The 133387-nt window shown below is 39.0% G+C and overlaps 3 protein-coding genes across 4 annotated transcripts; 2 read left to right on the top strand and 1 right to left on the bottom strand.

Moving 5' to 3' along the window:
- Nucleotides 1-49297: 49297 nt before the first annotated feature.
- Nucleotides 49298-57927, top strand: LOC145788275 (uncharacterized). The gene is made up of 5 exons (XM_082600057.1): nt 49298-49485; nt 49956-50040; nt 51361-51559; nt 56042-56238; nt 56497-57927. The coding sequence occupies exons 1-5, from the start codon at nt 49298-49300 to the stop codon at nt 57511-57513; spliced, it is 1686 nt and encodes a 561-aa protein (XP_082456183.1). The 3' UTR covers nt 57514-57927.
- Nucleotides 57928-72130: 14203 nt separating this feature from the next.
- Nucleotides 72131-82302, bottom strand: LOC145764937 (uncharacterized). 2 transcript variants are annotated; one of them, XM_082576642.1, is made up of 4 exons: nt 82160-82302; nt 79560-79698; nt 73857-74053; nt 72131-72675 (listed from the first exon to the last, which is right to left on the bottom strand). In XM_082576642.1, exons 1-4 carry the CDS (start codon nt 82206-82208, stop codon nt 72293-72295), a joined length of 768 nt encoding a protein of 255 aa, XP_082432768.1. In that variant the 5' UTR covers nt 82209-82302; the 3' UTR covers nt 72131-72292. The 2 variants fall into 2 exon arrangements, with proteins under 2 accessions (XP_082432768.1, XP_082432769.1); XM_082576643.1 differs by having other exon boundaries at nt 72131-72660.
- A 5496-nt stretch (nt 82303-87798) lies between these two features.
- Nucleotides 87799-123247, top strand: LOC145765481 (uncharacterized). Its single transcript, XM_082577307.1, has 5 exons — nt 87799-87927; nt 88050-88105; nt 93277-93415; nt 102085-102281; nt 119494-123247. The coding sequence occupies exons 2-5, from the start codon at nt 88057-88059 to the stop codon at nt 121041-121043; spliced, it is 1935 nt and encodes a 644-aa protein (XP_082433433.1). The 5' UTR covers nt 87799-87927; nt 88050-88056; the 3' UTR covers nt 121044-123247.
- Nucleotides 123248-133387: the final 10140 nt, after the last annotated feature.

Here is a 133387-nt window from a genome sequence, read left to right as displayed (position 1 = left end):
GAGATCCAGTTTAAGTATTGTTTCTTGTCCTGGTGGGTGATGGAATAGATGAACTGGTAGATAAGATGATGATGTCCTGATGGTGTTGATGAAGCTCTCATGGGTCATTTCATTATAATTCATCCAGGCCATGGAACCATAAAATTTATAATTGTCCCATTTTTTCCCAGTTTAAAATGCTTGAAATTCTGAGTTATTTGGCACAAATTTTGTCAAAATTGGTCGAGCGGTTTTTGTTTTATCGCTGTTTTAATCTTTGACCACCAGGTGGCGATTTTTTTAGTGAGCCGCATAAAAATGCTCATATCTTGGGACCTAGTTGCCCAATCTTCATAAAATTGGTATCTATCCCCCCATTTTCAGGGGTGGGCTTTTGAAAAATGAAGGTTAAAATGAGCTAGGAGTTACACTTTTTGTGATATAAACATTTGTAGTGCTTCGATATCATGGCCGATTTCGCCATGCGGCCACACATTTTTTTCAAAATTTTTTTGATCATTATTATTAGCATAGATGTTATATTCCAAAAATATCTTTTAAATCACTTACAATTCACAACCTCATAATAAAAAGTGTGCACAAAAATGCAGAATTTTTAAAATAGTCAAAAACATTGGATTTTTTTTTTTTTTGAATTTTGAGATAAGACTTTAGATTCCATTACCACTACTTGTATTACAACTATTTTATGAGCAAAACTGTAGTCAAGCCTTTTTCTCAATACTAATATTGACGTAGATAACTGACTCCTATTCCAATAATTCCACTTTAATCACTAACAATTCATCAGTCCATACTGGGTGGTCCCCCCCCCCCCCCCCTTACTACGCCACTGTATGTCAAGCAAAGAATAGTACAGTACTGTAGTATAATACACTATTACACAAAGTGAAGGAGTCAAGACATAAAGATGAAGGAGTTTAATACATCGAAAGGATGTAATGAGCTTGTCCTATGTGGGACATAATTAATTAATTATATCATTTTCTTAACATGTCTCGCTGCTACTAGTAGGACAGTGTGCACAGTACAATTGTGTTACTTTAATTTGTCAGAAGTTACATTAAAGAACAGCATATGCAACAATCTAAGAAATACATAACAATCTGAGAAAGAAAGTATACATTGCAAAATAAAGTCACACTGTTCTGAGGATATAACTACAAGTCTATGCATTTCTGCTATCATTTCTGAATTGGAATATATGGGCTTTGTCTGCACTGATCATTGTAAAATTACATATATACATACATCATTGTAAGATTATTAGTGCCAAGAAGTGTACGAAACATTAAAGATAGTTTTAAGTGACTTTCTGCAATAAAATACAATTAAAAAGTATTCAATAAAGTAAACCTATAGTTTTGCATGTATACCTAGTGCAATTAGTGCATCCCATTTTGCATTTAACATTATGTGACACTGGACAAAATATGCTCACTGCAGAGCCATTACAACATGTGAGGGGCAACAATCGGAATGAATAAAAGCGCAAGAACAAAGGCCGCCATGCATGTAAATAAACCGACAACCACGGTTTCTACCATGTAGCTGAACATGTGAGAGTTCAGTTTATTTTTTATTTTGTTGGCGAAAAAGAAAGACACAAAAAGCAAAAACACAAAATAATTCGCACAGCAGGGATGGCACCAAAAGACCGAAAGGTCACCAAAGTCAGCTGCCACCCAAACATTTAAACAAAAGGCACAAAATTAGGAACATTAACACATACATATAATATACTGTATAGCACAATACCAGCACTTTACATAATACATTGATGGAATAGCACAGGGCAACATAAAAAAACTGTGTAGAGAAATAAGCGGATGATACGTTTCAGGAGTGATCATTGTACAAATTCTTTAATAAACATTTATATTTAAATTTAAAAACATTAAAAGACTTTTCTTTCATTTCTTTTGGTACTTGATTCCATAGTTTCACTCCATTAAAACATAGCATCTTCTTACCAGAGTTTGACGTTGTAAAAGGCAAATATAAATCATTCTTTTGGTTCTGACGGGTTTTATGATGGTGAATTTCGTTTACAAAAATGAAGCAGCCAGCAAAGGCTCAGGGCAGCATTTTGTGCACATATTACTAGACAATTGAACACGGATTGTCATGCATGCGAATAAACTGCAAACCACAGTTTCTAGCATGTACAGTAACTAAGCATTGTGAGAGGAAGCAAAAATATAAATTAACATGAATGAACAAAGGTTGTTGCACACTTGGACACATAGAACAGCATGCCATTATTGTAACATTAGTCAAGACCTAGACAGCAATTTCAGGCAATCAAACCCAACATAATAGAAGCCAATCAATGCTCATCTTGAACGCAAATGAAGCGACGATTCACAGTTTCCATGTTTGGAGCCGAAAATGTGTATATTCTGCCAGTTGTAGTGGAAGGACTGTCCAAAATCATCATGATTGAAGAAATGTGCATGTAACACTTATCTTCATGGCCAGGCCAATTGAAAGATGGAGAGGGGCCACAAAGATGCATAAAATTGACCAGAACATCATTCTTTTCTTTGTCCACAATTTCAACAAGCCCAACCCACCACTGTCCGTCATAAACACATGCTACATAAGGCATGACACTTACATCTTGGATGTTTATCATTGGGGCTGCATCGAAGAAACAATATGTGCCAGCAAACTGTGAATCATCTGATACGCGCTTAAAACTGAAAGAACCAATACAACTTGAACTGAAGTAATGGTGTCCAACTGTCCATGAGTACCAGGCAGAGTGCTTCCACGCTGGAATCTTTGTTCAAGAGTGGTCATTTTTTGCCACAAGTCATGGTTAATCTCCATGTGACGGGATTGATGGAGTAGTAAAAAGCTGGGTAACGAAAGTCTAGGCAGACCAACTGCTAACCAAATTTTGACTGCTGCAGCTGCCTATCAATACTGCTCTGAAGCTGTAACAAGTGTAAGTAAGAAATACTCAACAAAGATTCCAGCGTGGAAGCACTGTGCCTGGTCCTGAATTTCTTCAATCATGATGATTTTGGACAGTCCTTCCACTACAACTGGCAGAATATACACATTTTCGGCTCCAAACATGGAAACTGTGAATCGTCGCTTCATTTGCATTCAAGATGAGCATTGATTGGCTTCTATTATGTTGGGTTTGATTGCCTGAAATTGCTGTCTAGGTCTTGACTAATGTTACAATAATGGCATGCTGTTCTATGTGTCCAAGTGTGCAACAACCTTTGTTCATTTATGTTATATTGTATTTATATTTTTGCTTCCTCTCACAGAGCTTAGTTACTGTACGTGCTAGAAACTGTGGTTTGCAGTTTATTCGCAATTCGCATGCATGACAACCCGTGTTCAATTATATAGTAATTTATGCTGCCTCTCACATGTTTAGCTACATGGTAGAAACCGTGGTTGTCGGTTTATTTACATGCATGGCGGCCCTTGTTCAATTGCGTTTTTATTCATTCCGATTGTTGCCCTCAAATGTTGTAATGGCTCTGCAGTGAGCATATTTTGTCCAGTGTCACATGATGTTGGATGCAAAATGGGATGCACTAGTTATGCATACAAAACTATAGGTTTATTTTATTGAATCCTTTTTAATTGTATTTTATTGCAGAAAGTTACTTAAAACTATCTTTAATGTTTCGTACACTTCTTGGCACTAATAATCTTACAATGATGTATGTATATATGTAATTTTACATTGATCAGTGCAGACAAAGCCCATATATTCCAATTCAGAAATTGCAATGTATATGCTTTCTTTCTCAGATTGTTATGTATTTCTTAGATTGCTGCATATGCTGTTCTTTAATGTAACTTCTGACAAATTAAAGTAACACAATTGTACTGTGCACACTGTCCTACTAGTAGCAGCGAGACATGTTTGGAAAATGATATAATTATGTCCCACATCGGACAAGCTCATTACATCCTTTTGATGTATTAAACTCCTTCATCTTTATGTCTTGACTCCTTCACCTTGTGTAATAGTGTATTATACTACTGTACTATTCTTTGCTTGACATACAGTGGCGTAGTAAGGGGGGGGGGGGGACCACCCAGTATGGACTGATGAATTGTTAGTGATTAAAGTGGAATTATTGGAATAGGAGTTAGTTATCTACGTCAATATTAGTATTGAGAAAAAGGCTTGGCTACAGTTTTGCTCATAAAATAGTTGTAATACAAGTAGTGGTAATGGAATCTAAAGTCTTATCTCAAAATTCAAAAAAAAAAAAATCCAATGTTTTTGACTATTTTAAAAATTCTGCATTTTTGTGCACAATTTTTATTATGAGGTTGTGAATTGTAAGTGATTTAAAAGATATTTTTGGAATATAGCATCTATGCTAATAATAATGATCAAAAAAATTTTGAAAAAAATGTGTGGCCGCATGGCGAAATTGGCCATGATATCGAAGCACTACAAATGTTTATATCACAAAAAGTGTAACTCCTAGCTTATTTTAACCTTCATTTTTGGAAAGCTCACCCCTGAAAATGGGGGGATAGATACCAATTTTATGAAGATTGGGCAACTAGGTCCCAAGATATGAGCATTTTTATGCGGCTCACTAAAAAAATCGCCACCTGGTGGTCAAAGATTAAAATAGCGATAAAACAAAAACCGCTCGACCAATTTTGACAAAATTTGTGCCAAATAACTCAGAATTTCAAGCATTTTAAACTGTGAAAAAATGGGACAATTATAAATTCTATGGTTCCAAAATTTCAATTTTCTGGATGAATTATAATGAAATGACCCTCATCCCCTTTGGTGTCGTGTTGGTTATGGAGTGTTGCGTTTGCTGTTAATATCTACAAACATAAAAGTACAGCACAAGCAGTAGACATTATTGTTAGGTAGGCCTAATCTTTTGTAAATTATTTCGGATTTCAACTGAAATCTTCACAAGAATGCAAAATAGCCTTTCTACGTTGTCTTTCTATTGCGTAACTGTTTTGCCTAAATGTTGTTTTAGTTTGTAAACAAAAAGTGACTTTGTATCAGTCTTTCTAATTGAAGAAGGAAATTCGTTCCATGTTTTCGCACCTTTGAATTAGTATTGAATGCTGAGTAGCCTAAGCGTTTTGAGAAGTATGGAATGTTTAGAGAATCATTATCATGGTTTCTTGTACACAGGCTGTAAACCTCTTTGACATATTTAAAACGGTTGGAGAAGCAATCTGGTAGTAAATTGTTGTGAAATTTAAACACGAAAAAAACAATTTCTAGTTTCAACAATTGCTCAATTGATATCGGAATCTTGCTACAACTATCATTGTTGGGACAGAAAATACAATGAATTTAAAGCAGATTTTTTCTCCTAATTTACAAGTACGGTAACAAAGAAGTGTCCAACAGGAGAGTGACAATATAGCCTATACATTGGATGAAATTATTTGCTGTAACATATATATACAGTACATATAAGCACTGTTTTGTAAATATTTACCAGTTTTAACAAATTAGATAGGCTATTATAGGCCTAACACAAAACATTAAAAGATTAATTAATCAGTACTTAACTTTAGGATGTCTTCTGAAGATTTGATTATGTGTGTCTGTGAATTAATAAATACAAAAATATTGCCATTGATTGTCCAGACATTTCTTTTCCCAAATTGGTGTTTTGCATCATTGACGAGTCGAATTCTCCAGTGAGTGAGTGCCTCAGTCAAGGCCATAGATGATCCAGCAAAGTTTTTCTTTCGCTGAAATACAAGATTTCTTGTGGTTTTCTGACAAATTTTATTACGATGGGTTATTTTATTATTATGAATGACAAATAAACAAAAGACACAAACTTCCTACAGTGCATGGTGCACATGCACTATGCAGGCTATAACTCGGGTGGATACAAAGATAAACAGTGGGATCAACTACAAAACATAAGTTACTTACAAATAAACTGCTCCATGCCAACTGGAACGTCAAGCTTATTTATAAACAAAATCCATTCTTCTTGTTTTCTTTTGAGCAAAAAGGTTAATGACTTTGTCATTAATATCTGGGTGACGGTTGAAGAATTTTTTCTCCGTTGAAATGACAGCAAGAGCATTTAGCCTTTCTTGATTCATGGTACTCCTCAGCAAAGTTTTGATTCTTTTCAACGTTGAAAAGCAGCGTTCAGGCTCTGCTGTGGTCATAGGAATGGTTCAAAGGAGGATTTTTAACAGTTTGGAAATTTCACTGAGAGCATCATTTAAATTACTTTTCTGAATAAATGTCAACAATTCAAATAACGTGGAATATTCATGCATGTCTGATCTGCTGTAGAATACTGCAAGTTCAGTTTCAAACTTTTCTTTTTCTAAGATGGGATATGCTTCAACAGTTACTGCCACTTCATCTATGGGCAATTTATTCTTAAAGCTATTGAAGCTTCTTTTGTTGAACCATTTTGCAGCAACTAATTGTTTGGTGAAGGAATATCTAGCCATTATGTCAACACATATGCAGTCACACACCTCCTTCGCTTCAGCCATAAGTGTTTTTGAAGAATTCTCACAGTACTTTGAGTTTCTTACAACAGAAATTGCACTTTTGAAATTGCTTATATATATATATATATATATAATATTTATGTAGCCTACCGTATATACTTTGAACACATCAATATCTCGAGATTGCATTTGGTTGAAAATCACTTCAACATGAGGCATTATTTGATGAAAAAGCTGCGACCAAAAGAAGAATTTTTCGTTGTTAAGGTAATGCAAAATACCTGTTGCTTCTGAAATGGTATCATGATCAGTACCGGTAGTTGATGTAGACTGTATTTCATCAAGGCAGAATTTTAAGGGTTTCAAATGTTCATGAACTTTATTAACTGTACGTATGGAAGTTCACATTGACAGCATCATGTTGCAGCCTCCCATGTCATAACCCAGTGGTTCTCAACCGGGGTGCCGCGGCACCTTTTACGTTTTGCAAGGGTGCCACAAGTTATTAGAGTAGTGGTATGAAATATGCGCCCAGACATTGAAAGGATTTGCCTTAAAACTCAGCGCAAGTTTCACACTGACTTTGTTTGAAATGAACTTCATTAAATTGTACATGATATGATACGGACGGAGCTGTAGTTAGTTTTGTTTTTGCAAAAACTCTTTTCAGAATTATTTTTATTTAATGCAGAAACTTCTTAGTTTGACTGTGGGTGCTGCCAAATTATTTGGTTGTTTGCAGGGTGCCGTAAGCCAAAAAAAGATTGAGAGCCACTGTCATAACCTATCCTTCTACCAGTCTACAGCTTGCTGCACAAGTAGACTAGCACTTATTAATCATCAACACACAGCCTGAAAATAACAGTGCGATGTGGAATTAATGTAAATATGGCAGGCCCTGCTCAGCAAAATGCTGATAAAAAAAGCTAGCCAATGAAGAAGTTACCGTACGTTGTTCTTACACACCCCTAGATATCTGGCTTTTACTTATTATCGCAAGTAAACAATGAACCTAGCTTAAATTTAATTAAGTAAGAACAATAAAGATAACCTAGTCTAAGCTTTAGCTTTTTGTGCAGAAAGCAAAGCACATTAGTCTAACCATGTATCGCAGCCACCTAATATTGTGCTTGAAAACGATGAGGCATACTTCTAAACTAAACAGTAGCTAGCGACTGCCAACGGCTAGCCTGACCACGTGACCAGGCCAGCAACTGCAAAATTTGCAGTTCGGAATCGTGAAATTTAAAGCAACCTCGGCTAAAATATGACGTCACAATTCCTGTTTGTTCTTCTTTTATAAGATCGCAACTGCAGAGCTTGCAGTTTAGAGCTTCCAAATATAAAACTTGAAAAATCATAAACTTTTTAAAATCCAGAAATTATGAAGCTTCTAGTCGGTAGGATCTATAGAAAAAATGAGAAAAAAACGTGAAATTAATAAAAAAAAAAATAAAATGCTGAAAAGTGTAGGGGGTGCTGCAGTTCTGCAGTTTCTATAGACGAGCCGCCACTGAGCTAAAGTACTATACTAAAACAATATAACAAGCCGAATTTTGCTTGGTGGGCTACACATCGTAACGCAAGTTGCCCTCGCCTCCGCCCAGTTGTCTGTAGCTATACTTGAAAGGTGTTTCTTGGATGATGATCGTGTTATTGAACTTGTATTACTTTGTATTTTTAGAACTAGTAGAATCAGTGTAAGATGTCAGAGCAAGTTCACAATAAATTTAATTTCTAATTGGACCTTTTTTTTTAGGTTAAAAGCTGTTTTGTAGCTAACGCCTATCTGCGGTCTGCCCATGATACAGTTTGGTATTAACTTTATCAACCAAAAATGACAAAAAGCATTTCTAGAAAAGCAGTTCCGTATATTTCGTTTTATGATTTGTTTCTATGAATTCCTGGATAAAATATGACGTACCGGTAGCTGTCACAATCAATTTGCGAGGTCTCGCGACGGACTGCTTTGTATCTTCATCGGTTATTGTCCTCTAGTAACCTTTGATTGCGAGATCTCGATTATGTAATGTATTTCCAGAACATTCATTCAGAACAAACTTAGAATGTTCTTTTGTTTTCCACGATTGGCAAATGTCGTTTGTCATGACGTCATAAGGATGTTTACCAGTAGATCTGTGATTGCGAAATCTTTATTATGTAACGTGTTTTCTAGATCATTCTACTGCTACGTGCAGATCTAGAAGCTTCTTTAAACTTGCTTGTTTACGTTTAGTGCAACGTGACAAGACAATGAGTCGTTATGATGATGTAACATTACGTAACCTTCTCAAAGTTACGAGACCAAACAATCTTCTATCAATAGTGATGTAAATTGATGAATTATGATTATGAGTTGATTACGAGAGTTGATTATGAGTTGATTATGAGAGTTGTGTTATGAGTTGTGGATTGGTAAAAGGTGCAGAAATTATTGTTGATTGAGATTTGAAGTTATTGAATACAAGTAGATGAGAATTGGTGCTGATATAAATTGTGTTCGAAATTAGAGTTATTTGAGAAGCCGTTCGTTAAAGTCCTTCAAGAATTTTCATTATCATTTCACCAGTAGAAATATTCGACATTTAATTGACTGCCTTTCGGTAATATCCCATTAAACTACGTCATTGAACCTTTCCAAGTCTCTTTCTTGGTAAGAGATAGAAAGAAACCGTGACAGCAGCATAGACTTATACTCCCGCAACCAAGCTGAACCGAAAGTTGCGAACCGAAAAAAAACATCACTAAATAACGAACAGTTTGCAGTGCATAGATGATCAAAGATCGTATATCCTAAGTGTTTAGATTATCAAGTATCAAATCCTGTAATAGGCAAACCCTGTAATAGTATCAAACCCTCGTGTGTATCCAAAATAAGGTTGAAACAGTCTGTGAATGGTTTTAGAAACTATAGATTTGCATTTAAAGTAATTTCAATAATAATTTAATTCTAAATGTTTTTGTGTGAAATATAGAATTAAAACATCATACAATTAGAGTGAAATGATGAATATTGTATGACGTATGATGTTGAATGCCGTGTGGTTGCTTTTTTTTTCTGTCCAAAATTGAAATACGTCATAAAAAAAAGAACAAGCAACACCTGACCTGCAAAATTTGCAGACCCAGAGTTGCTAATTAATTTTTGCAATACAAATTTTTTTTTTATTACAAAAAAAATAATATTAAGAGTTTTTTAATTCTTCAAGCGAAATAAATTAAAAAAAAAAACCATGGCAAAACTATATGTAATATAATTCACATATGCACAAAAATGTTGGGGGAGCTGCAGTCCCTTATGACGAGCCGCCACTGATGCGAAGTGTTTGATTTTATTTTTAATTGAATTTAAATTTTGTTGCTTTATGTCAGTGGAAAAGTGACAAAAATTGTCATAAATTGTTATTTTGGGCTCAAACGTTGTAATGATACGTCGCCTGGATTTGATATGTTAAATTTCGTCTGAAGAAAACATTATTGACCTATTGTGTTTTTCGGTTACACTCGATTATTTCTCATTTACATTCTATTCAATTTGTTTGTCAAATTATACGGTCACATTGCGCTAGCTTCATGCAGCCTAACAGGTCACACTGAGAGTCACTCAGCCATTTCTTTTATGACAGAACAATAGGCCTATACCTTTTTTTAAATTGTGATTATTTTTGTATTGTAATACTGTTACTGAAAATGTTTTTACTCGTAGCCTTGTACTATTTATTGGCTTGAACTTTTCTTGGTTGCACTGAAGTTTAAACGCCCTTGCTACAAAGAGTTTATTAATTTCAAAAATTTTTCCTATTTTTAATCACCCGGAATAAAGTTTATATTTGAATAAAACCACAGGACTTCACTTAAGGATCGCAGCAGCATATGATTTCTTTTCTTTCATTAATATTACTGAACATCAGCCTATCTTGTTTCAACGTAATTTGCCGATTCTTGACATTTGTCACATTAAGAACTGGGAAGCAGCTGACTCGATGACTGATATAGTCTTTTGCTGCTTCCTGTCTGTTGTGGTATTTAGATAGCTATGGTACTATTTTATTCGTATTGTGTATTGTACCGTACTATTGTCGCAACAGACAAAATAAAAGGTTTCTCTCTCTCTCTCAGTAGGCCTATATATATAGGCCTATTATGCTCAGTGAAACTTAGAGCAAAGTGTACAAGCTTATATTTATAAAGTAGAAACTTAAACTTTTGGGTTGGAAAAAATTGGCAATAAAGCTAACAATAAAATTAATAATAAAACTTCGGTAGATAGTTTGGTTTGTTCTACCACAAACATACAAAACAAAGCAACTTCAATCAGGCCCGGATTTAAGGGGGAGCAGAAGGTACAGTTGCCCCGGCCCCCTTTTGAAGGGCCCCCGACGTGGAAAAATGTGATTTTGTGTTATTGTTATTTTCTCTCAGCCTTTGAAGTTTCTGCAAAATGCCTCTATTTTCTTTCAAGGTTAACTTTTAGTCACAAGGTGGCGACTGATCTTGGCATAAAGGCATTAGCAACATTGTGGGTAACTTCCAAGTGAGATCGCGAAAAACTTTTTTGCATGGAGGCCCCCCCGATCTAAAAGTGCCACGGGTCCCCATCAGTTAAACCATCTCCTGACTTCAATAGGTTTGATATATTATGGTACACAAAGAAATACAACAAATTAGTAGTAAAACTGCTATTACAGCTATCAACAAAGCTTCGGCGGAAATCAGGATCATCTGTGAAGACCATTCTGATTTCCCTGAAGGAAAGAAGGTTTCTTGTGCTGGCAACGAAGTCATCAGTGTGATTGATGCATATTATGGAAGAACGAGTTGGCACAAGTATAAGTTCACAAATTATTGCTTTTATAGTCACTTTAAAAAGCGTTCATGAATCTTTTTGGGCTTTGCTTCCACTTTGTATACTCGCCGATGCAGACTGCAGTCGTCCATTCTGTCAGCAACATCCTCTTTCATTCCCACTGTTTTAAGGTCTGTGGTCACACAGTCTCTCCCCCTTTTTTTGAGATTCATCGCTTTCGATTTCTAATTTCAAAACGTCTTATTCCTCACCAGACACATTCTTCATCCCTCCATGCGTTTCAACCACCGAAGACGTGTCTCAGATAATCCTTCAGCTCTCCGACTTGCAGTGGGTTTCTGATAATTTCATTTCTTTCTCAGTCCTGCTAGCATTTCCATTTCAGCTACTTGCTTTTTCCTTTGCCGAGTCTTTGTCAAGGTAACAGTCTGCATCCCATGCAACATCACTGGTTTTCTATTACTTAATAAAGTTTTCCATTCAGCTTTTCTGGTATCTTTCTATCACACATTACTCTTGTTATTATTTTTCTTGATCCCTATCTAACCTGGCATCTCGTTATCACCTCTCTGCAAAATATCTCTTTGGATGAATAAACAAATCATTAAGGCATTGAAACTGAGCGTCGGAAATAGACAAAGATGCTGGTGGTTATAATTAAAACAGTAGAATCTTTGATTTTTGCATTGTTCCCTAAATTTTAATAGGATGCTTTCAAACAGTTTGTAGCCTCAGTCTTCGAAATTAGCCTCGGCAATCGGCAATTGCCGAGGTCGTCGTCGTCTGAGCTTCTGGGGCCGAGGGTCTATCCTTTTACCACCCCAGATTCACGATGTTCCCCATACTACACTGGAAGGCTGCTAGAGAGCAGCCAGTCTTTAGTTTCATCATCCATGACGCGCAGACCTTCCACTCCGTTAGGTGGCTTGAAGATGGTACAGTCATTGATGATGTGGTCTGCGGTCTGTTCCTCGGCACCACATTCACAGGAGGAGGAAGAAGCCATTCCCCATTGGTGCATGGTTGAGCGGAAAAGCCCGACGCCCGTACGGAGACGGTTGAGGCGCTCCCATGCCTGTCTCTGTAGTGTCAGGCCGATGGGGCGCGTGTCGGCGTCGGGGATGAATGGATGGAGTCTGGTGGTGCTTGACCTCCATTCAGAATTCCATTTATGGTCCGCCCAAGTAGCCCCAGAGATGTCTTGTTCATCAGCTTCGTTGATCAGAAGCCGAGCGGCTGGCACGAATGGGTGTCTTGATTTCAGTCGGCGGGGGTGCCCGTTTGGGAAGGCAGAGATCTTGTGGTGGAGAAGATGGTTAGGCTCCAGTGCCCGTCGACCGAGAGACAGAGTGGCTTCTTTGCGACGAAGCTCAGCAGGTTGGATGCCAGCGAGAATGGGGAGATTGTCCAATGGTGTGGGACGCAAGTATCCGGTCACTGTGCGCAGGGCGCTGTTTATGGCAGTGTCGATGTTGTGGCAGTGAGCAGTGAGCACTGCGGCACCAGACAGGTGCACAGTACTCTGCAGAAGAGTAGACAAGGGCTAAGGCTTCTATTCGCAAAGTGTCAGCCCTCGCCCCCCAGCTAGAGCCTGACAGGCGCTTGAGTAGCCCAGTGCGAGATGTCAGTTTCTTGCGCAGTGACACCAAATGGTGGCGGTATGTGAGCGATCTGTCTAGTGTCACCCCAAGATACCTTGGCTCGGGGCAGAAGGACAGAGGTTTTCCGTTGTTGTGGACATGTAGCTCACGATCAGCTTCCCGATTGTGTAGGTGGAAAGCTGCTGCCACAGTTTTGGTTTCGCTGAGTTTCAGTCGCCAGTTCTGGAGATAAGCTGAGATTGTTTGCATGTCCTGGCTTAAGGTGTCTTCTAGATTTTCCCGCGACTTTGTGGAGTGGAGAACTGCCAGATCGTCCGCAATGCGTATTTTGCGGAGACCGTGGTCGGCAGGTCGTGGGTGTAGATGTTGAAAAGAAGTGGAGCCAGGACCGATCCCTGTGGGACGCCGTTTTTCAGGCGTCTCAGTCTGCTTCGCCGTGGGTTGCCGGTGGTGAGGGTGAAGCTTCGATTCCTGACAAGTTCCATAATCATATGGACCATATGTCGGTCAGGAAGCAGGCGAAGCAGCTTGTAAGTAAGGCCGCGATGCCACACAGCACCGCAGGCAGCTGCGAGATCCAGAAAGACAGCGCCGGCCTTCTCCCTTGCCTCAAAGCAATCCTCGATGTCTTGGGTTAAGAGTGTGACCCGATCCACAGCGGATCCTCCGCGCCGAAACCCAGCCCGCTCTCTTGGAAGGAGCGGGTCGACGACTGGGTTGACGCGGGCACAGATCAGTCTTTCAAAAATCTTGAAAGGAACACAGAGGAGGGATATCGGACGATAACTCCTTGGGTCCTCTGGTGGCTTGTGAGGCTTAGGGATCGCAACTATTAAAGCTCTTCTCCAGATTTTTGGGATTGTGAGGTGGTGCAGGCAGGAAGAGAGGAATCTACGTAACCAGGACTTTAGGGCATGGCCAGCATGGAGCACAAGCTCAGGGCAGATCTTATCGGGCCCTGGAGACTTGTGTGGTTTCAGTAGGCAGAGGGCGGTGGCGAATTCCTCTGGAGTGAAGTCTCCAGAGATTGCTTCTTCTGGTGGTGTTTCCACTCGCCATAGGGCAGATACTTCCTTGGCAACAATGCGGGATGCCTTGCGGTCCTTTGTCTTGTACACCCCGTTCTGCACTAGCTGGGAAGCGATGGCATTAGCAGAAACGGGGCACTGACGAGGAGAGTTTGCTGAGCGCCCAGTGAGGTTGTTGATGATGCTCCATGCTTTGCGGCTTGAGTGTGAGAAGTCGATGGTTTGGACAGCTTCGTTCCACCGCTCAAGCTTCTTTGGGTCCAGCCGCTCAAGTAGTCTGGTGGCGGCGGTGTAAGAAGCAGCACCACTTGTGGCGGCTAGGTATGAGCGGTAGAGAGCTTCACACTCAGAGTCCCAGCATGGTTTATAGCTGGTTCGATGGCCACGTGGTATTGTGGCCTTTGCCGCAGTTATTATGGCATTGCAGAAGTCCTGGTATGCCTCGTCTGCGTTGCATGTTTCAGTCGGTGGTAACTTTGCAGCAGACTCATTGGTCAGGAGGCTGTATTGATTCCAATCGGCTTTTTTGAAGTTCCGTCGCTTCACCGGTGAGCTCGGGACAGGAGCCACAAGTTTTGGGGCGATGATGAGGGACGGCCGGTGTTGGGACTGCGGGAACTTCTCAAGCACACGTCTGTCTGGAAGAGAGCTGTCGACACTCGCGAAGGCCAAGTCAGGGTTTGTCCCTGTTTCCCAGCGGCCGGAGTGAAAACTGGCTGGTTCCTTTGGATTGAATAGGAGGGCAAGATGGTTTGTAGAGGCCCAGTCAGCCAGCAATTCTCCGTCGCTGCTTGTGTTGTTGTAGCCCCAATCGATGTGCTGGCAGTTGAAGTCGCCAGCGTAAAGACTGGGGGAGGGGAACGTTGGAAGGGATGATGGCAACATTCGCGAGGGTGGGGGTTTGTAGATGTTGACGATGTTGTAGTCTGAGATACATATGCACACCCACTCAATCTCGGCATCAGTTGGAGATTGGTCGACAAACGTCCACTTCAGGCTTTCATGCACAAACGTGGCAATGCCGTGCTTCCTGCTTAAGGTAGACCCGGCTAGCGTGTAGTTGGGAATGGCTAGCCTATCTGCAGAAGTGCAGTGGGTCTCCTGGAGGAGGATGACGAGTGCCCGGTTGGTATGGGCAAGCTGCTCCACAACTTTGGTCTTGCTTGTTGTGTAGCCTTCCATGTTGAGCTGCAGAATGGTGGGGCGTCTGAACTTATCAATTGCCCCTTGCAGCTGTGCCGTCCGGGTGGAGGCTCTTTGTTGACAAATTTCGTTTCTCATCTGGTTGAGAGCAGATGGTACTCACAGGATGGGGCACGAGGAGCCATTTGTCGTCCATCCAATTGCCGAGGTGATTGCCGAGGCACATGCATAAATGGCACATTAGCCTCGGCAATAAAAATGCCGAGGCCACACGAGCGCATATAAGGACCACAAGATTACAAAAATAACCCTAATTTTCTTAGACCACACCAGACTAGGAGGTTGATACAATCTTACTACTGCTTGATGTATTTATTTGGGTTACTTTCTACTTCGACGCCGCTTAGACACGTGCCCAGCTGGGAGAATTGAATCTTTTATAGAAATATCACCCTATTTGCATTGATTCAACGCCAGTAGACGTCAAATTATTGTAAGCATTTACTCCTTATCGCGCTCGCCTTCCGTCATCTCGTCCAGCTGTATCAGAAACGATCGCGCCGCTTTCACAACGAACCACACAACATCAACAGACGTCGAATACATGTAAGTAATAGGTTAACGCATTAACCTTTAGAGTGAGCTTTGTTAATTGCGGTTTGTGATAGATGTCTGGTTGCGTAACAACAACAGGTGCAATTTTATGCGCTGACAATGCTCATGTGAACTATAAAAAAAAGTTCGCAACCTTATAAATACTGGCTTATTTGTGAAGAAAGGCGTTCTTCCCGGCTATCAGCACAAGGCTGATTACTCACTAGCACAGCGAGCTGCAGTGACGCTTCGCTAACCAGAACGGTGTAGCTTCCACGCCAGCCATTGAGTACAGCCACGCCATTGAGTACAGCCACGCCACGCCATACTGGCGTGGAAGCTACACCGTTCTGGTTAGCGAAGCGTCACTGCAGCTCGCTGTGCTAGTGAGTAATCAGCCTTGTGCTGATAGCCGGGAAGAACGCCTTTCTTCACATTGACCTACCCCTGGCACCTGCTGGTTTTGTTGGCTCTTTCTTTCCACAAAGATAAGAGTTAAACTGACTGGTAAAGCGGCGGTCGATTACTCAAGTGGCAAGAATACGGTGCGATACTGATGAGCCCAGCCTCATGGGCGAAACACGTGTCTATCGCTGTCTATTCGATGCTACAATCGGCTGCCAAAATAACTTAAACTGGCTTATTTGTTACGCAAAAGTTATTCTTTCATGGAATGCTTGTTCTTTACCAGTGTCATTGCCAATATAAATCTTGGTAAAGGAAGATACAGTTAAAAAGTGGAATTTACCTGCTATAGGTTATGAAACAGAGGGGACAGAAAGAAAAGTTAGTGTAGTATTTTGCAAAATTTGTAAAGAATTTTATGACGGAAACATATCGGAATTAGAAAAGCTACGGGGCCCAGTTAAAAAAGTAGTACAAAATTGGATAAATGGTACTTCGGCAGTAAACAAAAGTAATGCTTCCGATCATGTGACATCGCGCGTTCATGAACGGGCAGTTTTGCGTCTTCAAGTTTAAGCTTCAAGCGTCTTAAGACATGACGTCGTCGTCATTTCTTATTGGGCATTGTTGTTACGCAATACAACCGGTCGGGAAAATTAAATCGATTTGTGCTGACTCGAACGTTGAATCAACCCAAAAATAACATACTTTCCCCCCCGTGAGTTATTTAACATGAATTATCGTAACAGCGTGCGTATCGCGTTGCTCGCTTTATCGTTACTTTTGCTATTATTACATCACAACAAATCAAACAATGCGGTCTTGATAGACTACTCGATTATATTTTTCGCTTCTCGTTTTACATGTTGTGGTAGCCTACAATTTTTTCGTAATAAACGTTCACAGCAATTGCCGAGGCAATTTCAACTTTTGCCGTTTGGCCTCGGTAACGTTTTTGCCGAAGTAAAAATATGCTAATTTCGAAGACTGAGCCTAGAACTTTTTGTATGCAACTGTAGGCCTACCATTAGGGTAATTATAGGAAGAGGTGAAAAGGGGGACATCTATCCCGGGAACAGTATCAGTGCCCTTATATGCAAGACACCTGGTACACTGTTGAGTGAGAAAGAATCAAGGATGATTGCAATATTAATGGAATAAGCAAAAGCAAACATGGTTATTGGTCAAGTTGTTCTGTTGCGTCACAAACTTTTCGAGAAGCACGACAATACAAAACGCTACCTTTCATCATCTTTTTATGGCGATGTGTTTGTGCATGCACTTTTCCTGTTGTGGTTCTAGGATCTCGTTCTCCAAAACATTCACACAGCCACACCTTCTGCACGAATACAAGAAAAAGTTAATTCAAATCATGTTGAGAACTGAGAACAAGATATTTTTAAAGGTGGTTGCTTTTACATCGCCTAAGATTCAACTTTTGAACAATTTTATGAATTTATAATTTGGTTGAGAGGCTACATTTTTAGTTTTTAAGCCACAACGAAACGAAAGCAAGCAACAACGCCGCATTAAGAGTGATATAAAAAAGGGGTAGTCTCACACTTATTATCAAGCTTCGGAGAATGAGAAAATAAGATTCTTATCACACGGCTTTTGGAACCAGCTCAAGTTTGATGGTCAATTTCTTTCACTCAGCCGCCTTTCTTTCAGCAATTATGTCAACCTAATTTATTACACCCTGGATAGAAGTTTGGTTGGTTTTGAATCTTTGTCCTCGGACTGACAAAGCCTTGATTGGTTATTCCTCGTAGTTTCGCATGCTTGTAGAGGCTCTTGACGCAGGGCCGGTTATCGAGATTGGCAGAGTGAAGTTTTCCAATTGTTGAAGTCTTGTTGCCGGGAGATTATTCCATTCACTAGGTGCCGCTGAAAGGAGAGCAATCCTGAAATGCGTTGCTCAAGCGTACAGCCGTACACCCCGAGAGTCGAACTTGCGCCGCGTGATCTTGAGTCGGGAGCGCAACCACTGGGCTAATGGGGCAGGCTGATGACGGAGGTGAACGGTGATTTGAGCCGGGTGTCGAATCAGGTTCGCATTGTCAGAAAGATTATCCCCTGCACCCTGGGTTTTTTTTTCGCTGAGACTTTTCGGTCATTTGTCCGAAATGACTTGAAAAAATTCGGTCATTTTTCATTTATTTCGGTAATTTTTTCTGATGAAAATATTTCATTTCAAATAGCTGACACCAAGCCTCGAAATTCGTTTTTGTTGACGGCGGACAAACGGGTCCGGTCTGAGCAGCTACCTTGGCGGACAGATGAAGTTTCACGGCGGACACACCAGTTTTAGCGTCGATCGCCATGTTTAATCACTTTATCTTGATAATTCTTCGCCACTCGAAAACTAAAGCTACGGTTTAGAAGGCTTTTTTAAATTTCAGTGAAGTCACTCTGAAAGGCTTTCATCAGACCAACGACATGCGCTTGAAGAGTCAAAGCGCCGTGTAGCTGGTCAATACGCTGCATAACTGATTAACTTCCACCGAACGAGGTCGTGTGGCTTCTTGCGTCACAATGCTCTGGGCACGAGTCGAAAAACTTGTACACTAACGCCACTATTTTCTGCTGTGCAAAGTTTCATTAGGCTTTTTTCTTTAGGTTTATTTTTTGCGTGTCTTGTGAGCGAAAGTGAATTTTCCATGGGCCTTTTCTTTCTTATTGTAATACTAAAACTTAACAAATTTCGTTGCATCTTGCTGTAATATAGCCTACTCGTATAATCTAATTTTGTAATCAACCTTGTCTTATCAATATTACTGGGAGATCGAAGCCAGACATTTTGACGTAAAACTTGAACTAAGTTGTGCGTGATTAGTGCAGAAGTACCGGTATTCTCATCAATTCTTAGCGAATAATTCGCCTTTGTTACGCTAATTCAATGTCATCAATCGTTGAAGCAACGTAAAAATCGAAAGTTTTCCTTCTTGAATGGAAGCTAAGAGCCTAAGAGATACAGTATTCACATTTTCTAGATGCGCTGGAAATTATCTTCTCGCAACAATTGTTTGTGCTATGCAATGACGATTTGTATCGGTAGTTCCTGTGTTATTTCTCGGCGGACAAATATGACCGATCTAGACTAGAGGGTACTTCCCGCAGACATCACATGCTGTGACGGCAGACATGTCCGCCGTGAATTTCGAGGCCTGTGATACAAACCAAAATTTGCACTTCCTGACTAGCTACAACATTAAGTTTTGCTGAGAAACGTTGTCGTACTTTATCTGAGAAAAGTTAGAACAGACAAACGTTTCTTCAACGTTCATCAGCGAAACTCAAACCTTTGACATTTTGACCGAATTGACTATATAGTTTTTCGGACATTTTAACCGAATTGACTATATTTTTTTCGGACATTTTGCTAAAAAATCGGTCAATGACCGATAAATGACCGAAAAAAAAACCCAGCCCTGCACCATCCTAGTGCAACAAGAACGATAGGAGTGGCAAAAACAACAAAACGCAACATTAGGTTTATGTTTGATTGGCGAATCCTTAAAATGAGGGCAATATGCTGTGAATGCGAATTAAATCGGCCAAGTGTTTTACAATACAAACTGACACAGACGTTGGCCACTAAAACTAGCCTAGGTTATTTCATCTATAGGCTAAAAGAAACCCACTGTGTTGAATAACACGAAAATGGCGTCGTGGACGCTTCAGAAATTTCTCTCGTGAAGCGTCGCGTTTAGGCCAGTCCTTGAAGTACCTGGTGCAAGAAAATCTCAGAAGAAAATTTACGTAAGTGGGCACTTCTATGATTGCATCACGTGATGCTCCCTCTCCCCCCGATTGTTCCTCGACTTGACTTGACGTCCTCTCATGATCCGCTGCCTGAGGTGGATGCGGGCACCAAATTAAGATGTCTTGCATAACAAAAAAGCGTCAAACTGAAACGTCAATGACAAAAGAGAATTCACCACAATATTACTTGACGTATTATTTAGTTTGGTCCCCTCCGTCACTTCAGGCAGCGGCTCATTGCAAACACTTCTTTCTATTTTTGAGTTGCTTCAGTTTTACAAAGCATGGTTGAGAGAAGGTGGCTGATGTTTGAGTTTATGGCTTTTGTGTTTTGAGCAGTAGCCTACGTTTAGAGCTGTATTAACTATTGATTTGGATGTTATAGTTTTGTTCAAGTAATTAGTTTGTTAATCCTTACCATAAGGTTTGTTATGTGGTTACACGATATCCAAAATACGAGGTGATTTCTTCGAGTTCCAGGCTCTCTGAAAGATTATGGGCCGCGAACCAAAAGTACACCCAGCACTCTCTTGTCAACACTACTGTAGCCTGTGTGGTTAATAACATAGATATTTAATGGTTAACAACCTAACTCCTAATGATTCACATTATCAAATTATTTAGTTGCATTGACTATGTGCGTTGGGACAGCATTCAAAACATTCAATGTCGTTGCAACAACTCATGCGTAAAGAAGATTACTGATGCATGCCATTGCCAATCTTCCTGTCAACTCTACCCTTCTAACAATGTATTTGGTGACCCTTGCTTTGGAATTTACAAATACATCAACATCACATATACCTGTAAATCCCGCGAAGGTGAGGTTATGATTTAATGCTTTTATTTTATTTTTTGTAGTATCCCTAGAAAAGTAGAAAAACAGTCCTCCCCTTGCTGCTTTTACTTGTGTTTTCTTCGATATGTCTTTCAGACGAATTCCCCCTTCATCATTGGATTATTTGTTTTGTTTGTTTATCTTTATCCTGCATTGGGGGAAAGCGGACTTGAGCGCTATGCATCGGTGTACGCCTTCCGACATACACCTGACCCACGCTGCAGCCGACAGCAATGTCTGTTTCCGGTTGTCTACTTAACTTATGACTTAAATTTGGTACTACCCATTACTCGAAATCGATCACTAGGTAGAGGCAATTATTGTAAAGTTTCTTGCCCAGAGAAACAACAGCAAGTGCGGGTGGCTGGAGTCGAACATGCAGGCTCTCGACTGCGAGCCCAACGCGCTAACCACTCGGCCACGGCTGCCGGCGTTCTATTGTGCTAGCATCTTCAAGTGAAACTCAATCTTGCCACGTTTTTGTGATTATATGATAGGGTATAGTTGCTATTGGACGATATCCTAAATATTTCTCGTGGATGCACTGGCAGTTAAATTAGACTGCATAGTGGAAGTTGTGAGGGCAGGCTACTATGGTCTTTGCAGTAAATTGCAATTGAGATTGTAAATGTTGATATCCTCACTTTAACTAAGCCAGCTTTAGATTAATCTCAACAAAAACCACTAGAACATACACGAGAAGAAGGCAATTTAAGCGTCCACATGACTTCGGCACAGTCGATTGGACTTGAGTCTTGAATGGCGTTGCTGGAATCCGCAACACTGCCAAGGAGGCGGTTTTGAAAGCGACTAATTATGATGCCATAGAAAACGCGTAAGCAAAATACGAAACACAAGTATAAGTTTAAAGGGCAAGTTCCCACAAAAATTAAAAGCCTAAAGGTACGGTTCTAATACATTACACGAATACGAGAAATGAGCGATCGAAGCGTTCGTTGAAAAGTGAAGTAGGCTGTTTGATAGCCCTATCTGCCTCTTGGTTAGCGTACATATTGAGTTAAAAGAATGCAATTGTATCAAAATGTTGGCCAATAGGCTTACTTCAGTTACGGTATGTGCATTGTGCATGTCCCCAGCTTAAAACTCTGGTTAGGTCGTCTTTGCATTACCTCATTATTTGCGGTTCTTCTTTTTTTTACTGTCGCACTTGATTCCAAGCTTTGACTGCATCTTGCATGAAAAGTTACCGAGATTCTCTGTTGTTTGCTGTGTGTATATTAGGTGTGTGTTGGTATTGGATTTGTCGGCTTGTTGGTTTAAGTAGGTTAATCTTTATCTGCTTTGGGCACGCTTCCCTTCAGTTTTGCCTGTGAGAGACAGATGTGTTAATTTTCCTTTTCGCAGCACATGTCCTAAAAATTGAAGTTGATTTTGACATTTTTTTTAGTAGATTCTTTATTTGCAGTTAGGCCTACTAAAGTTTTAACATTCTTCCTTTCGAGTTACTTGTAGCTTGTAGAACATTCCCAACCTTTTTACGATCTCGTACCACTTGGATGCCCTGTACTGCCAAGCGTACCATTTCTTGCAGAACAACTAATTTGATCGAATCATATTTTATTCAGAACAATAATATTGGCCTAGAATAATACTAAAATAACACTAAAGCACCACAACTAAATTTAATGAGATTTTTGTTTACTATCCACCAATTGGTCGATGCGCGTGTAAATTTGCCAACAGCTCATCGAAAGACATTTCTGGGCGCACCTATAGCCTAAGTCGGTTTCGATTTTTGGCTTGATGTTCATCATAACCAAAAATCCCTGCTCGCATTCTCACAAGGAAGGGAAAATCAGTAGGCCTACCTGTGGAACAGCATGAAAGCTAGCGTTGAATATGAAGAGGCCATACTGAGCCAGAAGTTTATTGGAGAACATTCCGTGTAACCGTTATTAAACATTTTATTCTGATCTATTGTTAGCTTACAACTAGCATTATTCGACGCTATTTGTAGCTTAAGCTATAAAACAGTAGATGATATCTATCAAGAGCAATCATTTGAGATAATTAACGCCCACTGTCCCGCAGCGTTGTACGGCTTTTCAAAGCAACTGTGCCCCTTGTTGACAATTGCCATGACCTGCATTTTGAAGATCGTAATGATGCGAAACAATAGGAATAGTTACGTAACAATACGAATAGGTTTTAAAAAATTTTTTTTGTAGACAAAACCATATAAACAAAATATAAAGTTGTGAAAAAAACAGAAGTTGCCCGCTTACCACCTGAAAAACCTTCGCGTAGGCTACCACAAGTGGTACGCGTACCACAGGTTGGGAACCCCTGTTGTAGAAACTATGCTAGTTATGGCTGTGGAAAACGGGCGATATAAAATAATTTCACAAATTTCACAATTGATATAAAATAAGGTGCAATTACTTGGAAGACGAATAACTAACGATATGTTGCATTTTAGAATGTGACTTGCTGACAACGACTTCATCGTTGGAACAATCAACTTCATCGTTAGAACAATCAACTTCGTCGTTGGAACAATCAACTTTCCCGTTGGAACAATCAACTTCATCGTTAGAAGAATCAACTTCGTCGTTGGAACAATCAACATCTTCGCTGGAACAATCAACTTCGTCGTTGGAACAATCAACTTCATCGGTGGAACAATCAACTTTGTCGTTGGAACAATCAACTTCATCGTTAGAAGAATCAACTTCGTCGTTGGAGCAATCAACTTCATCGTTGAAACAATCAACTTCGTCGTTTGAACAATCAACTTTCCCGTTGGAACAATCAACTTCATCGTTAGAAGAATCAACTTCATCGTTGAAACGATCAACATCTTCGCTGGAACAATCAACTTCATCGGTAGAACAATCAACTTCATCGTTGGAACAATCAACTTCATCGTTAGAAGAATCAACATCGTTGTTGGAGCAATCAACTTTATCGTTGGGACAATCAACTTCTTCGCTGGAACAATCAACTTCGTCGTTGGAACAATCAACTTCATCGCTGAAACAATCAACTTCTTCGTTGGAACAATCAACTTCATCGTTGGAACAATCAACTTCATCGCTGAAACAATCAACTTCGCCGTTGCAACAATCAACTTCATCGTTGGGACAATCAACTTCGTCGTTGGAACAATCAACTTCAACGTTGGAACATTCAACGTCATCCTCAGAAGAATCAACTTCGCCGTTGCAACAATCAACTTCATCGTTGGAACAAACAAATTCTTCAGTGCAACAATCAGCTACATCGCTGGAGCCATCAGTTTTACCATTGCAACAATCAACCTCCACAAATTTGGTTGGAAATACTGCTTTTTGGTTTGCAATTTCTTGTGGGATTTTTTTATGTTTAATTCTACTCATTGCTATTGCTTGCGTATGTCGAAACAAGAGAAAGAAAGCTAGAAAATATAAAGTCAATTCAGGTGAATCCAATATGGGTGTTGCCTTCTGTCACGACAGGAAAGGAAGTGGTTTCATTGAAAGCGATATTTTGCAAGCTGGCAACACTCCAAACAAAGAACAAAAGAACAGCAAATATCTTAATTCCCTCAATCACATTGGTCAATCTGTCGAAAATGACAATGCCGGTCAACAAGTAATGAAAGACAACAACACAACGAATCGGAGACATAAGTGGTTTGGGACGAACTGAATGAAACGAAACGTGGTAAAATAGGACTTCTTGACACTGTTCTTTTAAACAGTTTTGAGCAGGGCGTATCCTGGTTGATTTTTCTAGGCATATTTTTGCAAATTTGCTTTAGGTTTTATAGCTTTTCATGCAATTTGAGCTTTACTGAGCTGATAATTGTTAGAGCTGTTTTGCAAAACATGAGGTTTTGAACGCATCATGAATCCAATGTCTAAATTTTATATTTTATCCTGCATTGCAGGAAAGCGGACTTGAAGCGCTATGCAGCGGTGAATGGCCTTCAGCATACACCCGACCCGCTTTCTTGAAGGTCTTTTTAGCTACTGTGCTTAGGTTTCAAAGTGCAATGGCACAACTTGCAGTAGGCTTTATCCTGACCAGCTGAAATAGGATTAGATTACCGACCACCCATGGCCACCTAGAGATGCGGCCTGATTTGTCACATTTTGCAGATTTTGATTACAGCTACTGCTAGTGCTTGACCATGGACTTCTAAATAGTAGCATCTGGACTGGAAACTCAGTGGGCAACATGAGGCCAAACAGTTGGTACAACAGTTGGCCAACAGTGGGCCAACAGGGTTAGTAACTTGGCTGTTGGTCCACTGTTGGTCAACTGTTGTACCAACTGTTTGGCCTCATGTTGCCCACTGAGTTTCCAGTCCAGATGCTACTATTTAGAAGTCCATGGCTTGACTGACATTTTTTGAGATGTTTTTACTTTTTGCGGTTTCCTAATGACATAAAACATTTTTGTTGCCTTGGGAAAGCAGTAGCAAATGAGAAAAAGTAAGTTGAAAAACGCTAAATCGGACTGTTATTGAAAAATTAACAGTCTGACCAAAATCTTCGAAATCAAATTTTCTTTGTTTTTCAGCATGTGGGGATGTTAAAACCTATTGTGTCATCTGGGGAAAAGAGTAAAGAAAGCGTAAAAATCTACTTTTTAGAAAAATTTATTTAAACGTTTGCCCAAAGTTAGAAAAACCTGGAAATTTCTGCAAAATGTGACAAATCAGGCCGTATCTTTAGGTGGCCATGGACCACCCAACGGAAAGATCCCTGGTGCTCTGTGACATCGCCAATGCCGAAATTTGACTGAAAACTTTGATACAGTAGCCTATAGCAGGGGTGTGCAACGTGCGGCCCGCGAAAAAAAATTGTGCGGCCCGCAAAGATGTGCTAATTTTGATTTTTGAATTGTGTGTGGCCCGCGAAACGTGTTTATAATATAGTTTATTCTGTAGGCTACGTGTGAACACTTCATTGTGGAGTGGATTATTATAGATTTCGCATCATCTGTTAACCATTTTAGAAATCGCCCAACAGCCACCGCTAATCCATTGTGTTTAATTATTTGGAACATAAAAATGTATGGTCACATAAAAGGCTTTATGAACAAATTACGACTTTGGAAAGCTCACATACAGATAGGAAATCTTTTCCACTTTCCAACTTTGAGAGACTATGGAATGCATCCTGAGAATAAAACTAAATTTGAAAAATTGTTGTATGAATTTTTGGCTCGTTTCAAGGACCTCAAATCTCATGAATATTTGTTTGATATATTTTCTTCGCCATTCGACACAGACATTGACAAAGCACCAGCTGATATCCAACTTGCTGATTGAACTTCAAGAGAAAACGGATTTGAAAGCAAAGTATTTAAAAATAAATCTTGGCGATTTTTACCGAAAACATCTCAACCAAGATGACTTTCCACATTTGAAAAAATCCATTCCTTCAAAAATCGCTTTTTTTGGCTCAACGTATTTGTGCGAACAACTTTTTTCTAAAATGGGCGTCATGAAATCTGTCTATCGATCGATTCTGACAGACGAACACTTGGAAAATAGACTTCGAATTGCGAGCACTTCGTAAATTTTGAAAAAGCCGTCGGGAAAAGAAGCCAGCTGTAAACTTCTCACTGAACTCGTTTAAAGTTAGTGTGACAACAAATTTGAATAGCAGTTTGTTCAGAAATTTGTGTGTCTTAACTTATTATTTCTGCAAGGAAATAGCCCCTAATAATGCCATAAGAATAGCATGAATAACAAACAAACTACTTTTTTGTGCCTGCAACTAAGCTTACTAAAAATAATATGTTAAATAAACGTGCGGCCCGCGGTTTCACACAGTTTTTTATATCTGGCCCTCCTATAATAAAGGTTGCACACCCCTGGCCTATAGTGTTAGCAGAAGAGTTATAGCATCTATAGTAGAAAGCCGCAAGGATTTAAACTATGAAGACCAAAAGAAAAAAAGGCCAAAAAAATGCTAATCGGGAAACTAAAATAGGCCCAGCGGCCAAACAAAAATTATCCGGCCAAACACTTTTTATAAAGGCCAAAAGTCGAAAAAAGCCAATCTGGCATCCCCGTCCTCAGATTGATTTTTGTTTTGTATGCAATTTTAAATCAGCATGCATTGGTCGCATTTGCCCCACAGTGTGGTAAAAGAGCGGTGAGTAGGCAAATTGCAGGGTTGCCAGGGTCTGCAAAGTTGCCAGAGCTTGAAATCGAAGAGTTGTTTCGAATATTGAAATTAAGAGAGAGAAGAGGTTCTGCTATTAACATTTTCCGTTCTACGCCTAAATTCGTTGTTCTGAAAGATGTCTGATTTCATCAGAATTGTAAGGCATGCAGTCCATGTCTTGCATGGATGGAGAATGCGCCACTGGTTTGGTGGCAAGTGCTGTATGCATAATAACCCAATCTGGCAGTAAGTTTTTAGCACTAGCAGTTCTTCTGTCAATGTGTTAAAAAAGAATTGCTTGACTGAAGCTAATTCAAGTTATAAGATACTGACAACTTGAGAAGTTGCTCTATTGATAAAATATTTTCCAAAAACATAAAAAACGGAAATCTATTTAGAAAATAAAAATTGTTCAGTCTGTGTCCATTGGAAATAAAATATTCTTTTGATGTATTTTGATTTGATCGCAATTTCGTTAGAACCAAAAGCGCAGCATGTTCATATATTAAATCTTTGTAGCCTTCCAACTGTGAGTGGCTCAAAAAAGCAAACACTTAACATGATGTGTGACATGTGATCAAGTAACCTACCAGACTGTTGTGTTATAGCCTGTATCTCCAAAAAGTTGATGTAATTTGTCAAGTTTCTTCTCTTTTAGTCGTTAAACTACAGCAGGAGCCACAGGTACGAAACATAACAACGTAGCACGTTAGATTGGAACTGCGTCGTTGAACCATAAGAATAAGCAACATAAGAAATTAATATTGGGCTAAGCTAAAAAAGTTAAATGGTTGGTTGATTTTGAACCATTATCCACAGACTGAAAAATCCTTGATAGGTTATTTCTGAGAAAGAGACAAGAACTCAGGGTGTTACTGCTCGTTTGCATTCATCAAATGCTGGTATTTGCACAACAATCTAACCTCGTAATTTATTTATTAACAGAGGTGGGCAAAGTTACTTTCAAAAGTAACTGAGTTACAGTTACTTGGCCAAAATAGTAACTGAGTTACCGTTACAGTTACCAATTTTAAAAAGTAACTAGTTACCGTTACTAGTTACAGTTACTAGGTACTTTCAGTTACTCACAAATCTGAACATATAATTCTGCACCTGGCCAGCTCTGCATGCAAGCCCAGTTTAACCGCAATGTTTGATATATAGTGTTAGAGCCATCCATGCTAACATAACAGCACAAGTACAAAACCAACAAGGTTTTATTTAAAAAAAATACTCGGTGGCTTATATGTTTATTTCCTTTGAGAAATACGAGCATTTCAAAGTGCTCGTCACTCAGGCCTGCCCTTTTGGGCTTTAAAATGTCCATCCTTGCCCAATCGTCGTCGTTGTGTGAGTCCCTGGGGCCGAAAGTCTATCCTTTTACCGCCCCAGATTCACGATGTTCCCGGACTACACTGGAAGGCTACTAGAGAGCAGCCAGTCTTTGGTTTCATCATCCATGACGCAGACCTTCCACTCCGTTAGGTGGCTTGAAGATGTTACAGTCATCGATGATGTCCGCCCCGATAGTTCAATTGGTTAGCGCGTCACTTCTGGAACGAAAAAGCTTCAAGATCAAGCGGCACTGGTTCGACTCTCAGGGCATGCGCTTGAGCAAAGCACGTTAAGGACTCCTCTCTATTTAGCGGCATCTAATAGATGGAATAATTTCCCGGCAACAAGACTTCAACAATCGGAAACTTCACTCTGTCAATCTCGGTGACCGGGCCTGCGTCAGTGATTTAAAGCCTCTACAAGTATTCGAAACTGCCAGGATTAAGTTCTGCAAGAAGCTTTCCCAGTCCGAGGATAAAGATTTAATCAATCAATCAATGATGTGGTCTGTTCCTCGGCACCACATTCACAGGAGGAGGAAGAGGCCATTTCCCATTGGTGCATGGTTGAGCGGAAAAGCCCGACGCCCGTACGGAGACGATTGAGGCGCACCCATGCCTGTCTTGGTAGTGTCAGGTCGATGGAGCGTGTGTCGACGTCGGGGATGAACGAATAGTCTGGTGATGAACAAGTGCTGCAATGAAAACAATATTTCTACTGCAGCACTTGACGGAATGGGAGTGTTATGTTTTTAAAACAGTTTTTTCATCGGTCCAATTGTGAATCTGGATCCGCTTAACTTGTCCTCAGGGTCCGCTTCCAAATACTCCTGTAACAGATTCAACGCGCATTGCTTTCTTTTCTAGGTATTTGCGTAAAGTGGTGCAAAAGTCCTCCGTGGCTCTACCTACCACCATCCACTTCAGCGTCGCTGCTGCTCCCCTCTTCAGCAGACCAGTCTGCTTCTTCAATTGCTTGAAGCATGTTCTGTTTTATTTTTGTCTTCAATTCAGCAGTGTCGCTTAATGATCAGGCATTAAACACAGATAAGTCTAAATTGTAGGTGGAATGCAGTCGCTGTCCTCGAACCAATGACCAAATCTGGTTTGTATTGCTTCCACAAGAACGTCCACCAACGGCAAGCAAACAGCAATGCTGTTGCTGGTTTTAATGTCAGACAATCTTTTTAGAGGCATTGCAAGCGTTACACTAAATGCAATAAGTTTCAACTTCTTGAAGGTAACTATAACTAACTGACTATAAGCATCAACAAATTTCTTTTAATCGCTGCGTGTTTCTTGATGCTTAAAGTCAGTTAGTTAGTTACCTTCAAGAAGTTGAAATTTACTGCATTTTTATAAATATTTTCAGGTTCCTGATGAGGCTTAAGTTAAACCGAAAACGTTTGACTGTTAAATTCATTTGTAAATATGTAAAATTTATTATTATAATGCTCAACCCTGTTGCATTGTTGTGTCTTGCCTGTCTTTGGTACATATTGATTAATCGCCAAAAACAACTAATTTAGCCAAATCAGTTATAAAAAATCGCCAAAAAAGAGCTAAATCATAAATATGAAGCTAAACGTCTTAAAAAATCGCCAGATTTCTGGACTTTGGCGATCAATTCGCCAATATGGCAACCCTTCTCCACCAGACCACAAAACAAAAGTAGAACCGCGCATGCGCAGTGCTGCGCCGATACATCTGCGAAAAAAATGCATTATTGCGCAAAACGCAGCAAACACGCACTAAGCAAGACACAAACACGTGCAGAGAAATAAACGGCAATTAAAAACTAAAATTTCAATACAAAAGTAACTTGTAACTGTTGAAAAAGTGTTAAAATAGGAACTAGTTAACGCGTTTCGTTACTTTTGGAAAATAGTAACGAAGTTACCGTTACAGTTACTCAAAAAGTAACTAGTTACAGTAACTAGTTACTTTTGTAACTAGTTACTGCCCACCTCTGTTTATTAACCCTTAGAAGGTTGGCCTCCTGGAGTCTTGCAGTCTTGCTCAGTTTTTTTTGGGTGGGGGGTCTGTCTTTATGAGTGTCTTTATGAGATATTATGTTTTAGGAGTGATTTCTCTGTTATTTTTTAAGGCACGGTTTCCAAATTTGAGATTCTCTTTGTAAAATTATTCACGCTGAGCATATCCGAAAATTAAAACTATGTGAATTTTAGAACTGCTCGTATACGTTGAGATGACTTACGACTTTTGGATTATTTTGCGATTGCGTGAGTTCACGCATTATTTTTTGGTAGTGTATTGAAGAACATGCATTTGCAATGTGATTAAATTTTTTTTTACATACCGTAATCTCAATTTGAATCTATATTTTTCATGCAAAATAATATAATAATGCAAAATAACATATAAAGAGAATATGAAATATTTCAGAGGATGTGCTGAGAAAGGCCTTAGCCTATATCTCTCAATTTAAGAAAATTTAAAGAACACGTAAAACGAACAAATAAAGCAAACTCCGATATTATCAACACGCATAAAAATTCTATTTTGCATAGATGGTTAGCCTACATAAAATTAAAATCAAAAGCTACTGGTACAAAATTCAAGAAAGGTGAAGTAGGCTATTTGTAAAAGACAGCAGTTTGATTACTGACAAATCTTAAATAAAACGACTAAATGTCAAGTCTTTAATTGCGGTAACGCTAGTTGAGTGCGCTCTTGATTGTTATGGTTTGTTGTATGTCGCTTTACAACATCTAAACCAGTGGTTCTCAACCGGGGGTCCGCGGACCCCAAGGGGTCCGTGAAGCGATTTCAGGGGGTCCGTGAAAGTTTCCGAGTTTTCAGCATGATTGATAAATTACAAAATTTAAAAATTGTTTGTGAATTGTTTATGTATTAGCCTACAGTGATTCTCAAATTGTAAGTCGCAACGCACATGTCGTTTGAAATTGCAAAAGACATGGCACAAAGGTTTGGTTTCTTAACTAAAAATATCATATAAATGACTTCAACCTTTTAATAAGGCAATGTTGGCTATGTTTAACTTAATTCTTTTGAGACAGCGAATTGTTGATCAATGCTTAACTTAGAAATACAAACGTTAGTCAGCAGTCTATCACCACTCACAGTTTTTCAATGACTGTGATTATCACGAATTAATATTGATTACAAATGAAAAAAGGGAGAAATTCTTTGTAACAGTAGCAAATATCCTATTGAATTTTGATAAAATTTATAGAAGTTTATCAAATGAGCATATAAATTACAGATTTTTGATTCTGTGTGCCAACATATAAGTCATAACATAATTTCGTCAATCTCATCAATCGTCAAGTGCGTTGCGAATTCAGCAAACTCTTCTAAGTGTGTTGCTTCGGAACTTATGTAACATGATTCCATAAAGAGACGCGGTATACCAAAATTTAAAATAAGTTAGAAATTTTTAGGGGTCCGCGACTGCTTCGAAGGCACCAAAAAGGGTCCACCAAGACAAAAAGGTTGAGAACCACTGATCTAAACTTTAGCATCATCTTTTAGCTTCAATCATCATTATAATCAGGGTTGCCATCGACATGGACCCAAAAATAAGAACAACCGAAAAATTAGATTAGCATTTAAAAAACGTTTTTGGACATACTTAGTATTTATACGAGCCGTGTCATATCACATTCCATACTTTTTGCAAGAAAGAATCTGCTCCAGCAACTCCTTGTCATTAGAAATTGCTTCATGGATGTCACCGCAGCTCAGATATAGGTTTATCTTTGCTTGTAGCTGAAATTTGACTGTCATTTCAGTAAGTCTGTTCCTTTCCTTGGTCCACTGCGCCGAAACAAGAGAGAACACTCTTTCCACAAACGCATTGCTGACCGGTAAGGAAAAAATGATGCTAACCAGCATGTAGAGCAGCGGAAAAGAATTGTTTTCAGTAAAGATCTTCATCCACTTGGCAGGTTCATCCTTGCTGAACACATCATCTGGAATCTTCTTGAGCAGAGCGTTAACAGCCGAGACCTCATCGAACAGCTCATCTTTCATTGCCATTAGTAGATCAACTTGCTTCGCCAACTCCTTGACTTCCTCGTACTCGATTGCTTGATGTATCAGCAGGGTTCAGTTGATGTGCGTTGGGTGCTTCTGAAATCGATACCATTTGTTGATATATTCTAAAGTAATGGTGTTGAACTCCTGGAAGCTCGCTTTGAGAAATATTATGCAACACCGGATACCAGAGGAAAACGATCGAAGTTCTGTAATTGTTGAAAATAAGACAAAATAAGGACGCAGGTCGAAAATAAGGACATTTCTTAGAAATAAGGACATTTAAGTTTTCTAAGACCTGGCCCTTCAAAACAAAAACAAATCTTAGAAATAAGTACGGTATGGCAACCCTGATTATAATAGCCAATTCAGCGGCACCTAGTGCATGAAATAATTTACAGACTCCCCAACTCAAACAAGCGAAAATTTCGCTTTGTCAATCTTAGTGGCTGGGCCTACGTCAGTGGTCGTATTACCACCAACAGAGACAGGAGTGGTGAGCAGGGCAGTAGAGAAAATGATTTGAGCCACGTATCAATGAAATACCCGAGTTCCACATGAGGACACTTCAAAGAAAAATCTACTATTCCAAAAAATAAGTGGTTGTTGTTTAGATCCTCGGGAAGGATCGGGCCCATAAATTCATCCCGAAACCAGGCCAAAAGTATCTCCTGGACTCCAGATCAAAGCTCCTGATACTGTAGGCAGTAGAGTTTGCCCCGTTAGTTCAGCGGTTACGCCCCGGTTCAAAATCACGCGGAGGAAATAATTTGAGCCTTGTCATCAATGACCAAGACACTTCAATGAAAAATGCATTATTCCAAAAAATATGTGGCTGTTGTTTATTTCTGGGGCTCTTTGAAAAGGATACGGGCCAATAAATTCATCCCGGAACCGGGTCCAGCAGTAGGCTATCTCCTGGCCCCCCTTGTCAAAGCTACTGATAGGCAGTAGCGTTCACAAGGGATGCTTTAGGCTCGAGATGATTTTAGAGGCTCAAACCTTTGTAAGGGCTAGGAAATCTGAAAAATGTCATCGTGTATTCATAGGCTGCAGTGGAGTAGCCAAAAAAAAAATGTGGGGAGGAGTCCACAAGTTTGATGAATGGGGTCCGGGGGCATGCTTCCCCAAATTTTTTTTTTGCAAATTACACTCAAATAATGGATTATAAAGCTTTCTGCAAACACTTTTAGGGTAACATTTGTATGAGAACTACAAAGTGTTTGATTTAAAAAATCGCCACCTGATGTGCTGTGGCGTAGGCTATCCTGGTGGGTTGAGCAAGGAGAGCAATAAAACTGGTGGGAGGTTAGAGCTTGCCGACGACACGCGTATTCTAGCAGATAAACAGCTATTAATTTATTAAAGGCAGCTCTTACACAGGAACGGGCAAAAACTGCGCCTAAAGTTAGAGAACACCAAAAACTCAGCTATACAAAAGCTCAAAAACTACACAAATATCCCTCACAAAAACTCAGCAGAGTAAGCGATTCTGAAATATTATCGCATGACTCTGGAAAAGTGTAGAAACTCGTCGAAACGTTCCAAACTTAAAGTCACTAAGGCTACGCCAAAAGCAGCGAAGAAAACGTTTAAGATATGACCTTGAATTAATTGAAAAGACATAAACCACCAGTCTAACCTTAAATATAATTGATTCTCGTTATATACAATTACAATTACAATACAATTACATTTTAAGTCAGAATCGCAGGTTCCAGGAGTTAGGACCGATAGTGAAAGGACACAATCGGCAAAAAGTCTGAATGTAACTTAACATTTGTTTTTACAAAATTTACTGGTGTCTTTCTGTGTGTCTAAAATAAGTTCTGGGGATCATAACTGCCAGATGTCTTGGAAAGCGTTATAGGCTAAATTTCTACAAACTTTATTATAGCATATTTTCAACAAAGGGCTCAACTTCGGAATCCAAACTTTGAAAATTGGAGAGGTGGGGGCATGGCCCCTTTTGCCTCCCCCCCTCCGGCTACGCCAATGATAAGATCTAGTGCGTTTTTCCTAAAAGTACCTTAAATTGGAGGCCAAGAATCTCATTGGTACCGGGCCAAAAACATCCTCTCAGTGGTGTGGGTGTGAGTTGTTCACTGCCTGGACCAGTGATTATCAGTCCCAGGTGATGTGAGTGACCGACTTGTTAAGACTATAGCAAGGGTGGGCAAAGTGCAGGCCGGATCCCACCCGCGTACAGCTTTTGTGCAGCCTGCGACAATATTCATGACTGCTCCATGTATCTGGCCCGTGAGGCCGTGACCGTATCAAAAGTTAGTGCTTTATCTGATCGGCCAGATGCATTTTATGTATATGGTTGGTTGGTTTTGAATCTTTATTCTCGGACTGACAAAGCCTTGATAGGGGATTCCTGGTAGTTTCGCATACTTGTTGAGGCTTTTGACGAAGGGCCGGTAGCAGACATTAACAGTGTGAAGTTTCCGATTGTAGAAATGTTGTTACTACGGAATTATTCCATTCACTAGTTGCCGCTGAATGGAGAACAATCCTTAACGTGCTTGGTAAAGTGCACAGCCTAAGAATCGAATTAGAGCCGCGTAAACTTGAGCCAGACGCGTTACCATTAAGCTAACGGTGCGGACAGGCGGAAGGATGTGGACTACCAACGTGTTTTTAGGCTAGGAAAAGACTTTTCAAGCCAACCACTGTGCCTGATGGGCCTACAGAGTAGCCTACAGACGTAGTGATTTGTTCCATGAACGGTTATGCAGATTCTTCAAATTCATATTGTAAAATTATTGTGCGTCTGTGTGTGCATTGACAGTGACGTACGCAATTGCTGAGATGTTGCCTGAATTGATGCCTCATAAGCAAGAAGAAGAAGAAGGCGTATGCAATAGTGTCATTACGACAGAGAGCCTCATATCCATATTCTTTTAATTTATTGTGAAGCTGGCAATCTTGGAGTGATCTTGAGTTGATCCGCGCCAGTAGCCTAAACATAGTCTTTGGTATTAAAACCAGATAGACCGGGAGCCCGCGACGTCCACCCTAGGTGAAAAAGTTACCAATTTCTATTCATACAGCGATGTCCGGTGGTATGTGGGTACTCATAATCTGGAAGTCTGCCGGGCCGCTGGTGGTAGGTATGAGAATGGGGGGCATTTTTCATGGCCCAAAAAATGCGCTAGGTCAGCTGAAATAGTTACTGCTTGAAACTTAGTTGGTTGTAAAGTAAATTGTTTCTAGATGATTGTCTGGTATGTGACAGACATTTTCGGTGGTGGGGGGGCTCTGACAGACAAGTTTTATACCCCCCAAAATTTGCGCTAGGTCAGCTGTAAAAGTTACCGGATAAAACCAACTGATTATTAATCTGTGAGTGTTAAGCTTCACAAAAATATATGTGACAGACAAATTTTCTGGTGGGTGTCCCCTGACAGACGACCTAAAGTAGGTGACCCCCCTAACTGAGCTAGGTCAGCTGAAATAGTTACCGGATAAAACCTATTGAAAATTAATGTGTGATTGTTAAGCTTCACAAAAATATATGTGACAGACAAATTTGGTGGTGGGTGTCCCCTGACAGACGACCTGAAGTAGGTGACCCCCCTAACTTGAGCTAGGTCAGCTGAAATAGTTACCGGATAAAACCAATTCAAAATTAATGTGTGACTGTAAGCTTCACAAAAATGTATGTGACAGACAAATTTGGTGGTGGGTGTCCCCTGACAGACGACCTGAAGTAGGCCTAGGTAACCCCCAGGTTTGCACTAAATCAATGACAGGAGTTACCGCTCAAAAAAACTTGAAGAAGTGTTTTGTTTTATGTGTGCACAACAGAAAATAAGTATTACGTATAACAGGCAATTTAACTACTAATGGAATACCAAAATAAAAATGATGCAAATTGAGCAATTACCCAATTTGGGTTAGGGTTAGTTAGATCTATAATAACAATCACAATTAAGGGTAGCCTATTAATACTTGAAAAGTTTTTGTCCGAATTTTTCGTCAACACTGAACAGTCTAGCCTATATAAGAAAAAATGTTTGGCAATGGTGGTGAGTCATTGACTGAAAAAATAATTCCAAGTCAGATTCATCTTCCGAGTCGGAATCTCCGCTCCACTGTTCATCACAATTCTCAATTCATCCTCATCACTTCTTTCCTCCGATTTACTAAATAGCTCAGATGGTATAGCTGCGCCTTCAAACCAGCCTGGAATGATAACTTCGTTTGTTTTCGACCAGCCATAATAGTGACATTTGCTCGTTTTCTTCAACAATTCTGTGATTGCGTAATTGTTTCGCGGCATGCCGGCATCTTCGGCTTGTTCTAAACCTGCAAGATATCTTAACTCTGTTGCAGAAGCACGTCTCTGTGTAACTGTGACACAACATCTTTTTATGGTACTTATTGAGTTCCGAAAGCCAATTATTCCTTTTACCTGCGACGCAGCGTCCCTATTCGCAGTTTGCTCTAAAGACAGGTCGACTGCCGTCCTAGAGTAATCCTTTTTGGTAACTTACGCCTAACTGAAAAAGCACCATTATCCAGTAGGCTATAGCCCTCAGTTTCGGATCCGCGTTTTTTAGTTTGTTGTAGAACAACGATCCTCATCTTGCATAATTTAGACAATTTAGAGCGAAATATATTTCTAGAAGTATTGGTACAATAGCCATGTAACCACTTACGTCGTTCATCCTGACGCATCTCTGCACTTCTCGGTAGAGTCGGTTTATTAAGAAAACGTATAGTGTCCAGAACTGACAGGTTTCACCAAACACTCCATTCATGGACCTGTTAAAGCATTATTCATACTTTTCCTGATGTTCGGTGACGACTGGATTGGCCAAGCATACTTCTACTTTATCAGGGTCAGTTGGAATAGTGGACATGACTTGCTAGAAGTTGTCAATTTCCTCTGCATCTAAAGTTGTCAAGAATCGATCGTATAGCTTTCTTTCCATGACCTTGGCTGTAATTTCGTGCACATGAGCACAGTACACCTGTTGTAAAATTTCCTATAATGAACCCTTGTAATGATCCCCCGGCAAGGATCTTTGACTCGGACAATATGGACTCTATCCCGCAATCATTTATGAAGGTTCCTTCTGCTCCGAAAAATGCAAGATCCATGTGGAAATTCCCAAGCATAATGAGGAGATTGTCAGAAAGAGGGGCTTCAATGGCTTGGATGGAGTAGGCTTTTTGTGCAACCAGGGGTGTGCAACAGCTACATCATACGTCACCACGGCATATTGTTGGTGAGTTTCAGTTGCAACCTTCATCGTTCTAATCAGTGTTCCTTTAACAACGTCATTGTTGGTTGGTAATCTTGTTATTGGGTCCATGTAACATATTCACTGTAGCGGTAGACAATCCACTCTGTCTCTGTTATTGCTCATGAAACCAGCATAGAGTGGAGTTGCAAAATCCCTACTTTTGCTGAACCAATACATATCTAGCGGCTTCATTTTGCATGTCAAGATGGACTCTTTATCCATTCTTTCCTGAATATGATCAGATGCTTCTCCCACAGAACGTGATTCTTACTTTCTTCCTGTGCTAAAGCGGAGTATGCAAATTCCGGCTTTAAACTTTTCACATCATTGTAGTTAATTGTGTGGCCTTCCCTGTTAGGTATCTGTAAAGTTAACTTGGAGCCTGTCATTGCTCCTAAACCAAGTATTGTGTGCTTCCATGCCTTTACATGACCTCGACTGACGGTATACACAGCATCTGACGACATTGATTCTACTTTTCTTTCCATTGTGTCTGTGTGAGAATCACTGAATGTGGATTTCAACCCGCATAATAGTGTGGTATAGAAGAGTTGCAATCATTCGGGAAGTTTTGGGGCCATTTCCTTCAAGTTCTCTGTGATTGTTGGATTTGGGGTTTTGGTTTTGAGTAGCTCGTAAGCAAGTCAATATTTCACCTCGTAAGAGAAGTGCCACTGCTCGAATCTGATCATCTTGATTGGCACTATAATCACCTATCAGAGCATATTTTTCTTCTTGGGCGGAGAGAAGTGAGGTGTAAATAAAATTGCCTACTTATTGTTAGTGCTTTACCAAACTTATGAGAAATTTTCCTCACAAGGTTCTGTGTGGTGTTAGACCATAGCTCAACATCATTTCTTCCATTTACCAAATACTCATCTTTGTAAAGATTAAATAATATTGAAAATAGCATTGGCCTTTGCATCTCTTCCTCAACAAATTCGCATATTGTTAGGAAAGGAAGGTTGTGAGTTTGGCGAGATGAATATTCCAGTTTGTGGTGGTTTGGGGATTGCTTTTAGTCTCTCTATCAAAATGAACCAGGCAAGACTTGTGATACTCTGCTTCTTTGGCAATTAAGTCCACACCACTACGAATTAGTGATTTATTCCTTTTGCTTTTAGAAAACACTGCTCTTGACTTAAGTGATTCGCATCCATCCATCGTTGCGACCTTAACGGTATTTTCTTCTTTGTTTTTGTACTTCTTTCGCTTACGACAGCAAAATATGCAGGATCATTTCAATAAACCTATTTTGTCCGACTTAGGGAGCGAGCTTCTGCATCTTGTTTCAACTTTAGCGACTTTAGCAAAAGATAAAGCAACTGCCTTAGGTTGAAATGTTCTTTTAACTGCTGTACAGGTAAACTTTTGTGACATGACTGATGATAGACACCTATGGGTAACGCAGAGGAACTTGTCTGAATGATTTTACGTGTGGTGACAGAAAAGCAATCGGATGATAATAATTGTAGTCGAATGCTTGCAATGTTTTTCCATGAAGTCCAGATTGTTACATTCACAACTTTACATTTTGCATCGTCTGAAGTCGTGCTACAGCAAATAAAACATAGTTGATGTTCTCCAGGTCTTTCATAGTTGACCTGAAAAAAATATGTGTGAGCCTAAAGAGTTTGACGTATGTCAACGTAAAGTTAAATTAGCAACATGTTGGTTACTAATCTATAGTTTTGCGTTGCCAATCGCGATATAATTGTGTACGAGTTAATCTCAAATCAAGCGCTTCCATAGTACCATCCTTTCTTTATCATGATAGTTACTATACGGTACCTTAGCCGCATCCTCATCGGTTGGCGGAGTTACGATGATTGTGGGCAACTGATCAATGACACACTCCTCCATTTGGTAGTTGTTTGTCTGTAAAATATCACTTCGAAATTCGGACACTCTTTTGAAGTCTGTCCAGTTAAGTTACTGCTGCTTTACTAACATGCTTGTTACAAAAAATCTTGCCAATCTTTTGAGTAACTCCTAGAATTATGGGTAAATAAAACCTTGGTGTGATAGGCGAAACATTGCTGGCTTGAAAATAATAAAGTAGCCAAGCCACCTGATAACTCTTGTAAAGTTAGGAGTACAACCGTTTTTTTCATTGATTCAACGTGTGCAGACGTTGAATTGATGTAAAAAACGGTTGATTTGCTGTCAATGTTTTCTTCGAAAGGATGCTTTTTACACTGTTTTTGTATCATATTCTTCAACTTAGCCTACTAATATTTATCCATACTCGTTAGATCGCTGATTTGTTGCGTAGCTTAAACTGAATTGTCACTGACTGCCTCTTTGAAAAGTCTTGTTCATGGAATAACGGTTTGGAGCTGGAGGAATAAAAAACGTAGAGTAGGCTACATGATTATTTATCATTGTAATGTCATATAGTAGCTTATTGTAGGGAGTTTCGAAAAAAGTGTTATCACATAGCTAAATGGTTAGGGTAATAGTCAGATGATCAAGCGCTAGGAGTAAATTGTTAGTAATGTGTCGTTGCCCACTGTGACACAAAAGCAAATGATCCCTTTCAAACTAATTTAACAGCTTGCACTAGGGCTGTAAAATTCCAATCACCAAACTCGCTAAAAGTAAGACAACCGCATTTCTCTATCTCAGACAGCAAATCTACCCTTTTTTAAATTGATTCAACGTCTGGTGACGTTAAACCAATGTAGAATACGGTTGATTTACTGGCTGAGATTGTAGTGAGCCAAGCAGATGCAAAAACGCTTGATATAGTTCCTTGCACTGAAACTATTTTTATTTGTGTAGACAAATGAAGTAGATAAATCACGTTCTGTTACTTAGTATACCGTACTTCAAAAGCACAGCTAACAAATCCCTCCTATCAATTGACTTAGTGCAAACCTGGGGGTCACCTAGGCCTACTTCAGGTCGTCTGTCAGGGGACACCCACCACCAAATTTGTCTGTCACATACATTTTTGTGAAGCTTAACAGTCACACATTAATTTTGAATTGGTTTTATCCGGTAACTATTTCAGCTGACCTAGCTCAAGTTAGGGGGGTCACCTACTTCAGGTCGTCTGTCAGGGGACACCCACCACCAAATTTGTTTGTCACATATATTTTTGTGAAGCTTAACACTCACACATTAATTTTCAATTGGATTTATCCGGTAACTATTTGAGCTGACCTAGCTCAGTTAGGGGGGTCACCTACTTTAGGTCGTCTGTCAGGGGACACCCACCAGAAAATTTGTCTGTCACATATATTTTTGTGAAGCTGAACACTCACCGATTAATAATCAGTTGGTTTTATCCGGTAACTTTTTCAGCTGACCTAGCGCAAATTTTGGGGGGTATAAAACTTGTCTGTCAGAGCCCCCTCACCACCGAAAATGTCTGTCACATACCAGACAATCGTCTAGAAACAATTTACTTTACAGCCAACTAAGTTTCAAGCGGTAACTATTTTAGCTGACCTAGCGCATTTTTTGGGCCATGAAAAATGCCCCCCATTCCCATACCCACCACCGGCGGCCCGGCAGACTTCCAGATTATGAGTACCCACATACCACCGGACATCGCTGTATGAATAGAAATTGGTAACTTTTTCACCTAGGGTGGACGTCGCGGGCTCCCGGTCTAAGAGCCTATTGCCACAAAGAGATAAACCAACCAGATGAAGTGGTTTTTTACAACATTTTAGCATTGCTAAACATTAAAACAATGCAAAAAGTTAATTTTTAATGGCTAGAAAGTTTGCATGTAGGTTCAAAACAGACAACTCGTATTGTTCCGTTTGTATGCTGTCAGTTATATTTTGGCGGCTTGAATGTAGAGCAAATGTGAAATGAATTCGTTTGAGAGTTGTGTTTACTTTTCCTTGAGTGTCAGTTTCTAATAATGATAATGATGAATTTTGTAGAACACCAGAAAAAAATTTCAATCAATATAAATTAAGGAAAGTTTTGCGTTGTTTGTTGAAAAGCAGCAATAAAATCCAATTGTTATCTGTCTTGTAGGGTTTTAAGAACTTCTCAACCGGCAAATCCATTTCTCTGCACAATGATTCAAACGTTTGCAAACGTTTATGTAGATGGAAAAAAGAGTTAATTTGCTGGGTAGGTTGCTCTGACTGCCAACAACTTGTTGCTTTTTGCGCTACAATGTTTACTGCATTGTGGTGCTTAACGGTTTCAAGGTGGAATGAATTTTCAAGCATAAGTTCGCAGCTCAGTGACGAAAATAAGTCGAATTAGTTCGCTTTATTTAGTTCATTTTTTTTTACTTTTCTGTTTACGGTCAACATCGGCGTATGAACACATCTTTCCAGGCTAGATTGGAAGGCAGGAAATCATCAGCCACTCAACACTCAGTTTATAGAGTTCCATCATATGAAGAAAAACTTACAAGAGACCACCAAATAAAACGTTTTCGTTTAACCATTTAAACGCCTCAAAACCATGTTGTGGCCTACTGAGAAAACCAAGAGTAAAATGGCAAAGAAAAAATTCTGGTTTTCAGATTGCAACAAGAGAAAATTGTAAAGTTTGTGACATTATTAAAGATGTTAATGCAAATAGACACCGAGTTTTCATGATTACATGCTGTATTATGGCATGACTATTTTTAACTCAGAATAAGAAGTTGGTCTGCGGCAATACAACAGTAGGCTAGTTCCCTTTTTTTTAGGTACCTGAGGTGTACCTGCCTGAGTAGATGATATGCAAGCACGTTTATTTATTTTGAAAAACATATCATAGTTTTTGTTTTACTGCACGGCAGAGAGGGGACAATTATTGCAAAATAACCAATAACGAGATGCAGAAAAAGGGTTAGCAAGAGGCAGTTGTAACCCTGTTGCAATGGTAAAATGTCGCTTACTGTTACGAAAATATTTGTTTGGTGTTGATTCAAAGTATTGCTACAACACAAAAATAACAAACATAACTAATTTTGCCTTGATATGTCTCTGGTGTTGAAATATACAATCGTCATCGTCGTGTGAGCCTCTGGGGCAGAGGGTCTATCCTTTTACCACTCCAGATTCACGATGTTCCCCGACAACACTGGAAGGCTACTAGAGAGCAGCCAGTCTTTGGTTTCATCATCCATGACACGCAGACCTTCCACTCCGTTAGGTGGCTTGAAGATGTGGCTTGAATACAGGGTTGCCAGATGTTTTCAAAATTTCCAGCCCAAAAGCAATTTCAAACTAGCCCAAAATAGCCCAATATTGTTGCTTGTATAAACTATCCCAAAATTAGAAGAATTCGTTCACAAAATCAGTCCAAATTGACGAAACACAATCAATCATCAAAGATCTTATTTCTCACACTTAAAAAAACACCTAAACAGCAAGGCACAGTCCTAAATGTGCAATAATGCAAGATATATACAATAAGGATTTAAAATTAATTGTATCAAGAAACAACAAAAACGTTGCCCAAAAAAAACAATGATGAAGGGAACATTGAAACTATTTTTTCATTCTGTTTACTTCTGCCTAATTGCTTGTACCACTAAATGATTGTTCAACAGATTAGTTGCTGGAATATTATGTTGTTTGATGCTACCTTCGAGTCTTCGACCTTTGTATTAAATACTGTAAAAGTACACATAAACAGCCCTCGAAATTAGCTTCCATCTACGACGGCAAAAACATTGCCGTCGCCAAATCAACAAACCTTGGGTTGCGGCGGCAATTGCCGTATGCTTTAATCAAAAGAAATTTTATGCGCTTCTTCTTCATCGTGTGTCACACGGCGGTAGCCCAGAGCATCAAGCACGCTATTTTATACGCTGACAATGCTCTTGTGAACTGTAAAAAGTTTGCAACCGTATAAATACTGGCTTAATTGTTACGCAAAAGTTATTCTTTCATCGAATGCTTATTTTTGACCGGTGTCGTTGCGAATATAAAAAGTGGTACAAAATTGGATAAATGCTTCTTTGGCAGTAAAGAAAAGTAATGCTTCCGATTATATGGCATCGCGCGTTCATGAACGGGCAGTTTTGCATCTTCAAGTATTCCAGTGACGACGCGACAACCTCATCCTTCGATGATTCCGATTCTAACTAGTTCTTTATCTAACAGACTTTGTGTTGCTCGCAGTATCCTAATTGTGCCGAAATTATGTTAGTGTAGGCTATTGTATATGTAAATCGAGGCAATCTTCTCGCAGGGAGCTATTGATTTGTTATCGGTACCTGATTGAGCAATTAACGTTATTTCATGATAGTTTAACGTCGCTAGATGTCGAATTAATGTAAAACAAACGTAAATATCTTATTGGGCATTGTTGTTACGCGATATAACTCGCCGGGAAAATTAAATCGATTTGTGCTGACTCGAACGTTGAATCAACCCAAAATTAACTTACTTTCCTCCCAATGAGTTACAACGTGAATCACCGTAACAGCGTGCGTATCGCGTTGCTCGCTTTATCGCTACTTTTGGTATTATTACATCACAACAAATCAAACAATGCGGCCGTGATAGACTATTCGATTATTTTTTTTCTCTTCTCGTTTTGCATGTTTTGGTACAATTTTTTCGTAATAAACGTTCACAGCAATTGCCGAGGCAATTTCAACTTTTGCCGTTTGGCCTCGTCAACGTTTTTGCGAAGTAAAAATATGCTAATTTTGAAGACTGTGTGAGTGTTCACAGCAAGTAAAATAGTCCGAGGTGAGGTCTTGGGGCGATGTTTCTGCTGATTAAACTCACGCTGCGAGTAAATCAAACAGGAAGAAATTTTGAACAATTTTTGTCCGAATTAAATGCTCATTTTGCGACGGCATTTTTATTGCCGTAGCAGAATGGCCATTATGACGTTTGCGGCGGCATTTACCACGGCAATTGCCGTGTGCCGCCGCTAATTTTGAGGACTGCATAAATGCAACGATTTACACTCAAACTAACACGTTAAATTGTTACACTTTGGAAATCACATCAGCAGTTCAAAAACAGTGTCTGCATTAGTTTCTAAATCACTAGTGTTAGCTTGGGAGTCGCTTTCAATGGTGTACATATCCAAGGTAAACAAACAATACATGGCTCGTGTCGGTTGAAATTTGTTGCAACAAACACCACAACGAGCCATGTAACCCCAAATACCCCAATGCGTTCCACTGCTACATTGCTGAAGGGCAATGGAAGCAGGGAGAGAACAAATTGTGCCACTCTGGTAGTAGACAGTAAGACAGAGCACTGGGAGCAGGTAATAATTAATAGATCAAACAAGCAGCCATACCATTCCTCCTTCACAGTGCCGGATTAACTATAGTAGCAGATGTAGCAGGTGCTACGGGCCCCGCGCTTGGTGAGCAAAACATTTGTTTTTGCAAAAAAGCTGTCGAACATAGTTGGTAAGTAATTTTTGGCTTGCAAACTGGAATGGCATGGGAGAATATTATAGTTGTAGGATTAAATTACTTAGTCCCAACGTCTTATCCCTTCCTAATTATTGTAAACTTTAAAAACTGGTAATTTCCGCTGGAGGCAACTGCCTGTTCTGATCAACCTTCTATACAACATCTAACTACAGTATTTCACTTCGATTAAAGAAAACAACATTGACACCACGTTTCCTAACTGACAATTTGTTATGCATTTATCTATGTATGATGGTATACTAATTGTAGGCTACAGGAAAGAGATCACTTTCAAAATTGAAGTTGATTAAAAACTAGCCTATCTGCGAAACACGATGGGGCAAGAGCGGCTACACTATAATCAAAAAGTATCAAATCTATAAAATATTCAATTACTTCCCAGTCATTATCTGTACATCAAATCAATCTGCTACAGGCCCGGCACTTGTTTAATCCGGCACTGCTCCTTTACGTGACGTTTTCGTCACTTTTCCGCTAAGGCGCTACGTAATCCAGTTTAACAGAAAAAAGTTCACCTAAAATTCACTCTGATTCATTCACTGTAAAGCGAAATTTATAGAATTTCATTGAAAACTGTTGTGATTTTTTGCTATTTTATGCTTAATATTGCTCCAAAAACAAGCCCAAAAACCCGCACTAAAAAACAAAAACAAGCCCAAAAACCCGCAACCCGCGACTACTCAATTTTTCCCGCAACTCTTCAACCAAACTAGCCCAATTCCGCGGGAAAACCGCGGACCTGGCAACCTTGCTTGAATAGTACGGTATGGCTTGAAATATACAATAATAGGCCCACGAAACATAAAGAGAAGGGGCAGAAGAAGGATCTCCCCTCCCTTCCAGTTCTCAAATTTAAGAGAAAAGTTAAAATTATTTGGGCAATGGTTGAAAGCCGCAACATAAAATCAGTTACAAAACATGTCCTGCAGAATATTCATTTGGCCCACTCATTTGAATTTTTTAACAGTTTTATATAAGGACAAAAATAATAAAATCTTTTAAGTTAATTTCGTCTACAATTTTATTGTATCATGTCAATTTACGTAGCATAAAATGTAAAATTAATTTCGAGCTTTGGTATTATGCATTTTTCTTCTAAGAAATGTGTGAAAAAGAATCTAGATTGGAAAGTTTCAATTTCCTGGACTTTTAAAGAGCAAATGTTGGTTACAAGGCATAGGCTACTGTGTTTTGTTTATTTTTCTATTGCAAAGACATGACATGCTGTTATAAGTCCTGATCTCAATCAGTACAAAAAGTAAGTTACACGTAATCATTATACCTTTCGTTTTAGAAATACAGGATACTAAAAACGGTGAAAATACGTAAAAATATATAATTTTTAAATAACATTAAACATAAACTGTTGCCGACGATTGTTCATCTGTTTCTAATGACTACAATGCTGCGTTTGCTGGTACTATTGTTTGGTCTTTCAGCAGGTAAGCTTTTGATTTCATGCAGAAAGTCAATGCACATGATCGGGTAAAGGTAGCCTAATCTCTAATTATTTTGAAAGGCGCTAAGCACATTGTCGCTGTGCTTATGATGGGAATACGCCTAGTATCCCAGACAGTAAAATCCATCAGTTTTACATTGCAGACTTTGACATCTGCAAAAGTTAAATCAATGTTAAAATGACGAATTTTGCTGTCTGGGATGTTGTAATGCACGTAATCGCAATTGTTATGGCACTAATGAAATTATAGTGTACTGCAATAGCTAGCTATACTAAAACACTATAACTAAAACAATATAACAAGCCGAATTTTTCTTAGTAGGCTATAGTATATATCGTAAGGCCACGATCGTAACACAAGTTGCCCTCGCCTCCGCCCAGTTGCCAGTAGCTTCTTGGAAGGTGTTTCTTGGATGTTGACCGTGTTATTGAAATTATATTACTTTGTATTTTTAGAACTAGTAGAATCAGTGTAAAATGTCAGAGCAAGTTCACAATAAATTTAGTTTCCAATTGGAACTTTTTTTTAGGTTAAAAGCTGTTTTGTAGCCAACGCGGTCTGCGGCTGCCGATGATACAGTCTAGTAGGCTATTAATTTTATCAACCAAAAACGGCAAAAAGCATTTCTAGAAAAGCAAAGGAATTTATTACACTGGCCAACAAAAAAGAACTTTTTTCCAAGTGCCAAAGATATTTTAACGGTTTCTGGGAGATTTTTGGCCATTGAATCCGAAATTGACATCGGTTTCTTTGAATTGGCTCTAATTTTTGAGATATTTCATGGTTTTGCTCTAAAAAGTGGGTCATTTCATATCAAAACAGCCAATATGAAGATATCTTGTATATGGTACCTCTTAGATTTTTCTGAAAAGTTGTCATGCTATGCCTGAGGCCACCAAACGAAAGAATCCTAAGTTTCAGAACAATATCTTAAACGGCTTTTCCATGGCGGCGATTTGAATTTCGGGCGCTACCCTCGTTTTTGACTTGGGGTATGTGTAGCGAATAGCAATTTCAGCCATTTTCAGAGTCATAACTTTTATTGTAATTTTGGTAGAAGACTAAAAATTGCTGTGCTAGTTCATTATAAACTATACTACACAATTCAATAGCAAAAAACAACATTTCATGATGCATAAGTGTTAGGTGGGTCATCAAAATCTTGTTTTTTTGGCCCGTATAAGTGGTTTTTTCAATTTTCATGTGCTTCTACCACACGAACCAATCAAAATATTTCTCTAAAACCTACGGATTGAGTGCTCGAAAATACAAACTTAACCAAAAAGATTATGAAAATGTTCTGACACTACTTCCACAGTTTCTTAGTCAATAAATGATAGATAAGCTGATTTGAGCTATGCATTTTACATAATGCAGAATTATAGAGCAGAAAACAATTTAATTTTTGAACACGACTTGATCATTTTCCTACAATTTTATCTCCACACCATAGCTCATTGGTTGCAGGTGGGTACTTTTTCATGGGTGAGTTCAGTTTAATGTTTTGCTGGCGATAAACAAACAAAAAGTACATACAAATTGAGTGTCAATCAGCACAACAGGATGACAACGAAAGACCTGTAAGGTCATCTGAGGTGAAGAGGTGAAAGCATCCTTTTGAACATAAATTAATGGGGAACAGTGTCAACATTTCAATGTTTATGATCGCTAAGCATAGTACCTACTTATCATCACTGTTTTCATGATAAATCATTGTTGAATTTTCTCTGACCTACATTTCGGACTTGCGATTATTTGCTAAAAATTACCAAAATGTTACATTTTAAAGACATAAAATTTATAGTGAAGGAGTTTGATCAACAAAGATTTTATTTCATAAAATGAAAGAATAAATGTATGTGTTTGTCTGGTATAAATTTCAGCATGACCATAAAATGCCTGCGCGGTCATTTGGGGCTGTAAATATAGGAGTAAAAATGAGCCATTTCTGCCTGATACGGTTTTCAGACCCCCATAACATCTCTGTTAATGGCACCACAACTCCCAAATTCAAGTTGGCAGAAGAAAAGTTTCCAAATATTACAAATAATTAGGTTTCAGAGAAATAGTTTGATTGGTTTGGGTAGCAGAAGCATTTGAAAATTGAAAATACCACTTATACGGGCCAAAAAAACAAGATTTTGATGACCTACCTAACACCTATGCATTACGAGATGTTGTTTTTTACTATTAAATTGTATAGTATATAATGAACTAGCACAGCAATTTTTAGTTTTCTACCGCAATTACAATAATGTTATGAGGCTCTGAAAATGGCTGAAATTGCTATTCGCTACCCCTAACCCCAAGTCAAAAACGAGGGTAGCGCCCCAAATTCAAATGGCCGCCATAGGAAAACCGTTTAAGATATTGTTCTAAAACTTAGGATTCTTTCGTTTGGTAGCCTAAGGCATAGTATGACAACTTTTCAGCAACATCTGAGAGGTACCATCTTATATTTTCTGTTTAGATATGGAATGACCCACTTTTTTGAAGCAAAACCATGAAATATCTTAAAAATTAGAGCCAATTCGTAACAACCAAGGTCATTTTCGGATTCAGCGGCATTAAAATACCCCAAAACCGTTAAAACTTTTTTGGCACCAAAATGTGTGTTGACCAGTGTTATCAGTTCAATCATATATAGCTAAAATCGATATCGATCAGCTAGAAGCTACATCAACCTCAATATTCTAGAAAAGCATTTTCGTTTGTTTCATTTTTATTGTTTGTTTTTATTAATTCCTGGATAAAATATAGCGTAGCATTGACTTATACTCTCACAACTGAAAAAAAAACAAAAAAAACATCACTAAATAGCCTAACAAACAGTGCGTATCCCAAATAAGGCTGAAAAAGTCTGTAAAAGGTTTTAGAAACTAGTAACTGCATTTGAAGTAATTTTAATAATAAATTAATCCTAAATGTATATAAACCCTTTATGCTTAGTGAATCTTAAACCAAAGTTTACAAACTTATAAAGTAGCAACTTAAACTTTTGAATTGGAAAAAAATTAGTAATAAAACTTTGATAGATAGAGACTTACGAAACAAAGTATAGCTTCAATGGCTTTGATATATTATGGTGCACAAAGAAATACAACAAATCAATAATAAAACTGCTATTACAGCTATCAACAAAGCTTCGGCGGAAATCAAGATCATCTGTGAATACGATTATGAAGACTCTAAAGGAGTGAATTTGTCTTGTCCTGGCAATGAAGTCGTCAGTGTGATTGATGGAAATTATGGAAGAACGAGTTTGGATCAGTAAGTTCACAAATTATTGCTTTTGCAGTCACTAAAGCGTTCATGAATCTGTTTGGGCTTTATTTCCACTTTATAGGCTATACTCGTCGATGCAAACTGCAGTCGTCCATTTTGTCAGCAACATCCTCTTTAATTCCCAATGTTTTCTTTTGTCACACAGTCTCTCCTCCTTTTTTGAGATTCATCGCTTTCAATTTCCAATTTCAAAAAATCTAATTTTTCCTCCGACACCTTCTTCATCCATCCATGCGTTTTAACCACCGAAGAAGTGTCTCAGATTATCTTTCAACTCCCCAAACTTGCAGTAGTTTTCTGATAGGCCTAATTTTATTTATTTCTCAGTCCTGCTAAAGACCACCGCAGCTTTTCCATTTGAGCCACTTGTATTTTCCCTTCCCTTGCCTTGTCTTCCTCAAGGTTACCGTCTGCATCCCATGCAACATTAGTGTTAACATAATGATTATTTTTAGAGCACGACGGCAAGGGATTGACACGCCTTCATATGTTCTTTCTACTAACTCGATTGCGGAAGCAGATGCTCCTAAGCTATTAGAAGTAAAACTTTTAACAACAAGACTAACACAGCTCGATTGTTCAAAAATCTTCAGTTTCAACTGCTTTGCAATGTTTTCACTTGCATGACTGTTAGTAGATCCAGTATTCAAGACAGCGTTGACAGGTGTACCGTTTAGTTTGATACGAAGTATAGTTTTATTGTCGAGTTTGAAACCGGAAAAAACTTTCATAATATTAAAACCTAGCAATTAAGCTGAGGTACTGCACTTTCGGCATCCGGAATTTTAGAGCGGCACACACGTTTTTAAAAAATACCCTTTCTTTGTGCACTTGAAGCACCTGACATCTTTGGCTCACAGTTTCGGCGCGCATGCACCTTGTTTCCGCAAAAAGAACCACATTTTAACTGCCACTGCTATTGCAATGTCACTATCAGGACTCATTCCACCGTCATTACCCTGTAGACTTTCTAATTGCTGTAGAATGAGCATGAGGATTGTTTACTATTTATGCTGCTGATTGAAGACCATTGTCGAGTTGCTCCGCATTCTTGCGAGCATTTTCTAAGGCTCGCGCCTTGCCAAACAAATGTTATTGCTCCAGATTTTCGCTCTGACGATTCGAAGTCGAGTATATTCCGCGAATAAAAGCGCCTCGATTTGCTGCTTGCTTGCACAGAGCTGCCGTGACTGCCTGAAAGTTACATTGATGCTCCCCCCGCCCCCCGATTGTTCCTCGACCTGACTTAACGTCCTCTCAGTTCTTTTTTTCCCTTTTTTTAAATACAAAGAAGTGTTTACAATAAACTGCCGACTGAGGTGGATGCGGGCACGAAATTAAGACGTCTTGCAAAAAGCAAAAACAGCCAAACTGAAACGTCAATGACAAAAGAGAATTCACTACAATATTACTTGACGTTTTATTTAGTTTGGTTTCCTCCGTCACTTCAGGCAGCGGCTCATTGCAAACACTTCTTTCTATTTTTGAGTTGCTTCAGTTTTACAAAGCATGGTTGAGAGAAGGTGGCTGATGTTTGAGTTTATGGCTTTTGTGTTTTGAGCAGTACGTTTAGAGCTGTATTAACTATTGATTTGTATGTTATAGTTTTGTTTAAATAATGAGTTTGTTAAACCTTTCCAAAGTTTTTTATGTGGTTACACGATATCCAAAATACGCGGTGATTTCTTCGAGTTCCATAGGCTCTCTGAGAGGTTATATGGGCCCCGAAATTTATCTCGGGCTCGGAACCAAAAGTTAACCCTGCCCTCCATTGTCAACACTACTGTATGTGGTTAATAACATAGATTTTTAATGGTTAACAACCTAACTCCTAATGACTCACTTTATCAAATTATTTAGTTGCACGGGGCGTTGGTATTGTGGGAGCAAACAAGTCTTAAACTGCCGTTGCAACAACGCATGCGTATAGAGAAGATTACTGATGGATGCCATTGCCAATCTTCCTGTCAACTCTACCCTTCTAACAGTGTGTTTGGTGATCCCTGCCAAGGAACTTGCAAATACATCAACATCACATATGTGTGTAAATCCCGCGAAGGTGAGGTTGTGATTCAATGCTTTTAAATTTTTTTTAGTATCCCTAGAAAAGTAGAAAAACAGTCTTCTCCTTGATGCTTTTACTTGTGTTTTCTTCCTTCGATCTTCGATATGTCTTTCAGATGCATTCATCGTTTACAATTTTACAAATATATACTTTTGGAGTCCCAAAGTATGACTAGTTTAATGAGACCTGCTTTGATGTGTTTTTATTAGCAAAACTCTTCATCGACCTTGTCCACGTTCTTGAAATTACATGTCGGTAAATTCTTTAGAGATTTGTCGATATGAAAGTTGCAGTGTTCTCAGTTCAGTTCATAGGTTGGCCCTGGAATCAATAAAACTTAATACGTATTTTATACATTTTGCTGGAAGCTAGCAATATTACCAGCACATGCTGAAGTTATCATTGATTCATTGGATCAGTTCACGATCAGTTCCATTGTTCTAACATCCTCAAGCAAAGCTCAACCTTACCACGTCTTCGTGGTTGTTGTAAGATAAGGTGTAGTTGCTGTAATACGATGGCCTAAATATTCCTTGTAGACGTACTGGAAGTTAAACTAGACCGCATAGACAATAAATTAAGTTGTGAAGGCAGGCTGCTCAATGGTCTTTGCAGTAAATTGCAATTGAGATTGGAAATGTTGAAATATTTTCACTTTAACTATGTCAGCCTCAGATTAATCTCCGCAAAACCCATGTTCCTACTACCCGAGGATGACAAACAAGCACAAACGACTCCAGCACAAAAACAAACGCCATCATGATAAGTGTTAGACCGCTCAAGTGTTGTCAAAAGTTGTTTTGACTATTTAAGACAAAAAAAAACATTATTGTAATGTTCAAGAAAATGAAGTATCTTCTGACAGATGTCAAACCCACAACAATGCTTGATATGAACGACTGGGTTACATGTCTTGTAATACAAAGAAATTTATTTTTACACCAATCAGTTCAATCATATATAGCTAAAAATCGATTTCGATCATCTAGAAGCTTGATCATCTTCAGTTAAGCTTGAATTCAGAAAGATTTTTTTTTTTTTAATTGAAGATGATCTAGCTGCTAGCTGATCGAAATCGATTTTTAGCTATATGATTGAACTGACTCGTGTTATAATAAATTTCTTTGCATTATTGTAATGTTGCGCGGTTCCTTTGCGGCTGTTCACCTTGACCTTGTCAATATGCTTGGAATTAAAACATCATACACGAACAAATAAGAACACAAACCTGCAACTCAGACTTCAACATCAACTAGAACAGCGGTTCTCAACCGGGGGTGCTCAAAGCGTTTTCAGGGAGTCCATGAAATTTTGAAATTTGTAGCATGAATGATAAGTCACATTTAAATATTGGTCATGTTTTATTTGTGTATTACAGTGATTCGGTTTCACAAATTAATATAGACTACAAATGAAAAAGAAGAGAAATCTTTGTACATGTCTGAAAAATTCTATTTATTTGGTAAAATTTATAGAAAAACGTCAAAGCAGTAAGTTAAATAGATTTCTGATTTTTGATCCTGTGTGCCAACCTTAATTAACTTCGTCAATGCCATCAATCGTCCTAAGTGCGTCGCGAGTTCAGCAAATTCTTCTAAGTGTGTCGCTTCGAAACTTATGAAGGATTTCATGATCGGATCACCGCTTCAATGCGTGATGGAAATCTACAGGTAAATCTGCATTTCTGCAACACTGTTTTTGCACTCTGCAATACCTGATGCAGATTTACCTATGAAGGATTTGTTTCTGTTAGGAGACGCGATAAGTCTCATCAAAGGTTCGTGACCTCTTCGAGAACACCAAAACTGGTCTGTCAACACAAAAAGGTTGAGAACCATTGGACTAGAACAGTGGTTCCCAAACTTTTTCTATTCGCGTACCATTTAGCAGTTTCATACAGTGCTCGCGTACCACCAACCGCTACAACCAAAAAATCTCAAAAATATACAATAAAAGGCAAGAAAATTTTAACAAATATTAGCACAGCGCTTCAAGACTAAAAGATTTCAATATTAGTCTAAATATAATTACAGTAAGCTGTTGAGCTGTCGAATTAGTAGAAGACCAATAAATAGGGTGCACTACTGCTGCTACTATCAGTAGCAACATTGAACACTGAAAAGTTTTGGCTTTTCTGTTAAACAACCCTGGTCAGAGGTTCTCAAACTGTACGTTGCCACGCTGTTGGTGCGTAGTTTCAATTTTTAAGAGCGTCGCACAATGATTCCGCTTCGTATCTAAGCTCCATTGCATGATAAAGCGCTCACAGATATTGTTATTGCCTGACATGCGCATGAGAACTCATCATTACGAAACTGTTGCAAATGCTTATGGTTTAACAATCACATAGCGCAATTCTAAATTCATTTCGTCGCGCGACAAATAAAGGCTACAGAGACACAAATAAATAAAAATGACTGAAATTTCTATCGCTGACGCTGAGTGCGTTGCAAGTCCAACAATTTTTTTAAAAACTTCGAAACGAAAAGTTTAAAAGCCACTGACCTACATGTTGCGTAATAAATACTTGAATCTCCTACGAATAAAATTAATTATGACACAATAATGCACATTGAGTAATCAGAAAGTTTGCGCAAAATCGCAAATTGTATTATTTTATTTTAACTGCTGTCAACCATGGACATCCACGTGTCAACTTCAGTGAGTTTCTCGCGTACCATCTGAAAGACCTTCGCGTACCACAGTTTGGGAACCACTGGACTAGAACATACACGAGAAAAAGGCAATTTAAGCGTCCACATGACTTCGGCACAGTCGATTGGACTTGAGTCTTGAATGGCGTTGCTGGAATCCGCAACACTGCCAAGGAGGCGGATTTGAAAGCGACTAATTATGATGCCATAGAAAACGCGTAAGCAAAATACGAAACACAAGTATAAGTTTAAAGGGCAAGTTCCCACAAAAATTAAAAGCCTAAAGGTACGGTTCTAATACATTACACGAATACGAGAAATGAGCGATCGAAGCGTTCGTTGAAAAGCGAAGTAGGCTGTTTGATAGCCCTATCTGCCTCTTGGTTAGCGTACATATTGAGTTAAAAGAATGCAATTGTATCAAAATGTTGGCCAATAGGCTTACTTCAGTTACGGTATGTGCATTGTGCATGTCCCCAGCTTAAAACTCTGGTTAGGTCGTCTTTGCATTACCTCATTATTTGCGGTTCTTCTTTTTTTTACTGTCGCACTTGATTCCAAGCTTTGACTGCATCTTGCATGAAAAGTTACCAAGATTCTCTGTTGTTTGCTGTGTGTATATTAGGTGTATGTTGGTATTGGATTTGTCGGCTTGTTGGTTTAAGTAGGTTAATCTTTATCTGCTTTGGGCACGCTTCCCTTCAGTTTTGCCTGTGAGAGACAGATGTGTTAATTTTCCTTTTCGCAGCACATGTCCTAAAAATTGAAGTTGATTTTCTTTGACATTTTTTTAGTAGATTCTTTATTTGCACTTAGCCCTACTAAAGTTTTAACATTCTTCCTTTCGATTTACTTGTAGCTTGTAGAACATTCCCAACCTTTTTACGATCTCGTACCACTTGAATGCCCTGTACTGCCAAGCGTACCATTTCTTGTAGAACAACTAATTTGATCGAATCATATTTTATTCAGAACAATAATATTGGCCTAGAATAATACTAAAATAACACTAAAGCACCACAACTAAATTTAATGAGATTTTTGTTTACTATCCACCAATTGGTCAATGCGCGTGTAAATTTGCCAACAGCTCATCGAAAGACATTTCTGGGCGCACCTATAGCCTAAGTCGGTTTCGATTTTTTGACTTGATGTTCATCATAACCAAAAATCCCTGCTCGCATTCTCACAAGGAAGGGAAAATCAGTAGGCCTACCTGTGGAACAGCATGAAAGCTAGCGTTGAATATGAAGAGGCCATACTGAGCCAGAAGTTTATTGGAGAACATTCCGTGTAACCGAACATTTTATTCTGATCTATTGTTAGCTTACAACTAGCATTATTCGACGCTATTTGTAGCTTAAGCTATAAAACAGTAGATGATATCTATCAAGAGCAATCATTTGAGATAATTAACGCCCACTGTCCCGCAGCGTTGTACGGCTTTTCAAAGCAACTGTGCCCCTTGTTGACAATTGCCATGACCTGCATTTTGAAGATCGTAATGATGCGAAACAATAGGAATAGTTACGTAACAATACGAATAGGCTTTAAAAATTTTTTTTTGTAGACAAAACCATATAAACAAAATATAAAGTTGTGAAGAAAACGGAAGTTACCCGCTTACCACCTGAAAAACCTTCGCGTAGGCTACCACAAGTGGTACGCGTACCACAGGTTGGGAACCCCCTGTTGTAGAAACTATGCTAGTTATGGCTGTGGAAAACGGGCGATATAAAATAATTTCACAAATTTCACAATTGATATAAAATAAGGTGCAATTACTTGGAAGACGAATAACTAACGATATGTTGCATTTTAGAATGTGACTTGCTGACAACGACTTCATCGTTGGAACAATCAACTTCATCGTTAGAACAATCAACTTCGTCGTTGGAACAATCAACTTTTCCGTTGGAACAATCAACTTCATCGTTAGAAGAATCAACTTCGTCGTTGGAACAATCAACATCTTCGCTGGAACAATCAACTTCGTCGTTGGGACAATCAACTTCATCGGTGGAACAATCAACTTCGTCGTTGGAACAATCAACTTCATCGTTGAAACAATCAACTTCGTCGTTGGAACAATCAACTTTCCCGTTGGAACAATCAACTTCATCGTTAGAAGAATCAACTTCATCGTTGAAACAATCAACATCTTCGCTGGAACAATCAACTTCATCGTTGGAACAATCAACTTCATCGGTGGAACAATCAACTTCGTCGTTGGAACAATCAACTTCATCGTTAGAAGAATCAACTTCGTCGTTGGAGCAATCAACTTTATCGTTGGGACAAGCAACTTCTTTGCTGGAACAATCAACTTCGTCGTTGGAACAATCAACTTCATCGCTGAAACAATCAACTTCTTCGTTGGAACAATCAACTTCGTCGTTGGAACAATCAACTTCATCGGTGGAACAATCAACTTCGTCGTTGGAACAATCAACTTCATCGTTAGAAGAATCAACTTCGTCGTTGGAGCAATCAACTTCATCGTTGAAACAATCAACTTCGTCGTTGGAACAATCAACTTTCCCGTTGGAACAATCAACTTCATCGTTAGAAGAATCAACTTCTTCGTTGGAACAATCAACTTCATCGGTGGAACAATCAACTTCGCTATTGCACCAATCAACTTCTTCGTTGGAACAATCAACTTCATCGGTGAAACAATCAACTTCGTCGTTGGAACAATCAACTTCATCGTTAGAGGAATCAACTTTGCCGTTGGAACAATCAACTTCATCGTTGGGACAATCAACTTCGTCGTTGGAACAATCAACTTCAACGTTGGAACATTCAACGTCATTCTCAGAAGAATCAACTTCGCCGTTGCAACAATCAACTTCATCGTTGGAACAAACAAATTCTTCAGTGCAACAATCAGCTACATCGCTGGAGCCATCAGTTTTACCATTGCAACAATCAACCTCCACAAATTTGGTTGGAAATACTGCTTTTTGGTTTGCAATTTCTTGTGGGATTTTTTTATGTTTAATTCTACTCATTGCTATTGCTTGCGTATGTCGAAACAAGAGAAAGAAAGCTAGAAAATATAAAGTCAATTCAGGTGAATCCAATATAGGTGTTGCCTTCTGTCACGACAGGAAAGGAAGTGGTTTCATTGAAAGCGATATTTTGCAAGCTGGCAGCACTACAAACAAAGAACAAAAGAACAGCAAATATCTTGATTCCCTCAATCACAATGGTCAATCTATCGAAAATGACAATGCCGGTCAACAAGTAATGAAAGACAACGACACAAACACAACGAATCAGGAGACATAAGTGGTTTGGGACGAACTGAATGAAACGAAACGTAGGACTTCTTGACACTGTTCTTTTAAACAGTTTTGAGCAGTGGCGTATCCTGGGTGATTTTTCTAGGCATATTTTTGCAAATTTGCTTTAGGTTTTATAGCTTTTCTTGCAATTTGAGCTTTACTTAGCTGATAATTGTTAGAGCTGTTTTGCAAAACATGAGGTTTAGAACGCATCATGAATCCAATGTCTAAATTTTATATCTTATCCTGCATTGCAGGAAAGCGGACTTGAAGCGCTATGCAGCGGTGAATGGCCTTTAGCATAGACACCCGACCCGCTTTCTTGATGGTCTTTTAAACTACTGTGCTTAGGTTTCGAAGTGCAATGGCACAGCTTGCAGTAGGCTTCATCCTGACCAGCTGAAATAGGATTAGATTACCGACCATCCAACGGCAAGATCCCTGGTGCTCTGTGACTTCGCCAATGCCAAAATCTGACTGAAAACTTTGATACAGTTTTGTGTTAACAGAAGAGTTACAGCATCTATAGTAGAAGGCCGCAAGGACTTAAACTATGAAAACCAAAAGAAAAAAAGCCAAAAATGCTAATCGGGAAACTAAAATAGGCCCAGCGGCCAAACAAAAATTGTCCGGCCAAACACTTTTTATAAAGGCCAAAGTCGAAAAAAGACAATCTGGCATCCCCGTCCTCAGATAGTGATTTTTGTTTTGTGTGCAATTCTAAGTCAGCATGCCTTGGTCGCATTTGCGCCAATGTGTGGTAAAAGAGCGGCGAGTGGGCAAATTGCATTATCAACGGCATGCTAAGCTTACCTCAGTATGCAGGGTTGCCAGGGTCAGAAAAGTTGCCAGAGTTTGAAAACGAAGAGTTGTTTCGAATATTGAAATTAAGAGAGAAACGAGGTTCTGCTATTAACATTTTCCGTTCTACGCCTAAATTCGTTGTTCTAAAAGATGTCTGATTTCATCAGAATTGTAAGGCATGCAGTCTATGTCATGTCAGTCCTTGCATGCATGGAGAATACGCCACTGGTTTGGTGTCAAGTAGCCTACTATATGCATAAAACCCAATCTGGCATTAAGTTTTTAGCACTAGCAGTTCTTCTGTCAATGTGTTAAAATCTAATTGCTTGACTGAAGCTTATTCGAATTATAAGCTACTGACAACTTGAGAAGTTGCTCTATTGATAAAATATTTTCCAAAAACATAAAAAATCTATTTAGAAAATAAAAATTGTTCAGTCTATGTCCATTTGAAATAAAATATTCTTTTGATGTATTTCGATTTGATCGCAATTTCGTTTCAACCAAAAGCGCAGCATGTTCATCCATTAAATCTTTATAGCCTTCAAAATGTGAGTGGCTCAAAAAAGCAAACACTTAACATGATGTGTGGCATGTGGTCAAGTAACTTACCAGACTGTTGTGTTATAGCCTGTATCTCACAAAAGTGAATGTAATTTGTCAGGTTTCTTCTCTTTTAGTGGACTACAGCAGGAGCTACAGACACGAAACATAACAACGTAGCACGTTAGATTGGAACTGCGTCGTTGAATCATAAGAATAAGCAACATAAGAAATTAATATTGGGCTAAGCTAAAAAAGTTAAATGGTTGGTTGATTTTGAACCATTATCCACAGACTGAAAAATCCTTGATAGGTTATTCCTGAAAAAGAGACAAGAACTCAGGGTGTTACTGCTCGTTTGCATTCATCAAATGCTGACATTTGCACAACAATCTAACCTCGTAATTTATTTATTAACCCTTAGAAGGTTGGCCTCCTGGAGTCTTGCTCAGTTTCTTTTGGGGTGGGGGGTCTGTCTATATGAGTGTCTTTATGAGATATTATGCTTTAGGAGTGATTTCTCTGTTATTTTTAAGGCACGGTTTCCAAATTTGAGATTCTCTTTGTAAAATTATTCACGCTGAGCATATCCGAAAATTAAAACTATGTGAATATTAGAACTGCTCGTATACGTTGAGATGTTGAGGTGACTTACGACTTTTGGATTATTTTGCGATTGCGTGAGTTTACGCATTATTTTTTGGTAGTGTAATGAAGAACATGCATTTGCAATGTTGTGATTAAATTTTTTTTGACATAATCTCAATTTGAATCTATATTTTTCATGCAAAATAATATAATAATGCAAAATAACATATAAAGAGAATATGAAATATTTCAGAGGATGTGCTGAGAAATGCCTTATATCTCTCAATTTATAACCTTTATTCGCTCAAAATTTCAGCCTAATAGAGGTAAATAAAAGTTAAGAAAAGTCAAGAAATCTTGTAGTCGCAGCCTCAGTGGTTTTAGAGATACAACTGTTGATACAAAAAAGTTAAATTGACAGCCCCCCCCAACATTCAAAGGGGTTAAGAATCGTTTTCGCTTTCGTAATAGCACCTTCAGCTAGCACATGTAAAAAAGAAAATTTAAAGAATACGTAACACGAACAAATAAAGCAAACTCTATTGCACACCACTACCAACCAGCAAGATACAAAGACTCAGTTAGTGTCGCATGACCTTATAATTAACAAAAGCAAAAAGAAATAATTTGTCCCATCTTGCCCCACACCTGGGGCAGGACGGGACGCGTATTGTTCATATGAGGAATCACCTGTAAAACCACAAATCTACTGATAATATCTTGTAATTTCAAAAAATGACTTGCATTTACAGTACACGTAATTACATCAGGGCAAAATGACAGACTACTTTTTTCCATAAAAATCACATAGGCCTACAAAATTGCCACGCCCATTATAAGCAGAACAGATGTCCCATCCTGCCCCAAGAAGCTTTGTCCCGTTTTGCCCCAGTGACTGACATTTTGAAATTTTCTGTTTGTTTATTATATATGCAACTCACATCTAAAAAGTCAGATACCCCAAAAAGCACTTTTATTACTGTATCTTCAGACCACATATCATCTTCCAGATTTTTCTGAAATCATGCTAAAATGTGAAAAGTTTTGATAAGATTTCTTATAGCAACTAGCCTCTAATCAGTATTATCTTGTTGCCACGACCACGTGTTTTCTCTGAACATCTTTTTTTTTTGCAACTCATCGAGAATCATGGTGTCCTGTAGCCTAACATCTAAATGGGTAGAGGACGCTAAAGCTAATACTTTTAAAAATATTCACGGTGTCCCGTCCTGCCCCACGTCCAATCTTGCCCCACCTTCCCCCTACATGTTGTTAATATTTATCTTCAAATACTGCAGCAACAAAGTTAGTCGAACAACGATACTGCCAAGCCAAGCTCCTTTAACAACACTTTTGACTTCTTTAACAATGCTTAATACACGAAGCCACTTGTTTTGCGCACTTATAGCGAGGCGCAGTGGCTCCGAGAGGGGGAGGGGAAGTCGGGTCAGTTTCCCCCCTAACAAAACATTGTAAAGGAAAAACGAGTAGTTTTTTGTTTTTGCACTATTGAGGGAGCCCCATTTTTAGTACTAAAGTAAAAATGTACCAACTAAATAATCAATAAATTCTTAAATGAAGTGCGTAGTTCCAAGTATTTCTCAATCATTGTAAATGTCACTCTCGATGCTTCTCATCAAGAACAAATCATTTTTGTGTTAAGGTAGGCGATGTTGAACCACTTCAAGACGTCAAATCTGAAGCTGAAATGATTTCTGTATCACTAAACGATTTCGATTGTATTGATAGTTTCAACTTGAAAACTGGTGCTGTTTTAGCTAAGCAGGAACTATTTTTGCTTGACAACTGAACCTTAACTTCAAAATCTGCGTTGGCCAGGCATAGGATGTTGTATCCAACATAAGTTATCTGGGAAAGTTAAAGGTGTCAGTCCAAGCACGATTAAAGAAAGTAAATCCTGTATATTTTTTTGTTTATGGATCATTATCAGTCATCATCTCAGCCTTCAGCAGATTGCGCATCAACATGAGTTATTTGCTTCCAAGAGTGGCGATTTTGAGCCAGCTCGCCCAGTGTCGCCAAGTTGAGTCCGGTCCATGATTGGATGTTGTTTTGCCATCGTTTTGGTTGTCTGCCAAGTTTTCTTTTTCCATCTACTTTTCCTTCTGTGCAAGGTTTGCTGATTCCGAATTGTGATCTTTTGGTGTGGCTGAACAGTTTTAAAACTTTCGATTTTATTATTGCTGCAATTGGATGTAATTTTGTCATAGTTAAAAGATCTTCTGTTTTCGTGTGGTCAAGTAGCCGTTTATTGGTCATGCTTCTCATGATGTGATTTGGAAGGTAGTAAGTTTTTTCTTTATTTCAGTTTTTTGTTTATGGATGTTGTTGCTTAGGCTAAATCTAGTTGGAATTCATAATGTTGCCTACAGACAGCGTTGTTCAAATGTCTTATCATTTTTGGAGTAATTGATTATCTGTCAGCTTGTGGCATCTTTAAAGTTATAGCCCAATCAGAGGAAAAATTCTGAAAAATCTAAAGAAAGCTGTCCTATCATTTTGCAAAGAAAATTGACTTCGAGAAGGTAATCAAGGCGTGGTGCAGTCAAACCCAATGTTTTACATTAGGCCTACCCTTTTGGAATTGAAGCTCTAAAGACGTTACTTAAATGCATCAAGTTGGAATCAACAAGAGCTTGATCGGAAGCTGAGTCAGTGCTAAAGTAGCCTACAACTAGCAGTTTTAAATTTGTGACTGCTTTGCATTATGTGGATTACGGTCCTAAACAAGATTCACTGATGAATTTAATGAAATTAAAGGAAGATGTAATCTAAGTAAGAGAAAGCTGAGAAGAGTAGGCTACTACTCGCAAGCTAAAGTTGCAGTGGCAATTATAAATTTAAAAGAAAATGATTTTCTTTTCCAGAGGACAGAACGCTTTTATAACTCTACTTAACTAACTGAATCATTCGAAGGAAATGTATTCTACCGTAGGCCTACATTGCAAAGGATTCGATACTTGTTGGAATTGACAAATGTATCAACAAACTCAAACATATCGTCGATGAGTGTGAAGTTCCATGAAAATTTCATCGTATGTCTGTTGTGCAGTTGCGGGCATGTGGGACAAATTTAAACCATTTGTAGGCTACAACAATGACATTTTTCAAGACATTTTGGATGAGTTGGTACTTTTGACAGAAAGCCACACAGCAAATTTCAGCTGCAAACCAGAACGAACCACCCCATAATCTCTACACAAGGAATCATTGATTGCAACTTTCGAAAGGTTTTTCCAAATAGTTTTGTTATGATTTTTTTTGTGTTCCGCTAGCTACCTTCAACGGTTGCGCTTTGAGAACGTGGTTTTAGCAATTACTGAAATTTGTAAAGAATTGTTTGCCCTCCAGTAGGCCTATGACTCAAAACCGATTGAAAAGCCTAACTATACATGTTGTGCATCAATTCAGACGTCGCAAAATTTTATTATTTGATGCTGTGATCCATAACTTTGTATTGCAAAAAGTCCAGAAAGGGTTGAATTAAATCAGGGATGTCCAAAGTCCGGCCCGCGGGCCAACTCCGGCCGACGAGACGTTTTTGTATGGCCGCGCCTGCTGTTGTACAATGTGTTATTTTTGGCCTGCAGACACACAAAAATCATGTAAATTCAACTTGTAGTTTTCAGAAAAATTATTGTAGCTGTTGGCCCGCAAACACTTATTATCAAATCTGGCTCGCGTGGGAAAAAGTTTGGACACTTCTGAATTAAATGCTTGGTTGAACCGTGGACTTCTAAATAGTAGAATCTGGACTGGAAACTGACTTTACGAAGTGTAGGCCTACAACAGTTGACCAAAGAGTTACCAGTTCTTATTTTAGTGCTTTTTCAGTTGCTGCCCCACCCCTTCTCGTTCAGTACCAGCACTGTACGAGTTAGGGTTATTCGCTAAGGGAGGTTTTAGATACCTTAGTAACTAACCCTAAAGGCTGTTGGCCAACTGTTGGCCCACTGTTGCACCAACTGTTGTACACTGCGTAAAGTCGGCTTCCAGTCCAGATTCTACTATTTAGAAGTCCATGGGTTGAACTATTTTCGTTGCCTGTAGGCCTATTGTGTGTTTACAAAGCTTTCTAGACAAAATAGTTTGCCTCAATGGCATTTTTGCTGCAAGTGTAATCCAGTGATTATTGATGATTTACATTGAACGAAGTTCTTTTCATGCTGAGGAAAGCAGGCTAATTTCAGCTTAACACGAACATGTAACGCAAGATACAAATTAGTTGTATATTTGCTAAAAAAATATTATGGGGCCCATTTTTCGTATTATTTCCCGACCAGAGCTGATTTCTCTCGGAGGCCCTGGCGAGGCGAGCGAATATTCATCGCCAATCAAGATTGGCGTCGTCACTTCGCTTCACAAAAGATATCTTGCAATTAAGTTTCAGTAGCCTAAACAAGGAAATGTTTGACACATCGCAATACAGGCAACAATAGTGACCTGCAAACATATCAGCGAAAAATAGGCTTCAATAACAGGGAGAAAGAAACCAGGCACCATGAAACAAACGCTTGTGAAAATCACCGAAAAAACGTTTTTATGGTAACCCACGAACAGTAGCCTATTTCCTCTAAAAAAGCAATGAGTTGGTTTTTCATCCTTTTTGTGACAGTCTATAAAACCGTCTTTCTTTGAGTATTCGACAACTGAACATTCGACAACTTTAAGCAACCTCCACTTAGAACTACAATCTGATTGGTCGGTCGGTGGAATCGTATGCAAAGCGAAACTATGCTTCCCGGAAAGGATTTTTTGCCTTCATGATCTTTAACTGTTCAAGAAAAGTAATTTTGATTAGGCTATACTTGTAGCCTACCGTACGCTGATACCTTCCGCGGGTCGCACAATAACAGCGTAGTGGGGTGCATGCGGCCCGCGGGCCGCCAGTTGGTGACCCCTGTTCAAAGGGTTAACTCATGGCCATTTACTAAGATCGGCAGATTGAATTTTTCAATTGTTAAAATGCTGTTTTAACAATTGAAAAAGGGGGAGTCTTGGAAAAGCAATTTTACACCCCCCCCCCCCCTTAAAATTTTATCTTGTCTCCCAAAACATGGATTTTTAATGTTAATACAACGTTTAAATGACGTTGTATTACATGAGAAATTGTTATTACATTGTTAATAACAATTACATTGTTACGTATTTGAGTATTTTATATATATTATTTTATGTATTTACATTGTTAACAATTATTTAATAACAATTACATTGTTATTACATGAGCACTATTAAAAGAAATATTCTTACAGTACGATATACCAGCATGTGTGTTGCTGTCCAATTGTACCCCAAAATTGTTGTCCAATTGTGCCCCACATACCAACATCGACTTAAAGTTGGGCAGGGATAACTTGTTCTAAAAGTCAGGTCAAAGCAAAGATAATGAAAAGATACTTTACTGTAGGCTATATGGCTTAAACAGAAAAAAAAGTAAAAATTTTTAGTTTACATAAAAAAACTACGACTAAAACAAAATTCACAAAAAACACTATACAGTTGCTAAAAGACTTCCCACCGCCAAACTCAATCTCAATACACGACCAACACAAACTTTTAGAATTTTCATAGTACAACGATTGATGTGAAACTAATTTTTTGCCGAGGCATGGAGTTCCAGAGTTTCCATTTTTTTTTATAAAATACGATGTCCAATTGTACCCCATGTCCAATTGTGTCCAACTCTCCCCTAACCCTTACGTTTCACCCCAACTTCACCTTTTTCAATTTAAGGTCAGCCAGTTCTTTATCGCACCGACGCTTTCTCTCAAGGCCAATACTAATTTGCGCCTGCGCAGACAATAGTTCGTTTTTATGAAGTGTTTTACTAGAAAGAGCCTCTTGCAGCTTAGCATTCCCTTGCTCAATAGCCTAATTTCCTCTGCAGTCTTCAACCCAATCTCGCATCTCTCAATGTCATCATTCAGCAAGGCCTTACGAGACAGCTTTTGTGTTTCAAGTCCTGTAGCATCTTCTTGCTCTTGGCAATTCTGCCTCTTCCGTTCTTTCAAAATCTTTTGTTTCTTCCAAAAAAGCCATAGGCCTATATTTACTTCTTGCTCCTTTTACTTGTTGCCGAAGTGCTTGTGTGATAGGCAATTTTAAAGTGCCTCCAAACTTATTGGTCCATTCTTTAACAATTCGCAAACGGTATCTCCTTGTATTGTGTAGCCATGGCTGGCAAGTAAAGCCTTATGAATATTATTGAAAAGCCGCGTTCAGAAGCAGTATTTCCGTGACTTAATGCGCAAACAGTTAGAGCAAGATTGGTAAGTTGGGTGTATTTTTTAGTACCATTTTCGTCAAGCAATTGTCCAATTTTCAGCCAATAGTGGTCAATTCGTTTGTAGCTTGATTGAGGGTTTTCATACTCATCAGCCGGCAGCAACCCACATCTTTCTTAAGGCATCTTGCCGATAGGAATATTTACGTTGACTTTTGGAAGTTGTAGACTCATTAGTAGTATCACTTGTGCTTTTTTATACCATTCCTCTTTAACATCTTCATACTGGTACGTCAGCCACTGGTCCCTAACCTTGTCGCAAAGCTCTTCTACTGTTGTTGAGTTTTGAGTTAAGAATGTCATAAACAGATGAAAGACATCCCTTCATCACACTAGCCACTCTAATGGTCAAATTCGAGATGACATTGGTAGCACCATGAGCACTTCGTTTCTCTGGGTGAAGATACTGAGCATATTTCAGTATTGGTCGATGCAAAAGCAAATGATCAATCAGATATTTGATAGATGTTTTGTAGAAATTCATGCACCCATTTCTGAAATTTGTTTGGTCTGATTTTGAAATAATTGGGTCTAATAGCAAAAGTTGATTTTACTTTTTAGGCAAAATAAACACTGCCTAAAAAGATCACTCACTCCAATCAAGGTAATTTGGATTTAAAGTTTTTTTTTTATGCCATTTTTACGTCACCTAAACCGTAGCTTATGATTGGTTGGCGGTTTCATTCTAATCAATTTCAGTGGCAGAATTTCGACTTGTTAAAGTGGCTACCTAACACTATAACATGACCATAAAATCGACAAGGAAACAATTTTAATTTCCCGTTTTTGAAACCCATACGGCATACGCTTTTTGTCCTTTTAGCTCAAGCTTTACTTTCTTCCTTGTCAAAGGCTGGCAAGTTTTACTAAAAGCAAAAACATGATGCCGCCTATATGCTGCATAGGCGTAGGGGAAGTGGGCTAAGTTTTTGAGAATGCGAAGAAAATTTTATGCACTATTTTTTTTTGCGACAGAGCATAGATCACCTGATTAAAAATTCTACACTGCTCCCAATAGTTTGGTATAATTTTGATTATTTCAGCAAAAAATCAAAAAATAAGTTCAATCTTAATGAAAATTTTAAAACATGTCGAAATTTTTTGCCCAAATTTTTATCAAACTTTGCTAAATTTTTGAGTAGGCCTAATTGAATAGTTTAGGGGTGCGGTTGCACTTTATTTGACATTTGGTATAGGCTACCGGTAGCCTACAAAATCAAACCATACGCATAATCATTGTTGGAACACAAAATCAAAAATAAGTTTAATCATAAAATTTTTGAAACATGCTGAAAGTTCTTGCCCAAATTTTTGACTACGGTAATTAAATAGTTTCGAGGTGCCAGGGATATCTAAAAAAGGGGGCACAAAGGATTTTATTACGTCTGACAATAGAAAAGCTTGTGTTTATCGTAAAATGACAGTTGACGTCTATAATAGTTTAATAAATCTAGGTATGATTGTGACGTTTGGCTTCGCACATGATAACCTGCATTACGCTTTTAGCATCAGGCCTGAATATTCACTGCATGCTCATGGTTAGCTTACTTGCTAATTCCACTACTCGCATACTTGCTTTACATCTAGCCTTGGCCTCTACGCATCATTTGCTAACTGTCTTCTGTAGCTAGCTGTACCAGCTCTCCCGTAATTTTGGTAGACCTGATGTACGCCATTTTGTCGAAAATGACTTTTTTGCATTTTTCTACGTTTAAAGACTTCATGCATCTCCTGACAAAAATTTGTGCCCTAATGTAGTATGGTTTTCGAGATAATTGGTGGGTAAAACACAACATATTCTAATCTGTGCAAGAATAATTTTCTGAAACCTAACATATTCATCTACTCCAATCACGTAACAGGATATCGTCACGTGACAGCCATAATTTCAGAAGCAATTGAAGCCCTTAGTGTAAAAAGGTGATATGTCACTTTTTTGGAAAATTGAGATTTCTCAATTTTTGGCACTTCCATTAGGTCATCCATTTTCTGGAAAAAGATGATATGTCAACTACGACGATAAAAGAAAGTAGGAGCAGTCAAAAGGAGATTTGTCACAACATTTTTTTAAGTTGGCAAGCAAAAAGGCGATATGTCCTGACATACCACCTTTTTGCATGCTAAACGGGTAAACAACCATGCTTCATTTGGTTTGACATAACTCCTTAGGATTTCCAATCAATCAAATTTGCTGTTCATTTTAAAACTGTTCATTTTTTTAATTTGCTGTTCAATCAAATTGCCGCTCATTTTAAAATGCGTGGAAATCGAGAACTTTTGTGGTTACACGAATGGAAACGCAGTTGAGATAATCAGTGATGCATGTCCAGTTTAGAAGCCCCAAAAAAATTGGGCTACTTTTTGCATAAACTTGGGCTCTTTTTTATATTAACCTCTGGCAACCCTAGTCAAGCAGGCTAAACACGTGTCAGCATAGAACCAGGCTGAATCTTCCAGGTTTAGTATATCCAAAAGCGGTATCCAGCAGATTTTAGTTGAGTGATTTTGAGTTGCATTCAGTTAGGCTACTTCATTTCAGTTAGACCACTTCATTTCAAATCCCTTTCATTTTTCAGCTAAGCTGCTAGGCTGAAGCATGTCACACAGGCAAGGTAAAGTTGTACTAAATTCTGAGCTTGAACAGATAGGCAATGCTCTCGCAGAGAGTGATGATGAATCTGTGTGTGATGATGATATTGCAGACCCATCATATCAATTAGATGAAAACGCGAACAGAGAAGCTAGTGATTCTGATGAGCTTACGGAAATTAATCAGGAAATTGGTAAGAGTCTTCCTTTTATCACCTTTTTAAATGGTGTTTTTAGTTTCATTTAAAAGGTTATTACTTCCAGAGGTTGGTGATACAGAAGGTTCGTCTCAAGTTAGTTCTGCTCAATTAAACACGGCTGAATCAGGCATCGCAAGTAATGGTAGGCCTATGTATGGTATTCATGTTTCTGATTTATTTCTCTTCTATTTTCAATGAGTGGATCTTTTGAATTATTCAGGTATTGGTTATGGTGAAATGCATGAAAGCAGTGATGTCACAATGAAGAAAAAATCAAGAAAGCGAAAGAGTAACCAATCAGCATGGCCAAGAAACATAAGAAAGCAGAAGCGTGTTACTGGAGAAGGAAAGGCAGTTTGTGATGTCCAGTTATGCGCCGAAAATTGCAGAAGAAAATGCTCATCAAAAATAAGCATGGATGTGCGGCAGCGCCTGTTCACAGATTTTTACTCCAAAACTTATGATCAACAGCAACAAATTCTATTCGGTTGTATCGAAGGATTTACTCCAGTTCAAAAAAGAAAAAGTGCTGAGAAACATCATGCCATGTCTTTCAGGTACAGGGTGAAAGTTTCCACAACAAGGTGTGAAGAAACTACTGTCATAGCTGAGGAAGTTTATATCTGTAAAAGTGCCCTTATGAATATTTTTCAAGTTAAAAGAAAACGAATTGATCTCATCAATGCTCAGGTGAAGGAAGGCAATGTTACACCAAAGGACGATGGAAGAGGAAAGCACGCTAACAGACCAAACAAAATTGATGATTCAATAAAAGAGAACATTAAAACTCATATTAAACAATTTCCTAGTGGACAATCACACTACAGCCGTAGCCACAACCCGTATCGTGAATACTTGTCACCAACGCTTAGCCTTGCTAAAATGTACCGAGAATACGTCAATGGCTTGCCGCAAAAAGAAAAAGATCCGATGTTTGTAAAGCAAGGGTATTATAACAAGGTGTTCTCCGAGGACTTCAACTTGGGTTTTGGTTCACCAAAGTCTGACACATGTAGTGTCTGTGACATGATTGATAACACTAACATAACGAGCCATCTCGAAGATGTGAAACAAGCAGGCATTGAAATGAAAGCTGACAGGGAAGAAGCTAGGAGCAGAAAAGGAACGACTTTTATGTGTTTTGACCTGCAGCAAACCATGCCTTTGCCCAAGTTATCTACGTCCATTGCCTTTTATTTGCGACAAGTCTGGTTTTATAACCTGGGAATACATATGGTTCGAATGAAAGATGATGGTGATGTGGAGGAAAATGGTTTCATGTTTTCCTGGGTGGAGAATGAAGGTGGACGGGGGCCTGATGAAATATTGTCATCGTTGCATGCCTTCTTTTTAGAAGCTGATATTAAAGGTGATAAACTTTTAGCGTGGTCTGATTCGTGTGGTGGGCAGAATAAAAACTTTTTTACCATCACGTTCTGGCAAAAATTGCTCCTTTCTGGAAGATTCAAGGAGATTTATCACAAATTTCCTGTTGTGGGACATACATACATGGACTGCGAACGAGATTTTGGATCGATAGAGAAGCAACTTCGACGACACCAGACTGTTTATTTACCATCCCAGTACAAGGAAATAATTCGTGACACGAAGCACAGAAACAAGTACATTGTTTATGATATGTCAAACAACTTCTACCGCTTCAAAGATCTTCCTTCACGCCTTGGGTTGGTGCGGCGAAAGAAAAATGAGGAGAAGGAAGATTTCTCTATTCAGAAGGTTTGCGCTTTGCGCTTTTTGGAATTTGGCAAGATTAATTACAAATACAGCTTCAACGAAACCACTTGGAAAACGGTAGATATCCAACACAAACGAAAAAGCCAGAATCTCTTGGACACCATTGACATGGCAGCTCTTAAAAAGAAACAAGATTTCTCATAAGGGATTGCTGCGAAAAAATTAGCAGATATACAAAAACAAATGCCTTATATCCCAGAACAACACCGCTGGTTCTACGAACGCTTGGTGGAGCGTGACAGTCTTGAGGATCGTGAAGATTGCTAAGCAGTTTCTGTTATATTACTTCGGTTTCTTTTGCTGTATCATGCAGTGTTTTTTAAACAAATCACGTTTTTCAATAAACAAAACTTCTTTCAAAGTTTGTGAAACACTGTGGATAAAGGTGATATGTCAATTTATGTTCAAATAAACAAACAGTAATTTAACCAAGATGTCATATCGATGTAAAAGATAGTTCTAATCATCACCAGCTATCGAAAGATTAGAAAAATATAAGGAATTGGGCAGATGCGTGAACAGGGTAACTTTGCAAAGTTATGAAACTTCAAATGGCTTTTTCTCGAAAACAACTTTTTTGACTTATCACCTTTTTACACTAAGGGCTTCAATTGCAGCAGGCTATTTCACAACATCTTACATCTCTCTAACTTTAAACCTTGAAAGTTAGTGTTTAGGGCATGAAAATAGCAAAGGAAAAGTGTACCAGTGAATGCATAAATCGGCTTTGAGATGTCTTTTGTCTTTTATGCATGAGCGATCGTCAAATCGTTTTGCGGGCCTCACAAAACTCTTTGACGGGCCTCATGCGGCCCGCAGGTTCGTCACCTCTGCCTTAAATAAAGGCATGGTTATTAAGTAGTAGGCTACCAGCAACTAATTTTTGAGTCAGCGATAGCCTTTAACCTAGCAGGCTTTTGTGATATCAGCAAAGTCATCTAGAGATTACAGTGATGAAATGATAGGCTACACAGTTCTGGGAGAAATCCAGAGGCTTACCGGTAGGCTACTTTAGGTTTGATTTAGGCTTACAAAGCCAACATAGTGTGGTCAAAGTCAACAGTTAGCTTATATGAGGCTTTATCATACACAAAACATAACATTAAATAAGCCAATAAGGCGGTTAAAGTCAACATCGAGAGTATAGGCTATATTGGGTTTTATCATACAAACCTAATACTTTTTTTATAACCAGTTATCTGGCAAAACTAAATATAAGCCATATTTTAATAAACAAACAAAAACCTGGCTCAAATTTCATTCTTAAAAATTTTGTTTGGTTGTCCGCTCCAGCCTTCCAAAAGTCAACTTCGAGTGATTTACCTTGTTAATTTTACAGCTATAAACACCAAAAGTTGTTTATCTCGAAAACTTGAAAATGGCGGATATTAGGTTGTGACAAATCACAGGAGAGCTGCACTACAAAAAATTCTGCAATTTAAAATAAGACGCGCACAACGCGCTACAAATTACCGCCCCTGTAGTGTCTTGAGAATAAGGCAATCGCTGCGAGTCTTTGTATCCCTTTCTTTAGATATCCTGTGGGGTGCGGTCGCACTTTTTTAGACGTTTTTATGGTCATTATTGAACAAAAAAATCAAAAATAAGTTCAATCTTTGCAAAGTTTTTGCATACAGTGAATGTTCTTGCCCAGTTTTTTTTCTATCAAATTTGCCTCAATTTTTCACGTAATGAAAAGGTTTAGAGGTATGCGGTTGCACCCCTTGCTCCTACGTCTGTGATCTGCTGCTTGGCTCTCTAACCTGGGATTTGTATCTCTTACATTTAAAAGTGGTTCTTCTACGAAAAGCCTAAACATTATTTTTTAATGCTATTATATTTGTATCATCAACTTTGTCATTGACGCAAGGAATCAAGCAATCAACATGGATAAGCTTAGGCTATGTTTCTCAGCAGCTTAGTTGTAAAGTTGTTTCGATGGCAGCCAGGGATTCCTGATGGCAGCCTACAAATATACATGACCTCAGTTTGTACAGCTAATTTACAACATCAAAACAATAAATACACAGAAAGAACACAAAGAAGAAATATTTCTTAGCACTTTTTACACTGCTTCCTGCGCTTGTAGCGGTACTCAAACCGCCTGTTTCAGACTTGAAAGGAATTGTTGAATGTTCAAAGTCACCGGACATTTCTGTAGATTTCGTACTTGAATATTCAATGTCACCAGACAATTCTACAGATTTCGTACTTGAATATTCAATGTCACCGGACATTTCTGTAGATTTCGTACTTGAATATTCAATGTCAGCAGACAATTCTAAAGATTTCGTTGTTGAAGTTGTTGTGCCATTGATAGTTTCGGCATTGGTAGACTCGTATCGAACAGAATCAGAGATAATTTCTGAAACACAGTAGCCTACAAAAGTTAAAATTGCCATAGTTACAGGCTGCAGCACATGATGATAGATCATACAGAAATAAGCAATTTATCTGGCTATTAGCACCAGTGTTGAGCTAAGTGTGATTTTTGAGACTCCGACTCCACTCCTACTCGATGAAACTAGACTCCACTCCAATCTGACTCGGAGAAATTTCATCATCTTAGACTCCAAATGCACCACTCGAAAATTAAATTCTGAGTTAAGGCAACATTAGCGACTAGCATATGTATGTAACACGGAATATTTGAGGGGTAGGCTACTGATCACTTCAGTAGCAAGTAAAATATTTTTAGTGGTGCACTGATAAATTACACTAAGTCGAAAATTATGGAGACAGTTTTTACTTTTTTTCTTCTACAAACACAACTATACGCGCCATATATAATAATTTAACTAAAATGCACAGTTGCTGAACTAAACTCCAAATCCAATCCACTGCAAAATTGTGTAGATGGAAGTGGTTTTTGTTGAGATTAATCTAAAGCTGGCTTAGTTAAAGTGAGGATATCAACATTTACAATCTCAATTGCAATTTACTGCAAAGACCATAGTAGCCTGCCCTCACAACTTCCACTATGCAGTCTGATTTAACTGCCAGTGCATCCACAAGAAATATTTAGGATATCGTCCAATAGCAACTATACCCTATCATATAATCACAAAGACGTGGCAAGATTGAGTTTCACTTGAAGATGCTAGCACAATAGAACGCCGGCAGCCGTGGCCGAGTGGTTAGCGCGTTAGGCTCGCAGTCGAGAGCTTGCATGTTCGACTCCAGCCACCCGCACTTGCTGTTGTTTCTCTGGGCAAGAAACTTTACGATAATTGCCTCTACCTAGTGATCGATTTCGAGTAATGGGTAGTACCAAATTTAAGTCATAAGTTAAGTAAACAACCGGAAACAGACATTGCTGTCGGCTGCAGCGTGGGTCAGGTGTACGTCGGAAGGCGTACACCGATGCATAACGCTCAAGTCCGCTTTTCCCGCAATGCAGGATAAAGATAAACAAAACAAATAATCCAATGATAAAGGGGGAATTTGTCTGAAAGACATATCGAAGAAAACACAAGTAAAAGCACCAAGGGGAGGACTGGTTTTCTACTTTTCTAGGGATACTACAAAAAATAAAATAAAAGCATTAAATCATAACCTCACCTTCGCGGGATTTACAGGTATATGTGATGTTGATGTATTTGTAAATTCCAAAGCAAGGGTCACCAAATACATTGTTAGAAGGGTAGAGTTGACAGGAAGATTGGCAATGGCATGCATCAGTAATATTCTTTACGCATGAGTTGTTGCAACGACATTGAATGTTTTGAATGCTGTCCCAACGCACATAGTCAATGCAACTAAATAATTTGATAATGTGAATCATTAGGAGTTAGGTTGTTAACCATTAAATATCTATGTTATTAACCACATAGGCTACAGTAGTGTTGACAAGAGAGTGCTGGGTGTACTTTTGGTTCGCGGCCCATATAATCTTTCAGAGAGTCTGGAACTCGAAGAAATCATGGCGTATTTTGGAGATCGTGTAACCACATAACAAACTTTATGGTAAGGATTAACAAACTAATTACTTGAATAAAACTATAACATCCAAATCAATAGTTAATACAGCACTAAACGTACTGCTCAAAACACAAAAGCCATAAACTCAAACATCAGCCACTTTCTCTCAACCATGCTTTGTAAAACTGAAGCAACTCAAAAATAGAAAGAAGTGTTTGCAATGAGCCGCTGCCTGAAGTGACGGAGGAAACCAAACCAAATAATACATCAAGTAATATTGTGGTGAATTCTCTTTTGTCATTGACGTTTCAGTTTGACGCTTTTTTGTTATGCAAGACATCTTAATTTGGTGCCCGCATCCACCACAGGCAGAGGATCATGGCAAACACTTCTTTGTATTTAAAAAAAAAAAATGAGAGAGGACATCAAGTCAAGTCGAGGAACAATCGGGGGGGGGGGAGCATCACGTGATGCAATCATAAAAGTGCCCACTTCAGGAGCGGATCTACCGGGTGGGCCTGATTGGTACAGGCCCACCCAGATTGACAGTGGTGGGCCCACCCAAAATCAGATTCATGAAAAAAACATATTAATGCTTAAAACTTGAACAACCAAGTGACACTGAATTGTCTGTTGCATCATTATTTCACACCATGATACCACTTTAACAGCCCATAAACAATTTACACAAAGCGATGTTTCCCAGAAAAAAGGTTAGTCTTTCACTATTGTCGTCTTTGATGGTTTACACCAGGGCTTCCCGATTCGTTTATCACCCCACACCCCTTGGGATTGATGAAGCCAATCTCGCACCCCCTGTTTTGATGCAGAGTGTTTCTGAGAAAAAATTCAAAATATGTACGAAGACCACGCAGAAAAGCAGCTCACCGTCCTTTATATGGCTAATAAATAGGAAAAAGGGCAGCCTTCAATAACACGATCACACAAAATCAGCAGCGTAGCCAGGAATTTTGAGAGGGGGGTTTTTGAAGACCGGCGAGCGCAGCCCGACGGCGTATTCGTGTAAGACGGGACCCAGCGGCGGGGGGGCTGGGGGGTCTCCCCCAGAAAATTTTGAAAAGTTACTTTGAATTTGGTGCATTCTGAGAGCATTTTAAACAAAAATGTGGGTATGAATATTCCTGTAAAATGGTGCTATCAGGTGGCATAGCAAAAGGATAAGATCATGTTTTCTTCTGCATTTTTCGAAAATAAAGCTAAGTCTTTATGTTTTCATGTTGCTAATTTCTGGCTGAGATGTTTGAATGTTTGGTATTGCCAAAACTCGCTCTTTTAATGCAGTTTTGTTTAAAATTAGGCAATTTTTTTTTAGACTGAAAGCATCATTCTCAAGCATAAAGAGACTGAAAGCATCACTTTCAATATCGTGACGCCACACATGTGCCAAAAGGGGCGTTGTAACCCCCAACCCCCCCCCCCCTTGGCTACGCCACAGCACAAAATGCAAAATCGAATAAATAATGAAATAACACAAACTGAGAACACAATGACGTTAATCAAGATCTATGACCTTTCTCCTGCCTTTACGAAATTATCTGTTCAACCAGTAGCTGACACTTTCTTTTTCGTAAGTCAATCCACAGTCTATAACGTGAAAAACTTCGTTCTCGCTTAAAATGCGTTCTTTCCCAATGCGTATGATAAGAAATTGCCAACAATGAGCAATTTGCTGATATTATTATCGCATTATTATTATTACTATCGATATTATTATTATTATCGCATTATCCCTCCACCAATCACGTGACGTTCGGACCACAGCCTTTTTGTTACTTGTCGGGTGGTATTTTCTTGTTGTTGTGCATTGTGCTGTATAGGCCAACATAGAATGCTCTAAGAGATAAGCACCACCTCCCTCGTTAAAAAAAATCCATCTCTATATACGGTATAGCTGTTTTTCCTGGGTGGATTCTCGCACCCCTAGAAACAGCTACTCGCACCCCCTGGGGGTGCGAGCACCCCCAATCGGGAAGCCCTGGTTTACACCGTGTGTGTGACAGACTGTATATGTTTGTGTGACAGACTGTATATCACTAATTGAAACACTGAAAGCTACATATGCAACTTTCCGCGAGGATTCGGATTGACTTTGGTGACGTGCTCAAACTGACAGAAGAACTGATGATAAAACATGAGATAACTAACCGGGACGTGGTTGCTTCTCGTGAACGCAAGCTGCCTTCGAAGTTTCACAAGTCTGTTGTCACCACACCGCTGGGAAAAACGTCGGCTGTCAAGAGCAATGAGGATTTAAGGGCGCTGTGAAACTGTATTTTTGACACGCAGATAACGGAGTTAAACTGCCGCTTTATGGACGGCACGTATGGATCAATGAAAGCAGCGGACTCTTTCGCACCTGGATCTGCCACTTTTGGCAAAAATAATATTCTAAATGGTACGTGTGCACTGTATGGCATTGAAATCGCAGATACTGAACATGCTGTATTCATTCAACACATTAGACGGAAAATGGATCGGGAAAACTTTCCTACATTAATGGAAGTAGGCTACTGGACAGCTGCCCTGCTGGCATTTCCCGGACATGAACAGTGTTTTAAGAACCATCATAACACTGCCTTCCACGTCCTGCAGCGTTGAGAGACTTTTCTCCGCAACAAACAGGATCCAAACGCGCTTGAGATCATCCATGCTGACTGGACGCCTTAACAACTTGACACTTTTGTCTTTTGAAAGACAACTCATTGACAGTTCTAATTATGATGACATAATCAACTTTTTTAACTCGAAACCTAGAAGCTCCGGTGGCGGTGGCCTTGTGTAGAAGATCCGATGGCGGTAACACTAAGTTTTTGTATGCTGGCCCGCCGTGGCCTTGTTGGTGAAGGCCCACCAAGATACTTCTTAGGCCCACCCATAAATTACGTTCTGAATCCGCCACTGGCCCACTTACGTAAATTTTCTTCTGAGATTTTCTCGCACCAGGTACTTCAAGGACAGGCCTAAATGCGACGCTTCACGCGAGAAATTTCCGAAGCGTCCAAGACGCCATTTTCGTGTTATTCAACACAGCGGGTTTCTTTTAGCCTATAGATGAAATAACCTAGGCTAGTTTTAGTGGCCAACGTCTGTGTCAGTTTGTATTGTAAAACACTTGGCCGATTAAATTCGCATTCACACGGCCACGCATTCACAGCACATTGCCCTCATTTTAAGGATTCGCCAATCAAACATAAACCTAATATTGTGTTTTGTTGTTTTTGCCGCTCCTATCGTTCTTGTTGCACTAGGATGGTGCAGGGGATAATCTTTCTGACAATGTGAGCCTGATTCGACACCCGGCTCAAATCACCGTTCACCTCCGTCATCAGCCTGCCCCATTAGCCCAGTGGTTGCGCTCCCGACTCAAGATCACGCGGCGCAAGTTCGACTCTCGGGGTGTACGGCTGTACGCTTGAGCAACGCATTTCAGGATTGCTCTCCTTTCAGCGGCACCTAGTGAATGGAATAATCTCCCGGCAACAAGACTTCAACAATCGGAAAACTTCACTCTGCCAATCTCGATAACCGGCCCTGCGTCAAGAACCTCTACAAGCATGCGAAACTACGAGGAATAACCAATCAAGGCTTTGTCAGTCAGAGGACAAAGATTCAAAACCAACCAACCAAACCTCTATCCAGGGTGTAATAAATTAGGTTGACATAATTGCTGAAAGAAAGGCGGCTGAGTGAAAGGAATTGATCATCAAACTTGAGCTGGTTCCAAAAGCCGTGTGATAAGAATCTTATTTTCTCATTCTCCGAAGCTTGATAATAAGTGTGAGACTACCCCTTTTTTATATCACTCTTAATGCGGCGTTGTTGCTTGCTTTCGTTTCGTTGTGGCTTAAAAACTAAAAATGTAGCCTCTCAACCAAATTATAAATTCATAAAATTGTTCAAAGTTGAATCTTAGACGATGTAAAAGCAACCACCTTGGCCGAGTGGCAGCAATGGCCGAGTGGTTAGCGCGTTGGGCACGCAGTCGAGAGCCTGCATTTTCGACTCCAGCCACCCGCACTTGCTGTTGTTTCTCTAGGCAAGAAACTTTACGATAATTGCCTCTACCTAGTGATCGATTTCGAGTAATGGGTAGTACCAAATTTAAGTCATAAGTAGAGTAGACAATCGGAAACAGACATTGCCGTCGGCTGCAGCGTGGGTCAGGTGTATGCCGGAAGGCGTACACCGATGCATAGCGCTCAAGTCCGCTTTCCCGCAATGCAGGATAAAGATAAACAAACAAACAAACAAAAACCTTTAAAAATATCTTGTTCTTAGTTCTCAACATGATTTGAATTAACTTTTTCTTGTATTCGTGCAGAGGGTGTGGCTGTGTGAATGTTTTGGAGAACGAGATCCTAGAACCACAACAGGAAAAGTGCATGCACAAACACATCGCCATAAAAAGATGATGAAAGGTAGCGTTTTGTATTGTCGTGCTTCTCGAAAAGTTTGTGACGCAACATAACAACTTGACCAATGACCATGTTTGCTTTTGCTTATTCCATTAACATTGCATCATCCTTGATTTTTTCTCACTCAACAGTGTACCAGGTGTCTTGCATATAAGGGCACTGATACTGGTAGGCCTACAGTTGCATACAAAAAGTTCTAGGCTACAAACTGTTTGAAAGCATCCTATTAAAATTTAGGGAACAATGCAAAAATCAAAGATTCTACTGTTTTAATTATAACCACTAGCATCTTTGTCTATTTCCGACGCTCAGTTTCAATGCCTTAATGATTTGTTTATTCTTCCAAAGAGATATTTTGCAGAGAGGTGATAACGAGATGCCAGGCGAGATAGGGATCAAGAAAAATAATAACAAGAGTAATGTGTGACAGAAAGGTACCAGAAAAGCTGAATGGAAAACTTTATTAAGTAATAGAAAACCAGTGATGTTGCATGGGATGCAGACTGTTACCTTGACGAAGACTCGGCAAGGGAAAAAGCAAGTAGCTGAAATGGAAATGCTAGCAGGACTGAGAAAGAAATGAAATTATCAGAAACCAACTGCAAGTCGGAGAGCTGAAGGATTATCTGAGACACGTCTTCGGTGGTTGAAACGCATGGAGGGATGAAGAAGGTGTCTGGTGAGGAATAAGACGTTTTGAAATTAGAAATCGAAAGTGATAAATCTCAAAAAAGGGGGAGAGACTGTGTGACAACAGACCTTAAAACAGTGGGAATGAAAGAGGATGGTGCTGACAGAATGGACGACTGCGGTCTGCATCGGCGAGTATACAAAGTGGAAATAAAGCCCAAAAAGATTCATGAACGCTTTTTAAAGTGACTATAAAAGCAATAATTTGTGAACTTACTTGTGCCAACTCGTTCTTCCATAATATGCATCAATCACACTGATGACTTCGTTGCCAGCACAAGAAACATTCTTTCCTTCAGGGAAATCAGAATGGTCTTCACAGATGATCTTGATTTCCGCCGAAGCTTTGTTGATAGCTGTAATAGCAGTTTTACTACTAATTTGTTGTATTTCTTTGTGTACCATAATATATCAAACCCATTTAAGTCAGGAGCTGGTTTAACTGATGGGGACCCGTGGCACTTTTAGATCGGGGGGGGCCTTCATGCAAAAAATTTTTCGTGCCCTCACTTGGAGGTTACCCACAATGTTGCTAATGCCTTTATGCCAAGATCAGTCGCCACCTTGTGACTAAAAGTTAACCTTGAAAGAAAATAGAGGCATTTTGCAGAAACTTCAAAGGCTGAGAGAAAATAACAATGATAACACAAAATCACATTTTTCCACGTCGGGGGCCCTTCAAAAGGGGGCCGGGGCAACTGTACCCTTTGCTCCCCCTTAAATCCGGGCCTGATTGAAGTTGCTTTGTTTTGTATGTTTGTGGTAAAACAAACCAAACTATCTACCAAAGTTTATTGTTAATTTTATTGTTAGCTTTATTGCCAATTTTTTCCAACCCAAAAGTTTAAGTTTCTACTTTTTAAATATAAGCTTGTACACTTTGCTCTAAGTTTCACTGAGCATAATAGGCCTATATATATATGCCATTGCCATGGTGACCTCTTATATAGGCCACCATGATATATGCCTACTGCATTTCAATTTTGGACAGAAAAAAAAAAAGCAACCGCACGGCATTTAACATCATACGTCATACAATAATCATCATTTCACTCTAATTGTATGATGTTTTAATTCTATATTTCACACAAAAACATTTAGAATTAAATTATTATTGAAATTACTTTAAATGCAAATCTATAGTTTCTAAAACCATTTACAGACTGTTTCAACCTTATTTTGGATACACACGAGGGTTTGATACTATTACAGGGTTTGCCTATTACAAGATTTTATACTTGATAATCTAAACACTTAGGATATACGATCTTCGATCAGCTATGCACTGCAAACTGTTCGTTATTTAGTGATGTTTTTTTTTCGGTTTGCAACTTTCGGTTCAGCTTGGTTGCGGGAGTATAAGTCTATACTGCTGTCACGGTTTCTTTCTATCTCTTACCAGGAAAGAGACTTGGATAGGTTCAATGACGTAGTTTAATGGGATATTACCAAAAGGCAGTCAATTAAATGTCGAATATTTCTACTGGTGAAATGATAATGAAAATTCTTGAAGGACTTTAACGAACGGCTTCTCAAATAACTCTAATTTCGAACACAATTTATATCAGCACCAATTTTCATCTACTTGTATTCAATAACTTCAACTCTCAATCAACAATAATTTCTGCACCTTTTACCAATCCACAACTCATAACACAACTCTCATAATCAACTCATAATCAACTCTCGTAATCAACTCATAATCATAATTCATCAATTTACATCACTATTGATAGAAGATTGTTCGGTCTCGTAACTTCGAGAAGGTTACGTAATGTTACATCATCATAAGGACTCATTGTCCTGTCACGTTGCACAAAACGTAAACAAGCAAGTTTAAAGAAGCTTCTAGATCTGCACGTAGCAGTAGAATGATCTAGAAAACACGTTACATAATAAAGATTTCGCAATCACAGATCTACTGATAAAACATCCTTATGACGTCATGACAAACGACATTTGGCAATCGTGGAAAACAAAAGAACATTCCAAGTTTGTTCTGAATGAATGTTCTGGAAATACATTACATAATAGAGATCTCGCAATCAAAGGTTACTAGAGGTTCGACAATAACCGATGAAGATACAAAGCAGCCCGTCGCGAGACCTCGCACATTGATTGTGACAGCTACCGGTACGTCATATTTTATCCAGGAATTCATAGAAACAAATCTCAAAACGAAATATACGGAACTGCTTTTCTAGAAATGTTTTTTGTCATTTTTGGTTGATAAAGTTAATACCAAACTGTATCATGGGCAGACCGCAGATAGGCGTTAGCTACAAAACAGCTTTTAACCTAAAAAAAAAGGTCCAATTGGAAATTAAATTTATTGTGAACTTGCTCTGACATCTTACACTGATTCTACTAGTTCTAAAAATACAAAGTAATACAAGTTCAATAACACGGTCATCATCCAAGAAACACCTTTCAAGTATAGCTACAGACAACTGGGCGGAGGCGAGGGCAACTTGCGTTACGATGTGTAGCCCACCAAGCAAAATTCGGCTTGTTATATTGTTTTAGTATAGTAGCCTACTTTAGCTAGCTATTGCAATGCGTCATAATTTCATTAGTGCCATAACAATTGCGATTACGTGCATTACAACATCCCAGACAGCAATATTCGTCATTTTAACATTGATTCAACTTTTGCAGACGTCAACGTCTGCAATGTAAAACTGATGGAAACTACTGTCTGGTGACGTATTCCCATCATAAGCACAGCGACACTGTGCTCAATGCATTTCAAAATAATTAGAGATTGCCTTTACCCGATCATGTGCATTGATTTTCTACATGAAATCAAAAGCTTACCTGCTGAAAGACCAAACACGAGTATCAGCAAACGCAGCATTGTAGTCATCAAGAAGAAACAGATGAACAATCGTCAGCAGCAGTTTATTGTTATTTAAAAATTAAGTATTTCTTTACGTATTTTCACCCTTTTTCAGTCTCCTTTATTTCTAAAAAGAATGGTATAATGATTACGTATAGGCTAACTTACATTTTGTACGGATTGAGATCAGGACGGATAACTGCTTTGCAATAATAAAATAAACAAACATGTAGGCTACCCTACATAATCCTGTTCCTGCTCTTTTTTAGGAACACGAACATGTTTTTTAGTTAGACAATCTGCAAAAAGACAAAACACAGTATGCCCTTTAATAAACATTTTCTTTAAAAAGGACCTGGAAATTGAAACTTTCCGATCTCGATTCTTTTGCAGACATTTATTAGCAATAAAATAGATAATACCGAAGTTTTCAGTTGAAAGCAAATACGTATCCAAGACTGGTCATTTCGCTGTACATTGACACAGCACAGCAATTTTAAAATCCGTCCGGAAATATTTTCACACTTTATGCTGCCTAAATCAACATCATATAATTGTAAATAAAATAAACTTAAAAGATTTTAGTATTTTTGTTGTTATATAAAACTGACACTCAAATATGAGTGGGCTAAATAAATATTCTGCACTACATGTTTTGTTGGCTTTCTAACTGACTTTATGCATCGGCTTTCAACTATTGACCAAATAATTTTAAGTTTTCTCTTAAATTTGAGAACATTTTTGAGAACTGGAAGAGAGGGGAGGTTTCTTTTCCTGCCCCTTCTCTCCATGTCTTGTAGGCCCATTGCATATTTCAACACTACAGACATAGCAACGCAACTTTTTTTCGTTTTTGTGTTGTAGCAGACTTTGAATCAACACCAAACAAAGGTTTTCGTAACAGTGAACTACTTTTTACCATTGCAACAGGTTTACAACTGCCTCTTGCTAACCCTTTTTCTGCATCTCGTTATTGGATATTTTGCAATAATTGTCCGCTCGCTGCCCTTAACATTTTTAGTAATGTCCCAAACTTTACAATTTTCTGTTGTTGCAATCTGAAAACCAGAATTTTCTTCTCTCCATTTTACTCTTGGTTTTCTCAGTAGGCCACAGTATGGTTTTGAGGCTAGTTTAAGTGGTTCAACGTAAACGTCTTATTTGGTGGTCTCTTGTAAGTTTCTGTTGTTATGATAGAACACTATAAACACAAAAGTAAAAAAAAAAAAAACTGAACTAAATAAAGCGAACTAATTCGAGGCCACCTCAATGCAGTAAACACTGTAGCGCAAAGAACAGCAAGTTGTTGGCAATCAGAGCAACCCATCCAGCAAATTAACTATTTTTTTCCATCTACATAAACGTATCCAAACGTTTGAATTATTGTTGAGAAGTTCTTAAAACCCTACAAGGCAGATAACAATTGGATAATATTGCTGTTTTTTTTTTAACAAACATCGTAAAACTCCCAATAATTTAAATTGATTGAACTTTTTACGGTGTTCTACAAAATTCATCATTATCATTATTAGAAACTGACACTCAAGGAAAAGTAAACACAACTCCCAAACGAATTCATTTCACATTTGCTCTACATTCAAGCCGCCAAAATATAACTGACAGCATACAAACGAAACAATATGATTTGTCTATTTTGAACCTACATACAAATTTTCTAGCCATTAAAAATTAACTTTTTGCCTTGTTTTAATGTCTAGCAATGCTAAAACGTTGTAAAAACTTCATCTGGTTCATCTTCATCAAAGAGATAAACTAACTTCATCTGGTTAGTTTATCTCTTTGGAAGAATGAAAAGGTTTCTGGCTACAACTGAAAGTTACAGATAAACTTGTTTTTTGCAATGGGCTCTGGGTTTAATACCCAAAAACTATCTTTATACTACTGGCGTGGATCACCTCAGGATCACTCCAAGATTGCTAGCATCACAATAAATTAAAAGAATATGAAGGAATGTTGTTAGGCTAGCTGTCGTAGTTTATGCTATTGCGTACGTCACTGCTAATGCACGTACAGACGCACAATAATTTTACAATATAAATTTGAATAATCTACAATCTACATAACTCGTTTATGGAACAAATCACTACGTCTGTAGGCCTATCAGGAACAGTAGTTGGCTTGAAAAAATCTTTTCCTAGCCTAAAAACACGTTGGTAGACTACATATATACTACATCTGTCGGCCCCGTTAGGTCTGTGGTTACGCCCCCGGCTCAAGTTCACGCGGTACTGGTTCGACTCTTAGGGTGTGCGCCTGACCAAGCACGTTAAGGACCGCGCTCCATTCAGCGGCACCTAGTGAATGGAATAATTCCGTAGTAACAACATTTCTACAATCGGAAACTTCACACTGCCAATCTCGGTAACCGGCCATGCATCAAGAACCTCTACAAGTGTGTGAAACTCCCAGGAATCCCCTATCAAGGCTTTGTTCGTCCGACAATAAAGATTCAAACCCAACCAACCATATACAATACATAAAATGCATCTGCCCGATCAGATAAAGCACTAACTTTTGATACGGTCACGAGTCAGATACATGGATGTAGAGCAGTCATGAATATTGTCGCAGGCTGCACAAAAGCTGTACGCGGGTCGGATCCGGCCTGCACTTTGCCCACCTCTGCTAAAGTATTAACAAGTCGGTCACTCACATCACCTGGGACTGATAATCACTGGTCAGGCAGTGAACACCTCACACCCAAATGCAGGACCGCTAAGGGATGTTTTTGGCCCGGTACCAATGAGATTCTTGGCCTCCAATTCAAAAACTTATTTGTTTTGGCAAATGGAAAGCTATTCTATTTTGTCATACATGAAGAAAAAAATCGAGATCTATAGAAGATTGCGAGAGTGGACGTAGGGATGAGGATGCTGATGGTGCTAGTAGCATGGGGTTCACTAGGCTAACTTCTAATCTGATTGAGAGAACGAATTCTGATGTATCAACAACCGGTGGGTAGTGGGCCGTGAGTATCTTTAAATATTAATCAAAGAGATAGGCATTGGCCTATTGTCACTGTCACTATTGTCGCAAATCACTCGGCCGACATTTCTGAATTAGCCCCCCCCCAAGTTTTTTTCTGGTTGCGCTACTTCCCACCTCTGTTATAGTCTAAACAAGTCGGTCACTCACATCATCCGGGACTGATACACTGGTCCAGGCAGTGAACAACTCACACCCAAATGCAGGACCGCTGAAGGATGTTTTTGGCCCGGTACCAATGAGAAACGCACTACCTGACTATAATATTTCCTATGAACATACGATGCGATCTTCTAAGTTGCCTGGTCCTTAGAAAGGTGTAAGCCTCTAAAATCATCTCGGGGCCAAAGTAGCCTACCCCTTGTCAACGCTACTGGCTACACTATTAGTAGCTTTGACAGGGGAGTCCAGGAGATATTTTGGACCTAGTTTCGGAATTATTACGGAATTATTCCATTCACTAGGTACCGCTGAATGGAGAACAGTCATTAACGTGCGTTGGTCAAGCGCACAACCTAAGAGTCGAACCAGCGCCTCGTGAAGAGCCGGGGGCGCAACCACTGAGCTGACGGGGCAGACAGGTGGACAGATGCACTTTATATATGTAATCTACCAACGTGTTTTTAGGCTAGGAAAATACTTTTCAAAACAACCCCTGTTCCTGATGGGGCTACAGAGTACAGACGTAGTGATTTGTTCCATGAACGAGTTATGCAGATTCTTCAAATTTATATTGTAAAATTATTGTGCGTCTGTGTGTGCATTAATAGTGGCGCACGCAATTGCTGAGATGTTGCCTGAATTGCTGCCTCATAAGCAAGAAGAAGAAGAAGGCGTACGCAATAGTGTAAACTACGACAGCTAGCCTAACAACATTCCTTCATATTCTTTTAATTTATTGTGATGCTGGCAATCTTGGAGTGATCCTGAGGTGATCCGCACAAGTAGCCTAAACATAGTTTTAAGTAGACCAAAGCCCATTGCAAAAAACAAGTTCATCTGTAACTTTCAGTTTGCAGTCAGAAACCTTTTCATTCTTCCAAAGAGATAAATTAATCAGATGAAGTTGTTTTTTACAACGTTTTAGCATTGCTAGACATTAAAACAATGCAAAAAGTTAATTTTTAATGGCTAGAAAGTTTGTATGTAGGTTCAAAATAGACAACTCATATTGTTCTGTTTGGATGCTGTCAGTCATTGAGATATCTTGGCGGCTTGAATATAGATCAAATGTGAAGTGACTTCGTTTGGGAGTTGTGTTTACTTTTCCTTGAGTGTCAGTTTCTGACAATGATAATGATGAATTTTTGTAGAACATCTTGAAAATTTCAATCAATTTACATTATGGGAAGTTTTACGCTGTTTGTTAAAAAACAGCACTAAAATCCAATTGTTATCTTTCTTGTTATAGGGTTTTAAGAACTTCTCAACTGGCAAATCAATTTCTTTCCATAATAATTCAAACGTTTGAATACGTTTATGTAGATGGAAAAAAGAATTAATTTGCTGGATGGGTTGCTCTGATTGCCAACAACTTGTTGCTTTTTGCGCTACAATGTTTACTGCATTGAGGTGCTCAACGATTTTAAAGTGAAATGAATTTTCAAGCATAAGTTCGCAGATCAGTTACAAAAATAAGTCGAATTAGTTCGCTTTATTTAGTTCAATTTTTTTTTTACTTTTCTGTTGGTAGTGTTCTATCACAACAACAGAAACTTACAAGAGACCACCAAATAAGATGTTTACGTTTAACCATTTAAACTAGCCTCAAAACCATACTGTGGCCTACTGAGAAAACCAAGAGTAAAATAGAAAGGAGAAAATTATGGTTTTCAGATTGCAACAACAGAAAATTGTAAAGTTTGGGACATTATTAAAGATGTTAAGGTCAGCGAGCGGACAATTAATGCAAAATAACCGATAACTAGATGCAGAGAAAGGATTAGCAAAAGGCAGTTGTAACCCTGTTGCAATGGTAAAAAGTAGCTGTCTGTTACGAAAATATTTGTTTGGTGTTTATTCAAAGTAGGCTATTGCTATAAAACAAAAAATAAATAACTAATTTTGCGTTGATATAACTGCAGTGTTGTTGAAAGCCACAACATAGACATAGTTAGAAAGCCTACAAAACATGCACTGCAGAATATTTATTTCGCACAACCATAGTTAAGTGTTTTAACAGTTTTATATAAGGACAAACATAATAAAATCTTTTAAGTTGATACAATTGTATACAGTATAAGTTTATACAATTGTATACAGCATAAGTTTATACAATTGTATACAGTATAAGTTTATACAGTTGTATACAGCATAAGTTTATACAATTGTATACAGTATAAGTTTATACAATTGTATACAGTATAAGTTTATACAATTGTATACAGTGTAAGTTTATACAATTGTATACAGTATACGTTTATACAATCATATACAATTGTATCATGTTGATTTTGGCAGCATGAAATGTAAAGTTAATTTCGAGCTTCGGTATGATCCATTTTACTGCTAATAAATGTGTGAAAAAGAACCGAGACCGGAAAGTTTCAATTTCCAGGTCCTTTTTAGAGCAAATGTTTATTGAAAGGCATACTGTGTTTTGTCTTTTTGCAGTTTGTCTAACCGAAAAACGTGTTCGTGTTCCTAAAAAAAGAGCAGGAACCGGATACTATAGGGTACATGTTTGTTAATTTTTCTATTGCAAAGCAGTTATAAGACCAGATCTCGAACAGTATAAAATGTAAGTTGTACGTAATCATTATTCCTTTATACATTATACCCGTAAAGAAATATATAATTTTTAAATAATATTAAACATAAACTGTTGCCGACGATTGTTCAATGTTTATCTGTTTCCTCTAGAGTCTGGATGACTACAATGCTGCGTTTGCTGGTACTCGTGTTTGGTCTTTCAGCAGGTAAGCTTTTGATTTCATGCAGAAAGTCAATGCACATGATCGGGTAAAGGTAGCCTAATCTCTAAATATTTTGAAAGGCGCTAAGCACATTGTCGCTGTGCTTATGATGGGAATACGCCTAGTATCCCAGACAGTAAAATCCATTAGTTTTACATGCAGACTTTGACATCTGCAAAAGTTAAATCAATGTTAAAATGACGAATTTTGCTGTCTGGGATGTTGTAATGCACGTAATCACTATTGTTATGGCACTAATGAAACTATAGTGTACTGCAATAGCTAGCTATACTAAAACAATATAACAAGCCGAATTTTTCTTAGTAGGCTATATAGTATATATCGTAAGGCCACGATCGTAACACAAGTTGCCCTCGCCTCCGCCCAGTTGCCAGTAGCTTCTTGGAAGGTGTTTCTTGGATGTTGACCGTGTTATTGAAATTATATTACTTTGTATTTTTAGAACTAGTAGAATCAGTGTAAAATGTCAGAGCAAGTTCACAATAAATTTAATTTCCAATTGGACCTTTTTCTTTAGGTTAAAAGCTGTTTTGTAGCCAGCGCGGTCTGCGGCTGCCGATGATACAGTCTAGTAGGCTATTAATTTTATCAACCAAAAACGGCAAAAAGCATTTCTAGAAAAGCAAAGAAATTTATTACACTGGCCAATAAAAAGAACTTTTTTCCAAGTGCCGAAGATATTTTAACGGTTTCTGGGAGATTTTTGGCCACTGAATCCGAAATTGACATCGGTTTCTTTGAATTGGCTCTAATTTTTGAGATATTTCATGGTTTTGCTCTAAAAAGTGGGTCATTTCATATCAAAACAGCCAATATGAAGATATCTTGTATATGGTACCTCTCAGATTTTGCTGAAAAGTTGTGCCTAAAATGCTATGCCTGAGGCCACCAAACGAAAGAATCCTAAGTTTCAGAACAATATCTTAAACGGCTTTTCCATGGCGGCGATTTGAATTTCGGGCGCTACCCTCGTTTTTGACTTGGGGTAGGTCTAGCGAATAGCAATTTCAGCCATTTTCAGAGCCTCATAACTTTTATTGTAATTGCGGTAGAAGACTAAAAATTGCTGTGCTAGTTCATTATAAACTATACTACACAATTCAATAATAAAGAGCAACATTTCATGATGCATAAGTGTTAGGTGGGTCATCAAAATCTTGTTTTTTTGGCCCGTATAAGTGTTTTTTTTCAATTTTCAAGTGCTTCTACCACACGAACCAATCAAAATATTTTTCTAAAACCTACGGATTGAGTGCTCGAAAATACAAACTTAACCAAAAAGATTATGAAAATGTTCTGCTACTACTTCCACAGTTTCTTAGACAATAGATGATAGATAAGCTGATTTGAGCTATGCATTTTACATAATGCAAAATTATAGTGCAGAAAACAATTTAATTTTTGAACACGACTTGATCATTTTCCTACAATTTTATCTCCACACCATAGCTCATTGGTTACAGGTAAGTACTTTTTCATGGGTGAGTTCAGTTTAATGTTTTGCTGGCGATAAACAAACAAAAAGTACATACAAATTGAGTGTCAATCAGCACAACAGGATGACAACGAAAGACCTGTAAGGTCATCTGAGGTGAAGAGGTGAAAGCATCCTTTTGAACATAAATTAATGGGGAACAGTGTCAGCATTTCAATGTTTATGATCGCTAAGCATAGTACCTACTTATCTTCACTGTTTTCATGATAAATCATTGTTGAATTTTCTCTGACCTACATTACGGACTTGCGATTATTTGCTAAAAATTACCAAAATGTTACATTTTAAAGACATAAAATTTATAGTGAAGGAGTTTGATCAACAAAGATTTTATTTCATGAAATAAAAGAATAAATGTATGTGTTTGTCTGGTATAAATTTCAGCATGACCATAAAATGCCTGCGCGGTCATTTGGGGCTCTAAACATAGGAATAAAAATGAGCCATTTCTGCGTGATACGGTTTTCAGACCCCAATAAGATCTCTGTTAATGGCACCACAACTCCCAAATTCAAGTTGGCAGAAGAAAAGTTTCCAAATATTACAAATAATTAGGTTTTAGAGAAATAGTTTGATTGGTTTGGGTAGTAGAAGCATTTGGAAATTGAAAATACCACTTATACGGGCCAAAAAAACAAGATTTTGATGACCTACCTAACACCTATGCATTACGAGATGTTGTTTTTTACTATTAAATGGTATAGTATATAATGAACTAGCACAGCAATTTTTAGTCTTCTACTGCAATTACAATAATAATTATGAGGCTCTGAAAATGGCTGAAATTGCTATTCGCTACCCCTACCTCCAAGTCAAAAACGAGGGTAGCGCCCGAAATTCAAATGGCCGCCATAGGAAAACCGTTTAAAATATTGTTCTAAAACTTAGGATTCTTTCGTTTGGTGGCCTAAGGCATAGTATGACAACTTTTCAGCAACATCTGAGAGGTACCATCTTATATTTTCTGTTTAGATATGGAATGACCCACTTTTTAGAGCAAAACCATGAAATATCTTAAAAATTAGAGCCAATTCGTAACAACCAAAGTCATTTTCGGATTCAGCGGCATTAAAATACCCCGAAACCGTTAAAACTTTTTTGGCACCAAAATGTGTGTTGACCAATGTTATCAGTTCAATCATATATAGCTAAAATCGATATCGATCAGCTAGAAGCTACATCAACTGCAATATTCTAGAAAAGCATTTTCGTTTGTTTCATTTTTATTGTTTGTTTTTATTAATTCCTGGATAAAATATAGCGTAGCATTGACTTATACTCTCACACAGGGATGGAGGAACCACGTGGGCCTGGGCCCACCTACTTCATTTTTTGGGTAGGCCTGGCCCACCTACTTTTGAAAGCCAAATTTCTTTGAAAAGGTAGCGAAAACGGCAAATCAGAGAGGGAGTTCCAAAAAAAGGTCTTCACTCATTTGATGCACAGTAGTTTGATTATCTTTGATAGCTCAATGATGAAATCCAATCTTCAAACTTTTCCGTTGAGTCCATTATTGATGTGCAGCACGTGTGGGTGCGGTTGCGTGTGATTGGTGGAGCAATCTATCAATCAATATATTTATTCTCTATGCTCTCTATAGTTAGAACAGTGATATCATTACATATGCACGTACTGTATAATGCTGCATATAATTTTTTCCAGGTGGTATTATAACTTGTGTGTGTATTGTTGCCTTGTGTGTACATCGCCACATTTTGTACAGCGTTATAGAGCAATTCAACAATTTTGTACATTTTTTGATCAAATCCGGCCCAAAAATGGAAAATTTTGCCTGTTGGCACGAAAGGCAATTATGAAAACGCAATGTGTAAACCAGGGGTCGGCAACCTGTTTCTAACAGCGGGCCAAAGCCAAACTTTACATGGACTTGGCGGGCCGTAGCCTATGCCAGTTTTGATAGCTTTAGAGGCATGATTTCAAGGCGTTGACGTTGCCTAATGCCTTCAGAATATCGGCTAGTCCTAATATCCTTGACGGGAATAAGCTGAAGAAATTCTTAAACATCAAAATCTTTGTTTACTGCACGTACAAATACTCCCAGCTCAGCTGTAGGCTTATCTGTCGTGACTGTGCTCTCATCTATTGCCATTACGAAGAACTGTAGATAAACAAAAACTTTTTGCTAGATGTTACGTTCTCCGATATCTCTTGTTTTCGTCGAGTTAGGGTTCTTGTTGAAAGACTTAGGCGTATATCTAAAAAGTAGTTTGTTTTTTCTCTGGACATATGTTTTCAATAACATTCATCTTACACCTTTTCCCAAATTCTCCATCACTATAACTTACGATTTTTTGTCTTTTGGCTTGATTGGACTACCTTGTAGCTAGAAAAAAAAAATTCTGATTCATTAATTGGTTTTCCTTTCCTTTGTAACAGAGAAATTTGCTGTTTTCAAGCTATTTTTGGGTAAATTAACTTTGCCGTTCCTTGTTTGACCCATTAACTTGGGAAAAAATAACATGTGTTTGTATAACGATTTAAAATATTAGGAATGCAACAATGTTATGGGGGGTCTGGGGGGCGTAGCCCCCCAGATGTTGGGTTGACTTTGACTGCTGCGCCTCTGGGCCCACCTACTTTTAAAATGGTTCCTCCATCCCTGCTCTCACAACTGAAAAAAACAAAAAAAAAACATCGCTAAATAGCCTAACAAACAGTGCGTATCCCACATAAGGCTGAAAAAGTCTGTAAAAGGTTTTAGAAACTAGCATGGCCACCTGAAGATGCGGCCTGATTTGTCACATTTTGCAGATTTTGATTACAGCTACTGTTAGTGTTTGCCTGACATTTTCTGAAATGTTTTTACTTTCTGCGGTTTCCTAATGACAAAAAACTTTTTTGTTGCCTTGGGGAAGCAGTAACAAATGAGCAAAAGTAAGTTGAAAAACGCAAAATCAGACTGTTATTGAAAAATTAACAGTCTGACTAAAATCTTCGAAATCGAATTTTTTTTGTTTTTAAACATGTGAGGATGTTAAAACCTATTGTGTCATCTGGGAAAAGAATAAAGTAATCGTAAAAATCTAATTTTTATAAAAACTTATTTAAACGTTCGCCCAAAGTTAGAAAAACCTGGAAATTTCTGCAAAATGTGACAAATCAGGCCATATCTTTAGGTGGCCATGAAACTAGTAACTGCATTTGAAGTAATTTTAATAATAAATTAATCCTAAATGTATATAAACCGTTTATGCTTAGTGAATCTAAGACCAAAGTTTACAAACTTATAAAGTAGCAACTTAAACTTTTGAATTGGAAAAAAATCAGTAATAAAACTTTGATAGATAGAGACTTACGAAACAAAGTAGCTTCAATGGCTTGGATATATTATGGTGCATAAAGAAATACAAAAAATCAATAATAAAACGGTGCACGGTCGTTTGGTCGACAGACATTTGGTCGACAGGACGTTTGGTCGACAGGACGTTAGGTCGACAGAACGATTCATTTTTGGGTTAGGGTTAGGATTAGAGTCAGAGTTAGATTAGGGTTATGGTTAGTTAACTAACCCTAACCCTAAAATAAATCGTTCTGTCGACCTAACGTCCTGTCGACCAAACGTCCTGTCGACCAAATGTCTGTCGACCAAACGTCCTGTCGACCAAATGACCGGGTACCAATAAAACTGCTATTACAGCTATCAACAAAGCTTCGGCGGAAATCAAGATCATCTGTGAATACGATTATGAAGACTCCAAAGGAGTGAATTTGTCTTGTCCTGGCAATGAAGTCGTCAGTGTGATTGATGCATATTATGGAAGAACGAGTTTGGATCAGTAAGTTCACAAATTATTGCTTTTGCAGTCACTTTAAAAAGCGTTCATGAATCTGTCACTTTATATACTCGTCGATGCAGACTGCAGTCGTCCATTCTGTCAGCAACATCCTCTTTAATTCTCAATGTTTTCTTTTGTCACACAGTCTCTCCTCCTTTTTTGAGATTCATCGCTTTCGATTTCAATTTCCAATTTCAAAAAATCTAATTCTTCCTCCGACACCTTCTTCATCCATCCATGCGTTTTAACCACCGAAGAAGTGTCTCAGATTATCTTTCAACTCCCCAAACTTGCAGTAGTTTTCTGATAGGCCTAATTTTATTTATTTCTCAGTCCTGCTAAAGACCACCGCAGCTTTTCCATTTGAGCCACTGTTCCAGACGGTTGTTCGCCTGGTCAAACGTCATGTAGAAACCGTTCGGGTCTACTGAATATTACGTCATGGAAATTCCTAAAACATGAGCCAAAATTGCACCATCGTCCGTAAGACTCGTTTCAAACCTGTTTAAACCTGTTTCAGTTGAAACCTGTTTGGACATGAAATTGCGTCACACGAACTGCTCTCGTGCCTTTGAGTTATCACAAATTTTTCTGATTCATTCTCGAAGTTGTTTGTTGGAAGTCGGTCGCACATTTAACTGGTTTATTTGGTGCTTGCTAACTGGACAAATTCTCCGTCTTTTATCCAAGTAATCTGTATCGTAGTGACAGTTTTTAGAGGTGCAAGGCGTTGCATTTCGATTTCGATAGCCGCGGGCTAATTTTACAGGAATACACTTTTGAAAAGACGTTTCGAAAGAGTGTTTATTTTTCGGTCACCTACATGCAGACGAACGGATTCGGGAATCTTATGTTACAATTTTCCCACGAAGAGATTATGGTTTACCGCTGTGACCATAAAAAATAAAAGACGAGTTCTTGTCAGTTGGTAGGTCAAGAAGAAATTAAAGCATAAAAAATAAAAGACGAGTTCTTGTCAGTTGGTAGGTCAAGAAGAAATTAAAGCATAAAAAAATAAAAGACGAGTTCTTGTCAGTTGGTAGGTCAAGAAGAAATTAAAGCAAGAAAAATAAAAAACGATTTGTTAGCTGGTAGGCCAAGAAGCACTTGAAGGCATAAAAATAAACGACGTGTTTGTTGTCAGCTAGTGCAGAAGAACTACTTAGAAGGACAAGAAATAATAAAAGAAGATTTGTTGGTTGGTAGTCTACACTCTTACAGAAGCAAAGAAACTTAAAGACATTTCTTCTCAGTTTAGTACTGAAGAAAAATAACTTTGACATTCATTGGCAAGAAAGAAGATTAAAAGACAATCCATCTGTGCTTGTAGATTCAAGTGGAAGAATCCAAGCAAGTTTTGTGGACTTTAGGACTTCATACCCGTACAGCTACGGTATCGTGCATTTAAATTCTTTTTTGTATTTTTTACGGTCTTTGCAGTTAAGTTTTTTATAACTACTGTAGCCTAATAATTTGTGTGTTTGTGTAACTTAATTTTTTTAATTGTTAAATTTAGCCCCAACATTTAATATGTCTACACTCGGTGGCGACAAGGACTCGACCGCCGTAGACTTGACTGAGTTTAAGCCTGATGATGTTCTTTGCGGTCGGGCAGGCCATTCTGGGGAGGGACCCAATAACGATGAGGCTAAGTCAGTTCGAGAGGCCCGGCATCTTAGACGGGATATTTTGACTCAAATTGGGGAACTTTCTGTAGCCCTAGGTTCTTTGAGTGATAAGCAGGAACTGTTAATTTTTAGATCTAAGTTCTCTACTTTAGAAAAGGAATTGCTGCATTTCCATGCTCTTTTGACTAAAATCTTTAACTCTGCAATCTTGGCAGAACTTCGTGATAGGGTAGATCCCGAATTTAACTCTTTAAAACATAACTTCGAACAAAAAAAAAGTGAGTTCTCAGATAGGTTGGATGCTGACATACATCCTGAGGATAGCGCCTCAAACGTAAGCACTAGGATGTCTGAGAGCTCGTCACGGATAGTTACACAAATTAACCTACAGTTAAAACGAGAGGAGCTCCAGATACAAGCTGAGGCCGAAGCGAGAGCTGAGGCCATACGAGCTGAGGCTGCTGCGAAAGCTGCAGAGGCCGCCGTGAGAGCAGCTGAGACCGCCGCGAAAGCCGAAGCGAGAGCTGCTGAGTTCGCACTCAAAGACGCTCAGTTGAGGGCTGAACAACGAAAAGAGGTAGTTTTAGCTGAATATCGATCAGAGGCGGGCTCCCGGCGTAGCTCTAAGAAGAGCTCTTCTATTCCAGAAATGAACATCAATCGCAGTTTAATTTACATAACCTTTTCCAAACGCCCGTTCAACCTGTGAGTGGACCAGGGCAATCCACACGTTTTCCAGCTGTTTCAGGAGGTCTCGGGGCCGCGGCTAAGGGTCTTCCGAATGCTGTAGAGCCAAGGTCTGTGAATTACAACCGAACTCCTCCCCCAGAGCGTACAGGTCACGGGGCCGCCATTAGCAGTAATGCTTTGCCCCCTTCACAGTTTTCTGCGCCGCTAGGTTTTGATCGCCCAGCTACACGTAATTTGGGTGGTTGTGAGAGGCGTATCGCGTCTCCTGATTTTAACGTGTGTGAGGATCGTGATCGGGCTGTGCATGTGACTGAGCCCACTCAGCCCCTTAAGGGATATAGCTTGTCTTCTCCCGCTAAATCGAGTTCTCAACAGCAGGATTGCTTTTTTGAATACCAAAATAGTAGGACGTTCTTCGATAAGGCGGCCTTGATTGGTTACGATGGTAATAATATGCCATTTGTCTTCTTTAAAAATCGTGTTATGGCCTTGATGGCAGCTTCGCCCTTTAAGGGAACTCGTTTGACTTTGTTGCAAGCAGCTTGTGTTAGAACAGCTGCACAAACGATTGCTAATTTGGTTTTCGACACTCCTGGCTTGTCAGAAGAAGACAGGATAGAAATGTCGTTAGCTCGCTTGTCCCAACGTTTTGGAGTTCGTGGAGGTCTTTTCGCAGAACCAGAAATTAGAAAGTATCGCTATGGTAGCAAATTGACTTCGATCTCTTCCAGTGATTTGAAAGAGTTTAAAGATGAATTGTCGCAGTGTCTGCTTTACGCGCAAGCTTATGGTCAGCGTGATAAATTAGAAGGACGTTTTGTTTTGGATTTGGCTAAGCGACTCCCGTTTGACGCTAAGCAGCGTTATCTTGACTTTTTAGGTGATCAGTATGGTAGCACTGAGGAACCTACTTTTCAGAGTTTGTTTGAATTTGTAGTTCGAGAAGAAACGCGTAAGTCGACTGATTTTAGCATTATGCTAATGGGCGATTCTGGGGAGTCGCAGCATTTTAAAAAGTTTGGCAAAGAAAAATTGCCTTCATGTCCGGTTAGGCAGACGTCCGTAAAACCCCATGATGATGTGATGTCAGGGAGTTCGCAGTACTCGACTGTTGTTGGCGCACCGCGCGGTGGTGAAGCCAGACGTAAAAACCTACCGGCATGCATTTGTTGTTCGTCACGTGGTCAAGTTGAATATCATTTTTTGTCTAATTGTAAAGAATTTTTGCGCTTGACACCTAAAGATCGGAGAGATGTCATTGTGAAAGCTGGCAAATGCTTGAATTGTTTGCGCCAGCATATGGTTAGGGATTGCGTTCATGCAAATAACTGTCGTAAGTGTGGGCCTAACAACGATAGGAAACACTATTTTCTTCTGCATGATTTTTATGTGACGTCACGTGATTCTCTGGATTCTGTTGGGAAAGATGATGCTCGTGCCAGAGTTCCTGTGCGTAATGTTAAGATTGGAAATGTTAAAGCAGCTTTTAACCGCGTTACTGCTGCTCGTGTTTTGAATCCAATGACTGGCAAATCGAAGTTGGTGTATTGTCAGCATGACCCTGGTTCGCAGTTGACGCTTGTTTCGAGTGATTTGGTGTGTGAACTTGATCTTAAACCGTACGATAAAGCGTCGTTTAAAATGGATACCCTGGCTGGTCAGAAAGCTACTTGTGCTGACCTTGTCAAGCTCAACATCCAGTCGTTAGAGACAGATGAACTGTTTTGTGATATAACTTCGGTGGTTAACCCAGCTTGGGCTGACGATGTTAAAACTTTACCGCATAAACAAGATTTAAATGGTTTCCGTCATTTTCATGACGTGAATATGTTTCAATTGAATGATTGTAGTACTGTAGATGTACTGATTGGCAACGACAACGCTTATTTGATGTGTGCAAAAAAAGAGGGTGTTGGTGAAAATCGTAGTGAACCACATGCTTTACTCACTCCTCTCGGCTGGTTGGCTTGTGGTGGTAAGTCACCCTTAGATGAAAGCGTTGCTAACGTGTGCAGAGTGCAGACGTCTTCAGAGTCGGATGTCATCTCTGGCTTTCAGCGTAAAATTGAGTCTCGTGATATGGAAATAGCAGACCTGAATAAAGTCATTCAGGATTTGACGTTGCAAAATGAAACCTGTGAATTGTCTCGCAATGATAATTTGGCTAGAGAACTTGTCGAACCGAATATTGAGTTGAAAGATGGTCGATTTGAGATACCTGTTCCGTTGAAGGAAGATATTGATCTACCTAACAATTTTGTGTTGGCGTCAGATAGAGCTGCTGCTTTAAGAAAGAAAGCTTTAAAACAACCTGAACTTCGTGATTTCCTTACTGACACCATGAAAGATCTTAAATCAAATGGCTATATTGAGCGTACTGGTGAAGCAGGAAATGTCAAGGGATTTGAATGGTATTTACCATACTTTGTTACGTCACAATTAAAAAAGCGCATTGTTTACGATGGCAAGTCTGAATTTCGAGGAACTTGTGTTAATGATGTAATGTTTTTGGGTCCTGACTTGTTAAACCCTCTGGTAGATGTCTTGGCTAGATTTCGGCTTGGTAGATTTGGTCTCATGGCTGATGTGACTAAATGCTTCTTTCAAATAAAGTTACCTGAGTCGCAAAGGGATTTGTTTCGTATATTGTGGTTTGAAGATGATGACCTTGAAAATGGTAGGATGGTACCATTTCGTTTTTGTGTACACCCTTGGGGAATAAAGAGTAGCCCGTATATCGCTTGCTTGGCTATGAAGAAAATGATCGAGCAGAATCCCAGCAGTGCTGGTGAATTGACTCTCTGCAATATTGCAAATAATATGTACATGGATGATTTTATATTTTCGGCTGATAGCTTAGAGGAAGCTCAGCAAATCACTCATGAATCAATTGCTTTGTTTGATAGCCGTGAGTTTAAACTTGGTAAGTGGAGTGCTAACAAGGAGGCTATGATTGTCTTGTCAAATTTGGATAATGAGATGCTTTCACCTTTGATTCGTGACATTGACTTTCAGACTGAAAATATGACTTTGCCATCAGCGAAGACATTGGGTTGGGTGTGGCAAACCGAGTCTGATGAGATGCGTATCGCATGTTCCTTAAAGCCCTTAGCTAAACACACGCGCCGAAGTATGCTCAGTCAGCTTGGACAAAATTTTGATCCGCTAGGCTTTGGAGCGCCATTTTTTCTAAAAGCACGCCTTATACTGTACTTCAGCAATTGGCGATAGACAAGTTTGATTGGGACACCGAGGTCCCTGATAGCTTTGTTAAAGAGTGGGAGTCGTGGCTTCGCTCTTTGGACCTGTTTAAGGATTTTTCGTTACCGAGATGGTATTTTGCAAACTCTGGTGTGTGCAGTCCGGATGATATTGTTTCATATCAATTGCATGGGTTTAGTGATGCTTCGGCGCAAGGTGGCGCCTGGGAGGCAATGGTTAAACAATTTAAAATTGCATTTTTTCACATTTTGGACTCTTCAATTCGCAAGCCCAATTTTATTGAACTGCTTACGTACACAGGCAGTGCCGTTCGGATCGTGAACGAACGCCCTTGGTACCTTTGAGTGACGACCCTAGGGATTTTACTGTCATCACCCCTGCCTCACTTTTGACCCCATACTTAGACCCATACTGTGCTGTTGGGCAACCACATGATCGTGACCAATTAAGAAGGGATTATCGGTTCAATTTGTCACTTTCTCAGCAGTTTTGGAGTAAATGGATCGATTTTTACTTGCCAGGTCTTCAGGGCCGGAAAAAATGGCTAAAAATGGCCGAGAATTTGGAGCCTGGTCAACTTGTAGTGGTAGGTTCTCTCCAGGACATTGGTAAACGTGGGAAGTATCAACTTGGGAGGGTGCATGAGGTAGTTCCACAAATTAGGAAAGGGAAGCCTGTGGTTCGTAGAGCTAAAGTTGCCGTCTACAACTATGATGAGAGTACGGGGAAAGTGAAAGTAGACTATGTGTTGAGGGATATTTCGTGCCTCGCCCCCGTAAAGAACACCTAAGTGTTAGGGTTTGAGCCTGGTTTTGTCTGCGGTGGCCGACCCTTGTCTGAGCCCAGAACAGTCGGTTATTATCGCAACCATGGTATATAGCGTCATTTTTTGCGTGTACCTAATACCTATGGTACCAATTTCATGTATCGTCGTGTTTATTCTTATTGCTATTCATTCTTTGCATGCCCTTTGTATTTGCGTATTAACTTAAACGTGAGTGATTCAAACAATTTGTGTATCATGTGTTTTTATTCATTGGCTCACAATTGTCGTCAATTTTTTTTTAGTTATGCCATGTCAGACTGTCATAACTAGGGGCCGCTATGTTCCAGACGGTTGTTCGCATGGTCAAACGTCATGTAGAAACCGTTCGGGTCTACTGAATATTACGTCATGGAAATTCCTAAAACATGAGCCAAAATTGCACCATCGTCCGTAAGACTCGTGTCAAACCTGTTTAAACCTGTTTCAGTTGAAACCTGTTTGGACATGAAATTGCGTCACACGAACTGCTCTCGTGCCTTTGAGTTATCACAAATTTTTCTGATTCATTCTCGAAGTTGTTTGTTGGAAGTCGGTCGCACATTTAACTGGTTTATTTGGTGCTTGCTAGCTGGACAAATTCTCCGTCTTTTATCCAAGTAATCTGTATCGTAGTGACAGTTTTTAGAGGTGCAAGGCGTTGCATTTCGATTTCGATAGCCGCGGGCTAATTTTACAGGAATACACTTTTGAAAAGACGTTTCGAAAGAGTGTTTATTTTTCGGTCACCTACATGCAGACGAACGGATTCGGGAATCTTATGTTACAATTTTCCCACGAAGAGATTATGGTTTACCGCTGTGACCAGCCACTTGTATTTTCCCTTCCCTTGCCTTGTCTTCCTCAAGGTTACCGTCTGCATCCCATGCAACATTAGTGTTAACATAATGATTATTTTTAGAGCACGACGGCAAGGGATTGACACGCCTTCATATGTTCTTTCTACTAACTCGATTGCGGAAGCAGATGCTCCTAAGCTATTAGAAGTAAAACTTTTAACAACAAGACTAACACAGCTCGATTGTTCAAAAATCTTCAGTTTCAACTGCTTTGCAATGTTTTCACTTGCATGACTGTTGGTAGATCCAGTATTCAAGACAGCGTTGACAGGTGTACCGTTTAGCTTGATACGAAGTATAGTTTTATTGTCGAGTTTGAAACCGGAAAAAACTTTCATAATTTTAAAACCTAGCAATTAAGCTGAGGTACTGCACTTTCGGCATCCGGAACTTTAGAGCGGCACGCACGTTCTTAAAAAATACCCTTTCTTTGTGCATTTGAAGCACCTGACATCTTTGGCTCACAGTTTTGGCGCGCATGCACCTTGTATCCGCAAAAAGAACCACATTTTAACTGCCACTGCTGTTGCAATGTCACTATCAGGACTCATTCCACCGTCATTACCCTGTAGACTTTCTAATTGCTGTAGAATGAGCATGAGGATTGTTTACTATTGATGCTGCTGATTGAAGACCATTGTCGAGTTGCTCCGCATTCTTGCGAGCATCTTCTAAGGCTCGCGCCTTGCCAAACAAATGTTATTGCTCCAGATTTTCGCTCTGACGATTCGAAGTCGAGTATATTCCGCGAATAAAAGCGCCTCGATTTGCTGCTTGCTTGCACAGAGCTGCCGTGACTGCCTGAAAGTTACATTGATGCTCCCCCCGCCCCCCGATTGTTCCTCGACCTGACTTGACGTCCTCTCAGTTTTTTTCCCCTTTTTTTAAATACAAAGAAGTGTTTGCAATAAACTGCCGACTGAGGTGGATGCGGGCACGAAATTAAGACGTCTTGCAAAAAGCAAAAACAGCCAAACTGAAACGTCAATGACAAAAGAGAATTCACTACAATATTACTTGACGTTTTATTTAGTTTGGTTTCCTCCGTCACTTCAGGCAGCGGCTCATTGCAAACACTTCTTTCTATTTTTGAGTTGCTTCAGTTTTACAAAGCATGGTTGAGAGAAGGTGGCTGATGTTTGAGTTTATGGCTTTTGTGTTTTGAGCAATACGTTTAGTGCTGTATTAACTATTGATTTGTATGTTATAGTTTTGTTTAAATAATGAGTTTGTTAAACCTTTCCATAAGATTTTTTATGTGGTTACACGATATCCAAAATACGGGGTGATTTCTTCGAGTTTCATAGGCTCTCTGAGAGGTTATATGGGCCCAGAAATTTATCTCGGGCTCGGAACCAAAAGTTAACCCTGCACTTCATTGTCAACACTACTGTATGTGGTTAATAACATAGATGTGTAATGGTTAACAACCTAACTCCTAATGACTCACTTTATCAAATTATTTAGTTGCACCGGGCGTTGGAATTGTGGGGGCAAACAAGACTTAAACTGCCGTTGCAACAACGCATGCGTAGAGAAGATTACTGATGTATGCCATTGCCAATCTTCCTGTCAACTCTACCCTTCTAACAGTGTGTTTGGTGATCCCTGCCCTGAAACTTGCAAATACATCAACATCACATATGTGTGTAAATCCCGCGAAGGTGAGGTTATGATTCAATGCTTTTAAATTTTTTTTAGTATCCCTAGAAAAGTAGAAAAACAGTCTTCTCCTTGATGCTTTTACTTGTGTTTTCTTCCTTCGATATGTCTTTCAGATGCATTCATCGTTTACTATTTTACAAATATCTACTTTTGGAGTCACAAAGTATGACTAGTTTAATGAGACCTGCTTTGATGTGTTTTTATTTTCAAAACTCTTCATCGACCTTGTCCACGTTCTTGAAATTACATGTCGGTAAATTCTTTAGAGATTTGTCGATATGAAAGTTGCAGTGTTCTCAGTTCAGTTCATAGGTTGGCCCTGGAATCAATAAAACTTAATACGTATTTTATACATTTTGCTGGAAGCTAGCAATATTACCAGCACATGCTGAAGTTATCATTGATTAATTGGATCAGTTCACGATCAGTTCCATTGTTCTAACATCCTCAAGCAAAGCTCAACCTTACCACGTCTTCGTGGTTGTTATAAGATAAGGTGTAGTTGCTGTAATACGATGGCCTAAATATTCCTTGTAGACGTACTGGCAGTTAAACTAGACCGCATAGACTATAAATTAAATTGTGAAGGCAGGCTGCTCAATGGTCTTTGCAGTAAATTGCAATTATGTTGAAATATTTTCACTTTAACTATGTCAGCCTCAGATTAATCTCCGCAAAACCCATGTTCCTACTACCCGAGGATGACAAACAAGCACAAACGACTCCAGCACAAAAACAAACGCCATCATGATAAGTGTTAAACCGCTCAAGTGTTGTCAAAAGTTGTTTTGACTATTTAAGACAAAAAAAAACATTATTGTAATGTTCAAGAAAATGAAGTATCTTCTGACAGAGGTCAAATCCACAACAATGCTTGATATGAACGACTGGGTTACATGTCTTGTAATACAAAGAAATTTATTTTTTCACCAATCAGTTCAATCATAATAAATAGCTAAAAATCGATTTCCATCATCTAGAAGCTAGATCATCTTCAGTTAAGCTTGAATTCAGAAAGAATTTTTTTTTTTAATTGAAGATGATCTAGCTGCTAGCTGAAGATGATCTAGCTGCTAGCTGATCGAAATCGATTTTTAGCTATATGATTGAACTGACTCGTGTTATAATAATTTTTTTTGCATTATTGTAATGTTGCGCGGTTCCTTTGCGGCTGTTCACCTTGACCTTGTCAATATGCTTGGAATTAAAACATCATACACGAACAAATAAGAACACAAACCTGCAACTCAGACTTCAACATCAACTAGAACAGCGGTTCTCAACCGGGGGTGCTCAAAGCGTTTTCAGGGAGTCCATGAAATTTTGAAATTTGTAGCATGAATGATAAGTCACATTTAAATATTAGTCATGTTTTATTTGTGTATTACAGTGATTCGGTTTCACGAATTAATATAGACTGCAAATGAAAATAAAGAGGGATCTTTGTACAGGTCTGAAAAATTCTATTTATTTGGTAAAATTTATAGAAAAACATCAAAGCAGTAAGTTAAATAGATTTCTGATTTTTGATCCTGTATGCCAACATTAATTAACTTCGTCAATGCCATCAATCGTCATCAGTGCGTCGCGAGTTCAGCAAATTCTTCTAAGTGTGTCGCTTCAAAACTTATGAAGGATTTCATGATCAGATCACCGCTTCAATGCGTGATGGAAATCTGCAGGTAAATCTGCATTTCTGCAACACTGTTTTTGCACTCTGCAATGCCTGATGCAGATTTACCTACGAAGGATTTGTTTCTGTTAGGAGACGCGATAAATTTCTTCAGAGGTTCGTGACCTCTTCGAGAACACCAAAACTGGTCTGTCAACACAAAAAGGTTGAGAACCATTGGACTAGAACATACACGAGAAAAAGGCAATTTAAGCGTCCAAATTACTTCGGCACTCAGTCGATTGGACTGGAATCCGCAACACTGCCAGTCTGCCAAGGAGGCGGATTTGAAAGCGACTAATTAATTATTAGGGTGGATCAAAAAATCCAAAATTTTTATTTTTTTAAGCTAGTACATCAAAAAGGTGCGTAATACCCATAATAACATACCTGCAAATTGTGTTTTGGTTCTGACAATTTTTTGATCGCCCCCCGCAAGGTTTTAATTTTCCTAATATCGGGTTCGAGAAAGTATCCCACAAAATTGGTCAAGGGCATAAACACAGTGTGACTCACTTATGCGCTTTATGATGTCATAATAAGCCACTTGTGTTTAAACAGATACAATTGGCCGTTTTATCACCTTGGCTAAAATACTTGTTTGAGTGTATCTCAGCAATTAGCCAATGCAACATTTGATTCTTCAAAAGAATTCTAGATATACTGTAAAAGAAGCTTTATATGACAATTATTGGAATTTGCTTGCACTGCAGGTTCCACATAGTTTAATAAAAGTTATCTGCGCTTCTTACAGATTAAAAGACAGTTAACTTAGACTTGTACCGGTAACCCTACTGGGCGATGTCCTAGTTTCATTATTACTTGGTGCTTCCCTTCATCAATCTTCAACATTCAGCATATCAGTCTGACTGCACTGATGTATGTAGCGTTGATCTGGCGATGCGAATCCCAGGATGCTTGAATCACTCAGACACTCACGATGGCTGGCTACAGCTAATTAATGGAACCCTTAGCGTCAGCGATAACAATCTGTATGAGAAACTGCAAGCATTGGTTAGTATGTTCATTATCCGTGTTTATGCTCCAATGTAGTTCGCAATAAAATCACACTCATCTTGCAAAGATGGAGCTAGACACATTCACCAAATGATAACCACATTACGACATCTTAGTCAGAAGCACAAGAAAACTATCGACCCAGTTATGCACCGCAACTCATACTTTGCTCATCCGGATAATATAATTTTGGCTATGATAACTTACCATCCACCACATTTTCGAGAACTAGGCCTGCGTAGGGTGATGAAAGCTACCCAGACAGCAAATCAGTCGTTTGTAACATTGATTTAACCTCTGCAGACATTGAATCAATGTCAAAAACGACTGATTTACTGTCTGGGTAGAGCTGCAAAATCCAGCGGAAAAATGTGAAAATTTAAAGTTTCCGCAAAGCTTAATTTTGATGCACTGAAATATTTCAAATTGATTAACAAGACAGATCTTCCTACCACGGAGCCTCCTGTAATTAAAACAATGGCGGATGCTGAGCTCCGGCAATTCATCATGATAGATGTGACTCCCACTCTATTTTTTCTCAAATTTCCATGTCACACGCAGGCTGTTGAAAGGATCGTGAAGCTGGTTACCAACGCATCTAAAGCAGTTTGTGGACCGAAATATCGAGACGGCTTCATTTGTGCCCGAATTGCTTCTCGTCAGTTAATGCCAAGATTTGAGTCTAAATGTGACTCTACTCACTTCAATTTGTAACTGTTTATTATATTGCTTGCAGTCTTTGTATGCATGAGCGCATAAATTAATAGGAAGTGACTTTGCGAGTGGGCCACCTGTCAATCCTATCATACAAAGTTTAAGCTTGTGAGTCTATACTCGGCCGGCCATCTGATGGTGAATGGCGTTTACCTGTTACCTGTTGAAATTGCTGGTGGTCCATCCGCCAAGTCACTTTAAAATTAATATGCTGAAAGAGGGTGAAGTCAAAGCTCTTAATACACACATTTTCATTGTATTTGGTGTCATATTAGAACCTTTTGCCATGTCTACATAGCGAGTTAAAATCAAAAAAAAAAAATTGCCATGCAGTTCTTGTATGTAAAAGTACCAAAATTTGTATGTCGCGAGGGGAGATCAAAAACTTGTTCAAACCTCTTCAATTTTTTGGTGTCCGACGTTTTCTTCGTAAACAGTTCTTCGTAAAACAATTCTTCGTAAACTTAATTCTTTGTAAAACAATTCTTCCCAAAGCATTTATTCGTGCATGCAATGGAGATTTGATGTATACGAAGAAATGCTTTATGAAAAATTCTTTTACGGATTTCATTTCACCAACAACTGTTTACGAACAATTGTTTTACGAAGAATTGCTTACGAAGAATTGCTTTACGAAGAATTGTTTACGAAGAATTCGCCTATAACCAATTTTTTACACTGTGTTTTGGTGATATATTGTCAACTTTTGCCATATCTAGCTCATTAAAATTGAGAAAAAAAAATATTTTTGCAACTTTTGATCCACCCTACTAATTATGATGCCATAGAAAACGCGTAAGTAAAATACGAATCACAAGTATAAGTTCAAAGGGCAAGTTCCCACAAAAATTAAAAGCCTAAAGGTACGGTTCTAATACATTACACCAGTAGTTCTCAAACTGTGCGTCGCGACGCCCTGGTGCGTCGTTTCAATTTTCCAAGGGCGTCGCAGAAGAGTTTTGCTTCGTAGCTGAATTCAGTTTATCTTATAAAGATGAGGTTAATCCTTTGATTAGCAGTTTCAGTTGTCATCAAAGTTGTTAACTTCATTAAAACACGCCCACTGAAGTCAAGAGTTTTCAAAAAACTTTGTGGAGAAATGAATGCAGTGCATCGGAGTTTGCTCTTTTAATTTTCATCCAGGTGGCTTTCGCTTAGAAAATTCTTTGAACGCTTCTACGAATTGGTGGATGAACTTCAGGCTTTTTTGCAGCAAGAAAATAATCCACTTGCAGATTGTTTAGCTCAGAACAATTTCTTATTGAAATTGGCTTACTTTACTTGTGTGATATCTTCGCCAAACTGAACATTTCTATGCAAGGGCCGAATAAAAATGACATTTCAGATAAAATTGCAGCATTCGTTAAAAAGCTGCTATTGTGGAAGGAAGATATAGTAAACCTGTCTGGAAGCTCTCGATACTTCACTTTCTTGTCCAATTTGCTTGAAAAGAAAAGTATGACGCTGCCTTCAAATTTGTGAAGCATATTTGGGCAACATTTGTCCAAGCTCGAGTCGAAATTTGCAAAATACTTCCCGAAAAATTTATCAAACTACGAATGGATTCGTGATCCTTTCGTCCAACCTACTCCACTATCTTTTACTGCATAAGAAAAAGAACATTGACCTTTCTTGTGACAATTCCCTGAAAAGGATGTTTAATTCAGGAAATCCGGCAAATTTCTGGATTTCAATGAATGGCGATTATCCAGCTTTGGTGAAGAAAGCACTACGAATTATTATCCCATTTGTCACGTCATATTTATGTGAAGCAGGATTTTCTGCCTTGGCGGTGATAAAAAGCAAATTTCGATCACCTATAAACACTGAAAGAGAAATGCGGGTGGCAATTTCAAAAATTCTCCCAAGATTTAATGAACTTTGTAAAAACAAACAAGCCCACACGTCACATTAAATAATATGCATTGCTTTTTGTTGTTGTATCAACAAACAAAACTTTCATAATAAGTAGGGCCATTTTTATTTTGACCTAAAAAAAATTTTTTTTGACTTTATTTTTATCAAATTTTGACTTTATTTTGACCTAACGAAATTGCTTATTTGTAGAGGGCACAGTTCTTCGTTGAATTGATACCAGTTATCCAAACATAACATTTTGTCGATTTCAGACCCAAACGTGTTCAATAAAAGGGGCTTGTTCAGTAAAAGTTTGCCTTAATTGTAATGCTTGTTTTCGCTCCAATCCAGCTTGATGGCGTTTACTTTTCCAGTGTCTTTCAATAAAATATTTTTTATCGCACTTCACTATAAACTCACAAAAATAGCACCTTAAATCACCTCCGGCAGTTGCATTAAATTCACCAGGAAAATCTCGAAAGATCTGTCTAACTTTTGCTGAAGACGATTTAGCTTGCTTGGCATTTTTGTATTACAGAATGTCAGTAGGCTATTCCTAAAATCCAAACTGTTGATCTTCGAAAAGATCACGGACGTTTGTGAAGAGGAAGTGTTTTATAAGAATTATTTAAATACATAACAATGAATAAACAATGGACAATTTGTGATAAAAGTTATTGTTGATCCAAGTGGGCATTGTGATATATTTCCTGCATTTATGGGTTAATATGGTTTAATTGTGTCGCCGTTCCTCATTTACAATGCTTCCACGAGGATTTTGACAAAAATTACTCTCAAGAAACACAAAAAGTTTGTCAAAAGCCATAATTTGACAAATTTTGACTTTATTGAAAATTTTGACTTTAGTGTCAATTTTGACTTTATTTTGACCTATAAACTTCTTAGAAACAGTCCCCTAGGTGCTGAAAATAACTTTATTCTTTGATTCGTGGACAGACGAGGTCCTTAAAAAATTTTGACTTTATCGACTTTTGCGGGCCCTATTAATAAGTTTCCTCATTAACTTTTATTTGCTGGTGCGTCGCAAGTCCAGAAAACTTTTCCAGAGGGGTCGCAACAAAAAAAAGTTTGAGAACCATTGCATTACACGAATACGAGAAATGAGCGATCGAAGCGTTCGTTGAAAAGCGAAGTAGGCTGTTTGATAGCCCTATCTGCCTTTTGGTTAGCCTACATATTGAGTTAAAAGAATGCAATTGCATCGAAATTTTGTGCAAAAGGCTTATTTCAGTTACAGTCTTCGAAATTAGCATATTTTTACTTCGGCAAAAACGTTGCCGAGGCCAAATGGCAAAAGTTGAAATTGCCTCGGCAATTGCTGTGAACGTTTATTACGAAAAAATTGTAGGCTACCACAACATGTAAAACGAGAAGCAAAAAATATACTAAAGTAGTCTATCAAGACCGCATTGTTTGATTTGTTGTGATGTAATAATACCAAAAGTAGCGATAAAGCGAGCAACGCGATACGCACGCTGTTACGATAATTCATGTTAAATAACTCACGGGGGGGGGGGGAATATGTTAATTTTGGGTTGATTCAACGTTCGAGTCAGCACAAATCGATTTAATTTTCCCGACCCGGTTGTATTTACGTATTGCGTAACAACAACGCCCTATAAGAAATTTACATTAGTTTTACATTAATTCGACATCTAGCGACGTTGAATTATCATAAACTAGCGTTAATTCCTCAACCAGGTGCCGGTAACAAATTAACAGCTCCCTGCGAGATGATTGCCTCGATTTACGTTTACACTAACACAATTTCGGCATAATTGGAATACTGCGAGCAACACAAATACTGTTTGATAAAGAACTAGTCCGAATCGGAATCATCAGATGCTGCATCGGAGGATGAGCTTGTCTCGTCAATGCATAACATTAAAAGCAAATGATCGCCTACTTCTGCCTTTTGCAAGTTGAACGCGCCTTGTTCACGCTGGCTCTATCGGACGCAATGCCTATCAGTCGGCTGTTTTTCGGAAATTCGAAGTTCCCCTTCAATACGCTTCGTCGAATGCATCCTTCAAACCTTTCGCATTACGGTCCTCTGGTTCCTCGACAGATAGCACGTGACAGATAGGTTTTCCCAAAGAACACGTCTTAATGACGAAAACTTCTTTTTGTCCATAGTTTTGGCATTTGACGACCCATCGTACAAAATACTGAAATATTGCTTGCTTTTACTGTTTAAAGGCACAGTAACCTCGTCTTGCAGTAATGCGTTGAATAAAAAATGAATCATTTCTCTACAAGCCTTATCAGTAGAGTATCCAATTCTCAAGTCAGCATTAAAAACGTGTTTTTCAAATTTATATAGTTCTTTGTAAAATTTGAAAGATTTATTGTTCAAAGCCAAGAAATTGGCCATTTGGAACTTTTTCATGAGTTGGTCCCGTTGCTGCAAATTTTGTACTACTTTTTTAACTGGGCCCGTAGCTTTTCTAATTCCGATTTGTTTCCGTCATAAAATTCTTTACAAATTTTGCAAAATACTACACTAACTTTTCCTTCGGTCCCCTCTGTTTCATAACCTATAGCAGGTAAATTCCACTTTTTAACTGATCTTCCTTTACCATGATTTATATTGGCAATGACACTGGTAAAGAACAAGCATTCGATGAAACAATAACTTTTGCGTAACAATTAAGCCAGTATTTATAAGGTTGCCAACTTTTTTATAATTCACATGAGCATTGTTAGCGCATAAAATTGCACCTGTTGTTGTTATGCAATCAGACATGGACTTCTAGAAGTCCATGAACCAGACATCTATCATAAACCGCAATTAACAAAGCTCACTCTAAAGGTTAACGCGTTAACCTATTACTTACATGTATTCGACGTCTGTTGATGTTGTGTGGTTCGTTGTGAAAGCGGCGCGATCGTTTCTGATACAGCTGGACGAGATAACGGAAGGCGAAGCGCGATAAGGAGTAAATGCTTACAATAATTTGACGTCTACTGGCGTTGAATCAATGCAAATAGGGTGATATTTCTATGAAAGATTCAATTTTCCCAGCTGGGCACGTGTCTAAGCGCCGGCGAAGTAGAAAGTAACCCAAATAAAAACATCAAGCAATAGTAAGATTGAATCAACCTCCTAGTCTGGTGTGATCTAAGAAAATTAGGGTTATTTTTGTTATCTTGTGGTCCTTACAAGCGCTCGTGTGGCCTCGGCATTTTTATTGCCGAGGCTAATGTGCCATTCATGCATCTGCCTCGGCAATCACCTCGGCAATTGCCGATTGCCGAGGCTAATTTCGAAGACTGAGTTAAGATATGTGCATTGTGCAATGTGCTTGTCCTCAGCTTAAAACTCTGGTTAGGTTGTCTTTGCATTACCTCATTATTTGCGGTTCTTCTTTTTTATTGTCGCACTTGATTCCAAGCTTTGACTGCATCTTGCATAGAAAGTTACCAAGATTCTCTGTTGTTTGCTGTGTGTGTTAGGTGTATGCAGTAGCGCACCCAGAAAAAAAATTAGGAGGGGGGGGCTAATTTAGAAATGCAGGCCGAGTGATTTGCGACAATAGTGACAGTGACAATAGGTCAACGCCCATCCCTTTGATTAATACAGTATTTAAAAGCACTTACAATCCATCGGTTGCTGATACATCAGGATTCGTTCTCTCAATCAGACTAGAAGTTGACCTAGTGAACCCCATGCTCAGGTGCGGATTTAGGAGTTTCTTTCGGGGGGAGGGGAGCAAAAAATTAAAAAATCAATTAAAAAGAAAGATAAAGCTTTGGTAGAAAGTTTGCTTTGTTGAACCATAGAGAAATAAGACATAGTAACTTTAGCGGGTTTAGCATACTTTATTTCACACAAAATATAACATAATTAAGAAATTAAAATAAAATAAACTCAAACGTTTTCGACACGTACGTGTGTCCTCATCAGGAATTAAATCTGCAATACATAAAATGAAAATCGTAAGATAAATTTAACTATGCACTGTAACTGTAACGACACTCTGGACTGAAAGCACAAAGTGAACAAATGATACGAGAATGATTGCGAGTAAAATATGCGGTGGGAAACAGATCACGTGAGGTGTAGACTACAGGCATTGGACAAAACAATTAGAACACACACAAAAGGAACGATGAGCCACAGGCGAATAACTGCCGGTTGAGAGACGGATTGTTACGTTAATACGTTTGATTCTTAAGGCTTCCATGATCTTAGTCTGAAAATCAGATCTGCCTCGAGAGATTATTTTAAATTGGTCGATCGAGACATTGTCAGTGCACGTTTCACAAGAGGCGATGTGCTCTTTAATTGCACTTTTAGTTGTTAGGTTTGGGTTTAAGTGCTCCTCGGCCCTTGTCAACAAATGTCTGGTTGACATACCAATGTATGTATGGTTTGCGTCACGCAAACAACTAAATTTATACACAACATTTGAAGAAAGAGCAAAGGGGGTAGGCGACTTCAGTTGAAAATATTGGTGCACTTTAAATGTTTTATACACAGGATGAATGTCATATGAAAATTTCTTTTTTATAAGTTTAGCTAAGTTTTTCGCAAAAATTGTTGAATCTTTTCCTTGAAAAGGTATTGTTACGGCCAATCTCTGTACAAATCAAACGTCAAATAAAACCGTTCAAGTCTACTGAATATTACGTCATGGAAGTTGCTAGAAAATGTGCCAAAATTGCACCATCATTCATAGACTTGTGTCAAACTTGTTTGGACTTGTTTGGGCCTGTTTAAACAGGAAATATTACATCAGCTTTAAACACCTGTTGGAATGACTTCATAATTGTCTTTCATTTATTGCGTCACAGTTACTTTCTACGTGAATTTGAGATATTGATATCTATTCTGGTCATTCGTAAAATGATTGTTTGAAAGTTGGCCGCACATTTAACTGTTGGCTTAGTGCTTGCTAGCTGGACAAAAGTTCCGTCTTTTATCCAAGTAATCTGTTGTGTAGTGACAGTTTAAGTGGTGTAGGCGTTGCACCCCCTCGTTTTCGGTAGCCTCGGGCTAATTTTACAGGAATACACTGTTTGAAAAGAAGTTCAAGTGTGTGTTTCTTCGGTCATTATATACAGACGAACGGATTAGGGAACTTTATGTTAAAATTTTCCCAAGAAGAGATTATGGTTTACCGCTGTGACCAGGTATATTAATAAAATAATTAAAATCTACTTCTTCAGGCGTGTCTTTTGGTTCATCAGCCATGAAGGTGTTTAAAACTTTATTGAAAAAGTGAGAAGGTTATCCATTTAAATAAAACATGTTTTTTAATTTCTTGATTTCTTTCTGAAATAACTGATCATCAGAACACACCAAACGAGCACGAGATAACAGACACAAGATTAAACCAGATTTTGTTTGTTTGTTTATCTTTATCCTGCATTGCGGGAAAGCGGACTTGAGCGCTATGCATCGGTGTACGCCTTCCGACATACACCTGACCCACGCTGCAACCGACGGCAATGTCTGTTTCCGGTTGTCTAATCTTCTTATGATTTAAATTTGGTACTACCCATTACTCAAAATCGATCACTGTGTAAAGGCAATTATCGTAAAGTTTCTTGCCTAGAGAAACAACAGCAAGTGCGGGTGGCTGGAGTCGAACATGCAGGCTTTCGACTGTGAGCCCAACGCGCTAACCACTCGGCCATTTCCACTTGCTAGGGCAGGGGTTCCCAAACTTTCTGTTCATCGGTACCCTTTGGTCAATTTATAGATTCGCTCGTGTACCCCAAAAATTGTCTCATATTTTTGGCTTTAGAAAGTTTAGATAATGCAACAAATTAACAGTAGAGCTGCATTAGAAGACTGTATACATGATATTTTGTACCAATCAAAGCACACAAAGTTATTTATAACAATGTAATCCAAGGTTAAACAAATACTACAATCAATCAAACAAACAATATATCGGCTGAATAAGCCCAGCAATCCTAGCTAATGTGATGGATGAGCCTGCTTTTTAGCAACAAGCTCATTAATACGAGGTGAAACATTAGCAACAGCACAACGAAGATCATGTTCAGGTGGTTTGAGCTGTGATCTGTTTTTTTATTTGATTCCAAGCAGCACTGAAAATGTTGACTCACACAACCATGTTGAAGGAAACAACAACAATGCATGAATAGCAGGTTCCGCAATCTTTTGGTAGTTACTGTAGTTGTAGTTAAAGCTTTTACTGGGGTGAAAATGTGACTTACTAAGGAGTTCTTAATCTCAGGTCTTCAAATTATTAACATCATCAGGTGATAATAAATATTTTAAGGCAGATTAGAAGTTATGAAAAGAATACTGTACTTAATCTAACGTACCCCTTGAAAAGAGCGTTATAATTCAAAAGCAAGCCAGTGTTGGTAGGTTTTCGCCAAATCCAGGTGTCAAAAGAATTGCGTTTAATTTCAATTTTAACATCTAAAAAAGCGATGGTATCATTGGATTTTTCAAGTGTAAATTCGATATTTTTATGTTGCGAATTTAAAAGGTTTAAAAATTTTGAGCACGATTCATCATCATCAAAAATGGCAAAAATATCATCAACATAACGTAAATACAGTTTGGAATAAAAATGCCAGTGTTGGGCCCAATGGGGAACCCATGGTGACGCCATCTATCTGTTTGAAAAGAAAAAAAAAGACAAAACAGATATGAACAATGATACTACGACACAGCTATTTTCATCAATTGTGAATGTTTAAAAAATAAATTTTGCTTGAATAAAAATTGTTAAGCATGCAAAGTAAACTTGACATCTGGTTTAAAACCCTGTAAAAACTTATACACTATACAGTGTCCATGACTAATTGGGTATTTGTATGTTTACAGGCTTATATGGTAATTGATTGAAATTATAATGAAAACTAAAAACTGTAAAACAGCCATTCAAGGTTTCAGATTGTTTCAACTGACATTTGGTTCAACGTTGGTTGCTCAGTCAGCTGAATCAGCTCCAACAAATTTTGCTATTAAAATGTATCTAAAGTTGAATGAAAGAAAATAACGGAGTCTGATCGATGGATAATTTCAACCATAATAATAATAAAAAAATATTCCCACTTCCTTCCCCCCCCTCCCCGGGATAAGTTAAGTCCGGCGTGGAACTACGATCAGCTGTATCAAACTATTTGATGCGGAAGCATACAATTTCAACAATTCCTTACAAAATTTCGGGAGGGGGGTTCTTGGCCCCCTTCATAAATCCGCGCCTGTCCATGCTACTACCACCATCAGCATCCTCATCCCTACGTCCATTCTCGCAATCTTCTATAGATATCGACTTTTTTGTCATGTATGACAAAATAGAATTAGCTTTCCGTTTGCCAACACAAATAAGTGCGACAGCTTGAAACAAAACACTAATTTTGTAAACAGTAAATTTGATGTGGACGTTTTTCCTACTTACAAAGCATTCAAATTCACTCCGTATTTTCAACTAAAGTCCCAGACGCCGTCTCTCTGCTCAAATGTCGTATACAGTTTTAGAGGTCCGTGTGATTTGGCATTGAAGTACGGTACATCGGTATGTCCACCAGACATATGACCACGAGAGTACGGGAGCATCTGAACTTTAAGGAGTTAAAGAAAAGTGCCATCAAAGACCATATCATGGAGTGTTCTTTTTGCACTGGTCGAAAATCCTCTGCTGACTCAGTTAAAATTTTACGCAAAGGCAAATCCCAATTTGACACCAAAATTGACTGTTATGATAGGAAGCACTGTTAATCAAAAGCTACAACCCAAATTTTAACAAACAGTTATTTGCTGGAGGCGCGTCCATTCTCTTCAACATTTACTTGATGTATCACGTTCTCTGTGGTGCAAATTTTTTTTATAGTTATTTATTTATTTATTATTTGGATTTTGTTTCAGACACAAGTAGAATTGGTCCATAGCAGTGTTTTTCAACCTTTTTTGAGCCACGGAACAGTTTATGCATTAAAATAATCTTGCGGAACACCAAACGAAATTTTATAATGATGCAATAATATAAACAGCACAACAACAATTTATTGGCTGTCAGCTTTCTCAGTGCGATATCTGGGCCTGTTTGGATGAGCACAAAGCTGATATTCGGGCAGGAATTGCAGAAAGACAAACGCGAAGCTCTTCCTCAACAGTTCTCAATTTTTCTCGTTTTTTAACTTTTATAGCAGTCATGCTTGCAAAACTCATCTCACACAGATAAGTTGTTGAAAATGGAAGCAAAGTCAAAATAGCATTGTTTGCCACAATAGGAAACTCCTTGGAAGTCATCACCCAAAAACGTTCCAAAGGTAGATCGGAAAATCTCAATCTTAACGTGCGATCTTGTCTAAGTTGAATAAATTCTTCTTGCTCCTGTACAGTCATAACTTTGTCAAAAGCTGTTGCTGAGCTGTAAGGATCCCTGACCCAGTCAAAGCGTTCGGTAGGAGCAGAAGGGAAATAAAAAGACAGTTTCTCCTCGAGAGTTTTCAAATAATTAATACAATAATTTTTGATATTATGATGCAATAATTAAAACTTTCTTCGTTTCAACCTGAAATGCGCTGCTTTTTGCGATCGCGAGTGACCTTTGATCAGCCTTCAGCCGGCGAGAAGCGCTCGCTGTTGTCATGGCCTGTATTAAAGAACGCCATGAATAATAGCTAGGGGAAGGGAAGGTAATTTGATACACTTATAACATTTTTGCCTGTCAACTGAAAATTACGTGACACAAACTATTGATTTTAAGTTGAAATGAAAGTCTGATCCCTTACACACTTTTTAAAAACATTTTCACTTTTCTATTTTTGTTACTTTTTTTTTAATTGAAATTTTAAAAACGTCACTCAAATGGAAGGTAATTTGATACAGTAAAACTAATACAGAAATCCCCTTTGACAGCAAAGCAATAAATGAAAATTTATTATGTGGTTGGCGTGCTTGGGTGCAAGGACGACTGTTGAAGCCCATGTGTGCGGCGAAGCTTCTGCAGCGGAATGGACATGGGAAGGATCATTGGCTAGAGTTCTTATTCAAGGGGGGAGCATTGCGCTTTTCTCATTTTTTGACAGCAGACAGCGTGTAGGCTTACGAAAGCCTATATAATAGTTGTTTCTCAAAGTAGCAGGTCTTGTTAATAAAGAATAACTTATTAAAATCAACTAGATCAATGACAACATTTACTAGTCACAAAAAAGAATTTAATATACTGTATCAATTTACCTTCTCCACATGTATCAATTTACCTTTTTCAAAAAAAGTTATAAAATTCTGATTTTTGTATGCTCGGATGCACATTGCAGAAAAAACGTGACATGCCCTTGAAGCCTTATCAATGAACTGTCAAATGAGTTTGGTTTCATCTTTCAGAAACTTTTCTTTAATTTTCCAGACGAAAATAATCATGAGTTAAAAATTTTACGAAAATACTCAAAAAACACATTTTTGCAATTTTATGCCATAAAAGCACGAGTTAGCTGCATGGTGCAATTTTTGTAGGCAGTATTTTCACAGATCTTCCACCTAATAACAATATTTTTGACTAATATTATTTGTACACTTCTGTAGGGGGGGTGTATCAAATTACCTTCCCTTCCCCTATTTGTGCACATTAATTGTGTCAAAGGAGTGATTTTCGACCGGTGTTCCATGGAACACTAGTCAAACTAATAAATTTCTTGCGGAACACCTGACGATCTTTCACGGAACACCAGTGTTCCGCGGAACACCGGTTGAAAATCACTGGTCCATAGGATACAAACACACAAAGAAAACGAAATACAACACCACACAGAAATCGAGTAGGCCTAGCAGCTATCGGTACTACACAAATATTAAGCACAAGTTTCAGGCTGGAGAGCACGTTTACGATGCTGGAAGAAAGCAGATTGATGATAACACTCGGAATTCATTAAATGCTGAATCCACGTATTCGATGTGTTAAAGCAGCGATCAGTAAATTTATATATACTTTTACGAAGGAGAGCATGAAACGTCGTAATTTTGTTAGTTACCATCACAGAGCTTATACTTATACGTCTCGGAAGATGAAATGTAATTCTATAGCTGTTATTATACGCTACACGTAGACGATTGATACTGTAAGAAAAATATTTACACCACAGCTGAGATCCATACATTGGCATACAGTAGGATCGAAATAATACGTTTTTGACAGTGGTAGAACACCTGGAGAATCTTGCTCTCAGCATATTGCCAGAGCAGTAAAGTGACCGGAGCTGTCTTTTCATGTCTTCATCATCAGACAGCATGTTGTTAATCACAATGCCCAAGTACTTTACTGTCGTTTCAAAACGAATACATTCATCACCCAGATAAACAAACGGTTGGAAATCAAGTTTTAAGAACTTAGTTTTGAACATAACTCCAACAGTTTTATTACAATTAAATATAATGTCATGCAACATAGCATACTGCTGGCACACATCAATAATTCTTTGCAGGCCCTTAATACTGGGTGCAAAACAACATACATCATCTGCATAAATAATGTGATTAAGGCAGGAATTCCTAACATAGCATCCTACGGCAAGGTTATTCATCTCACACGACAAATCATTCATGTACAAAGCAAAAAAAATATAGACTTAATACACCACCCTGTCTCACCCCATTAGACACATGGAATGGCTGGGAGAATTGACCTCCCCACTTTACTGTCATACATTGATTGGCGTACCAGAATAACAATAGACGTACAAACAATATGGGAACAGACCGTTCAATCAGCTTTGAAAACAGCAAAGAGTGATTCACTCTGTCAAACGCTTTGGACGAGTCTAAAAATACAGAATACACAGGGGTTCCATGCTTAACATACTGAGAAATGGTCTGCTTTAGCAGGTAAACACACATATCTGTGCTATGCTTAGCCTTAAAACCAAATTGGTTGTCAGAACTACTCAACAGTGGCTCGATACAATGAAGAATAAAATACTCAAAAATCTTTGATATGATTGTAGCAATTGCAATTGGTCTATAGTTGGCAATGCTAGTAATGTCTCCTTTGTTACTTTTTACCATAGGCAAAATCACAGTATACATGAAATTGTTAGGCACAAATCCATGAAAAATACACATATTGAAGAAGAGACTGAGATACAGGAAAATTACAGGATGAGAATAGAGAATATGTTCAGCAGAAATCTTATCATGGCCAGTAGATTTATTTAAACATAGCTTCTTGCACAGCATTTTAACCACATCCACATTACACAAGTACTGATTACAGTCAACATAATGTAGTTGTATTTATGTAGTTGCCTTTTCCTATTGTAATTTTACCTTCAAAAAGTTAAAATTTATTGCGTTTTTATAAATACTTTCAGATTTCTGATAAGGGCTTAAGTTAAACCGAAAACGTTCGACTGTTAAAACTATTTGTAAATATGTAAAATATATTGTTATAATGCTCAAACCTGTTGTATTGTTGTGTCTTATTCATATCTAACCTGTAAGCAAAAGGTATAAATGGGGAACATACAAAAAATTCGTTTTTGGTGGTGGGTTTGAGGGGTCTTGAGCCCCCTTAGCCCCATGCTGGTCGCGCTACACCGTGTATGTTGGTATTTGATTTGTCGGCTTGTTGGTTTAAGTAGGTTAATCTTTTATCTGCCTTGGGCACGCTTCCCTTCAATTTTGCCTGTGAGAGACAGATGTTTTAATTTTCCTTTTCGCTGCACATGTCCTAAAAATTGAAGTTGAATTTCTTTGACATTTTTTTAGTAGATTCTTTATTTGCAGTTAGTAAAGTTTTACCTTTTTTCCTTTCGACTTACTTGTAGCTTGTAGAATGCTAGTTATGGCTGTGGAAAACCCGCGCAATTTTACAATTGATATAAAATAAGGTGCAATTAATCGGAAGACGAATAACTAACGATACGGTATGTTGCATTTTAGAATGTGACTTGATATAATATATATGATATGATATATGATATGATATGTTGCATTTTAGAATGTGACTTGCTGACAACGACTTCATCGTTGGAACAATCAACTTCATCGTTGGAACAATCAACTTCGTCGTTGGAACAATCAACTTTTCCGTTGGAACAATCAACTTTCCCGTTGGAACAATCAACTTCATCGTTAGAAGAATCAACTTCGCTGTTGGAACAATCAACGTTGAAACCATCAACTTCACCGCTGGAACAATCAACTTCATCGCTGAAACAGTCAACTTCATCGTTGGAACAATCGACTTCATCGGTGGAACAATCAACTTTGTCGTTGGAACAATCAAGTTTCTCGTTGGAACAATCAACTTCATCGTTAGAGGAATCAACTTCGCCGTTGCAACAATCAACTTCATCGTTGAAACAATCAACTTCGTCGTTGGAACAACCAACTTCATCGTTGGAACAATCAACTTCGTCGTTGGAACAATCAACTTCATCGTTGGAACAATCAACTTCGTCGTTGGAACAATCAACTTCAACGTTGGAACAATCATCTTCATCGCTGAAACAGTCAACTTCATCGTTGGAACAATCAACTTTGTTGTTGGAACAATCAAGTTTCTCGTTGGAACAATCAACTTCATCGTTAGAGGAATCAACTTCGTCGTTGCAACAATCAACTTCATCGTTGGAACAATCAACTTCGTCGTTGGAACAACCAACTTCATCGTTGGAACAATCAACTTCGTCGTTGGAACAATCAACTTCATCGTTGGAACAATCAACTTCGTCGTTGGAACAATCAACTTCAACGTTGGAACAGTCAACTTCGTCGTTGGAACAACCAACTTCATCGTTGGAACAATCAACTTCGTCGTTGGAACAATCAACTTCATCGTTGGAACAATCAACTTCGCTGTTGCAACAATCAACTTCATCGTTGGAACAATCAACTTCGTCGTTGGAACAATCAACTTCAACGTTGGAACAGTCAACTTCGTCGTTGGAACAATCAACTTCATCGTTGGAACAATCAACTTCGCCGTTGCAACAATCAACTTCATCGTTGGAAGAATCAACTTCGTCGTTGGAACAATCAACTTCAACGTTGGAACAATCAACGTCATCCTTAGAAGAATCAATTTCGCCGTTGCAACAATCAACTTCATCGGTGGAACAATCAAGTTCTTCATTGCAACAATCAGCTACATCGCTGGAGCCATCAGTTTTACCATTGCAACAATCAACCTCCACAAATTTGATTGGAAATACTGCTTTTTGGTTTGCAATTTCTTGTGGGATTTTTTTATGTTTAATTCTACTCATTGCTATTGCATGCGTATGTCGAAACAAGAGAAGGAAAGCTGGAAAATATAAAGTCAATTCAGGTGAATCCAATATGGGTATTGCCTTCTGCCACGACAGGAAAGGAAGTGGTTTCATTGAAAGCGATATTTTGCAAGCTGGCAGCACTACAAACAAAGAACAAAAGAACAGCAAATATCTTGATTCCCTCAATCACAATGGTCAATCTGTCGAAAATGACAATGCCGGTCAACAAGTAATGAAAGACAACGACACAAACACAACGAATCAGGAGACATAAGTGGTTTGGGACGAACTGAATGAAACGAAACGTAGGACTTCTTGACACTGTTCTTTTAAACAGTTTTGAGCAGTGGCGTATCCTGGGTGATTTTTCTAGGCATATTTTTGCAAATTTGCTTTAGGTTTTATAGCTTTTCTTGCAATTTGAGCTTTACTTAGCTGATAATTGTTAGAGTTGTTTTGCAAAACATGAGGTTTAGAACGCATCATGAATCCAATGTCTAAATTTTATATCTTATCCTGTATTGCAGGAAAGCGGACTTGAAGCGCTATGCAGCGGTGAATGGCCTTTAGCATAGACACCCGACCCGCTTTCTTGATGGTCTTTTAAACTACTGTGCTTAGGTTTCAAAGCGCAATGGCACAGCTTGCAGTAGGCTTCATCCTGACCAGCTGAAATAGGATTAGATTACCGACCATCCAACGGAAAGATCCCTGGTGCTCTGTGACTTCGCCAATGCCAAAATCTGACTGAAAACTTTGATACAGTATTGTGTTAACAGAAGAGTTACAGCATCTATAGTAGAAAGCCGCAAGGACTTAAACTATGAAGACCAAAAGAAAAAAAGCCAAAAATGCTAATCGGGAAACTAAAATAGGCCCAGTGGCCAAACAAAAATTGTCCGGCCAAACACTTTTTATAAAGGCCAAAGTCGAAAAAAGACAATCTGGCATCCCCGTCCACAGATAGTGATTTTTGTTTTGTGTGCAATTCTAAGTCAGCATGCCTTGGTCGCATTTGCACCAAAGTGTGGTAAAAGAGCGGCGAGTGGGCAAATTGCATTATCAACGGCATGCTAAGCTTACCTCAGCATGCAGGGTTGCCAAGATCAGAAAAGTTGCCAGAGTTTGAAAACGAAGAGTTGTTTCGAATATTGAAATTAAGAGAGAGAAGAGGTTCTGCTATTAACATTTTCCGTTCTACGCCTAAATTCGTTGTTCTAAAAGATGTCTGATTTCATCAGAATTGTAAGGCATGCAGTCCATGTCATGTCAGTCCTTGCATGCATGGAGAATACGCCACTGGTTTGGTGTCAAGTAGCCTACTATATGCATAAAACCCAATCTGGCATTAAGTTTTTAGCACTAGCAGTTCTTCTGTCAATGTGTTAAAATCTAATTGCTTGACTGAAGCTTATTCGAATTATAAGCTACTGACAACTTGAGAAGTTGCTCTATTGATAAAATATTTTCCAAAAACATAAAAAACGGAAATCTATTTAGAAAATAAAAATTGTTCAGTCTATGTCCATTTGAAATAAAATATTCTTTTGATGTATTTCGATTTGATCGCAATTTCGTTTCAACCAAAAGCGCAGCATGTTCATCCATTAAATCTTTATAGCCTTCAAAATGTGAGTGGCTCAAAAAAGCAAACACTTAACATGATGTGTGGCATGTGGTCAAGTAACTTACCAGACTGTTGTGTTATAGCCTGTATCTCACAAAAGTGGATGTAATTTGTCAGGTTTCTTCTCTTTTAGTGGACTACAGCAGGAGCTACAGACACGAAACATAACAACGTAGCACGTTAGATTGGAACTGCGTCGTTGAATCATAAGAATAAGCAACATAAGAAATTAATATTGGGCTAAGCTAAAAAAGTTAAATGGTTGGTTGATTTTGAACCATTATCCACAGACTGAAAAATCCTTGATAGGTTATTCCTGAGAAAGAGACAAGAACTCAGGGTGTTACTGCTCGTTTGCATTCATCAAATGCTGACATTTGCACAACAATCTAACCTCGTAATTTATTTATTAACCGTTAGAAGGTTGGCCTCCTGGAGTCTTGCAGTCTTGCTCAGTTTTTTTTGGGGTGGGGGGTCTGTCTATATGAGTGTCTTTATGAGATATTATGCTTTAGGAGTGATTTCTCTGTTATTTTTTAAGGCACGGTTTCCAAATTTGAGATTCTCTTTGTAAAATTATTCACGCTGAGCATATCCGAAAATTAAAACTATGTGAATATTAGAACTGCTCGTATACGTTGAGATGTTGAGGTGACTTACGACTTTTGGATTATTTTGCGATTGGGTGAGTTTACGCATTATTTTTTGGTAGTGTAATGAAGAACATGCATTTGCAATGTTGTGATTAATTTTTTTTTTACATAATCTCAATTTGAATCTCTATTTTTCATGCAAAATAATATAATAATGCAAAATAACATATAAAGAGAATATGAAATATTTCAGAGGATGTGCTGACAAATGCCTTATATCTCTCAATTTATAACCTTTATTCGCTCAAAATTTCAGCCTAATAGAGGTAAATAAAAGTTAAGAAAAATCAAGAAATCTTGTAGTCGCAGCCTCAGTGGTTTTAGAGATACAACTGTTGATACAAAAACGTTGAATTGACAGCCCCCCCCCCAACATTCAAAGGGGTTAAGAATCGTTTTCGCTTTCGTAATAGCACTTTCAGGTAGCACATGTAAAAAAGAAAATTTAAAGAATACGTAACACGAACAAATAAAGCAAACTCCGATATTATCAACACGCATAAAAATTATATTTTGAATAGATGGTTACATAAAATCGAAAGCTGCAAGCCTAAATCTCAGACTGGTGTTCTGCCACGATTTTCAACAATATAAGCTACTGGTACAAAATTCAAGAAAGGTGAAGTAGGCTATTTGTAAAAGACAGCAGTTTGATTATAGACAAATCTTTAATAAAACGACTAAATGTCAAGTCTTTAATTGCGGTAACGCTAGTTGAGTGCGCTCTTGATTAATTGTTATGGTTTGTTTTATGTCGCTTTACAACATCTAATCTTTAGCATCATCTTTTAGCGACAGTCATTATTATAATAGCCAATTCAGCGGCACCTAGTGCATGAAATAATTCACAGACACCCAACTCAAACAAGCGAAAATTTCACTTTGTCAATTTGTTTGTTTTTGTTTGTTTATCTTTATCCTGCATTGCGGGAAAGCGGACTTGAGCGCTATGCATCGGTGTACGCCTTCCGACATACACCTGACCCACGCTGCAACCGACGGCAATGTCTGTTTTCCGGTTGTCTACTTTACTTATGACTTAAATTTGGTACTACCCATTACTCGAAATCGATCACTAGGTAGAGGCAATTATCGTTAAGTTTCTTGCCCAGAGAAACAACAGCAAGTGCGGGTGGCTGGAGTCGAACATGCAGGCTCTCGACTGCGAGCCCAACGCGCTAACCACTCGGCCACGGCTGCCGAATCTTAGTGGCTTGGCCTGCGTCAGTCGTCGTATTGCCACCAACAGAGACAGGAGTGGTGAGCAGAGGAAATAATTTGAGCCATGTCATCAATGACCACGACACTTCTAAGAAAAATGAATTATTCCAAAAAATATGTGGCTGTTGTTTATTTCTCGGGCTCTTTGAAAAGGATGCGGGCCAATAAATTCTTCCCAAAACCAGGTCCAGCAGTAGGCTATCTCCTGGCCCTCCTTGTCAAAGCTACTAATAGTGTAGGCGGTAGCGTTCACAAGGGATGCTTTAGGCCCGAGATGATTTTAGAGGCTCACACTTTTGTAAGGGCCAGGAAACCTGGAAGATGTCATCGTGTGTTCATAGGATGCAGTGGATAGCCAGAAAAATAATGTGCGGGGGTCCTAGTATTTGATGAATTCAAGAGAACGACAAAGTGTTTGATTTAAGACATCGCCACCTGATGTGAAGTGGCGTATCCTGGTGGATTTAGCAAGGGAAGCAATAAAACTGGTGGGAGGTTAGAGCGTGCCGAAGGCACGCGTATTGTAGGGGAATCCGGGGCATGCTCTCCCGAAATTTTTTTTGTAAATTACATCAAATAATCGATTATAGTGCTTTTTGCAAACACTTTTATGGTAATATTTGTATGAAATGTATTAGCAGATAAACAGCTACGCTTGTTACACTTATTAAAAGCAGCTCTTACACTCGAACGGGCAAAAACTGCAGCTAAAGTTAGAGAACACCAGGGCCGTAGCCAGACCGCAGAGCAAGGGGGGGCCAACTTTTCGTTAGGAGATGCTGAAAAAATTTGAATGATTTTGGCATTTTAACCTCTTAAACACCGGTATCCACAAAAATTGCAATATGTCAGTTTAGTGTTAAGACCAGTAGCGTAGCCAGGAATTTTGAAAGGAGAGGTTTTGACGACCGGTGGGCGAAGCCCGACGGCGTGTTCGCCTAAAACGACACTCAGCGACGGGGGTCTGGAGGGCCTCCCCCAGAAAATTTTGAAAAATTACTTTGAATTTGGTGCATTCTGAGAGCATTTTCAACAAAAATGTGGGTATGAATATTCCTGTAAAATGGTGCTGTCAGGTGGCATAGCAAAAGGATAAGATCATGTTTTCTTCAGCATTTTTTCGGAAATAAAGCTAAGTCTCTATGTTTTCTTGTTGCTAATTCCTGGCTGAGATGTTTGAATGTTTGGTATTGGCACAACTCGCTCTTTTAATGCAGTTTTGTTTAAAATTAGGCAAATTTTTTTAGACTGAAAGCATCATGCTCAAGCATAAAGAGACTGAAAGCATCATTCTCAATATCGTGACGTCACACGCGTGCCAAAGGGGGGGTTGTAAACCCCCCTCCTTGGCTACGCCACTGGTTAAGACCAACACTGGTCTCTTATCACGGCAACCATATTACAATGACCAACATAACAAAGCAATTGTTGACTTGTTGTATAAATAACGGTACTTGTTACGAGCAAAAACTTTAACTGGCTCGAAGAAGCTAGTGCCGAGGATTTTGATATAACTTATATGATTACATTCCGCCTATACAACCGTGAGCTAGTCTATTGCAATTGCAGTCGCGGATGTTTGCATGCAAGCCGTCTCACAAACAAGTCTAAATCGATAGATTTCGATACAGAATGTTCAAAGGCCATAAGCACTAAGTTTGCCTGTCTTGGTTGTAACATGCTCCGTCTAGTGGGAGCGTCAGCCCTTGTTAACACTGAGAATCCACACTCACAAGCGGCAGTGCTACATTCAAATGTAGCAATATCTGCTGCAAGGTTGAACACTTCACAGATCAGAAAACTAGAAACAAAATTTATTTACACTGATTGGATTGAAGAAAAAAAATAGCTTAACTGCACAAATTTGGTTTATCACTGCACAAATTGGTTGTCACTGACCTTTAGAATTAAGTATGGTAAGTAATGGGTATGAATTAAGTATGAATTAAGTATGGTAAGTATTTAAGAATGGTAAGAATTAAGTATAGCCTAATTTGTACCGGTTTGTAGGCCTGCTGGAAATCCATTCCCTCTTTGTTAGGTTATCATTCTTTCCCAAAACATTTTTATTTTACACAGTTTCTGACAATTTCTTTACCAACCTAACACGTGTTGGCCTTGGTTGAATTGAACCTGTTGAGGTTGCCAAAGGAGGAGTTAGGGGGGGGGGCGAAATTGTTTGATTATCATAGCTGTTAACTAAACAAAACAATTGTAGTTAATTGGGCCAGTGGAGCTCTGCAACGGGAAAATGGGCAAAATCATTATAATTGCAGCTGTTGCTCAAGAATGTTGGGATTTTGCCAGGGGGGGGGGGGCGAAATTTTTTTCAAGGGGGGCGAGGCCCCCCTGGCCCCCGGCTGGCTACGGGCCTGGAGAACACCAAAACTCAGCTACACAAAAGCTCAACAACTACACAAAAAAACAGCAGAGTACCGGTAAGCGATTATGAAATATTATCACATGACTTCGGAAAAGTGTAGAAACTTGTCGAAACGTCCCAAACTTAAAGTCACTAAGGCTGCGCCAAAAGCAGCAAAGAAAACGTTTAGGATATGACCTTGAAAAAATTGGAGGGTGGGTGGGAGCATGGCCTCTTTTGCCCCCCTGGCTACGCCATTGTTAGGATATCATGCTTTTTTCCTAAAAGTTTTTTAAATTGGAGCCTAAGAATCTCATTGGTACTGGGCCAAAAACATCCCCTCAGCGGCCCTGCATTTGGGTGCAAGGTGTTTACTGCCTGGACCAGTGATTATCAGTCCCAGATGATGTGAGTGACCAACTTGTTAAGACTATAACAGAGGTGGGTAGTAGCGCAACCAGAAGAAAACTTGGGGGGGGGCTAATTCAGAAATGTCGGCCGAGTGATTTGCGACAATAGTGACAGTGACAATAGGCCAATGCCTACCTCTTTGATTAATATTTAAAGACGCTCACGGCCCACAACCCACCGGTTGTTAATACATCAGGATTCGTTCTCTCAATCAGATTAGAAGTTAGCCTAGTGAACCCCATGCTACTAGCACCATCAGCATCCTCATCCCTACGTCCACTCTCGCAATCTTCTATAGATCTCGATTCTTTCGTCATTTGTGACAAAATAGAATAGCTTTCCGTTTGCCAACACAAATAAGTTCGAAAACAACAACCAGCACGTAAACAGTTTGAAACAAAACACTAATTTTAAAAATTGAATGAGGCTGTTCACTAGGCATTAAATTAAATGATATGAGATGTTCTACTGGTGCAAATTAAGCTAAATTATCACAAGATGTATACAGTGACAATCTGCATTTATTCCGACGTTTCGTCAATCAGACACGACTGACTTCTTCAGGGGGCTAGACCAAGTAGTAACTACCTGTCTAGCATGGCAAAACACAAGACAGACAGGTAGTCACTACCTGGTCTAGCCCGCTGAAGAAGTCAGTCGTGTCTGATTGACGAAACCTCGGAATAAAAGCAGATTGTCACTGTATACATCTTGTGATAATTTAGCTTAATTTGCACCAGTAGAACATCTCATATCATTTAAAACACTAATTTTGTAAACAGTAAATTTAATGTGGACGTTTTTCCGACTTACAAACATTCAAAGTAGTTCGTATTTTCAACTAAAGTCCCAGACGCCTTTGTCTCTGCTCAAATGTTGTATACAGTTTTACATGTCCGTGTGATTTGGCATTGACGTAGGCTACGGTACATCGGTATGTCTACCCAGAGCCTGATTAAGGCTCATGGGGGCCTGAAGCACAACTAAGCTTAGGGGCCCCTATTGGCAAACGCCTTCGGTGCAATGCCATGTAGTCTCTGCGAATGATGAAATATGGGCTAACAAATAGTTCAAGCAAAACTATAACTTCATAAATATTAATTTAACCAATTTACCTACAACTTTCTCACAGTATGAACACTATGTTTCTCGGCAGCCGATTTGTAGCAACAATTGACAGCGATAGACACCGTGTTTCGCCCATGAGGCTGGGCTCGTCAGTATCGCACCACTACAGTGTTAAACTGTTTTATTTGCATCAACAGCGCACGGGTACAAATAATTGACACGGCGAGAGAGCACAAACAAACATAGCCAGGTCGAAGACTTTCAGAAACCGGCCTGCCACACCCCGCGGCGGCGGGGAGCGGCGTGATTTAGGGGTGACGATGCACCCGGAGGGGTAAGTCCACCAGCTTAGGTCGCGGGGGCCAGGCTGGGGAGTCGAGGTACCTGTGGAACACAAAATTGAAGTGTTAAACTGTTTTATTTGCATCAACAGCGCACGGGTACAAATAATTGACACGGCGAGAGAGCACAAACAAACATAGCCAGGTCGAAGACTTTCAGAAACCGGCCTGCCACACCCCGCGGCGGCGGGGAGCGGCGTGATTTATGGGGTGACGATGCACCCGGAGGGTTAAGTCCACCAGCTTAGGTCGCGAGGGCCAGGCTGGGGAGTCGAGGTACCTGTGGAGGGAGAGTGTGGATCGAAAAACTATATGGCCCGTCCGCAAATATAGAATGGCGGAGCGGGCCAGGGAGACAGGCTCTTTCTGCATAGCCCAGAAAGAAGCCCTGCGACGAACCGGGCGACCCGTCGTGTGTGGACGCTGGAACCGGCAGTAATTGACCGCCGGGCAGCGCCCACGTCTCCTTCACGCGTCCTCGCGCAGGTACTTTGACTCTTATACCCGGTCTGCCAGTAGGCAGAGCGGATAAAATTGGGGTCTCCCACGAGGAAGAGAGTCAACCATTTAAGGATAATTTGGCTCTCGTGGCAGACGAATATTCAATAAAAATGTGGAGCAGAGGCTCGATGAATCAATATACTGTAATCAAAAAAAAAAGTATATATATATAGGTGGGAGTGTAATTAATACTCACTGGAGAAGAGTAAGCTTTCATTCGGCGAGCACGGATGTGCACTGGCCAGACGTTGAGGCAGGTTCGCCCAGCTGGGTCGGGGAGGCTAGCGATCGAAACCAGAGGCACTGATAGGCTGCATTACCGGTAAAAATAGAAAATTGGGGTAGAAGTTTTGAGGCTGCATCGAGTTGATCAGGGGATCGTGTTGATCAATGCATTGAAAGCGGAGCGATGTTGATCCGAGCGGGCAAGAACAGCGTTACAAGGCGAAAGCAGCGTATGACAGTTCGAAATAATTGATTGATTAGTACATAGAGAATCTAGTGAGGATTGAAATTGCTTAATTGCTATTAAACCAGTCTCAAGTCACAATGTACATGAGGTATTTTATTTCCTTCCTTTTTACTTTAGAATGGTTGTTTTTGAAGAGACTGGAGTATCATATAAAAGAAATGGCGCAGGTTTATAGAAATAAGGTGATGACATAAGGTGATCAATTTTAAGCCAATATTGTTATGAGGTTATAACGTCTAAACGGTTTGCTGTCTTGCGCGCCCGGATACTTACTGCAACGTTATTGGGGAATAAGTTTCTGATCGCTGATGTCGTCTTTTCTATGACGTAGCCCTTCTACAAGTGAGCCCGGCGTTCCAAGCTTTCCAGACGCGGAAGGATCCTTTGATTGAGAGGGAAGCCACTTTTCTAGCCACCTCTGCTACCCCACGAGTAGGAACGCCCAAGGCCGTCAGAGCTCGAGAGCTCATCGGGGCATAGCTCCCAAGGGAGCCTACGACGAACGGAAGTGACATGACGTCCCTGCAAGGGCGCTTCCTGTCTTCCTTTATGTTCACATAACTCGCCGTACTTGTCGTGTTTCCTGTCGGCGACTTTTCGAAGAGAATCCGCGCCGTTGTCGAACGGACATGTGACGTCACATACGACCGTGACACCGTCAGGGCGTTGCAGGACGATGTCAGGACGCAGATCGGCACCGCCCGCTTCCACGTGCTGTGGAACCGTACTATCTATGGAAAGCCCGGGTTGCCATTCGGCAGGCACGTGCCCCACGATCTCCCTTAATACCGAATTGTGTCGTTCCGTGATGACAGTCATCACGGTAGGGCAGTGATTCAATATGTGGGGGAGAGTCTCTTCCGCTTTCCCACACGCACGACACATGGAAGGTAGGTAACGGCGGCCATGGCTTGGTTTTGATTCAAGTGGCATTAGATTCAATCTAGCTTTGTACGCAAATACTCGGTCCGAGTGATCCAGGAGCTCCGGGCGCCGGGTCCAGGAATTTGAAAATCCGGACAGGCAGTGGGCACTGACCGTCTTGCCTTGGTCAGGTTTGGATTCCCACTGTCTCCTCCACCACAAGTCATTGTGTTGATGGAGGGTCGGCACCACTTTTTTCCTTATGGGAGAGGTGATTGTGGAGCTCCCCGCGGCCAACTCAAGGCCGCCATCCGGGCGGGTGGACCAACGTACGTTCAGGCGACGGGTGGCCGCCGGGACACGGCCCCACAGGCTCTCGCCTGTAGGGCACGGTCTAGGACGGGCGCCGTCAGGAGGGGGGTCACTATTCAGATAACTGGCCAGGTGGTCAGTCGTGGGATCTGGAGTGCCGAACCTCAGACAGGCATGACGCCTAAGCTGCCCGAGAGCGACGGCAGAGACAATGCTGTCAGGTGACGTCAGCATCTTGAAAGCATGAGCTAGCGAAAGCGTGTCACTTTCGCGACACAAGTTCGTGATGCCCAAACCTCCCAATGCAGGCTTACAGTAAAAGAACGCGCTGCAGGCCCACTTGGGAAGACGCCACGCCACCTTCAAACACCGCAAAACCAGTCGGTCAAGCTTCAGAAGCTCATACTGTCTAAAGCGCCGCACTCGCAGATGGTATGACGCGGACGGGAGAATGATGGAAGTGAGTGCCAGAAGTTTCTGGCTTGGGGTAAGAAAGGATTTCATCAATAAGGAAATGTGCTTCTCCAGAGTGGAGATGAAGGGTTGGGTTAGGGATGCGTCCGAGGCGTAACCGGTTCGAGCGCCGAGGTATTTATACGTCTCGCCTTTGGGGATGACTCGAATTTTCTCCCCGGCAAGGGAGAAAGGTTTCGGGTCAACCCGCAGACGGGACGCCGACACTTTCCCATAGGAAAGGGTGCCACACTTGCGTGGGTTGAACCGTAGCCCGGACCAGGAAGAGAAGGGTTCAGTAGCAGATAGAAGAGAGATCATCTGCTCGCGATCGGAAGAAACGAGACAGATGTCGTCCGCATAAGCCATACAACGCACTTTGATGTCGTCTTCTTTGGCAGGAAGGTTGTAGCCGCAATCCGTTTTGTCACGGACGCCCCTGAGGAGCCACAAACGTATTCGACCACCGCTTTACCAGTCAGTTTAACTCTTATCTTTGTGGAAAGAAAAGAGCCAACAAAACCAGCAGGCGCCAGGGCAGAGGACATTGTGAAGAAAGGGGCGTTCTTCCCGGCTATCAGCACAAGGCTGAGCACTCACTAGTACAGCGAGCAGTTGCGATTCGCTAACCATAACGGTGTAGCTTCCACGCTAGCCATTCAGACCATCCAATCAACAATATGTTTCTCGGCAGCCGATTTGTAGCAAGAATTGACAGCGATAGACACCGTGTTGAAGTGTGGTTGCCGGGGAATTGACGTAAAAAGCTTTAACATACTAGGTATAATTAGTATAAACAACGACAGCTAGCTTTACAACATTCCTTCGTACTATTTTAATTTATTGTGATGCCGGCAATTTTGGAGTGATCCTAAGGTGATCCACGCCAGTAGCCAAAACATAGCTTTTGGAATTAAAACCAGAGCCCATTGCACAAAGACAAGTTCATCAGTAACTTTCGGTTTGCAGCCGGAAACCGTTTCGTTCTTCCAAAGAGATAAACTAACCAGATGAAGTTGCTTTTACAACGTTTTAAAATTACTAAACATTAAAACAATGCAAAAAGTTACTCTTTAATTACTCTTTAATGGTTAGAAAGTTTGTATGTAGGTTCAAAATAGACAACTCATATTGTTCCGTTTGTATGCTGTCAGTCATGTCTTGGCGCCCTGAATATAGAGCAAACGTGAAATGACTTTGTTTGGGAGTTGTGTTTACTTTTCCTTGAGTGTCAGTTTCTAATAATGATAATGATAAATTTTGTAAAACACCAGAAAATTTCAATCAATTTAAATTATGGACAGTTTTGCGTTGTTTGATGAAAAACAACAGTAAAATTTAATCGCTAACTGTCTTGTAGGGTTTTAAGAACTTCTCAACTGGCAAATCAATTTCTCTGCAAAATGATTCTAACGTTTATGTAGATGGAAAAAGAGTTAATTTGCTGGGTAGGTTGCTCTGATTGCCAACAACTTGTTGCTTTTTGCGCTACAATGTTTACTGCATTGAGGTGCTTAACGATTTTAAAGTGAAATGAATTTTCAAGCATAAGTTCACAGATCAGTGACAAAAATAAGTCGAATTAGTTCGCTTTATTTAGTTCAATTTTTATTTAGGCTACCGTATTTTTCTGTTTATAGCCATCATCGGCGTATGAGCAGATCTTTCAGGCTAGATTGGAGGACAAGAAACCATGAGCCACTTAACACTGTTAAAGAGACCACCAAATAAGACGTTTACGTTTAACCATTTAAACGCCTCAAAACCATACTGTGGCCTATTGAGAAAACCAAGAGTAAAATGGAAAGGAGAAAATTATGGTTTTCAGATTGCAACAACAGAAAATTGTAAAGTTTGGGACATTATTAAAGATGTTAATGCAAATAGACACCGACTTTTTATAATCACGTGCTGTATTATAGCATGACTATTTTTAACTCGGAATAGAAACTTGGTCTGCAGCAATACAAAAGTAGTTTTCAATTTATTTGTTACATACCTGCCTGAGTAGATGATATGTAAAAACGTTTTTTTCATTTTGAAGAACATGTCATGTTTTTTGTTTCACCGCACGGCTGCGAGCGGACAATTATTGCAAAATAACCAATAACTAGATGCAGAAAAAGGGTTAGCAAGAAGCAGTTGTAACCCTGTTGCAATGGTAAAAAGTAGCTCACTGTTACGAAAATGTTTGTTTGGTGTTGATTCAAAGTATTGCTACAACACAAAAACGAAAAATAAAACGATTTCGCGCTGACATGTTTCTAGTGTTGAAATATACAATAAGCCTACAAGACATGGGAAAAAGGAGCTGAAGAAGGATCTCTTCCTCC

This window comes from Aplidium turbinatum, chromosome 2 (assembly GCF_918807975.1).
Source record: "Aplidium turbinatum chromosome 2, kaAplTurb1.1, whole genome shotgun sequence".
Taxonomy (NCBI): domain Eukaryota; kingdom Metazoa; phylum Chordata; class Ascidiacea; order Aplousobranchia; family Polyclinidae; genus Aplidium; species Aplidium turbinatum.
The sequence above is the reverse complement of the archived record's forward strand: the minus strand, read 5'-3'. Positions and strand labels throughout refer to the sequence as shown.

Bases quoted from the DNA above. Each gene is read 5' to 3' on its own strand.
- LOC145788275 (XM_082600057.1), top strand. From the start codon at position 49,298: ATGGTGCACAAAGAAATACAACAAATCAATAATAAAACTGCTATTACA. The intron at 50,041-51,360 runs GTAAAACTTTTA...CAAATTATTTAG, and splicing joins ATGCTCCTAAGCTATTAGAA to TTGCACGGGGCGTTGGTATT. The intron at 51,560-56,041 runs GTGAGGTTGTGA...GTTGCATTTTAG, and splicing joins TGTGTGTAAATCCCGCGAAG to AATGTGACTTGCTGACAACG.
- LOC145764937 (XM_082576642.1), bottom strand. From the start codon at position 82,208: ATGACTACAATGCTGCGTTTGCTGATACTCGTGTTTGGTCTTTCAGCA. The intron at 79,699-82,159 runs GTAAGCTTTTGA...CTGCTATTACAG, and splicing joins CGTGTTTGGTCTTTCAGCAG to CTATCAACAAAGCTTCGGCG. The intron at 72,676-73,856 runs GTGAGGTTATGA...TAACTTTTGTAG, and splicing joins TACCTGTAAATCCCGCGAAG to GCTACTGTGTTTCAGAAATT.
- LOC145765481 (XM_082577307.1), top strand. From the start codon at position 88,057: ATGACTACAATGCTGCGTTTGCTGGTACTCGTGTTTGGTCTTTCAGCA. The intron at 93,416-102,084 runs GTAAGTTCACAA...CAAATTATTTAG, and splicing joins GGAAGAACGAGTTTGGATCA to TTGCACCGGGCGTTGGAATT. The intron at 102,282-119,493 runs GTGAGGTTATGA...GTTGCATTTTAG, and splicing joins TGTGTGTAAATCCCGCGAAG to AATGTGACTTGCTGACAACG.